Raw genomic sequence first — 144,179 nt, forward strand, 5'->3', positions numbered from 1 at the left:
ACGGGGGTGGCAGCATCATGTTGTGAGGGTGCTTTGTTGCAGGATTGACTGGTGCACATCACAAAATAGATGGCATCATGAGAGTGGAAAATTATGTGGCTATATTGAAGCAACATCTCAAGACATCAGTCAGGATGTTGAAGCTTGATCGCAAATGGGTCTTCCAAATGGACAATGACCCCAAGCATACTTCCAAAGTTGTGGCAAAATTGCTGCAGGACAACAAAGTCAAGGTATTGGAGTGGCCATCACAAAGCTGACGTCAGTCCTATAGAACATTTGTGGGCTGACTGAAAAAGTGTGTGTGAGCAAGGAGGCCTACAAACCTGACCCAGTTACAACAGCTCTGTCAGGAGGAATGGGCCAAAATTCACCCAACTTATTGTGTGAAGCTTGTGGAAGGCTATCCGAAATGTTTGACCCAAGTTAAACAAGTTTAAGTCAATGCTACCAAATACTAATTGAATGCATGTAAACTTCTGAACCACTGGGAATGTGATGAAAGAAATAAAAGCTGAAATGAATCATTCTCTCTAGTAGTATTCTGACATTTCACATTCTTAAAATAGTGACAACTCTAATTGACCTAAAACAGGGAATATTTACTGGGATTCAATTTCAGGAATTGTGAAAAACTGAGTTTAAATGTATTTGGCAAAGGTGTATGTAAACTTGCGACTTCAACTGTAGGTAACATCAGTGACAAAAGGCAACACAATCATTTCTTGTTTTTTTAATATAGTAAAAATATCCAAATACATTAAGCTGTCATTTATGTTGATTTATATTGTTAAGAGGTTAATGATTATCTGACTAATATATATTAAATGACAATATAAAGGCAACATGCAACAATTTCAAAGATTTTACTGAGTTACAGTTCATATAAAGAAATCCGTCAATTGAAATAAATTAATTTGGCCCTAATCTATGGATGTCACATGACTAGGGATACAGATATGCATCTGTTGGTCACAGACTCCTTTTTTTAAAGTTAGGGGTGTGGATCAGAAAACCAGTCACTATTAGGTGTGACCACCATTTACCTCATGCAGTGTGACACATACCCTTCGCTTAGAGTTGATCAGGCTGTTGATTGTGGCCTGTGGAATGTCCCACTCCTTTTCAATGGCTCTGCGAAGTTGCTGGATATTGGCGGGAACTGGAACACACTGTTGTACACGTCAATCCAGAGCATCCCAAACATGCCCAATGGGTGACATGTCTAGTGAGTATGCAGGCCATGGAAGAACTGGGACATTTTCAGCTTCCAGGAATTGTGTATAGATCCTTGCTACATGGGGCTTTGCATTATCATGCTTAAACATGAGGTGATGGAGGGAGAATCACACGACAATGGGCCTCAGGATCTCATTACGGTATCTCTGTGCATTCAAATTGCCATCGATAAAATGTAATTGTGTTTGTTGTCCATAGCTTATGCCTGCCCCTATCATAACCCCACCGCCACCATGGGGCACTCTGTTCACAACGTATACTTCATCAAACCGCTTGCCACAGGATGCCAATTGAAACCGGGATTCATCTGTGAAGAGCTCATTTCTCCAGAGTGCCAGTGGTCATGGAAGGTAAGCATTTGCCCACTGAAGTCGGTTACGACAATGAACTACAGTCAGGTCAAGACCCTGTTGAGGACGACGAGAATGCAGATGAGCTTCCCTGAGAATGGTTTCTTACAGTTTGTGCAGAAATTATTTGGTTGTGCAAACCCAGTTTCATCAGCTGTCCTGGTGGCTGGTCTCAGACGATCCCGCAGGTGAAGAAGCCGGATGTGGAGGTCCTGGGCTGGTGTGGTTACACGTGGTCTACGGTTGTGAGGCCGGTTGGACATACTGCAAAATTCTCAAAAACAACGTTGGAGGCAGCTTATGGTAGAGAAATGAACACTCCTGCAGTCAGCATGACAATTGCATGCTCCTTAAAAACTGTGACAGTGTGTTGTGTGACAAAACTGCATATGTTAGAGTGGCCTTTTATTGTCCCCATCACAAGGGGGACACCTGTGTGATGATCATGCTGTTTAATCAGCTTCTTGACATGCCACACCTGTCAGGTGGATGGATTATCTTGGCAAAGGAGAAATGCTCACTAACAGAGATGTGCACAAAATCTGAGAGAAATACGCTTTTTGTGTGTATGGAACATTTTTGGGATCATGTTGCGTTAATATTTTTGTTCAATATATATTTTTTAATTGTCTGGTCAAAAAACAACATTTTCGTAGAAAGACCCATGTAACAGATGTAACGACCCGTGTAGCAAGGCACAGGTGATGTCCCTGGTGTTTTATCTTAAAAGCCACTTATTGTCATTAGGAAGAATCAAGGTGGCCTGTGGGTTCTGTGTTCGTAAACTTGACTGTTTTTGATCACAAACAAACACCTCTGCACTTTAGTAAGGACATCTCACATACACTATGTGTCTTGTCCATCATAATAGAATGACAAAGTTATCTGTGAAATCCAATGCCTGAGAAATTCAGAACATTTAGCTTCATGAAACCGAGTGTCTCGAAAGAGGTTACTTCTTAGAAGTCGGCTACTACTCCTCTGGGGAGGTACCTGATCTGGTATCTTGTACCAAGACTACAAAGGCATTTCTCACTTTACAGAGGCCTGTAACATGCCATGCACTAGGAGTTAATGGGTGTGGGGAATGGAAAGTGAGCATTTAGGAAAAGTCGAGAATTTAAATTATTCTCATATACAGGGGATAGTGGATCAGATCGGTAACTATGATGGTACTGAATGTTCCACTCGCCTGAACCACTTTGGCACCTGGATGTGTTGATGATGTGCGGGATGTGTTGATGTGTTTGTTCTGTGCTATGCGGCTCCTGGGTCGGTGGGCTGCCGGGGTATTCCAGCTATGCGTGTCTGAGGGGAAACAGGACAGAGGCAATCATTCATCCTGCCTTCTATCTACCCGCCTGCCATCCCCCAAACCCACAATGGGCCACATCCTCTCTCTCTTTCTCTCTGTCAGTCTCACACACACTCTCTCTCTCTCTCTCCCCCCCTCTCTCTCTCTCTCTCTCTCTCTCTCTCTCTCTCTCTCTCTCTCTCTCTCTCTTGCTCTCTCGCTGTCTCCGTGATGAATGAACTGCCATGGAACAAAGCCAATCAGAGAGAAAAGTACAAGACAAAGACCAAAAAACAACAACCCTGAAAAACCGACAGGGCTTCATTCCTGTCAACAGTTCATCCATTAGAGCCAATCTTGAAGGTGGGTGGCCCTAGCTGGGAAGTGGTAGGGTATGTGTGTGGAAGTGTGGGGGTAGTTCAGCTCAGAGTGACCCCACACTGAACTGTAAGGGAAGTATAGGAGAGCAGAGTGGTGGTGTTGGTGAGAGAGAAGGATTGGATGTGTGTGGTGGAGGTGGGGGTGGGTGGGGGGGTGAAGGGAGGAGAGGAAGAAAAAAAAGCCGGAGAGCACTTTCTGGAGAAGGTTCAGTTATGAAAACAAAAGTATTGTAACAGATGGGGCCAGCTGCACCTTGGAAACAGCATAAAAGCGGGTCCGGGAGAGCCAAGGGAGCTTATCAGCCTCACAGGAGAGCCAGAGGGACGCTGACTGACGGGGCTCGCGGCGGCAGACACACACTTTAGCACTGCGGGGGGAGATATAAAAGCACTCTCACACACAGCGTCCAGCCGTCTGGCACACTCCACACTTCACTGAAGGACTCCGTTTGACTTGGGTGTGAGTTTCTCATCACGGAGAATGCTTCCTCCAAAACACCACACGACTCAACTTGAAAGGTTTTAGAGGAAAAAGAGATAGTTAATTTGGACAGCATATGACCACAAACATTCCCTCTCTTTAAAGATTGGTTGTTTTTTGGGCTAAGTAGCAGCCAGGTTTTGGGGGTACTTTTGTGATGTGGATATTAATGGTGGACGGGCACTGTCAAGCTGTTCGCAGAGGAAAAGATAGAAAGACAGGAACGTTTTTGAATTCTAACCCACTGTTATTGTGACTATTTTACCACCTTGTCTTTCATCTTTTTCACATTCTCCACAACTTATCCAAACCAAGTATTGAAAAACTGAGGTATTGAAGCGGAGATGGACTCCTCATTCACCTCAGAGATGTTTTACAATGCGGGGTCGATCTCAGCCCCCACCGCCAGTTACCTGGACGAGGACATCTATCTGCAGGAGGATCTGGATGTGTTCAGTGTAACCATGGCTGTTCTCTACCTTGTTGTGTGCATCGTAGGGCTGGCCGGGAACACCCTGGTCATCGTGGCCGTCTTAAAGCTGGACAAGATGGCTTCCGCCACCACGGTCTACATCTTTAACCTGGCCTTGGCCGACGCCCTATTCATGGTGGGCCTCCCCTTTATCGCCATCCAGAACTTCCAGAACCACTGGGCCTTTGGGGACCTGGCCTGCAAGCTGGTCATGGTCCTGGATGGCATCAACCAGTTCACCAGCGTCTTCTGCCTGACCGTGATGAGTATTGACCGCTACATGGCGCTGGTCGACCCACTGCGGTTCGCCCGCTGGCGCACTCCTAGGCGGGCCAAGATTGTCAGCGGCTTCCTGTGGCTGTTCTCTCTGCTGCCTGTCCTCCCCATGGCCATTCACTTCTCGGCCAGGGACGGCCTGTGCACGGTGGACCCCCATGTGACCTCTGACTCCTGGTGGCTGGCCTTCCTCAGCTACACTTTTGTCCTGGGATTCGCTCTGCCCTCGCTGGTCATGACTGTCTCCTACACTGCCCTGGTGGTCACCCTGAGGACTCACCGTTGCCAGGCCAGCTCCCCAAGCCAGGAGAGTCATTGCCTAGAGAGCCAGGTCACCAAGATGGTGGTGGCGGTGGTGCTGGTGTTCGGTGTGTGCTGGCTGCCTTTCTACACCTTCAACTTCTGCTCTCTCTACCGTATGGACCTGGTGTTGACCTTCGCCAGGGGCTTTGAGTTTGTGGTGCTGCTGTCTTACTCCTGGAGCTGTGCCAACCCCATACTGTACGCCTGCCTCTCCGAATCCTTTGGACGCCACTTCCTCACCCTCCTCTGCCCCACCAAAAGGTCTCCCAGCATGCACTGCAACCCTGACACGGAGCGCTATGACCTCAATGACACGAACGGGAGGGACATCAGTGTGGTGGCGTAGAGAAGCCAGAAAAACATTTCACATCAGCCCCAAGGTACAATGTGGAAATGTGGAAACTGTTTTGTGTACGTATGTATCATATGCAAACTTGCCCTATCAATTATTACCTTCATTATTGTGTATATAAGGAGGTCGGTAAAGATTAGTGTTTTTCTATACAAGTGTTTCTGTACAGCTGTTGTTTTTCTACTGGATAATATATATACTTTATATTTCCGCTCTGCTCTGGCTTTTTCCTCAGATTTGACTTCTAACACAGCTGTTGTGCGTTGGCCCCGCTGCTCTAGCACACCTCGGTCATTTGATTTTCCATAACTCATGAAATGAAGCATAAATGATGCGACAACAGAGAGGCGGTGAAAGGTGGCATGTAAACAAGATAGCAGCTATGTGTTGCTGGCCAAGACAATGAGCTCCCAGAAGACCCACAGAAGTTGACTCAATGACTTTTGGGGTGATGTCATGGTTGTCATGGAAGTCAGCTCAGAGTTGATTTCTTTAGGGGTAATTCTTACTACAGAACTGTTTGGGATACGAAGGACCAGACGAAAAGGTGTTTGGTTCATCCCAAGATTAGTCCTATTGGATGTTCATAGAGTAAGAATGTTCATACTGTAACTATGGATGGTTTATACTTATTAAAATGCTTGTTGTATGTGGCTTAATATTTTTAAGTTATTCAGTCTTAACAGGGTACATTTTGTATTAGTTATAATTTAGTCGCTTTTGCCTAAATGAAATAGAATGAGTTTTCCTGACGAAGGAAGATGAATGAAAAATATATTACTTTATGTAAACTTTATGATCAAGCAACTGATTCTTTATCAAGACAATGGACCAAGAAAATACAAGCTAGAGATTGATGGTATAATCATCATCATAACCATCACGGCCATCGTCATCAACACATTTTTTTGTAGTTGCTTTCATGTTGCAATTAAGCTCAACTCATTGTTATGTCAAATTAGTTTCACAGTTTACAAATATTGTTTATGGATACGTATTACACATTGTTGCTTGAATCTCACTCACTCACTCACTCACTCACTCACTCACTCACTTACTCACTTACTCACTACTGTATCCTCACCTTCCTGTTTTAAATCTCACATGAGAGAAAGCTAACTGAAGGAATTTTCCATTAAAACATACAAATCACAATGTTGGGTTTTTCTACTTAGGTTTGTTACAAAAATAAATCATCTGTGAGGCTCAAGTTAGTGAACTATTTAGTTATACAGTATGTGTGTATGACTATAGCCTCCTGGTTCACACTGAGCGTACCAAACATTAGGAACACCTGCTCTTTCTATGACATAGACTAATCAGGTGAATCCAGGTAAAAGCGATGATCCCTTACTGAAGTCACTTGTTAAATCCACTTCAATCAGTGTAGATGTAGGGGAGGCGACAGGTTAAAGAATGGTTTTCAAGCCTTGAGACAATTGAGATATGGATTGTGTATGTGTGCCATTCAGAGGGTGAGTGGGCAAGACAAAATATTGAAGTGCCTTTGAACGGGGTATGGTAGTAGGTGCCAGGTGCACCGGTTTCAGTGTCTCAAGAACTGCAACGCTGCTGGGTTTTTCACACTCAAACGTTTCCGGCGTGTATCAAGAATGGTCCACCACCCAAAGGACATCCAGCCAATTTGACACAACTGTGGGAAGCATTGGAGTCAACATGGGCCAGCATCCCTGTGGAACACTTTCGACACCTTGTAGAGTCCATGTCCCGACAACTTGAGGCTGTTTTGAGGGAAAAGGGGTTGAAACTCAAAATTAGGAAGTGCAACAATATGTTTCTAATATTTTGTACATTCCATGTATAAACAGTTTGCTTGTGGTGAGTTTGCACTATGAGATGGTCTGACCAACTTTCTGTTACAATTTGTGGTTCTCTGTGAAGCCTAGTGTAGAGCTGCTCTGAGACTAAATATTTATGACCTGAGCCCTATACTATGAATCAGGTTTGAAGAGTTAGTTTAGTAACTTTGGTCAGCTCTGACTTCAACTCGAGATGACCAAGACCATGAAGGTGGCTTACCTTTTAGCCAGGTGAATTTCTATGACAACGAATCCTTCCATGGCCGTGGGAAGATTGGAGGTGCTGAGCCACGAGTTGAGGACCAGTAAAATGAAATACCCTCCCTCTCACAAAGATTGCCATCATCACATTCATTTGACGAAGACGACTGATTAAATATTTTATTAATCAATTTTGTCGTGTGTAATGTTAGAATACATGTCACATTACACACTTAGTGATGACAGCATTTGCTTCCAAATGTAATTAGAAATGAATTTAGAAATGTGCGAAAGGCAAACTGACAGCCGCAACCAACCATAGAAATATCATCCATAGATGGCAGTTCCCATTCAAGGGACTCCCAAAAAACACAGCACTTCGATACATCTGTATTGAAGTGGCGTGTTTTTATGGAATATCTCCCATTCAAGTCAAGACTGTCACCCATCGTTAGCGTACCCATGGGTTTAGCAGTGAAATTCCCAGGTTTAGAGGTTCCAAAATCCTTCTAGGAATTATACGTCTATGGCCACAACTCAACAAGGTGTTGCACAGATGGAATAAGGAGCGACGGGAGTGGGAAAATGGTACTTGTGCATTGAGAAGCACACCAAATCACACCAAAGACGGCATTAAAAGTAAGTCATAAAATAAAGACGCCACTTCTAAAAGCCTATTTCACACCACAGCCTGCTGAATGTGCAAGATAACTTTTCATTCATTTTGATTTCAGCACAACTGAAAATGTGGCGCTGACTTGCCCATGGATTGATGTTTCAGCATTGTCTCAATGAAGAGTTCGCCGTTCAACGAGCCATGTGCGACATGCACGCGACGATACAAGCCTGCTAGAGTTAGCGGCAAGTGGACAAGCTATGTCCACCTTCGTAGGATGAAGCCTGACCTGGAATGTGAAGCTAACTGAAGCTGGCTAGATTTATAAAAGCCTAAGTAGATCGAGCTTGCTTCGTAGTATACCACTCTGCTAACTATGGCCTTGGACTGACTTGTGTCTGGCATGTGGACTATGTTAAAGAAGCAATAAAATATAAAATGTGCAGCGTTTACAGTAAGTTTTAAGAGGAGTTCCACTGGTTAAAATGTGCCCCTCTTTAAGGGTTCACTGGCAGATTTCAAACTTGTGTGCTTCTGGTACATTGTCACATATTTTTTGTTTTGTTTTTACGAGTTCATATTGCAAAGGGAAGACATTACAAAAGATTCTGAAGTTTTTGTTTTTCTGAAGCACGCTTGATCAATGTCAAGGGTCAATAGGGGCATGTTTGCTCATTCTGAGCTTGAACAACATCAAAGGAAGAGAGACTGTGACTCTAAGGTTGTATATGTGCAGCTCTATGATGTGCAAATCTGTAGGGATTATGGGATTCTGGAAATGGGTCCATACGGGTCAGTGCAAATAAAACATTTGAACGGTCATCCTCCAATAAGGTTTTAATTAAAGACTTTGCTTAATGTTGCAGACAATTAGTTTTCCTTGTTATTTTTGCTAGATGCGATCCAACCTTCCCTCTTCTTCAGTAATTAGAAGCAGCTGCTAACTGCCGGTGACAGACAGCAGTAAAGAATAATAATGGCCACCATGGGAGTGTGGATGGGAAATTAATCAATAAAGTTTAATTACACAATCCATGTGTAATAGCTATCAGCTGTCATCAATGACTCTCTCTCTCTCACACACACACACACACACACACACACACACACACACACACACACACACACACACACACACACACACAGCACCTCATTTTTCATCCTCAGGCAGATATCTTTTGCATTCTGAAATTATTCAGACCCCTTGACTTTTTCCACATTTTGTTATGTTAAAGCCTTAATCTAAAATGGATTAAATTGTTTATTATCCTTCATCAATCTACAAACAATACACCATAATGACAAAGTTTTTTTTGTTTGATGATATTTTGGCAAAGGTACTTAAAATAAAAAACTGAAATATTACATTTACATAAGTATTCAGACCCTTTACTCAGTACGTTTTTGAAGCCCCTTTGGCAGTGACTACAGTCTCAAGTTTTCTTGGGTATGACGCTACAAGTCCAGTCTGAGGTCCTGAGTGCTCTGGAGCAGGGTTTCATCAAGGACCTCTCTATACTTTGCTCCATTCATCTTTCCCTCGATCCTGAATAGTCTCCCAGTCCCTGCCACTAATGCTGCCAGCACAATTCTTCACCGTAGAGATTGTGCCAGGTTTCCTCCAGACGTGACGCTTGGTTTCCATCTTGGTTTCATCTTGGTTTCATCAGACAAGATAGTCTTGTTTCTCATGGTCTGAGAGTCCTTTAGGTGCCTTTAAGCAAAGACCAAGCAGCTGTCATGTGCCTTTTACTGAGGAGTGGCTTCGTCTGGCCACTCTACCATAAAGGCCTGATTGGTGGAATGCTGCAGAGATGGTTGTCCTTCTGGAAAGTTCTCCAAACTTCACCGAGGAACTTTGGAGCTCTCTCCGAGTGACCATCGGGTTCTTGGTCACCTTCCTGACCCTTTTCCCCCGATTGCTCAGTTTGGCCGGGCGGCCAGCTCTAGGAAGGGTCTTGGAGGTTCCAAACTTCTTCCATTTACAATTGATGGAGGCCACTGTGTTCTTGGGGACCTTCAATGCTGCAAAAAATTGTTGGTACCCTTCCCCAAATCTGTGCCTTGAGAAAATTCTGTCTCGGAGCTCTGCGGACAATTCCTTCGTCCTCATGGCTTGGTTTTTGCTCTGAAATGCATTGTCAACTTTGGGATCTTATATAGACTGATGTGTGCCTTTCCAAATCATGTCCAACCAATTTACCACGCCAATCAAGTTGTAGAAACATCTCAAGCATGACCAATGGAAACAGGATGCTGTTACACCCTGATCTGTTTCACCTGTCCTTGTGATTGTCTCCACCCCCCTCCAGGTGTCACCCATCTTCCCTATTACCCTCAGTGTATTTATACCTGTGTTCTCTGTTTGTCTGTTGCCAGTCTGTCTTGTCTTGCCAAGTCAACCAGTGTTTTTCCAAGCTCCTGTTCTTCCTAGTCTCTTTTCTCTAGTCCTCCCGGTCCTGACCTTTTGCGTGCCCTGACACTGAGCTCGCCTGCCTGACCATTCTTCCTGCCTCTGACCTCGAGCCTGCCTGCCGCCTTGTACCGTTTTGACCCTGACCTAGTTATGAACTCTTGCCTGTCTCTTGCCTTCCCCTCATTGTTCAATAAATATCAGAGACTCAAACCATCTGCCTTCTGTGTCTGCATCTGGGTCTCGCCTTGTGTCGTTTTAGATGCACCTGAGCTCAATTTCGAGACTTATAGCAAACGGTAAGAATACTTATGTAAATAAGGTATTTTTTGTTTTTGTTTTTTATAAATTTGCAAACATTTCTAAAAACCTGTTCTTGCATTGTCTTTATGGGGTATTGTGTGTAGATTGATGAGGAAATGTTTTTATTTAATTCATTTTAGAATTAAGCTGTAACGTAACATAGTGTGGAAAAGGGGAAGGTTTCTGAATACTTTCCGAATGCACTGGAACTGAAATTTAGTGAACAGTGTAGAATTTTAGAACACAGGCTAATTTCCACTAGATATCACAGCCACAAAGTCAGGAACAGTTTGACAACAGATGCCGCACCGGCGGGATAAATGAATAGCCGAATATCACACCGAAACACAACACTGTGAAACACTATCATTCCACTATCAGTGGCAGATATATTATGGACATGTTCTGTAATCACAGTGCAAAAAACTTTTTTTGTAAATGTTTTCTGCCATACATAGAGTCCCTCTTCTATGCCAGGGTTTACCAAACTCTACCCTGGGGGTCCCCCCTTGGTGCACATTTTGGTTTTTCCCTTAGCACTACACAGCTGATTCGATAATCAAAGCTTGACGATGAATGGTTATTTGAATCAGCTGTGTAGTGCTAGGGCAAATAACAAAATGTTTCGCCAAGGGGGGACCCCAGGGTAGAGTTTGGTAAACCCTGCTCTATGGTACCATTTGGGTTTAACCCAAGAATACAACTCTAAATGAATATGAAGATATGGTATTGCAATTGCTACTTTCTGAAACAAGAGATTTGTTTAGCACATTCCTGGAAAATATTTATCATAGAATTGCCCCGACTCTGCAAAGGGGCTGTACTATTTGGAGAGTCAATGCATACCATGGTCATGACGATATCGGAATCCTTGTGTGTCCCGGTCCTGTGGTGTCAAAGAATCACAACGCGTCCTCTTAATGCGCCACATACTCACCACTCTCTGCAATGTTTTGCGTGGGAAGACATAGAGAGCAAAGAGAGAATCAATGTTAAAAAAAAGCAGATGACCCGAGATGTGAAGATGACATGCCTCCAACTCAGCCCAGAGCGGGGTGTCCTTCAGATGCAAAGTAGTTCCCCACAGCCTCTGGCCCTCAATCCTGGTGCAAGCCCCCACACATCCACTCAAGCATCCTTACAAACAGCTGTCAGTGGTTATGAGATAGATCATTTCAGTTTCAAAATACTTTCATTTGTAATGTTGCTAAGGCCACCAATGAAGGATGGGAAGCTTCAGGGCGCAAAATGATTCATCACAAAACCTTGATGTTGTAAAAGAGCATGGGTTTTTAAATACCCACATTTTGTGGAATAGCCATGATTTATGCATCAGAGATTTGAAACGGTGGTCACTGTTGGTCCAGAAGCATCACCATTGTTAGGTGTTGGCTTCCGGGGCTGTAGCCCTGAATGTTTTTGGTCTAGCCGCCAACCTTTTGATAGTCAAAGAATTGTGAAATTGAAGGCTGTAAAAAAAGTAACATGTGCTTTAGGACCTGGTGGAAGGAAGGAAGGAAGGAAGGAAGGAAGGAAGGAAGGAAGGAAGGAAGGAAGGAAGGAAGGAAGGAAGGAAGGAAGGAAGGAAGGAAGGAAGGAAGGAAGGAAGGAAGGAAGGAAGGAAGGAAGGAAGGAAGGAAGGTGGATGTATAACGCAAACATCTAGCAACCAAACTTCTAGCAAACCAAAGGTTTGACTCTCATCACGGACAACTTTTGTATTTAAGCTAATTAGCATCTATGCAATTACTTACTACTTTGCAACAGCTTATCATGTTAGCTAACTCTTCCCCTAAGCCTAAACTTAATTAACCATTTAACCAAACTCCTAACCTTAACCCTAACCTTAACCCCTAACCCTTAGCCTAGCTAACATTAGCCACCTAGCTAATGTTAGCATTAGCCAACGAGCCACTTAGCTAATGTTAGCCACAACAACTTGGAATTCGTAACATATGTATTGCAAATTCGTAACATATTGTATGAATTATCATTCATAACATATCATACAAAATAGATGATGAACAACCACATATTAATACATACCATACCAAACATAACATATCATACTAATTTGAGTGTCCCAGATTTTAGTTTAGTATGTCTACCCCTGAGTCCAGGTTGGTTCCAGAGTAGAGAGACCCACAGTCACTACTGGAATTGAAAACTGGCAGTGTCTGCTGTGGCAGGAGGGAAGGTACCAGTTACCTGAATTATATTATATTTATATTGTATAGGCTTTTGCATATAATTGACATGAGTAGATTCTTGTAGTATATTTTTCAACATTCTTATAAGATAAGATAACATTCTTATAAGATTCCATCCCTCAAAGATTTATAAGATTCCATCCCTCAATGTTCATCTCAAAGTGCATTTAACTATTGAAATTCCTTTTTTCTCTCTCCGAAGGGCTCTCAATTTACTGTTGAGAGTTAGAATAGTAGAATACACAAGTTGCAATTTCAACATTTGACTGTGCTTCAGCAGTTTTTATCTTGTTATGTCAGTCATTGACAGTCACTCAATTAGTCATGTCAGCTAACAATTTTTAGATTGGTAGTTAGTCTAGCCAGCTATCTAAACTTGTAGTAATCATGGCCAAATACCAACACGGCATGCAGGGCAAGAACCCAGGGGCCCTGACCTCCAGGGGGCCCCCATTGATTTTGTTAGTCACTCTCACTCAGGTATCATTAACATGGTATAAGTATTGGCAAAATGTGTAAAAGTGCAGGAAATTAGCTTTAAAACTGCAAAAATGTCTCTCCATCCCATTGCAAAATTGGCAGAACTGCAGGAAATTAGCTGTAAAAGTGCACATTTTCTTTCTCTGCCCCATGGCAAAATTAGTAGGATTGCATGACTTTAAAAAATATGTACATGTATATACCAAGGTGTGTGTGGCTTTCTCCATTGCTAACAGTTAACACTTACTTTGATATCACCTCTATGTTAACTCCAAAACAGTTGTCTTGGTGGGTGAAGGCTTACTGGAGAATTTGTTTACTTTTTTCAAGGCTTTTAACAGTGTTTAGGTCTAGAGAACGCTTGTGGCTACCAAATCTTTTCAGAAGAATTTCTCCTTTCGTGGTTCAATCTGTCGTATTGTAGCTCTCATATAAACACAGAAAATGCTCCGGTCTGGGTGACTGAGGCAACCGTTACAATTAAAGTCATTAGTATGAGCACATATCCCCCTACAAAATATGAGAGCGAGGAACTCTATGGCAGTTTCCTCCACGCAGGTCGATGTCCAGACACTGACGCACAACCCTAACCCTGTTGGGGGAGTTTGGTGAGGAGGGGAGGGAGGAGGGGGCGAGAGTATAGCGGATCCGCAGCTCCATCTGCATGCAGAGACGAAACCTGAAGAAAACGCGCACTCATCCATCATCCAATTCCACTGATCGCAGAAGTGAATGTACCTCTCATCTGAGCGCTGAACAGGCTGCGCTCTTCTTTGTGCCTCCTGCTAGAACATATTTCGCATTAGCTCTGGCCACGGATTCAGCGCCAGTGAGCTACTTTTGGATACATCAGTTATTCAAAACTATCTACAAATGATTTACACAATTTTATATTGCTGAGGTATTTCAAAGAAAAATGTAATATATACTATATTGCCTATTTGACATATTATACATACCTGTTATGTGGCAATGACCGTCACCACTTTGGCGCACAAGATACCACTGTGCGCAATGGGAGAACAGTTGCATTATATGTTAAGTGTAAGCCACAGGGCAGAATGTTGCCTTCCGTTGGATTTTCAGTGATGGTCAGAAAACTCTTGGCTGAAATTAAACCATTCCAAAATGGATCTAATGTGACGTTAAAGTTTACAAATAAAGGTAAGTTTAACCTGTACATACATCTTGAAATTGTACATGTGCTATTAACAAATAATTAGCCAATTAACTGTGATCTTGTTTTTTGCAAAAGGCATGCTCAATAATAGTAATAGTCTACCATATGAATAACTAATGTATAAATTTTTTTATCGGAAACTTTAGTTCAATTGACAGCTTCTATTAAATGTTCTGCCTGAAGTAAATTGTAACAGCGCATCTGTAATTTTTTTAGTCTAATCAAGGTTATTTCTTGTGCGCGTTTGTGTGCCATTGTGCGTGTTGTAGAATTTTAATGCCTGCAATGTAACACAATTTTACTTGACTTAAACAAGTAATTGAATGTTATTGTCCAACTTTGGTAGCCAAACAGATCAAACAATAAATTAATATAAAATAACCTCTCCAGCAATACTGAACAAAAATATTACAATGTGAAGTCTGTTTTGGCGTGAGAAATATTTTAGAATGATAGAAGACAGACTAATCATAACCACCTTGCATTTATGAGACCAATATTTCTGCATAAAATAAATATAGTCAATACTGAACAAGTGTAATCTAATTTCTGATTTAAAAAAAACAATCTAGTCATTTTCCTCACAATTGTCTACTGAGTACGTTTTAAAAAGATCTATAATATAAAAACAAAACAACAAAACCTCTCTTAAGAAAATTACGGCCACTGTCTTTAATTAGAGCGCAAAGGTTGCCCATGTAGTGCACCCAGCTCCTCATCTCCAGAACAATCCAATAGAATGCCTGCATTTACGCAATAAACCCGGATCCACAGATGCCAAACAATAACCACATCAAATCTTGACCTGTGCCCTGCAAATATATTTTATCCCAAAATTAAACATTCCCAATGGTTTTGTTTTTCTAAGTAAATCATCTCTCAGCAACCACAAACACATAGTCAATGAATGGGTTCAACATTAGTTTGCCATTGTCTGGTCCTTATCAATAAATAAAACAGTTTAGTGCAAAACAATTGAATCATTTGCATCAGAAAGTAGTTTCATTACAACACCCAGAGGAATCCCATCCTCTGAGAGTTGCTAGCATTGGCAAATGCACCATAGCCTAAAACTATAGCATAGCGCTGATCCTATCCATCATTTATTTCTGCTGAGGAATCAATGGCTGTTTTTCCAAAGGGTCTGACATCAACTTGAGGTTGTTTGTCCAATCCAGATCAATTAAATCAACATTTGTCATCAGTATGAACAGTACACATAGCTGCTGCTCGACACAGTGGAAGAGACACACGGGTATAAAGTCCCAACCGTTCAACACATTAAAGTTAAAATAAAAAATAAAAACACACAGAAAGCCCTACAGGAGGAGTGTGGGGGCATGCAAGTGTATTGTGTGGGGGCCTATAAGTGATGGGCAGGCTTTATTAAGTAACTTCATGTTGCTTGAAAGACAGTCATAAACCCTTATATAGTATAGGCTAACAGTTGCCATGGTGCTTGGAAGGAATGTATTCTCCTTCACCATGGTGTTGCTCTGTTGTTATCTCTCCATTCTCTCTCTCTCCATTCTCTCTCTCTCTTTCTCTCTCTCTCTCTCTCTCTCTCTCCATTCTCTCTCTCTCTCTCTCTCTCTCTCTCTGTCTCTGTCTCTGTCTCTGTCTCTGTCTCTCTCTCTCTCTCTCTCTCTCGCTCTCTCTCTCTCTCTCGTGCACTCAGGTGGGATGTGACACTAGTATCCCCTATCTCAACCCTGAAACAGACTCAACCCAGCCCTCCTCCCTGTCAGTATGGATCTCTGGCCTCTCCTACCATCATCCCCCAACCTCTCCCTCCCCGAGCCCCTGTACTATGACAGCTACTTCCCAGGGAACGAGTCCGACCTGGGGTCCCGGAATGACACTCCTGACGAGACCCAACAGGTCTTCGACAAGACCAGCTCCGTGGTTATTACTTTCATCTACTTCATGGTCTGCGGCGTGGGCCTGACGGGCAACACCTTGGTGATCTATGTCATCCTGCGCTACGCTAAGATGAAAACAGTCACTAACATTTACATCCTGAACCTGGCCGTGGCTGACGTCCTCTGTATGCTGAGCCTACCCTTTATCGCCATGCAGCTGGCCCTGGTCCACTGGCCCTTCGGCTCCGTGCTCTGCCGTCTGGTCATGACCGTGGACTGTCTCAACCAGTTCACCAGCATCTTCTGCCTCACGGTCATGAGCATCGACCGCTACCTGGCCGTGGTCCACCCCATAAAGTCCACCAAGTGGCGGAAGCCACGCGTGGCTAAGATCATCAACCTGACCGTGTGGGGAGTGTCCCTGCTGGTCAACCTGCCAATCATGATCTTCAGCGGTCTGATGCCCAATAAGAACGAGGCGTGGGTGTGTACCATTGTGTGGCCAGAGCCTCAGGAGGCCTATCAGACGGCCTTCATGTTCTACACCTTCTTCCTGGGTTTCTTCCTGCCGCTCACCATCATCTGCCTCTGTTACCTGCTCATCATCGTCAAGGTGAGCTCCTCCTCCCGATTAACAGTGTTTTATTCTCAAGTTCATTCATCTTTTACTTCTTTGGTGAAGTTCTCCCATCTATTCTGATATAGTATTTATTGACCTATAATCTAGAATTATAGAGATACGGTGTCTTCAGAAAGTTTTCACACCCCGCTTGACTTATGACTTATTCACATTTTGAATTCCGGCTCTAACACAACAAAATGTGCAAAAAGTCAAGGGGTGTGAATACTTTCTGAAGGCACTGTAGGTACAGTTGCGGCATCGATGAAGGTAGTACCAATAACAAAGGATGTGTCCCCTCTCTCCCGGCCACTAGGTGAAGTCGTCAGGCATGCGCGTGGGCTCAACTAAGCGTAAGCGCTCGGAGAGGAAGGTGACCAGAATGGTGTCAATCGTAGTGGCCATGTTCGTGCTCTGCTGGCTGCCCTTCTACGTGTTCAACGTCACCTCGGTGACGGGCACCATCAACACCACGCCTGTCCTCAAGAGCACCTTTGAGTTTGTGGTGGTGCTGGGCTACGCCAACAGCTGTGCCAACCCCATCCTGTACGCCTTCCTGTCGGACAACTTCAAGAAGAGCTTTCAGAACGTTCTGTGCTTGAAGAAGGTGGCGGGCCTGGATGAGGCGGAGCGCAGCGATAGCCGCATGGAGCGGACGCGCATGGTCAAAGACGTCACCGCCGAAACGCGCAACACAGCGCTGCTCAACGGCGAGCTGCAGACCAGTATATGACCTGTTTGCCAGAGTGTGTGAGACAGTGTTTGTGTGCGTGCTTGCTTGCATGTGTACGCGTGTGTGTGTATGCAGGTATGAAATCCGCATAGTACTCGGTTCATCTGAGGTGGCCGTGGGGCTGCTTGTGAGTATCATCACCCTGAACAGATGGATGGTCCTCTGCCCACTACCAGAGTGTATGTGGACGAGTTAGATAGACTAGTCATATTAACATCACTCTCCTATAAGCTGCTGGGCAGTGGCCCAGGCACCAAGAGGGTCCATACTGTCTTTTACAACATACCTGTCAAGATCCGTCTTGGAAAACAGAGAAAAGAAGATTGATTTGAAGAAGACGAAAAATATGTCCTATCATGTTTCATTGACATGGATTGATTCATACTGTCTTGAGAGCAGGATATAAGAGAAAGAACACCTTTGATAAAGCATCTTATTTATTGATGAGGAAGATGTTACTCACCAAGTCAGATCCCCTTTGACTGAAGCTGGAGACTTTCGAATTTTGCATCCAGGAAGGTTGGAAATCCTATCTGACTGCCATCGTGAAGCTTCTCTGACTTCAAACAAGACAATCTCGTCTGGATGTATATACAGTGCCTTCGGAAAGTATTCACACCCCTTTACTTATCCACATTTTGTTGTGTTCCCGCACAAATGTAAAATGGGTTCAATTGAGTGTGTGTCACTGGCCTACACACAATACCCCATAATGTCAAAGTTTTAAAAAGTATTCAACCCCTTTGTTAGGGCAAGCATAAAAAAGTGCTTAACAAGTCACATACAGTAATACGTTGCGTGGACTCACTCTGTGTGCAATAATAGTGATTAACATAATTTTTGAATGACGACCTCATCTCTGTGCCCCACACATACAATTATCAGTAAGGTCCCTCAGTCAAGCAGTGAATTTCAAACACAGATTCAACCACATTGACCAGTGAGGTTTTCCAATGCCACACAAAGTAGGGCACCTATTGAATGGTTAAAATAAAAACAAAGCAGATATTTCATATCCCTTTGAGCATGTTGAAGTTATTAATTACACTTTGGACCGTGTATCAATAAACCCAGTCACTACAAAGATACAGGCGCCCTGCCTAACTCAGTTGCCAGAGAGGAAGGAAACCGCTCAGAGATTTCACCATGAGGCCAATGGTGACATTAAAACAGTTACGGAGTTTAATGCCTGTGAAAGGAGAAAACTGAGGATCAACAACGTTGTACTGTAGTTACTCCACAATACTAAACTAATTGACAGACTGAAAAGAAGGAAGCTTGTACTGTTACGGTTTTCTGTAGGCGAAGGAGAGTCGGACCAAAATGCAGCGTGTAGATTGCGATCCATGTTTAATCAACAAACGTAAACACGAATCAATACAAAACAAAGAACGTAAATGAACGTAATGAAAACCGAAACAGCCTATACGAGTGTAAACTAACACAGCGACAGGAACAAGGACACTAAGGACAATCACCCACGAAACACACAAAGAATATGGCTGCCTAAATATGGTTCCCAATCAGAGACAACGATAATCACCTGACTGATTGAGAACCGCCTCAGGCAGCCATAGACTAACGCTAGACATCCCACAAAACCCCAAGACAAAAACACACCACAATAACCCATGTCACACCCTGGCCTGACCGAATAAATGAAGAATAAACATAATATATTTTGACCAGGGCGTGACAGAACCCCCCCTAAGGTGCGGACTCCCGGACGCACATCAAAACAATAGGGAGGGTCCGGGTGGGCGTCTGTCCATGGTGGCGGCTCCGGCGCAGGACGTGGAACCCACTCTATAAATGTCTTAGTCCCCCCTCCTTGCGTCCTAGGATAGTCCACCTTCGTCGCCGACCATGGCCTAGTAGTCCTCACCCAGAACCCCACTGGACTTAGGGTCAGCTCGGGACTGAGGGGCAGCTCGGGACAGAGGGGTAGCTCGGGACAGAGGGGCAGCTCGGGACAGAGGGGCAGCTCGGGACAGGGGCAGCTCGGGACAGGGGCAGCTCAGCACTGAGGGGCAGCTCAGCACTGAGGGGCAGCTCAGCACTGAGAGGAAGCTCAGCACTGAGAGGAAGCTCAGGCAGGTAGTTGGCTCCGGCAGATCCTGGCTGGCTGGCGGATCTGGAAGAGTCTGGTTGACTGGCGGATCTGGAAGAGTCTGGTTGACTGGCGGATCTGGAAGAGTCTTCTTGACTGGCGGATCTGGAAGAGTCTGGCTGACTGGCGGTTCCGGCAGATCCTGGCTGACTGGCGGTTCCGGCAGATCCTGGCAGACTGGCGGCACTGGGCAGACTGGCGGCGCAGGGCAGACTGGCGGCACTGGCGGCGCTGGGCAGACTGGTGGCTCCTTGCAGACTGGCAGCTCTGGCTGCTTCATGCAGACTGGCCGCTCTGGCTGCTCCATACAGACTGGCAGCTCTGGCTGCTTCATGCAGACTGACAGTTCTGGCTGCTCCATGCAGGCTGGCAGCTCTGGCTGCTCCATGCAGGCTGGCAGCTCTGGCTGCGCTGAACAGGCGAGGCGCTCAGTAGGTCTGATGCGTGGTGCTGGCACTGGTGGTACTGGGCCGAGGACACGCACAGGAAGCCTGGTGCGGGGAGCTGCCACCGGAGGGCTGGGGTGTGGAGGTGGTACTGGGTAGACCGGACTGTGCAGGCGCACTGGAGCTCTTGAGCACCGAGCCTGCCCAACTTTACCTGGCTCGATGCCCACTCTAGCCCGGCCAATACGAGGAGCTGGTATATACCGCACCGGGCTATGCACCCGCACTGGGGACACCGTGCGCACCACTGCATAACACGGTGCCTGCCCGGTCTATCTAGCCCCCCGGTAAGCACAGGGAGTTTGCACAGGTCTCCTACCTGGCGTAGCCCTATTCCCTGTGAGCCCCCCCCAAGAAATTTTTGGGGCTGACTCTCGGGCTTCCTTGCCAACCGTGTTCCCTCATATCAACGGCTCCTCTCTCCGGCTGCCTCTGCTCTCCTAAGTACCTCCACCTGTTCCCATGGGAGGCAATCTCTTCCAGCCAGTATCTCCTCCCAAGTGTAACAACCTTTGCCATCCAAAACGTCTTCCCATGTCCATTCCTCCTTTCGCTGTACCTGCCTGTTAACACGCTGCTTGGTCCATTTGCGGTGGGTGATTCTGTTACGGTTTTCTGTAGGCGAAGGAGAGTCGGACCAAAATGCAGCGTGTAGATTGCGATCCATGTTTAATCAACAAACGTAAGCACGAATCAATACAAAACAAAGAACGTAAATGAACGTAACGAAAACCGAAACAGCCTATACGAGTGTAAACTAACACAGCGACAGGAACAAGGACACTAAGGACAGTCACCCACGAAACACACAAAGAATATGGCTGCCTAAATATGGTTCCCAATCAGAGACAACGATAATCACCTGACTGATTGAGAACCGCCTCAGGCAGCCATAGACTAACGCTAGACATCCCACAAAACCCCTAGACAAAAACACACCACAATAACCCATGTCACACCCTGGCCTGACCGAATAAATGAATAAATAAATAATAAATAAATAATATATTTCGACCAGGGCGTGACATGTACATAATAAAAATATTCCAAAACATGCATCCTGTTTTGCAAAAAGGCACTAATGTAAAACTGCAAAGAAATGTGGCAAAGAAATTAACTTTATGTCTTGAATACAAAGCATTATGTTTGGGGCAAATCCAATACTACACATCACTGAGTACCACTATTCATATTTTCACGCATGGTGTTGGCTGCATCATGTTATGGGTATGCTTGTCATAAGCAAGGACAAGGGAGTTTTTTAGAATAAAAAGAAACAGGATAGAGCTAAGCACATGGAAAATCCTAGAGGAAAACTTAGTTCAGTCTGCTTTCCAACAGACACTGGGAGACAAATTCACCCTTCAGAAGGACAATATCCTAAAATACCAAATAACAATAACCTAAAATAGGACAATAACCTAAAATACCAAAATAACCTAAAATACCAAATACACACTGAAGTTGCTTACCAAGATTACATTGAATGTTCCTGAGTGGCCTAGTTACAGTTTTGACTTAAATCGGCTTGAAAATCTATGGCAAGACTTGAAAATGGCTGTCTGGCAATGATCAAGAACCAACTTGACAGAGCTTGAATAATTTTTAAAAGAATAATGTGTAAATATTGTACAATCCAGGTGTGCAAAGCTCATAGAGACTTACCCAGAAAGACTCAAAGCTGTAATCCCTGCCAAAAGTGATTCTAACATGTATTGACTCAGGGGTGTGAATACTTATGTAAATGAGATATTTCTGTATTTAACTTTCAATCCATATGTAAACATTTCTGAAAATGTCTTCACTTTGTCATTACTCAGTTTTGTGTGAAGATGGGTGAGAAAAAAACATATATTTAATACATTCTGAATTGTAACACAGGTTGTAACACAACAAAATGAAGAATAAGTCAAAGGGTATGAATACTTTCTGAAGGCGCTGTAGACATGTGACGTTTTCTGTGACGTGTGTTTGCTCTCCTTGTAAAAACCCAGTTCAGTTTCGATCACACACTATGTTTACTGCGCCTTGTTACTACCGTTCATCTGTAGGAAGTCATTACTCTCTGATTTATATTTGGCTCAGACCTTAGATGCTAGCACAGCCAATGACGGGCAGAATAAGAGAGCATGATGTGAATGAGAGAGTGGAGTGGTAACAGCAATGAAAAGAATAGCTTATTATCGGTTTATTGCTCTTTTTTCCCTTTGCTTCTTCAATTTATTTATAGAATTTCAGAATACGAGAACAGAAAAACAGTACAACATCCCCAACCCCTATCCACCCACTCACCCACACCTACCTCCCACCCATCCCTACCTCCCACCCATCCCACCCACCCACCAAGGTATCATACAAGGTTATCACAGAAAATTAAATTAAATAGGACCAAAACGTTAACAGTAATAGAAACAAAAACAATGGAAAAAGTGACATCAAATTCATAATTATAGTTGAATCTTATCAGCACAACATGTGGCCACTAGAACAGACATGACTGCTTACTAAAATAAACAAGTGACACTGTGTAAAAGACAGGCTCTCCACCTATTGTATGAATGGAGACCAGGTTGAGTCTAACTTTTGTCGAGACCCAAGCACAGTGTACCTAATCTTTATTCAGAGGCAGAGATGACATTAACTCCTTAACCCACTGCATGAGGAGGGCGGCTTTGCAGGCTTCCAGTGAAAGAGGACAAGGTGGCGCGCCAGCAGCGAGGCCAATGCTTTTGCATTCGTGTGATGCTTGGTAACATTCTGATCAAGGGGAAGCACTCCAAAAATAGCATTGAATGGGTTGGGGCTAATAGTTGTATTACACAGGTGGAAATGCCTCAAAAATGGGGTCCCCAGAAGCCTACACAAAGATTGGCATGACCAAACCATGTGTCCCCACAGTCATTGGACTATGGTGTCATCTCAAACACTTCGGGGTCAACATTTGGATATATGTTTGCCAATCTGTCATTTGAGTAATGGAGACGGTGCAAAACTTTGAACTGAATGAACCTGTGCCTCATGCAAAATGATGAGGTGTGGATACGCTCAATGATGTGTTGCCCAGGAAGGCGGATTAACATTCTGTAGTATGTCGTATTATCTGGAGATTGTGCCCTTCAGATAGGGGTTAAGATCTAAGCACTTCTCGACTGGACACTTAGCGGGGTCGACTGGAAATGAAGGGAACGTTTTTTTTAGCAAAGCTGTGAGTTTACAGGTACCTAAAAAAGTGGGTGTTGGGGAATATTATGGTCAACCCTCAGAGTTTTGAATGAGCCGATGTGTCAATCTGCGATGCCCGGTAGACATGATTAGATGTGAATGGGGAAAAAGAAGCACTTTGGTTGTTAAAGACAATTTCATAATTGGGACCAGATTTCTTAGGTTCTTGACAATGAGATTCAAAACATGGGTGCCAAGGTTCATGGGCAGTGGGGAGCACAGGAACGAGACAGGAGTAGTTGGAAGGCTTGACTGTATCTCCATGAAAGCCCAAATTGGACCATCCTTGTTTTGAAATGTCGAAACCAAATAAACACATTTAATTATGTATACCACTACCAGTGGTAGTGTAAATAATTGGAAAGGCCCAGCCCACCTGCAGGTTTTGGTCTCTCTAGATATATCTTTCTCATTTGTGGATTTTACTTACTCCCAAACCGTGTCAGATTGCATCACATCCTATCCTTGTCAATGTAATAGTGTTGAAATAAGACAGGCAGGACTGATCCCTTCTGTTCGTGAACCTTTCACCTCACACATGCAAAAGCACACACACACACAGTCTCTGACATGGGCGGTTCATATAGCTATTGTATACAGTTCATAATCTGGTATAACATTTTCCCACTGTCTTGGGGCCAATCTTGTTGATACTCAGCAGAATGAGTTGTGTGTCAGCATCAATTCTATGCTTTCAGAGTGACGCTGATGTTTTCTGAATGAACAGCATTGCATCATGGAGTGATGATACCTAGCCAAAGGAGTGGGGGAGCTATAGCTGCAGTGTTTTGGTTGGTAGAGAGATGGGTGGGCTTCAATACCACAGTCCAAGGGCAACGTTGTTATCTCTCCAATGTGTACGGATAGGGAATCCATGGTTATGTGTTTGTGTGTTTGTGTGTGTGTGTGTGTGTGTGTGCCTGTGTACTTGCCTGCCTTCCTGTGTGTGTGTGTGTGTGTGTGTATGTGTTTAAGTGTGTATCTCATGTATTTTCTCTGGAAGGCCTTAACGTGTTAGCGTGTGTGTGAGCCACAAATTTCACAGCCCATTAAAGTGGTGAAATCAGGCGTTGTAATTAGCATCATTATGCCAGAGGCGCGAGAACGCTCTCGCTCATGTACAGTAGGTTATCTGGCCTGTAGATAGATTTAACCCAAGAGGATGAGGGTTTAGTATAGCACACGGAAGGATGGAACCTAAGCCTTCTCTCTATGTGTTGTTCATTTGTGAAGGGCTATAACGTGCTAACCTTTGGGTGCACTGTTCAAAATGAACTGTCTATAAATAGTTGAATCCCTACCTTGTTCCTACACACACACACACACACACACACACACACACACACACACACACACACACACACACACACACACACACACACACACACACACACACACACACACACACACACACACAGTTCCAGACACATTGAGGAGAACAAGTGATGAGTTCACAACCATTAGGATTCTCCGTTACCAATGCTTGCTCCTGTTACAGGGGAGCAGGGGGTCTTAAATGAGAACAAGGAGGACAGATATAAGATATGAGGTCATATATCCATCTACAGTAAGCACTATTGTCCTCTAAGTGGGAGCAATCTTTCTCTCTTGGTCGCTTGCTTTCCTTCAGCTTGCAAACAGTAAGCGCCGTGTAAAATGTTGTTAATGATGTGTCATAATGTGTTTATTGTCACGTGTGAGTTCTCAGATGGATTATAGTTTATTGGACAGTAATTATACTGCACTTTCGTAATACAGAGCAATGTGTGTGTGTGTGTGTTTATGCGTGTGTGTGTGTGGGACTGCCGCTTGATATCACTCACCCTTTCTGTTAACCATAACTCACGATTAGGGTATGTACAAAACACTGTGTCAATGTGCACATATTTATCTATCTAGTCTATTCATTACTACGTATCAGTTGTGCTAGTGTTACGTTAAAATCGACTTAATTAGTTAAGGAAGCGCCCAGTGAACGCTCCTGAACCTTAAACAAGCATTATATTATAGATGGTCGTCTGGAGAGATGACATATATACAATTCATTTATGTAAAGATTACTAACTGAACAAAGTAGCCACAGAGAGTTAGAGGAAGGGGTCGAACATGGTCATACACTGTACTCAAATACAGTCTTTTCCATTATGTAAACAGGATGTTAATGTTTAAAAGAAACCGCAAAATGCAGAGGTCAAACCATACCATCCCCTCCATCATGTCAAGTGTCTATCTCTCAGGTTCAAGTGTCACAAGTGGTTGAACTCTAAACGATACAGGGGTACTATACTATTGAATGTCAGTGAAATGAAGGAGCAGTACTCATCATCAGACCAACAGTATTCTTCTCACAGTGTTTTTCTCAATATCAGCTGCTCTTCTTGCGCTCCGAGGTGCAGTGCAGTAGCCTGATCCAAGATCTGTTTGTGCTCTTGCCAACTCCACCGCTGTCATTGTCAAACAAAACATGTCTGGCCTGGCAACGAGTGACAAGGAGTTGGCATGATAGCATAAACAGACTGGCACTCAGGCTAACAAATGCAGTTGAATACAGAGCATATCCCTGCTCAGCAAGTGAAATTATTACATGTAGGCATTGTGATTGTTGTGATAAAGAGTCTTTTTTAATGTAGTTATAATAAATAATAATAATAATACATTTAATTGATAATGTGCTTCTTGAAAAACATCCTCAAATGTTATATGAGGTAGTCTACTGGGGCAAGAAATAGTTGGGGTATGTGGTCGTAATTTACTGGGGTCATAATGTACTAACCAAAGACAGTTATCAGGTACAATGTACAGAACACTACAATGTACTGCCAAAATAAAGGAAACACTTGAGTAAATGAGGGATACAAAGTATATTGAAAGCAAGTGCTTCCACACAGGTGTGGTTCCTGAGTTAATTAAGCAATTCAAATCCATGCTTAGAGTCATGTATAAAAATGCCCAGTTCCATTTTAGAGATCTCAGTGGTCTAGAAATCTCAGTGACTTTGAGAGAGGGGTCTCAAATGAGCAAGTCAAATCTAATTTGATTTGTCACATATGCCGAAATCAACAGGTGTAGATCTTACCGTGAAACGCTTACTTACAAGCCCTTAATCGAGTTAAGAAAACATTTACTAAATAAACTAATGTGAAAAATGTAATAATAAAAACACAATAAAAACACAATAAAATAACAATAACAAGGCTATATAAAGGGGGTACCGGTACCGAGTCAATGTGAGAGGGTACAGGTTAGTCAAGGTAATTTTTACCTGTCGGTAGGTGTAAAGTGACTATGCATAAATAATAAACAGTGAGTAGCAGCAGTGTAATTAGTCCGGGTGGCCATTTGATTAATTGTTCAGCAGTGGCCTGGGGGTTGAAGTTGTTAAGGACCCTTTTGGACCTAGACTTGGTGCTCCGGTACCGCTTGCCATGCGGTATAGCAGAGAGAACAGTTCATGACTTGGGTGACTGGAGTCTTTGACAATTTTTTGGGCCTTCCTCTGACAGTAAATAGGTCCTGGATGGCAGGGAGCTTGGCCCCAGTGATGTACTGGGCCGTACGCACTACCCTCTGTAGCGCCTTACCGAGCAGTTGTCATACCAGGCGGTGATGCAACCCATCAGGATGCTCTCGATGTAGCAGATGTAGAACTTTTTGAGGATCTGGTGACCCATGCCAAATCTTTTCAGTCTTCTGAGAGGGAAAAGGTGTTGTTATGCCCCCTTCACAACTTCACAACTTGGCATGTTTGGACCAAGATTGTTTGTTGGTGATGTGGACACCAAGGAACTTGAAACTCAACCCTCTTCACTACAGCCCCATCGATGTGAAAGGGGGCGTGTTCGGCGCATCTTTTCCTGTAGTCCAGGATCAGCTCTTTTGTCTTGCTCATGTTGAGGAAGAGGCTGTTGTCCTGGCACCACACTGCCAGGTCTCTGACCTCCTCCCTATAGGCTGTCTCATTGTTGTCGGTGATCTGTTGTGTCTACAGCAAACTTAATGATGGTGTTGGAGTCGTGCTTGGCCACGCAGTCGTGGGTGAAGAGTGAGTACAGGAGGGGACTAAGTACCCACCCCTGAGGGGCCTCCGTGTTGAGGATCCGCGTGGCTTATGTTTTGTTGCCTACCCTTACCACCTGGGGGCGGCCCGTCAGGAAGTTCAGGATCCAGTTGCAGAGGGAGGTGTTTAGTGCCAGGGTCCTTAGCTTAGTGATGAGCTTTGTGGGCACTATGGTGTTGATCGCTGAGCTATAGTCAATGAACAGCATTCCAGCTACACCAATGTGTCGGAGGAAACACCGTACACCTGGTGACAGTGTCAGTGTGCATGCGCCCGGCCCGCCACAGGAGTCGGTAGAGCGCGATGGGACAAGGAGATCCCTGCCGCCCAAATCCTCCCCTAACCCGGATGACGCTGGGCCAATTGTGCGCCGCCCCATTGGCTCGTGGTGGCCCAATGCCCTATTTATACACGTTATGTCGGTGTTTCCTTTATTTTGGCATCTTCTCTGACACTTTTACAGATTGTTGTCTTTGAAACCCTGTACGTGTAAAATGGTTGGTTAGTTTTATTTGAGAGTTTGCGTTAGCAGCAGTGGCACACAGTTAGCCTATTATTAGAAAGATGTTTAGAGATTATGTTTTACTCCCAATGGCCATAGAAATGGAGGAATATGTATTTGAATGTGTTGAGTTCATATTGAATGGCTAATACTAACTAGCTTTCCATCCAATTAGCGACAGATTTTCATGTGAATATTCAAAAATCTGCATAAAAAAATTCCAAAGGAAATGTGTTTCCATCAAATTGACTTGTGCGTAAATGGCTGCATGATGACGTAATGCACAAAAAAAAACTTTTGCGGTTAAATTCCATGTATCCATGTAGCAAATAAAAAATACAAGTTAAATGGGTTTCCATGGTATTTACTGATGTTTTTTTCACAAAAAAATGTTGTATAACTGTCACGTTCATCATAAGGAGTAGACCAAGATGCAGCGTGGTATGTTTCCATCCTTTGTTTTGGAATAGAAAACTTCAAAGAACAAAACATCAAAGCGAACAAACAAACCGTGAAGCTATAATAATGCTCACAGGCAACTATACATAGACAAGATCCCACAAAGCACAATGGGGAAATGGCTACCTAAATATATTCCCCAATCAGAGACAACAATAAACAGCTGCCTTTGATTGAAACCATACCAGACCAACATAGACATATAATTCCCCTAGATAACCCACCCTTAATCACACCCCGACCTAACCAACATAGAGAATAAACAGCTCTCTATGGTCAGTGCGTGACAATAACAAATGTGTCCACTCTTGCCTTGGCACATGAGCTCTAGCCAACACCTCGCACTCGTAGATACAGTGCGGGTAGGCTACCTACTATACACAATGAGATTATTATGAACAAAATAACTAGATTCTTTTTATTTGTTAAACAGAAACCAAGGATTGTTCATCATCTCACCAGAATAAAACCCTCAATATTTATTGGAAATTAGCATTAAGCTCATCACCGTGCACTTTCACCACCCTGTGAAGTTCATAATAATTGATTTAATTTGTAGCCTAATAAACTGCATACCTTCCCAGGTAGTAGTGGGAGGACCACACAATATCATTGTGTGACTCCAATTTACTTTGAAATAATTGTTATTATATCAATATTTGCTCATAAAAGCATTTCCACCATAATTTCTCACAAAATACATTTTACCGACATCAAAGATTCCACCTTGTCTAGCGTATTTTGTTTAGTCAACATCTGGAAAGTTTACCGACAAATTAGCAGTTTCCATCAGGCCCCTCATGAAAAGTTTTATCTGACATGTACTTTACTTGCATGAAAAGGTTGGAAGGAAACCTGCCCACTGGGCACAGACATCAGTTCAACACCTAGATTTGATTTACATTTGGTTGAGTTGTCATCTAATGTGAATTCAACATGAAATTAACAAAACATTTCTCCATGTCATTGGATTTAGATAAAAAAAAATGGTAAAAAAACAAACACAAAATGGCTCTACGTTGATGACTTTTTGCAAATCCAATCAGTTTTCCACGTTGATTCAATGTCATCACATAGATTTTTGGGGTTGAAATGCTGTGGAAACAATGTTGATTCAACCTGTATTTGCCCAGTGGGTGGTTACTGTAACACGTAAAATCTGGTTGAGATATCACCAAAAATGTTACTAAATGTCTCCCTCACATGGTTCGTTTTTGAAATTATGTAATGTGATCGCCCCAAGGATATTAGCTAGATATAGATATACAAACTACTTTGCAATGGTCAGACAAACCACTGTGGATACACTGGATATACAGTAAGGTCCATGATTATTGGACCCCTTGATAATACAATTCCTCAGAGAAAGTGGATTTTGTTTAACAAGTAATAAAAAATCCTTTAAAAAAGATATGGTTCTACATTTTTATCACCCATGTTTTCTTAATATAACATTCTTGCACCCTCCCCTTGCGAGGATAACAAGGCTGAGCCTTTACATTAAAAATTATAATGAAAAATAGGTTGGTGAACATGTTAGGAAGGATCTTACAGAATCTTTCCAGATCCATGATATCCCTCGCCTGCTCTTATAGACTGCCCTCTTCAATTCGGCAGTGTAGCCTAGTGGTTAGAGCATTGGACTAGTAACCAAAAGGTTGCAAGTTCAAATCCCTGAGCTGACAAGGTACAAAATCTGTTGTTCTGCCCCTGAACAGGCAGTTAACCCACTGTTCCTAGGCCGTCATTGAAAATAAGAATTTGTTCTTAACTGACTTGCCTAGTAAAAATAAAAAAATTCAAACCACAGGTTTTCAAAGGGGTTCAAGTCTGGAGACTGAGATAGCCATTGTAAAATGTTGATTTTGTGGTAAATTAAACATTCCTTTGTGGATTTTGATTAGTGCTTGGAGTTATTGTGTTGCTGGAAGATCCATTTGAGGCCAAATGTCAGACTCGTGGCCGAGGTAACCAGGTTTTTGGCAAAAAAATGTCTTGGTACTTGGTAAAGTTAATGATGTTGTTGACCCCAGGACTAGCGTCATAAAACCAAATTTTACCGTAAGTATGAGTTACTTGTCTGCATATGCTTCTGTTATTCAATGCCAAACCCACCACTGGTGAGTGTGGCCAAAGAGCTACAGTGCCTTCGGAAAGTATTCAGACCCCTTGACTTTTTCCATATTTTGATATGTTACAGCCTTACTCTAAAATGGATTTTAAAAATAAAAATCCTCAGCAATCTACACACAATACCCCATAATGACAGTGAAAACAGGTTTTAATTTTTTTTGCTAATTTATTAAAATGTATTCAGACCCTTTGGTATGGCACTCGAAATTGAGCTCAGCCTCATCCTGTTTCCGTTGATAATCCTTGAGATGTTTCTACAACTTGGAGTCCACCTGTGGTAAATTCCATTGATTGGACATGATTTGGAAATGCACCATGACCCTCAGGTCAAAGGAATTGTCCATAGAGTGCCGAGACCACCAAGAGTCTTCCTAGAGCTGGCCGCCTGTCCAAACTGAGCAATCGGGAGAGAAGGGCCTTGGTTAGGGAGGTGACCAAGTACCCAATGTTCACTCTGACAGAGCTCTAGAGTTCCTCTGTGGAGATGAGAGAACCTTCCAGAAGGACAACTTTCTGAGCCACTCCTCAATAAAAGGTACATCACAACCTGCTTGGAGTTTGCCAAAAGGCACCTAAAGACTCTCAGAACCATGAGAGCCAAGACTGGGAGACTAGTCAGGATCGAGGCAAAGATGAATGGAGCAAAATACAGAGATCCTTGATGAAAACCTGATCCAGAGCTCTCAGGACCTCAGACTGGGGCGAAGGTTCACCTTCCAACAGGACAACAACCCTAAGCACACAGCCAAGACAATGTAGGAGTGGCTTCAGGACAGGTTTCTGAATGTCCTTGAGTGGCCTAGCCAGAGTCCGGATTTTTTATTTATATTTAACCTTTATTTAACTAGGCAAACCTGATTGAACATCTCTGGAGAGACCTGAAAATAGCTGTGCAGCAACGCTCCCCATCCAACCTGACAGAGCTTGAGAGGATCTGCAGAGAAGAATGGGAGAAACTCCCCAAATACATTTGTGGCAAGCTTTTAGCGTCATACCAAAGAGGACTCGAGGCTGTGATCGCTGCCAATGGCGCTTAACAAAGTACTGCTGATTAAAGGGTCTGAATACTTTTATAAATGTCATTTTTATTTGTAATAAATTAGCAAACATTAAAAAAAAACGTTTTTGCTTTGTCATTATGGGATATTGTAGATTGATGTGGAGAAAAAACGATTAGAATAAATCTGTAACGTAACAAAATGTGGAAAAGTCGAGGGGTCTGAATACATTCCAAAGGCACTGCATATTTCATGTTATCTGCCCATAGCACTGGCTAACGTTTGATAAATGGCATTGGCACTTGGATTGGAACCAGTGCTATGTTCATGTTTTTGACCCCTGTGTTTTTTGTTGTTGATTTTTTTGTGGTATAAACTTGTTCAACAAAATCTCTTTATCTGAGCAACTGTAATAGCATAGCATAATAGTGTTTCCCATTTTTTGGAGCATACAATATAGCTCAGTATTTGTAAAATGTATTTTATACAGTATTTTTTGCTCATCTTTATCAAGCGTGCCCATGATTATGGACCTGACTGTACTTACTCTGTTCGGCTTGAAGAAGGCTATTTGTCCATACAGCCAAACAAACAGACATTATGAGATCCTAAATGGTTTATCTGAGAATACCTGGGTTGAGATCATTTGTTCGATTTCTTATTGTGTTCAAAATCCACTGTTGCATATATGTTGGTTTCATATCAAATGTCTGTTTTTTGTAAATATGTTGTTGCTACTGTTGTTGTTACTACTACTAATACTACTACTACTTCTACTATTACTACTACTATTACTATTGCTACTACTATTTGCAATTAAAACAGTTCCATTTAAAAAATGGCTGGCTTCACTCGTTTGGATTGACAAATTTGTTAGCATTTCCAGTGCTGTTGAGGTCTAAGTGTGTTGACTTGTTTGGGTTTTTCTTCCTCCTATTTGACTGAACATCTGTTTGTAGGCCTATTCTGAGAGTTAGTAGGTTTCTGTAGGTGAACTGTTTAAAAACAGGCTGCCTGTTTCTACATGATGTCTACTAGCACACAGAGAACTGGTAAACCAGGTGCAGAGGAGGGTACAATTATATGTCACCGGTTTTAGTTTCACAGTGACTCAACACACAGATCTGTATAGCTGTGAAGTCATTGCAAATTCCCTTCCTTTGCAGTTGTGTTGTTTTTAAAGTAAGGAGGGGATACCAGGGTTGGTTCTCAGCAAAAGCATACTGTACATACACTGAGTACACAAAATATTAAGAGCACCTGGTCTTTCCATGGCATAGACTGACCAGTGGAATCCAGATGACAGCTAGGATCCCTTATTGATGTCACTTGTTAAACCCACTTCAGTGTAAATTAAGGATGAGGAGAAAGTCTAAAGAAAGATTATTGGACAATTGAGACACGGAATGTGTATGTGTGCCATTGTCAAGTTGGTATAAAGGCATTGGGAGTGTCACGCCCTGACCATAGAGAGCTTTTATTATCTATGTCGGTTAGGTGGGGGTGGGATTGAAGGTGGGTCATCTAGGCTTTTATATGTCGATGTTGGCCTGTTATGGTTCCCAATCAGAGGCAGCTGTTTATCGTTGTCTCTGATTGGGGATCATATTTAGGCAGCAATTTCCCCTTTGTGCTTTGTGGGATCTTGTGTTTGTGTAGCTGCCTGTGAGTAGTCCAGAACGTCACGTTTCGTTTGTGCTTGTTTGTTTGGTGAGTTTCTATTTATTAAAATGTGTAACTCTACGCATGCTGCGGCTTGGTCCATTCCTTATGTCGAACGTGACAGGGAGACAGGCGCAGGAATGCGTAATTGTGTTTTTTATTTACACAAATTAGTGTGCCATGTAAATGCACGGGGATGAAGACCAAACAAAAACGTATACAAAACACAGGGTTGAGACCCAAACAAAAGAGCGAGGAGTACCTTGAATAAATACACAAGCGCACAATTATACCACACGGGACGAGACCCGTAATCATCTGCACAATACAAGCGGCACGAAAGCCAACACAACACAGCACAGGTACTCACACGACCAACGGGGGGGGGTCTGATCTGAGTGGGCATTCTATGTTGTGTGTCTAGTTTGTCTGTTTCTGTGTTTGGCCTGATATGGTTCTCAATCAGAGGCAGGTGTTAGTCATTGTCTCTGATTGGGAACTATATTTAGGTAGCCATATTCTTTGAGTGTTTTGTGGGTGATTGTCCTTAGTGTCCTGATGTCCTTGTTCTGTGTTTATTTACACCAGTATAGGCTGTTTCGGTTTTCGTTACGTTCTTTGTTTTGCAGTGTTTGTAATTGATTCGTGTTTTACGTTTGTTTATTAAACATGGATCGCAATCTACACGCCGCATTTTGGTCCGACTCTCCTTCCCACCTAGAAAGCCGTAACAGAATCACCCACCACAACAGGACCAAGCGGCGTGTCAACAGGCAGGAGCAGCAGGAGAAGCAACAGCGGCAGCAGGAGATACGAAATATGTTTCTATGTTTTGTTTGGTCAGGGTCTGATCTGAGTGGGCATTCTATGTTATGTGTCTAGTTTGTCTGTTTCTGTGTTTGGCCTGATAGTTCTCAATCAGAGGCAGGTGTTAGTCATTGTCTCTGATTGGGAACCATATTTAGGTAGCCTGTTTGGTGTTGGGTTTTGTGGGTGATTGTTCCTGTGTTAGTGTTTGTGCCACACGGGACTGTTTTCGGGTATTCATGTTTTGGTTATGTGTTCATGTTCAGTTTTCTAATTAAAAAACCATGGACAACTACCGCGCTGCATTTTGGTCCGCCTCTCCTTCGACACAAGAAAACCGTTACAAATATGGCATACAATCTTAAAAATAGCTTTTCATTGATCAAACGATATTCCTGAGAAAATGCAGTGTTTTATGCCTTGAGAACAACATATTTTGTGTGTGTATGCACATGTGTGTGGGTATGTGACAGAAAAAAATTGTGTGTGAGAGAGAAGCAACAAAGGGAGCTCTTTATAGCACAAGCACAAAAGAGCTTGGGATTTACTCAGTGGTGGGCCGTCAGGGCCAGCAAGGCCTTCTCTGTTGGTCTAAACATCATCAGAATATATATTTTTTAAAATATATTTTCCCACAATATGTATTAAATTATTCCCCAGAGTAAGAGTTACACTCTTCATTTCATAGCGTTCCTCTTGGTTGCACTGCTTCCAGCCCCAGGTTGAGATTTGGAGGGCTGGTCTTTGTTAGATATTTTATCCAATCATATTCAGCCATCATGTGTTGCTAGGGGTCTAAAATCTGCCTTCAGAATCAACAGTGCGGGCGCTTGTAGCTTAAAGTGAATGGAAATTAAAATGTAGTGTCAACCAATCAGGTTTAGAGTGGGCTATTGTACGCCTGCTGGCTGGCTCCAGTGTTACACAGAAGCCAGCTAGCAGGCGTAGTGCCTGCACGTCTTTTGATTGGATTACCAATATTGAGAGGCAGGTCCTATATGGGCAGGTCTCAGAACTAGGAAACTGAAATTGATCAATGAATTACTACTATTACTACGAATTACTACTAAGCGTACTACTAAGCTGTTTTTTCAACCCACAATGGCGGAAGGAGAAGATATCGATTTGGTCGAGGATATAATTATAACGCCATTCTCAAGACAAACTTTTCAAGAAAAGTTAGACATTGTCAGGAGAGGTAGACGCCGACGCTACAAAGCCGACGCTACAAAGACAGGCTCCGAGAAGCACTGCAAACTGTACCGCTGGGAATGCCTATTATTTGCAAGTGATCGCTTTGGTGTTTGGAGCCACACTGGCTTTGCAAACCTGAGTTGTCTAACCAAGGCAGCAACGAGACACCAAAGTACGGCAGGGCACTTACAAACAATGGTGCTTTTGAAACTTTTGGGGACACCCGAGTGGATCTACAGCTCAACGAACAAGCGCGCAGGGCAGCGAAGCTGCACAATGAAAAGGTATTGTACTCTTCCCCTGCAATTCTCTGACTAAAAATGTCAATTTCAAGGTGACGCAACGCCTGGTTATACTGCGATTCTGTCTAAATGTATAGTGTCTAGAGCCATGGCATCATAATGATGGTAATAAGAGGTGGATTAATTCGGGTGGGACTGTGTAGGACTTCACTGAAGGCCCAGGCCCCAGAACCACGGCACGCTACTGGATTTACTGTATGCTGACAGGGGCAATGTACCCTGAACAATATGGTTAAAATTAGTTAGATTGTGACAACCAATCCCCATTTTCTTTTCATAACGGCGTTGATAGTAACAACCCCAGATTCCATGTGACAACAATGTGTAAGTCTAGCAATATTTATGAACAGTAGCTTATGCAACAGATATGCATGCATACTGTATGTAACCTGTCACGTTATTAAAAACAGACAATTGTCATTCTGCAAAACACCTGTGCAAATTAACAGAATATGGTTATGCAGGACAGATGAGTGCATGCTCTTTCAAATAGCATAATAAGATGGTCATGGAAGTCTAGTGCAATATAAGAACCTTACGCTATATTGCCCTCCAAGTCTGCATTCTCCATGAACTTGACATGAAACTGACATTGTACCATGTATAAATGACACACCACTGAAAATGACTTACGGTCTCATTCAACATTTGGGAAAGGTAGGCAAATTCATATTTCTTAGTAGTAGTATATACATAGATATGACAAAACTCCACATTTTAGTCACAATTCACACCTATCAAGCCTGACTCATCATAACTGGAGAAGAGCTTACCTTCAGTGCAAGGGGGAAGTCCCAGAAAATGCATTGTGGTTGCACCCAAATCAGCCCCTAACTCAAATACATGTAGCCCAAGGTCACTACAAGAGGGGCACATTTCAAGCTGAGGTTCTCAGATGTCTTTCTTCTCTCTGTAGGTAAGTCATACGATATTGTGTTTTATTACATTGGGCAATATTATTACATTCCATGATGAGATGTATTTTTAGTTACAAGTGAGCTGGGACATGAGTAAGCTGTTCATGGTTTATAACTTTTTAAAAGATGGATGTTGTCTTTGATTATTCATAGAACACCTGGGATAGGTATTGAAGGAGAACATATTTTTTTTTAATTTTTACTTATCGGATATCCAGACTTAAAGATCAACATCCTGCCTTGAATACATGACTTACATGGTGTAAGCAATGAGCCATTGCTTATGCTATAGACTGTTCCACCAACAAAGACACCATTGATCACATCATGTGTGGTAAAAGGAATGGATAATCAGTAAAGGCGTAAAATGCTATTGTTGGAGAGGGATTTAGGCAAATTCACAGATAAGAACAAATGTACAAGTCAATTTTATGAAGTTGAAGACCAAGGCGAGGCGTAACTTTACTTGTAGAGCGTGTCATTTCTCCAGCTCAGTGATTTTGTGCCCAGTGGAGCACAGCACAGTATGCCTCTGTCTAGAAAAGTGCATTTAAATCTTTGAAGTTGTGGGTAGAGGCTTGTCCTCTCTTCTGATACCTTCTAGAGTTACTTGGACAGAATAATATACAGTACATGAGTAATTCATCATTTATTTGTGTACAGTTTGTTTGAGCCTGCTTGTCTGCCTGTAGACGAACCTACACCATCTAAAAGTAAAGAAGAAAAATAGAACATAAAATCTGAGGAAGTCCATCATAAAGTAATGTAAAATCTGGATGCCTAACACCTCCAAATCAACTTGATTAGTGTCAGGTTTGAATCAATCACAACCAAGTGATGCAAAGCTGATTACGCAAGGATTCAATGAACTGACCCTGATTTCCCTCTGCCTGTCATTCAGTGAGTCAGAGTGTGAGTTGACACCCGAGCTGAGCCATGGGGTTTGGCTGTCCTGAGGGTCACTTCTGGGATGGCCTGGTGAGGAAGTGTCTGACCTGTCAGATGGTCTGCCAGCAGCCTCACCACCACCTCAGATGCATCGAGTACTGTGGTAAGTTCACACACACAAACGCTCACCGGAGGAAATAACACATACACTTAAGAAGTCAATGAGAGGCCAATGCACCACACGATTGTCCATATGACTCAGTCCTCAAAGTTATACACATAACATACATGTTATATTTCATTCTATGGTGTTATATCAGTGGTAAAAGGCTCACACAAAGATCAATGAATCTCAAGATCATTTTTGTGGGGTTAAGTAAGTATAGTCGAGTGCAGTTGCGATTGATACATAGTAGCCATTTTGTGTCAAAACACAGACATTTTATAATACATATACCATTCCTGTGCCATTGTGTGTATGTTTGTGCCAGTTTCTCTAGGGTGTAAGGCAGTCCCAGGGCAGTACTACGACAGGCTGTTGAAGAAGTGTCTGACGTGTGCTGTGGTGTGTGGCAACCATCCCTCAGAGTGTTCCCACCAATGTCAGAGTGAGTGTGAACAGTATTATTTTTGTATCACATATGTTCTCTCTCTCATTCTCTGTAAAACACTCACTCACACACACACAGGCAGGTACACACATACACAGACACAGCTCTCACAAAGTCATAAGAATTTGTACACTACTAAATAATTGAGTCTACAGCCATCTCCAAAATAGTTTCTGGCTGACGATCCAATACTTAGACATTTATTTTGAAAATTGGTCCAAAATTCCATGACCCAGAAGAACTTTTTTAGTGTTGCTGATGACACGCTGATCATGTGATGAGTTCACAAATCAAATGCCTCACTTGTGCTGCCACTGGACAGTGGAAAACAAATACGTTAACCTTTATTTATTGTAATTTAAATTAGTTTGTAGTAGTTAAGTGTTGAGTTAGATTACATACTGTGGCTACCTTAATCGTTATTTTAAGTTATTTCGATGACTTCACAGCAATTTCTCGCTAACCGAAATGTAACTAGCTAGCAGGCTCAGCTAAATACAAATCCCTCTAGATACAGTGTGCAAAGCTGTCATCAAGGCAAAGGCTGGCTATTTGAAGAATCTCAAATATAATACATATTTTGATTTTTAACATCTTTTTGGTTACTACATGATTCCATATGTATTATTTCATAGTTTTGATGTCTTCACTATTATTCTAAAATGTAGAAAATAGTAAAAATAAAATAAAAATCCTTGAATGAGTAGGTGTTCTAAAACTTTCGACCGGTAGTGTACATACCCCATCAGACACGCCACTATGGGTTTCTTCACGGAACACTGTTACGGCTTTCTAGGTGGGAAGGAGAGTCGGACCAAAATGCGGCATGTAGAATGCGATCCATGTTTAATAAACAAACGTAAAACACGAATCAATTACAAACACTACAAAACAAAGAACGTAACGAAAACCGAAACAGCCTATACTGGTGTAAATAAACACAGAACAAGGACATCAGGACACTAAGGACAATCACCCACAAAACACTCAAAGAATATGGCTACCTAAATATGGTTCCCAATCAGAGACAACGATAAACACCACTTCAGACAGCCATAGACTTAACTAGAACACCCCACTAAGCTACAATCCCAATACAAACACACCACATACAAAAACCCATGCCACACCCTGGCCTGACCAAATAAATGAAGACAAACACAAAATACCCCCCCCCAAGGTGCGGACTCCCGGACGCACACCAAAAACTATAGGGGAGGGTCCGGGTGGGCGTCTGTCCATGGTGGCGGCTCCGGCGCGGGACGTGGACCCCACTCTATCAAAGTCTTGGACCCTCCTCCTCGCATCCTTGGATAGTTCACCCTTGCCGCCGACCATGGCCTAGTAGTCCTCACCCAGAACCCCACTGGACTGAGGGGCAGCTCGGGACAGAGGGGCAGCTCGGGACTGAGGGGCAGCTCGGGACTGAGGGGAAGCTCGGCACTGAGAGGAAGCTCGGCACTGAGAGGAAGCTCGGCACTGAGAGGAAGCTCGGCACTGAGAGGAAGCTCAGGCAGGTAGTTGGATCTGGCAGATCCTGGCTTGCTGGCGGTTCTGGCAGATCCTGGCTAACTGGTGGATCTGGAAGAGTCTGGCTGACTGGCGGATCTGGAAGAGTCTGGCTGACTGGCGGATCTGGAAGAGTCTGGCTGACTGGAAGAGTCTGGCTGACTGGCGGATCCTGGCAGACTGACGGCTCTGGCTGCTCCATGCTGACTGGCGGCTCTGGCTGCTCCATGCTGTCTGGCGGCTCTGGCTGCTCCATGCTGTCTGGCGGCTCTGGCTGCTCCATGCTGACTGGCGGCTCTGACTGCTCCATGCTGACTGGCAGCTCTGGCTGCTCCATGCTGACTGACGGCTCTGGCTGCTCTATGCAGACTGGCAGCTCTGGCGGCTTCTTGCAGACTGGCAGCTCTGGCGGCATCTTGCAGACCTGCAGCCCTGGCTGCTCCATGCAGACTGGCAGCTCTGGCGGCATCTTGCAGACTGGCAGCTCTGGCTGCTCCATGCAGACTGGCATCTCTGGCAGCTCCTTGCAGACTGGCAGCTCCATGAAGACTGGCAGCTCTGGCAGCTCCATGCAGACTGGCAGCTCTGGCAGCTCCATGCAGACTGGCAGCTCCATGCAGACTGGCAGCTCTGGCAGCTCCATGCAGACTGGCAGCTCTGGCAGCTCCATGCAGACTGGCAACTCTGGCAGCTCCATGCAGACTGGCAGCTCTGGCTGCGCTGAACAGACAGGAGACTTCAGCAGCGCTGTAGAGGAGGAAGGCTCTGGCAGCGCTAAACAGAAGGGAGACTCCGGCAGCGCAGGAGAGGAGGAAGGCTCTGGCAGCGCTGGAGAGGTGAGGCGCACTGTAGGCCTGATGCGTGGTGCTGGCACTGGTGGTACTGGGCCGAGGACACACACAGGAAGCCTGGTGCGGGGAGCTGCCACCGGTGGAGGTGGTACTGGGTAGACCGGACCGTGCAGGCGCACTGGAGCTCTTGAGCACGGAGCCTGCCCAACCTTACCTGGTTGAATACTCCCGGTCGCTCTGCCAGTGCAGCGAGGTGGAATAGCCTGCACTGGGCTATGCAGGCGATCCGGGGACACCGTGTGCAAGGCTGGTGCCATGTAAGCCGGCCCAAGGAGATGCACTGGGGACCAGATGAGTAGAGCCGGCTTCATGGCATTTGGCTCAACGCTCACTCTAGCCCGGCGGAGCTGGAATATACCGCACCGGGCTATGCACCCGCACTGGGGACACCGTGCGCACCACAGCATAACACGGTGCCTGCCTGGTCTCTCTAGCCCCCCGGTAACCACAGGAAGTTGATGCAAGTCTCCTACCTGGCTTCGCCATACTTCCTGTGAGCCTCCCCAAGACATTTTTGGGGCTGACTCTCGGGCTTCCTACCGCACCGCCGTGGTTGCTTCTCCAACTCCATTCTTCTATACCCCTCTTCGCACTGCTCCAGGGAATCCCAGGCGGGCTCCGGCACTCTCCCTGGGTCGACCGCCCACCTATCTATTTCCTCCCAAGTCGTATAATCCAGACTTCGTATCTCCTGCTGCCGCTGCCTGTTGTCACGCCGCCTGGTGCTGTTGTGGTGGGTGATTATGTCGCGGTTATCTGTAGGTGAAAGAGAGTCGGACCAAAATGCAGCGTGTCTATTGCGATCCATGTTTAATGAAACTGAAGAAACACAAATCAAGATGACCAGAAGGGTCAAATAATAATAATCACAGTGATTGTAGAGGGTGCAACAGGTCAGCACCTTAGGAGTAAATGTCAGTTGGATTTTCATAGCCGAGCATTCAGAGTTAGAGACAACAGTGTGGTAGAGAGAGAGAGTCGAAAACAGCAGATCCGTGACAAGGTAGCAGGTCCGGTGAACAGGTCAGTGTTCCATAGCCGCAGGCACAACAGTTTAAACTGCAGCAGCAGCATGACAAGGTGGACTGGGGACAGCAAGGAGTCATCAGGCCAGGTAGTCCTGAGACATGGCCTCAGGGCTCAGGTCCTCCGGGAGGGGAGGAAGAGGGAGAGAATTAGTGGGAGAATACTTAAATTCACACAGAACACCAGATAAGACAGGATAAATGCTCCAGATATAACAGACTGACCCTAGCCCCCCGACACATAAACTATTGCAGCATAAATACTGGAGGCTGAGACAGGAGGATTCGGGAGACACTGTTTCCCCATGCAACGATACCCCTGGACAGGGCCAACCCGGCAGGATATAACCCCACCCACTTTGCCAAAGCACAACCTCCACACTACTCGAGGGATATCTCCAACCGCCAACTTACTACCCTGGGACACGGCTGAGTATAGCCCACGAAGATCTCTCCCACAGCACGAACCTAAGGGGGGCACCAAACCGGACAGGAAGATCACGTCAGTGACTCAACCCACTCAAGTGACGCACCCCTCCTAGGGACGGCATGGAAGAGGACCAGTAAGCCAGTGACTCCGTAATAGGGTTAGAGGCAGAGAATCCCACACTGTAAAAAATATTGTGCCCCTTTTACTTAAACATTTTTGGTAACTATTTGCATCAGCTTTTTAAAATCCAACAAGGAGGATGTTTTAAGTGTAATATAAGTTACTTTTAGTGTATAACAAACTCAAATATATTAAGTGCAAACAACTAACTGGATCTCAAACATTTATTTAATTCAACTTCATTTTTTCAGGTTCAGAACAGTTCTTTTATTTACCTGCTTATGTCCTTCAAGTCCGAGAACTAATGTTATAAGTTTGATATACTTAATGTAATCAGCTACAGAACTAATATTGTAAGTTTAATTTTCTGAATTCACTCAGTGTCAATTGATATTCTATGTTTTATCTACAAATGTTTTTAGCTCAGTTACTTATTATGGTACTCAGGTTAGTAAAATGTATTTAAATTGGGTTCCTACTACTCAAATATATACTCACAATTATACTTCAAAAGCTGACGCAAATAGTTACCTCAATATACTTGGGATAATTTACAAAAAGTATTATTTCTATACAAGGGAATATGGAAAAAGAAACAACAGTGTTCAACTTCAGACACCTTCATTTTGAATAAATGTTATAATTTTAACATTTCTTCGAACTTCAATCTCAAATTGCCCCTTAAAGTTTCTCGAAAATCAACCAAGTTTCAATAATGTATATTTGTCCCGGAAATGCGAATTTAAAGCTTTTAAAACCAAGATATCTTTACTCGGGTTTCTCCCCAAAAAAAGATTGTTGCTGTGCCACTTTGTAAATATTTTACAGCAAGTAAAACTGATATAAAAAATTATAGACTAACTTTGATCGACAATGACATTGTTGTGAATTGCTAAACAGGCCGGTTTTGAGGTTTATCATGTTCCACAATTAATTCAACGCATTTCAGCTGTAGGCTACCTTAACACAGAGCGGTCCCCGAGTTGGCCAACGCGTTGTCAAATCATACAAACTTTGTAACGGCAGTCAAACAAAAGAAAAACGACCAAAGTTACTAAGCTTGCTCGATAACCTCCAACGAATGCCATAATATGTTGGTCACGACTTCTACCGAAGGTAACTCTGTTCGGTCGGCGCTCGCCGTCGCCGGTTTACTAGCCGCCACCGATCCTTTTTTCCTTTTCTGGTTGTTTTGTCTGTGTCCCTTTTCACACCTGGTTTCAATTGCGTTTATTTCTGTGTGTATATAGGGCACCTGCTGCCTGCCTTAATTCGTGCAGGATTAAGTTTGTATGTAATTGCGTTCGATGATCTATGGTGTTTATTGTTTTCGCTATTACGTACGTGTAGTTAAGTTTCGGAACTGAGTTTGTTCCTCCGTGCGTTTGGCACGAGTTTCTGTATTGTCTTCACTATTTAGGCACTTGTATGTAGTGTCAGAACTGTGGTTGTTCCTCCGTGTATTGGCACGAGTTTCTGTTCCTTCGAGAGCGTAGTTTTGGATTTTCATCTGTGCCAATTTTGTATTGATGGACTACTATATATATATATATATTAACAAGCTTCTCAGAGATCCCTGCTCTCCTGCGCCTGACTCCTACACCTCTCACCGAGACGCATCTTATCACAATGTCCTATTTGGTCAAATCGAATTGATGATTATACAGGTAGCAGATCAGTTTGAATAACGGGGATATGAAGAGAGGAAAATGCTTAAATGTCAAGGTATAACGGGGACCAACTCTTGTTAAAAAAAAAAATCCATATCTACTCTTAACCCAGTTAATGATCACATATTCTCTACCAAAGCTCTCATATGGGACAGCGCAGAGAAGCGGAGGAAATGTTAGAAACATGGGTATAACAATATGTTGACATGCATAGTCGAGACGTGCTTTGATAATGCCACCTATGGATTACAGAATACAGTTCGGAGTTTCCATGTGAGACAGGAGTCTGGATTCTGGGTTTCAGTGGGATTGGGACGATAGGAAAACATAATGGAATCTATATACGGCTTCTACGTTGGTCATTAGATAGTTAATACACTTGATTTCCGCTATATTATTTCATGCTCCACGTTTCTGATCAGTGATAGATGAGCAAACAAATAAATGAGCGACAACTTCCAGTTTTCCAGACGGAGATCAACTAACCAACTACTGTGTACAGACAGAGATTCAGTGGGGGAAAAAAAATCACATTCATTGATTATCAGACAAATCACAGGCTTTTGGTCGGGAGTATGACAGGCGAGTGAAGAGCAAAAATCCATTTGTATAAGATGCTAGCAAACTGTTCTGATCAGCTAATATATGAGAAAACTAGAACGAAGATGATTAGCACTCGCCTCAATTTAGCTAACATTTCCCCCAGCCTAATTGTTACTAAATATCCAAACGGTGATTCAGCGAAAACAAATATCTGACATTGATTCATTTATCTAGACGAGTCCCCTGCACTCGTTTAAAAAAAATGCGCGATGGGGCTGTCCCAATCAAAACAAGTAGGGGTGCTGCAGCATCCCTGAAAAATCTGAATATATAAAAAATATTATTGTAACGACCCTGGGTTTATAAACGCGGAAATCGAGTCTGTCGCACGAGTAAAGCTTTTGCGGCACAGTCGATAGCGCGCCGGACCTCGGGCTCGAAGGTCGATGGTTCGAGACCTGTTCCCTGCCTGTTTCATTACATATATATATATATATTTTTTTTAAACTCAAAATAGCATAATTGGTCAGGAGCCCGTAAAACTGCTGCCATACATCCCAACGCCAAAGGCTGAAATGTATTGTCTACGTCCCGAACGGCAACCTTCCATAAGGCACTGGCCAAAAGAAGTACATTATTTAGGGAATGGGGTGCCATTTGGTGTCTTTTCTAATTCAGTCACATTTAAATAGGATAACCTTGGGATTAAATGCTTTTGGTTTTGATCTTTTGAACTGAGAAACTCCTATTAGTAAAGCTTTGACATTTGGAAATGGTGCATACATTTGTTTAGACTCACTTTGCATTACATTGATGTTATTGCAAGGTAAATAAGGATTTAAATTAAGTCATTTAAGTAATTTAATTCACCTTAAGCCCAACAGCCTGACTTGAGTGCAACCTTGAGGCCTGTGGACGGGACAGTCTTCCAGAACCCTACCACCAAGGGGGGCTCCCTACTCAGTGGTGTGCCTAACTCAGTCATCCTGGTGTACTCTCTGCTGGGCTTGTGTCTGGCTCTGCTGCTGTTGACCCTGTCTTTGGCCCTGCTTGTGCTGCTGAGGAGGGCCAGTGCCAGAGGTCCCCGACCAGGGGCCACACAGAGCAGTCCCACCCAGGGCCGTGGAAGCCAGGAGGCCCAAGAGCCTAACCAGCACAGCAAGTCCTCCAAAGGTCAGTTTGGGCACAACTCTAGTCTAAAACATAGCTCAGGGCATGTCTTCATAAAGCCACTCAGAGTAGGAGTGCTGATCGGGGATCAGGTCCCCTCGTCCATGTATTCCTATTCATTAAGATCTAAAAGGCAAAAATGATCCTAGATCACAATCGAATAACTCAGCATGGCTTCTTTTAGCTTGTTTATCTCTCTTCTCTGTGTGCATGCATTCGTACCATCTTTAGACAACCTGATGGATCCATCCCTGCCCAAGCTGAACAGTGTGACAGCGGGCCGTTCGTCCAGCCCAATAGAGACCTGTGTGTGTGTCCACTGCTTCCCTGACCTCAGAGTGCCTGGCAGAGGTGAGAAGCAGCAGAGACCCCCTCTCACCCTCTACCAGCAGGCTGTCCCCCAGGACCTCCACACTCCTACCAGACGACTCACTTGTGGATCATCAGAAAAAATAATCTGTTCCCCCTCTCAGCCTAGCTTCTGACCGGAGCAGAACTGAAACCGACTGGACACTACAGCAATCATAGAAATCCTATTAAATTACTAGAGGGGCTATGTCATAAACCCTCAAAGTTCCATAGTGGGGTGAAAATGGCAGCAATCTTGGTCAGGGAGAAATCCAAAACCAGTCTAATTGGAATGAATGGCAGAGGCATAGGTGATGCATTTCCTGCTTTTAATTATGCAGGAAAATAAAAGGCAGGTGATGTATTAGAAATTGTGTAATGTAATTATAGTCAACCTAAAATAGTGTTGTAATTCTAAAAACATTTGCTACTGGTTTTATACCAATACGTTCTAAAATACATGTAAACAGACCATACGTCTTAGTTTTCATGAAAAACGGTGTGCTACTCTATGATACAATATCAGTACTTGTTGCATTTAGGTCTCAGTCATATTATCAACTGATTTGAGCCAGTGTAAAGCTGTGTATTGTCTGCCTTGTTTGAATGGAATGTTTGCTTGTAGGCAGTTAGTTAGACACATTTATGGTGTCATTCCTCAAAAACTGGTTGGCCAGCTTGCTAGCAAACACCCATACTGTCATACCCTGATCTGTTTCACCTGTCCTTGTGATTGTCTCCACCCCCTCCAGGTGTCGCTTATTTTCCCCAGTGTATTTATCCCTGTGTTTCCTGTCTCTTTGTGCCAGTTCGCCTTGTATGTTTCCAAGTCAACCAGCGTTTTCCCGTTCTCCTGCTTTTTGCGAGTCCTCCTGGTTTTGACTCTTGTGTTGCCTGTTTCTGGACTTTGTACACGCCTGTCTGACCACAAGCCTGTCTGCCACTCTGTACCTCCTGGACTCTGATCTGGTTTTGATGTTTTGCCTGTTCACGACCATTCCCTTGCCTACTCCTTTGGATTAATTAACATTGTAAGACTCCAACCATCTGCCTACTGTGTTAGCATTTTGGTCTCACGTTGTGCCTTGATACACACAGAGCAGATCAATTCTTCACATTCATTGTTTTACACAACTCCCTGACCATCATGGCTGACCTTTGGACCATCATGAGGTTCATGGCCATTCTAGTATTAGAATTATATTATAATCACAATAAAACAACCCTAGACAGATTTGACACGCCCACTCCAGGATCAGCTTGCCCTCCACAATCCTAACCTGAACCATTAGGAGGAAAAAAACAACTCTAAACTGTCCCGAGATCAGCCACATCTATGGTTAACTTCACCTGGCCGACACCATGCAGACCAGAAACAACTGTGATGTGAGATGGGTGGTGAAGGATAAAGGATACACAAGAAACGGTATTGAGGGAGTGACACAAGGGAGTAACAGAGAACATGATTTAAGCCTGTATGTACTCACCCCAAACAAATGACACCTGCTGCATCTCTCGGGAGACATTCACATGTGGGTGGCCTCCTTGTGCCATGATTCAGAAAAGACCTCCAGTAAGTCTTGTAGAAGTTAATAAAACCCTGAAGCACACGAGAGTATAGATATAGATTTTTTTATTGTGTGTCTCACCATCAGTGTCCAGTTCTTGCAGCAGATAAAGTGTGGGGGATGTATTTTTGACTAGCATAATAACCCTTGATCTTTTCCAGCAACATGGATAAAGGAACTCAGTTTATACCTTGGTTTTCTTTTTTAACATACATACATTAACATACATAATTAACATGTGGGGAAAAAAGTACTGATTCAGTACACAAACATGCGCACAACACATGTGCGTACACCCACACACACACACACAATTAGAGCAACATGTGGCCAAAGTTTAACACTGTCGGATCGCGCCACGGCAGGATACACACCGTGTCAGAATAGTGCTCGTCTTTTTCTTATTCACAACAACGCATCACCTGAAACATCTTCACAACCATGTCAGCAACAAAATAATTATCCCGTCACAAGAAATAAACAAACCAACCAACAAATGTGAAAAAGGCTCCACAACAGCAGTCTCATGAGAAGAAGCATACATTTTTTCAAAAAATACACGATTGACTGCACAACATAACAAGGACAGGGGTTCGAGGGAGGGGGGGAACATTGGAAACCGTGAACAAGGATTCAAATGACTTATAAAAATATACTTCTATATTTTCCCTGCCCTCAAAGAAAAAAGAAAAGAAAGAGGGGGGGGACTTTTCACAGAACAACAACCTCCCTTTCTCTACCTCCCATCTTTTATTCAGTAAAAAACAAAATGTGCGCTAGATTCATCATACAGTATTTTCAAAACTAAAAAGTTCAAACAACGATTATAATCATCTCTTCTTGTGTTTGCAATGTTCTTAATATAATCTGTCAGCTTGTTTTGCATTCAGAGCAATAACAATGCATATAATGAACTTAGACAACCAAATGTCTTCCCTCAGAAATGTTTGGTCACTTGAGAGATGGGTGGGTGTGTGTGTGTGTGTGTGTGTGTGTGTGTGTGTGTGTGTGTGTGTGTGTGTGTGTGTGTGGGGGGAGTGGAATTATGGATTTCAGAAAATAATACAACGTGAAGTTGACTGTTTTTATGAGATGTGGCCACTGTCGGACTGTTCCTTCATCTGCCCGAAACGATAGGAGAGGAGAGCGAGAGAGTGAAGCACCTCATTTCTCTCGCCGTTCTGCAATCTTCCCCCTCCTCTTCCTCCTTTCCGCCCTATCAAGTAGATCCTACGTAGTAGCTTCCATGCAGATTGGTTGTGGAGTGTCCTTTTAGTTAGAAAGGATGCAGGGTTCCTCCATTCCCACAGCTTCAAATCTTCACCGATGTAGAGTTTCAGGCAGGCTTGTGTTATGTTGCCATTTTGTTGTTGCGCAACTCTTGGTGGCTGTTGACATCAGTCCTGAAGGAAGCTTGGCTATTCATACTCCAGAAACTGTTTATGGTAGAACAAAAGGTACCTGACAACAAGAAAAAAAGAATCACTGGTAAGATTTCACACTCAAAATATATTTCTCTCATTATCATGAGGAATTCCTTATGAGAAAAACACAAGGTCGAAGCTACTGCATAATGATAAAAATGGAAATAACAGGGGAGATGGAGTTTTGGATGAAATAATATACACAGAGTGTACAAAACATTAAAACACCTTCCTAATAGCAGGTGTTCATGACGTGGCTTTGAAGTTTGTTAAAATTTTTTAAAAAATAACGTAGCTTTAAAGTCTACTGATTGACCATACAATATAAACCTGGACAACAAGCAAGTTCAATGGAGTATCTCCAAGTGCTTTTTAAGTCCTGGACTAGGCTTAAACGATGTCTGGGAAACCTCCCCCAACAATACAGAGTAGGTAGAAGTTTCCCCTAACCTCTGACACCAGATCTGCTATATGTTTAACCCCGTAATGGTAAAGGTACGGATTGTATGAGCTTTAAACCCATAAGAGTCTAAGCTCCCTCTAAGCCAGGGGAGGGGGAGATTCTACATTTTTACATCTTAGTCATTTAATAGATGCTGTTATCCAGAGCGACTTACAGGAGCAATTAGGGTCAAGTGTCTTGCTCAAGGGCACAGACAGATTTTTTAACTAGTCGGCTCAGGGATTCAAACCGACCTTTGGTTACTGGCCCAACGCTCTTAACCGCTAGGCTACCTGCAGCCCAGTTCTACTAAGCTATATAGAATTGTTTTAAGGTCATACAGAGGATCATTTAGCTATTTTGAATGTTAGGACCCCTTGAAGCACCCCCAAAAAAATATTGAAATATAATTTGATGAAAAACAGACAGAAGAAGTTGGCAGATCAGCTGTACCCGACTCCAGACCAGTCCCAAGACGCTTGTGGGGTTCAAAGAGCAAAGCGGAGAACACTACCGCGTTCGTTAGAGTCTCATCTTCCATAGAGTGGTCAAAATAGTTTGTAACCCATTCGGACGCCACAGACGATTTTGTGAGAAAACCCATTTTTCACCACGTCTCAAGGTCTGACAAACACCACTCTAGCTCGTTCACCGCAGATGCGGAGGTGCGACATCGGCGGATACAGTGGATTGAGATGCATCCAATGCGACAATGAGAAAAAAACATCTGTAGCTTAACCTGACAGATTTCTGTAGGGATTTTTTATATATTTTTTTACGCTAATTCAATTTCCGCGGGGGAGTGGACGTCGAGCTTAGGGGGTTTGCACCGTAAAGGTCGAGGTTGCAGCGGTCTGAGCTCACCCTTCACTGTCCAACACATCCTTGTTGCTGGCCTTGGTGATGATGGCATCGTCACACTTGAACCACTGGTCCATGTGCTGCCGGATGAACGTGGTGTAGTGACCGCTCTCCAGAGTACCCTGGTGGTTGACCACCGCAAACAGAGAATACCTGGACGAAGAGAGGAGAGGCGAAGGCATGGAGAAAGAGTGGAGGGAAAGAGAGAAGGGGAGAGGGGGAAGAGAGAGAACGAGGAAGGGAGGCAGAACATAGGTGAGAATTGGTTAAAATCAAAGCAAGAGAACAGAGCAAATTCACTGTCATTATATATTGTTCTTTACATGCAACATACACTGAGTATACCAAACATTATGGAGTATGTGTTCCTGAGTATTTCTGTTGGGGCGGCAGGGTAGCCTAGTGGTTAGAGCGTTGGGCTAGTAACAGGAAGGTTGCAAGTTCAAATCCCAAAGGTGACAAGGTACAAATCTGTCGTTCTGCCCCTGTTCCTAGGCCATCATTGAAAATAAAAATTTGTTCTTAACTGCCTTGCCTAGTTAAATAAAGGTAAAATAAATTTTAAAAATTAGGAACACTTCCTAAAATGTAGTTGAAATCCTCCCTTTTGCCCTCAAAACAGCCTCAATTTGTCAAGGCAAAGACTCTACATGGATGCTGGCCCATGTTGACTCCAATGCTTCCCACTGTTGTGTCAAGTTGTCTGGATGTCATTTGGGTGGTGGACCATTCTTGATACACAGGGGAAACTGTTGCGCGTGAAAAGAACTGCAACGCTGCTGGGTTCTGACGGAAACCAGTACGCCTGGCACCTACTAACATACCCCATTTTAAAAGGCACTTAAAATCTTTTGTCTTGCCCATTCACCCTCTTAATGGCACACATACACAATCCATGTCTCAATTGACTCAAGACTGATTGAAGTGGATTTAACAAGTGACATCAATAAGGGATCATAGTTTTAGCCTGGAATCACCTGGTTAGTCTATGTCACGGAAAGAGCATGTTTTCGTAATGTTTTGTATACTCAGTGTTAGAGGGAGGGTCCACTTACTTATTGTCGTTGAAAACGTCTACTGACTGCTGGTACTGTCCGTTCATCCTGTTCTCTTTGCTGAAAGACACGATCAGACAATATGTCAGCAACAATGAACAAAGACCATCACACTAAGCCACCCTCTAGCATAAAACAATACGTATACATTTACAATCAATCCTCAGAGCAGGCCTCCTGAGTGGAGCAGCGGTCTGAGGCACCGCATCTCAGTGCTAGAGGAGTCCCCAAAGACTCTGGTTCGATCCCGGGCCGTATCACAACCGGCCGTGATCGGGAGACCCATAGGGCGATGCACAATTGGCCCTGCTCCTCAGTCCCAGTTGATAATATATGCATATTATTCATAGTATTGGATAGAAAACACTCTGAAGTTTCTAAAACTGTTTGAATGATGTCTGTGAGTATAACAGAACTCATATGGCAGGCAAAAACCTGAGAAGAAATCCAAACAGGAAGTGAGAAATCTGAGGTTGGTCGATTTTCAACCCAGCTCCTATTGAATTCATAGTGGGATATGGAAGATGTTGCACTTCCTAGGGCTTCCACTAGATGTCAACTGTCTTTAGAAACTTGAATGAGGCTTGAATGAGGCTTCTACTGTGTTGTGGGGCTGAATGGGAGCTGAATGAGCCAGGTGTCTGGCAGAGAGCCAAGGGCTGGTCACGCACAATTCACATGATAGCGACCTGCGTCCCATGGCTTCTCCCCACACAAAGGAATTCTCCGGTTGGAACTTTATTGAAGATTTATGATAACAACACCCTAAAGATTGATTCTATACTTAGTTTGACAAGTTTCTTCGACCTGTAATATAACTTTTTGAAGTTTTCGTCCGACGTTCGGGTGGACCCGCACGAGCGTTTGGATTTGTGTACTAAACGCATTAACAAAAGTTGGACATAAATAATGGACATTATCAAACAAATCAAGCATTTTGCATTAAGTTGCATTAAGGAGAGGTATATCTATAATTCCATGTGTATAACTTGTATTTTCATCTACATTTATGATGAGTATTTCTGTTGAATTGTTGTGGCTATGCAAAAATCACTGGATCTTTTTGGAACTAGTGAACCTAATACGCCAATGTAAACTCAGATTTTTTTTATATAAATATGAACTTTATCAAACAAAACATACATGTATTGTGTAACATGAAGTCCTATGAGTGTCATCTGATGAAGATCATCAAAGGTTAGTGATTAATTTTTATCTCTATTTGTGCTTTTTGTGATCCTCTCTTTCGCTGGAAAAATGGCTGGGTTTTTCTGTGAGTTGGCGGTGACCTAAAATAATCGTTTGTGGTGCTTTCGCTGGAAAGCCTTTTAGAAATCAGACACTGTGGCTGGATTAACGAGAATTTTATCTTTAAAATGGTGTAAAATACTTGTATGCTTGAGGAATTTTATTTATGAGATTTTTGTTGTTTTGAATTTGGCGCCCTGCACTTTCACTGGCTGTTGTCATATCATCCCGTTAACGGGATTGCAGCCCTAAGAATTAACTGACTTGACTAGTTAAATAAAGGTTAAATGAAGGTTAAATTTAAAAAATAATAATAAAAAGCACCCCTTTAAAGTTGAGTTAGCTATGAGATTATCACCTCACCCAGTCTGGCACTGTTTCTAAATGAGGCCTCTGACTGCTTCGTCTGACACTAATCCTAGATCACATTCCCACCTCCGCACCAATATGGCGCATCCCTTTCATACATACACTCGTTCATTCAATTCATGCAGTTCCAGTCATCCCTCTCTTTCTCTCTGGAGGAGAGAGATCTGAATCCATTTGAGTTCATTTGAGTCCCCTTCAGCAGCAGGTGCTGTTTTGACATGCTGCACATCAGGGGATATGCATGGGGAGTCACGGGTTGATGTGTGTGTGTGTGAGCGCACACCTGTGTTTGTTTGGCTAATTAAGTTAAAAACACCAATTACACACACACGGCAAATGAACATGGCTGGTCGGGCAGCACATACACACATGAATATGCGCACACCTATGCCTCTCGATTGACTCAAGGGGCTTCCTTTTCCCAGGCTCCTTCACTTCACTAGCACTGATTTAAGAAATCAGCAGGTGAAGGCTACATAGCAAAGAGACCATCAGTGGACTGACTTTCACGTCTCTCGGATCAGTGCAGAGGATGAATAATATGAATAAAGGAAGAGTCTTCAGACTATTGAGATGCAGCCCTGGTCTCCGCCACTGTGCGACTGGCTCATTGTTCAGACTGACCTGGAGGCCATGAAGGGAGTCATGTCCAGCTCTAAGGGGAACGAGACGTACGTAATGATCTTCCTCCGCAGCTTCGCAGAGTGTTCAAACCTCTGGAGGGAGGGGGGGGAGAAAAAGAACACGACAAAGAGAGAGGTTAGAGATATTACAGTGCGAAGGACGAACTAAAGTTGAGCTCTCACACTTACATTTATTTTACACAAATACTGACAAAAAAAAAAACACCACACGCGCTCACTTTGAGGTGGAAACACGCCACAATGGGGAGCTTCTTCATAGTCAGCTGTTTGGTGGACTCCTGGTAACTATGGCAACCGCTACACTTAATCTTGGCGCCGCTCCCTAAGTGCTCTGGTCGGGTAAACCTGCAGAAGACGGACCAGGGTCAGAACCCACACCGTGTGTGTGTGTGCCTGCGAGTGTGTGTGCGCGTGCATGATAGAAAGATGGATAGCAGAACAGAGAGATACAGAGAAGGTTAAAGCGATGATGTGGAAGGAATTAGTCAGAGGGATGATTACCTGCATAGAGAGAAAGTGGGAGTGGTGGCCCCTGAAAGATGGAGAGAACGAGAGAAAGAGAGCAATAGAGAAAGGGACGGTGATAAAGGGATGAGCAGAACCTGCCTAGACAATCAGTGAGTGTGGTGGCCCCTGAGAGAGGGGGAGAGGGATGAGATACCTGCGTAGACAGTCTGTGAGTGTGGTGGCCCCTGAGAGGTGGCTCTCTCCGTTGAGTGTGCTGCCGTCTCCCCCGGGGCTGAGGGGCCAGAAGGGCGTGGACGACCCCGGCAGGTCCAGACTGATGTCCCAGAACGGGTCTATCGTCGTGGAAACACCACTACAGGACGAGAGGGGAGGGAGTCTGTTAGGGAATGGCTTTTGGTCTTTGACTGACCCAAAGCCTATGAATCCATCTTATAACCTCTACATTTGAGTCATTTAACAGATGCTCTTATCCAGAGCGACTTACAGTAGCATTTAGGGTTAAGTGCCTTGCTCAAGGGCACATGGGATTTTTCACCTAGTTGGCTCAGGGATTCGAATCAGCAACTGGCCCCACTCTCTTAACCGCTAGAATACCTAAGTAGCCAGTTACAACACTTGAACAACGTTAGTTTGCATGCGAGTGTGAGTGTATATATAGACGACTTAGCTGACAAAGTCACGAAAACGATGCACACGCTTCAATGGGGTAGAAGTCGGAGCTGTTGTGATTCGGGATGGCTACCAACTATGACAAGAAACTGTGAAGTGACTCGTTTCAGCTAGTTTCATCTTGTTCTTGATAGGTCTTGTTTTGAGGTATTTCGACTGATTTCATGTCAATCCTTATATGGCTCAAGTTTGCGAGATAGCTAACCAACCAACAAACATCTATAACGATGAATTTGAGAGACAACAAGTGCTCATTGTGCAAATTAACTTATGTTTTCATTAAACATTGGAGATTAAAAATGGTTTACGTGTTGTCAACAATCTAAGCCAACCCCGTCTGTTTTGCCCCATAGTTGCGCCCACGTTGGTTTTGTTGTTAAACAACAAACCCGTCTATACACATTTACAAAATGTTGCACAAATGCTTCTCAATTAGTGTTGCAAACTCAACACGAAATGACTGATTCTTTGTGAATGAGTAAATATTGTGCAATACTCTATGTGTCCACCAGATGTAGGTAGAACACTATGTCAGAGTCTACATTGCCTAGTAGGTGCCTGGCTGCTAAAGCAGTGTGGAGCAACGGGTGACGCGTGTGTTAATTTTTTAAATATTTTTAAAAATCAGTCCCACTCTCCTTGATTCACTGCAGAGAGGGGGTCTGACCAGGGCTGAGAGTGAGTGATTTAAAAACATTTTTTTAATATATTTTTTACAAGTGCTGGTTTGAAACGTGATCAACATGATGCATCAACAGTACACACGCCCACACAAACAAACAGTAAGGGTGAAGCACAAAGATGTAGAGGAAATAACTTTCACACTGTTTACAAGCTCACACACACACACACAGAGAGAAAGATGGAGGAGCATACTGGCAGACTTGACAGGTGACGTCAGACTGCAGACCCCCAGTGAAGATTTGGTCGATGATGCAGTTGCAGTTATTGGGGTTGTTGGCCTTCTTCCCGTTATCATCTCCTTGGTGAACATCGAGAGCACAGGGACAAAACACACACACACGATTGAGAATTAAAGCTCGTCGACTGCTGCAGAACTCCACCACCCCGCTCCACCACAGTATCAGAGAAAGACAAAATCGAGAGAGAGAGGGTGAGAGAATGAGGGGATGTTGAAGGAGGACACAGGGCTAAGCAAACACAATCAGCACTTATGTAAAGAGGCTCTTTGTCTGTGTCAATTAGCAGCCCCTCTTCTCAGCTCATCCAGTCAGATAGCAGACCAGCCATTTTCTTCACTCTCCTCCTCTCTAGTTCATTCTCCCCCAATCGCTGCTCCCTTCCTTTCCAGTATTCCTGCTTTTCCTCCCACCATTTGACTGTAGCAGAAGTAGAGGGCGTGGGCGCCATTTGAGTAGAGCAGTCTGCTTTCTACAATCTGATTGTCTGTACAAGTTAGTATGTGTACATGCACAGTGCCTTCGGAAAATATTCAGACCCCCATTTTCCCCGATAGAACCTAATTCTAAAATGTATTTAAAACATCTCAGCAATCTACACACAATACCCCATACCGAAAACAGGTTTTTTAGAAATTTTACAAGATGTATTAAATCGAGAAATACCTTATTTACATAAGTATTCAGACCCTTTGCTATGAGACTCGAAATTGAGTCCTGGCGCATCCTGTTTCCATTGATCATCCTTGAGAAATGTCTACCACTTGGGAGTCCCCCTGTGGTAAATTAAATTGATTGGACATGATCTGGAAAGGCACACTGTCTATAAAAAGTCCCACAGCTGACAGTGCATGTCACAGCAAAATCCAAGCCATGAGGTCGAAGGAATTGTCCGTAGAGCCCCGAGACAGGATTATGGTCGAGGCACAGATCTGGTACCCCAAACAATTCTGCAGCATTGAAGGTCCCCAAGAACACAGTGCCCTTCAACATTCTTAAATGGAGGTTTGCAACCACAAAGAGCTAGCCGCCCAGCCAAACTGAACAATCGGGGGAGAAGGGCCTTGGTCGGGGAGGTGACCAAGAACCCGATGGTCACTCTGACAGAGTTCCTCTGTGGAGATGGGAGAACCTTCCAGAAGGACACCATCTCTAGAGCACTCCACCAAATCAGGACTTTATGGTAGAGTGGCCAGACGGAAGCCACTCTTCAGTAAAAGGCACATGACAGCACGCTTGGAGATTGAATGCCAAGCGTCTCATCTGGAGGAAACTTGACAACATCCCTACAGAGAAGCATGGTGGTGGCAGCATCATGCTGTGGGGATGATTTTCAGCGGCAGGGACTGTGATACTAGTCAGGATTGAGGGAAAGATGAACAGAGAAAAGTACAGAGATCCTTGATGAAAACCTGGTCCAGAGTGTTCAGGTCTTCAGACTGGGGCTTAGGTTGACCAACAACCAAGACAACGACCCTAAGCACACAACACAGGAGTGACTTCAGGACACGTCTCTGAATGTCCTTGTGTGGCCCAACATCTCTGGAGAGACCTGAAAATAGCTGTGTAGCAACGCTCCCCATACAACCTGACAGAGCTTGAGAGGATCTGCAGAGAAGAATGGGAGAAACTCCCCTATAGCGTCATACCCAAGAAGACTTGAGGCTGTAGTCGCTACCAAAGGCGCTTCAACAAAGTACTGAGTAGCGGGTCTGAATATTTATGTAAATATGATATTTCAGTGTTTTGTTTTATTATAAATTAGCAACATTTCTAAAATTTTGTTTATGCTTTGTCATTATGTGGTATTGTGTGTAGATTGATGAGGGGAAAAAAATGATTTAAATACATTTTAAAATAAGGCTTAAACCTCTTTGGGCTAGGGGGCAGTATTTTGACATTTGGATGATTTAATTAAAAAAAAAAAAATTCCCTTTATTTTACTAGGCAAGTCAGTTACGAACAAATTCTTATTTTCAATGACGGCCTAGGAACTGTGGGTTAACTGCCTGTTCAGAACGACAGATTTGTACCTTGTCAGCTCGGGGATTTGAATTTGCTACCTTTTGATTACTAGTCCAAAGCACTAACCACTAGGCTACCCTGCCGCCCATTCGGATGAAAAGCGTGCCCAAAGTAAACTGCCTGTTACTCAGGCCCAGAAGATAGGATATGAATATAATTGGTAGATTTGGATAGAAAAAACTCTAAAGTTTCTAAAACTGTTAAAATTATGTCTGAGTATAACAGAACTGATATGGCAGGCGAAACCCCGAAGACAAACCATCCAAAAAATAAACATTTTCAGCCTACCACAGTTTCCAATGGCTGTCATGTTTATTATGAGGCAAAATCCTCCAAGATTGCAGTTCCTAGGGCTTCCACTAGATGTCAGCAGTCTTTAGAAAGAGTTTCAGGCTTGTTTTTGGAAAAATGAGCTAGAATGTGTAGTTTTTCTAAGTGGCTCCCATTTTGGCTGTCTTGTTGTCATGCGCATGGATGAGAGCGCGTTCTTTGTTGTTTAACTCCGGTGAAGACATTGATTCTCCGTCTTAAATTTGATCATTTATTTACATATTAGGGTACCTGAGGTTTGATTATAAACGTTGTTTGACTTGTTTGGAGAAGTTTATTGGTAACATTTGGGATTCATTTTGTATGCATTTTGAAGGAGGGAAACCGGTGGATTATAGAATGAAACGCGCCAGCTAAACTGAGTTTGTGGGGTTATAAAGAAGGACTGTAACGAACAAAAGGACCATTTGTGATGTAGCTGGGAACTTTGAGTGCCAACAGAAGAAGATCTTCAAAGGTAAGGTATTTATTATATCACTATTTCTGACTTTCGTGGCGCACCTGCCTGGTTGAAAAATGTTTTCATGCTTTTGTATGCGGGGCGCTGTCCTCAGATAATCGCATGGTGTGCTTTCCCCGTAAAGCCTTTTTGAAATCTGACACAGCGGATAGATTAACAAGAAGTTAAGCTTTATTTTGATGTATGACACTTGTATTTTCATGAATGATGTAATTTGAATTTCGACTCTACAATTTCACCGGATGTTGTCGAGATGGGTCGCTAGCAGAACGCCTGCGCCAGAAAGGTTAAACGTAACAATGCGGAATAAGTCAAGGGGTCTGAATACTTTCCGAAGGCACTGTATGTGGGTGTAAGGCTGTGTAATATATTTGTGTTTGCCCCTGTGTATATATAAAAAGGTAGGTCTTAAAAAGGTAGGTGTGTGTGTGTGTGTGTGTTCCTGCGCGATTCTATGCATTCACCCCTGTACTATGATGCAAACCTTTGCAGTGGCGGTGCAACACGTCCAGGGCAGCGATGAGGAACTCGTGGGCATCCTGCTGCTCGTAGCCTGCTAGGTGGCGCGCGTGAGTCCACACCAGGTGCAGCAGTCGGAAGGGAATGTGGGGCGAACGGTGGCCCGAGTAGAACTGACAGAGAGAGAGAGAGAGGGAGGGATGAGAAAAAGGAGGAGGAAGAAAGAACGGAAACATTAAATGTGAGGGGAGAAGGAGAGGGGGAATGGAGAGAGAGAGCGAGAAAGTGAGGCGAGGGAAAATAAAAAGAGGTATAAGAGAGAATAAGGGATGGAGAAGAGGCGGGATGAAACAGGAACTTAAAACCATGCAAATCCCACCACGTACTGACAACAACTTCGCTAGCTAAGTACTTCCACTACAATGCTTTTAGAGGGAGATAGTTTTGGGTTGAGAGAGCTTTAGAACAAGAGCGTTAGACAGCAGTAGAGGTGGGCTGGGAAAGAAAGCGGGAGGAGGATGGAGGAGGTGTGCGAGCCTGAAAGAGAAAGATATTTTTAACCCCCTTACCTCCTGAAAGAGCTGGGACATCTCACACACCAGACAGGAGTTGGACTGCATCTCACACTTGTGTCTGTCGGACAGGAAGAAGTCCCGCAGCAGGGGCGTATGGGTGAGGGCCTGGACGATGCAGTTCATAAAACACGTGTTGCCCAGGTTGATCAGACCTCGAAGACCTGAGGGATAGAGGGGAGGGTTAGAGGTCGAGCGAGAGAGAGAGAGAAGCAGGATGCAGAGGAAGATGGAGAGCGAAAGGAACAGACAGGTAAATAGGGGAGAGAGAGAGAGAGAGAGAGAGAGACATGCAGAAAGAGACATAATATCAATTCCAGCGCCGAAACCACTACAGTAAATGAGAACCAGTGGAGACATGGCCGTAACAGATGGCCACAGTGGTCCCTAGACGGAGGCTGGAGTGAACACAGCAGCCTCACACTGGCAGGAGGACAACAGGGTAACACCCACCGAGCTGGGATACCCTGACAGGTAGGGTTGCATGCAAAGCTACCGGTAATTTACCAAAGTTACTGGCATTTTCAGTCATTTGGGTAAATAACAGGTCATCTACGGCAATCTATGGTAACTTTGGTAATTTATACTTGAATAATAGTCCCCCGTGCCCAAGAAAGCCAAGTTAACCTGCATAAAGGACTATGGCCCCATAGCCCTCACATCTATAGCCATGAAAAGCTTTGAAAGACTGGTCATGGCTCACATCAACCACATGACACAATCTCCATTGCACTCTACACTGCCCACCTGGACAAAAGCAATACCCAAGGTAAGAATGCTGTTCATTGACTACAGCTTATCAGTCAACGCCATAGTCCACTCCAAGCTCAGGACAGTGACTGAACAGCTCCACCTGCAACTGGATTCTGGACGTCCTGACCGGCCGCCCCTAGGCGGTGAGGGTAGGCAACAACACATCCGCCACACAGACCATCAACACGGGAGCCCTTCAGGGGTGTGTGCTCAGTCCCCTCCTGTACACCCTGTTCACACGCGACTGCATGTAAGACGCCAACACCATCAAGTTTGCTGACGACATGACGGTGGTAGGACTGATCACACACACACACGACAATGATGCAGCCTATAGGGATGCTGTCAGAGACCTGGCAGTGTGGTGCCAGGACAACAACAACCTCACCCTCAACATCAGCACAACAAAAGGAACTGATCGTGGACTACAGGAAACAGAGGGGTGAGAATGTGCAAAGCTGTCATCAAGGTAAAGGGTGGCTACTTTGAAGAATCTCAAATAGAGTATATATATATTTGGATTTGTTTTACACTTTTTTGGTTACTACATGCTTCCATATGTGTTATGTCATAGTTTTGATGTCTTATATTGTTTATTTATAATAGTAAACAAAACTAAGAAAAACCCTGGAATGAGTGGGTGTTGATAAACTTTGGACTGGTACTGTAGCTACCTCAATCACCTGCTACCCCTGCACATCGACTTGGTACGGGTACTCCCTGTATATAGCCATGTTTTTTTTGACTCGTTATTGTTATTCTTTATTCACTGTGCGTTTATTCCTCGTGTCTCGACGTCATTGAATGCTTTATCTTTAACTCTGTTGTTGGAAAGGAACTGTAAGTAAGCATGTCACTAATAGCCACCACCTGCTGTTTACAAAGCATGTGACAAATAAACATTTTGATGTGAATAACTTTTTATAAAAATGAATCATATATACAGAATAGATGTGTTATATGTCTATCTATATGGTCCATGAGTTTGCATTAGAGAAACCATATGGTTGAAGAGAAAAATACCCTAATTAATGAAAGAGAAGCATCTAATCAACAATGGCATTATTTTCAATGATCTCTTCCAAACATTTTACACAAATGCCACAAAAACAAAAGACATAATGACATACACTACCGTTCAAAAGTTTGGGGTCAGTTGGATATGTCTCGTTTTTGAAAGAAATCGCCTATGTAGATATTCCTTTAAAAATCAGCCGTTTCCAGCTACAATAGTCATTTACAACATTAACAATATATACACTGCATTTCTGATCAAAAAAATGTTGCTTTCAAAAACAAGGACATTTCTAAGTGACGTTTGTGTATTAAAAAACATGTTGCCCCTGACCAGTTTCTCACCTTAGTACCCCTACAGGGCACCACATGGCATCTTGACGAAAACACAAATTGAGATTTGCAAGCGCGCGAGAGCACACGAGCGAGAGTGAACGTTTAGCACCTAGCAGAAGCATACTGCGATGCTGTTTAACACCACTCATCTCCAACTCTGTGTGAGCTGCTCCATAGCTGTGTGGAGGAGGAGTGAGAATTAAAGAGGGATGAGTGAGAGGAGAGGAATGTCTTATTTCTCCACTGGACAGCACTTTTTAAATCCCTGATCAATAACATACTACCTCTCTCTCTCACACACACACACACACACACACACACACCCAGATAAACACATTTTTCAGACACAGCCAACAGAAGTCTCTGCAATGAGATTAAGGAGAGACTGGGGGTTCTATCCGCCCACAGACATCACACAGTCTGTACTGCAGATGCTGTCATCACACTGAACCTCATAGGAAATTAACTACGCCCATATGGAGAGAAGCAGACTAGAGCTGTTTGCCCTAGTCCTCTCCACTAACCCTTCTGTGTTGGCAGGTCTGAATGGACCAATATGGCGGGTTCAATACGACAATGGCTCCACTAAGCCTTATAATTTCCATCTGCCATATTGCTTATCCCATTATTGGGATTCTTCCGATTTGGAAATACAGAAAGGGTAGAGGATATGGGCTAGGCAGGGATAAGAAGCTAGGATAAGGGACCAGGGAGTTTGTTTTCAGACGTGGCACAAGACAACTCTTGCTGTAGCCAGACAGTGCAGCACTGGGAGGAGGAGCCCTTACCGATGGTGCAGTTTGTCGTCATTTTCCGACGCTTTGGATTGTGCCGCAGCAGCTCCAGCTCTCGTTTGGTGGGTTCCCACGTCGAATACTTCTCCCCTACACCTGACACACACACACACACACACACACACACACACACACACACACACACACACACACACACACACACACACACACACACACACACACACACACACACACACACACACACACACCACAACAGGAAAGAAATCAGTAAAAAAACAAGTGCAAGGCAGAGAGCTAGAGAGAGGATGTGAGAACTTAGATTCAACTAGATGGGTCGCTTTACCTTAAACCTGAAGGGAGGGGAACAGGAAATAGGGAAACCTACATGGCCAATGCAGTGGAATCTCTAGAGAATATGCATTTTACATATACCAGAGGTGCAGTAATGTACTGCACTAGGGCTGCACAATCAGGGCAACAAAACAAACAAAAAAATTGAGATTTTGGTCCCAAATATTGCGATTCTACTTGCGATCGTCAAGTTCTGCCACACCAACCAAACCATTTCTGTACGAACCTTGCTTCGTACACTGGGGCATTGTCATGCTAAAACAGGAAAGTTGCCTTCCCCAAACTGTTGCCACAAAGTTGGAAGCAGATAATTGTCTACAATGTCATTGAACGCTGTAGCGTTAAGATTTATCTTCACTGGAACTAAGGGGCAGGTATCATTCTCCTGGCATCTGCCAAACCCACTCCAGCCAACGCTTGACATTGCGCATGATGATCTTAGGTTTGTGTGCGGTTGCTCGGCCACGAAAGACCATTTCATGAAGCTTCCGACGAACAGTTATTGTTTCCCGACATTGCTTCCAGAGGCAGTTTGGAACTCGTAGTGAGTGTTGAGGACCAACGATTTTTATACGTTAAGCGCTTCAGCACTCCCGTTCTGTGAGCTTGTATGACCTACCACTTTGTGGCTGAGCCATTGTCGCTCCTAGACGTTTCCACTTCACAATAACAGCACTTACAGTTGACGGGGACAGCTCTAGCATGGCATAAATTTGACGAACTGACTTGTTGGAAAGGTGGCATCCTATGACGGTACCACGTTGAAGGTCAATGAGCTCTTCTGTAAGGCCATTCTACTGCCAAAGTTCAAACTGGCGAATCCACATACGTACTTGCATGCATGTACAGCGCATGCGGAATGTATTCAGACCCCTTTACTTTTTCCAAATTTTGTCATGTTACATACTTATTCTAAAATTGATTCAATTGTTTTTCCCCCCCTCAGTCCACACACAATACCCCATAATGACAAAGCAAAAACTGTTTTCGAGAAATACCCCAAGTATTCAGACCCTTTACTCAGTACTTTGTTGAAGAAGCTTTTGGCAGCGAATACAGCCTCGAGTCTTCTTGACGTATGACGCTACAAGCTTGGCACACCTGTATTTGGGGCGTTTCTCCAATTCTTCGCTGCAGATCCTCTCAAGCTATGTCAGGTTAGATGGGGAGCATCGCTGCACAGTTGTTTTCAGTTCTCTCGGGTAGAGGTCGACAGATTATGATTTTCCAATGCCGATAACGATTATTGGAGGACCAAAAAAAGACGATACCAATTAAATTGGCCGTTTTTTTTTTTTTTTGTAATGATGACAATTACAACAAAAATGAATGAACACTTATTTTTAACTTAATATAATACATCAATAAAATCAATTTAGCCTCAAATAAATAATGCAAACACAAAGTGTTGGAGAAGAAAGTACAAGTGCAATATGTGCCAAGGAAAAAAGCTAACGTTTCAGTTCCTTTCTCAGAACCTATGAAAGCTGGTGGTTCCTTTAACACGAGTCTTCAATATTCCCAGGTAAGAAGTCTTAGGTTGTAGTTATTATAGGAATTATAGGACTATTTCTCTCTATACCATTTGTATTTCATATACCTTTGACTATTGACGATTGGCACTATAGTATTGCCAGTGTAACAGTATAGCTTCTGTCCCGCTTGTCGCCCCTACCTGGGCTCGAACCAGGAACAGATTGACAACAGCCGCCCTCGAAGCATCGTTACCCATCACTCCACAAAAGCCGCGGCCCTTGCTGAGCAAGGGGAACAACTACTTCAAGGTCTCAGAGCAAGTGATGTCACCAATTGAAACGCTATTAGCGCGCACCCCACTAACTAGCTAGCCATTTCACATCGGTTACACCAGCCTAATCTCGGGAGTTGATAGGCTTGAAGTCATAAACAGCTCAAGGCTTGAAGCACAGTTGGCAAATGCACAAAAGTGCTGTTTGAATGAATGCTTACGAGCCTGCTGCTGCCTACCACCTATCAGTCAGACTGCACTATCAAATCATAGACTTAATTATAACATAATAACACACAGAAATACGAGCCTTTGGTCATTAATATGGTGAAATCCGGAAACTATAATAAAGAAAACGTTTATTCTTTCAGTGAAATACGGAATCATTCCGTATTTTATCTAACAGGTGACATCCATAAGTCTAAATATTGCTGTTACATTGCACAACCTTCAATGTTATGTCATAATTATGTACAAATCTGGCAAATGAACTACGGTCTTTGTTAGGAATAAATGGTCTTCACACAGTTCGCAGGCGAGCCAGGCGGCCCAAACTGCTTGCACGGAACGCAAGAGAAGTGACACAATTTCCCTAGTTAAAATAAATTCATGTTAGCATGCAATATTAATTAAATATGCAGGTTTAAAAATATATACTTGTGTATTGATTTTAAAGAAAGGCATTGGTGTTTATGGTTAGATACACATTGGTGCAACAACAGTGATTTTTCGCTAATGTGCTTGTTAAATCATCGCCCGTTTTGCGAAGAAGGCTGTGATTTGATGAGAAATTAACAGGCACCGCATTGATTATATGCTCAGTCTGAGGTCCTGAGCACTCTGGAGCAGGTTTTGCTGTAGTTTGCTCCGTTCATCTTAGCCTCGATCCTGACTAGTCTCCCATTCCCTGCCACTGAAAAACATCCCCACAGCACGATGCTGCCACCACCATGCTTAACCGTAGGGATGGTGCCAGGTTTCCTCCTGACGTGACGTTTGGCATTCAGGCCAAAGAGTTCAATCTTTGTTTCATCAGACCAGAGAATCTTGTTTCTCATCCTTTAGGTACCCTTTGGGAAGCTCGAAGCGGGCTGTCATGTGCCTTTTACTGAGGAGTGGCTTCCGTCTGGCCACTCTACCATAAAGGCCTGATTGATAGAGTGCTGCAGAGATGGTGGTCTTTCTGGAAGATTCTCCCATCTCCACAGAGGAACTCTGGAGCTCTGTCAGAGTGACCATCGGGTGCTTGAGACCAAGGCTCTTCTCCGCCGATTGCTCAGTTTGGCCGGTAGGACAGCTCCAGGAAGAGTCTTGGTGGTTCCAAACCTCTTCCATTTATAATGATGGAGGCCACAATGTTCTTGGGGACCTTCAATGCTGCAATAATTCTTTGGTTCCTTTCCCCAGATCTGTGCCTTGACACAATCCTGTCTCCTCAATGTATTTGAAAAATATTTCCAGCTCTCTCCCTTTCGATAACCACTCCACATGAAAGAGAAAAAAGTTAATAAAATAGGCCTACTTGATTATTTATTTTTCTTTCACCAAACTAGCCTATACAGTGGGGCAAAAATGTATTTAGTCAGCCACCAATTGTGCAAGTTCTCCCACTTAAAAAGATGAGAGAGGCCTGTAATTTTCATCATAGGTACACTTCAACTATCACAGACAAAATGAGAAAAACAAATCCAGAAAATCACATTGTAGGATTTTTTATGAATTTATTTGCAAATGATGGTGGAAAATAAGTATTTGGTCACCTACAAACAAGAAAGATTTCTGGCTCTCACAGACCTGTAACTTCTTCTTTAAGAGGCTCCCCTGTCCTTCACTCGTTACTTGTATTAATGGCACCTGTTTGAACTTGTTATCAGTATAAAAGACACCTGTCCACATCCTCAAACACTCCAAACTCCACTATGGCCAAGACCAAAGAGCTGTCAAAGTACACCAGAAACAAAATTGTAGACCTGCACCAGGCTGGGAAGACTGAATCTGCAATAGGTAAGCAGCTTGGTTTGAAGAAATCAACTGTGGGAGCAATTATTAGGAAATGGAAGACATACAAGACCACTGATAATCTCCCTCGATCTGGGGCTCCACGCAAGATCTCACCCCGTGGGGTCAAAATGATCACAAGAACGGTGAGCAAAAATCCCAGAACCACACGGGGGGATCTAGTGAATAACCTGCAGAGAGCTGGGACCAAAGTAACAAAGCCTACCATCAGTAACACACTACGCCGCCAGGGACTCAAATCCTGCAGTGCCAGACGTGTCCCCCTGCTTAAGCCAGTACATGTCCAGGCCCGTCTGAAGTTTGCTAGAGAGCATTTGGATGATCCAGAAGAAGATTGGGAGAATTTCAGATGAAACCAAAATATACATTTTTGGTAAAAACTCAACTCGTCGTGTTTGGAGAACAAAGAATGCTGAGTTGCATCCAAAGAACACCATACCAACTGTGAAGCATGGGGGTGGAAAGATCATGCTCTGGGGCTGTTTTTCTGCAAAGGGACCAGGACGACTGATCCGTGTAAAGGAAAGAATGAATGGGGCCATGTATCGTGAGATTTTGAGTGAAAACCTCCTTCCATCAGCAAGGGCATTGAAGATGAAACGTGGCTGGGTCTCTCAGCATGACAATGATCCCAAACACACCGCCCAGGCAACAAAGGAGTGGCTTCGTAAGAAGCATTTCAAGGTCCTGGAGTGACCGAGCCAGTCTCCAGATCTCAACCCCATAGAAAATCTTTGGAGGGAGTTGAAAGTCCGTGTTGCCCAGCAACAGCCCCAAAATATCACTGCTCTAGAGGAGATCTGCATGGAGGAATGGAACAAAATACCAGCAACAGTGTGTGAAAACCTTGTGAAGACTTACAGAAAACATTTGACCTCTGTCATTGCCAACAAAGGGTATATAATAAAGTATTGAGATAAACTTTTGTTATTGACCAAATACTTATTTTCCACTATAATTTTCAAATAAATTCATTAAAAATCCTACAATGTGATTTTCTGGATTTTTTTCCCTCATTTTGTCTGTCATAGTTGAATTGTACACCTATGATGGAAATTACAGGCCTCTCATCTTTTTAAGTGGGAAAACTTGCACAATTGGTGTCTGACTAAATACTTTTTTGCCCCACTGTATATATCCATCTTTCCTGAGCTTTACTGGCTTAGGAAACGGAGGGCCTAGAATATCTTATACAATGTTGCAATTTTGCTAGCATGAGCTTCAGGCCAGACCCAAGTTAATGGTTGAACCAATGTTTCAAGTTAGTTGCAGACAGGCCATGCACAGCCAATGTGATTTATTGGATATACATTACTTTATGGATATTTTCTACCTGCAGGCTGCAATGTTTTATAGTTTTTTTTTGTTTACATAAATTGGCAATGACAATAGAAGTTACAAACCTAAAAGGTATCACTTTCATTCAGATATAATTTTAATTAACCTCATGACAATAACTTTGAGAAACGAAGACATTATTAGAAATGAAATTAAACCGTTGCACAAAAAAAATGTGCACATGAAAACCATAACTGGCACGCAGATCAGGTAGAAGTGGTAAGATAAATTGAAATTCCATATCAGAAAAAGGTTGCCGCCTCCTCGTGCAGACAATTATCAGCAGTAGGAGCGGTATGGGGATGGTCAGGTCAATTTTTCTTCTAGTTATCTTGATATCTGGCTCCCTCTTGTTTGTGTCTTATTTCAAACAGTACGCTTAAAGCATCAGACAAGTTCGATGCATATAGGGTGTGTTTATATGGAAAAATACACGTTTAAAAAAAAGCTGAGACACGTCACACCACTTAGAGAAAAAGGGATTTTTGTAGCAGGTTAGGGGTGCATTTTCACTAACCCTTTTCCTAACCTTAACGTCAATCTCCTAACCTGCTATCGAAGTGGTGTGAAAAGAGTGTTTCCCAGATTTAGCTAGCAAGCGATTAGCATTAGGGGCAAATTTGTAGCTTGCTGAAACCAACTTACTAGCAAATTACACAAAAGAATAGTATACGATAGAAAACGTGGATTATATTAAGAAGCAAAATGGAAAGGTGTGTCGCTCTTTTTTGGGGGGAAAAACCTGTTGACTGCATGCTGTTGTTTGGTCAATGCATGCATTGCAGAGTGAATCTTGAGCATGAGAAACTGCATGCTTGAGTAACAGGGGGCAGGGCTTGGTGAATGGGATTGGGAACAGGCCAAAAGAGAGAGCGAGAGAGAGACCGCTAAACTCGAGCAATAAATCAAAAGTTTAGAAAACAAAAGCTGTGGTTATAACCGAGGTGTCACTGTATAAATCAGAGGGCAATACTGGGGGATTGAATAGGGGAAGAACTTACCTTGCAATTTCCACGCTTTCCTTTGTTCCTCTTTGGCAATCTGTTCCATTTCTTTGTCGTATATGTAGTCTTGGCACACAAAGCAATATATACCTCCATACAATAGATCTATAGCTGGAAGAAAAACAGACACAGAAAGAGAATGAAGTGACAAATGATAAATGGGGAGGAAAAGGAGGTATGAAACAGCTCAAGGCAACATTGGAACATTCTGTTCATTTGTAGCTCTGGGGTGCATCCTAAATGGCACTCTACTCCCTATATAGTGCACTACTTCTGACCAGGGCCCAGTGCACTACAGAGGGAAAAGGGTGCCAATTTCGCAAATCCAAGATCAGTCCTGGATAAAGGAGTAGGCAGCTAGCTAGCTCTCTACCTCCGCAAGGCCAGCTTACGCGCTGACATCTTGACTTTCTGATAACATCCTTTGGCGTAGGAAAAGATCCGGGGCGAGTGGGAGGGATTATAGTCAATGTGACGATGTGAACACATCCCCGCTTGACAATGTTTTGATAAATGTCTATTTATGAATGTAGTGTAAAGGGCCCGTTTTCTAACACCATTTGTCAGCCATCGTTGACATCTTTTACACCACTTCGATCTGAAAAATCTGACTTTTCACCGTCAACTCGTCAGCTACCACGCATGCAGGTACCCACAGACAGAGGGATAGAAAGAGGATAGAGCCAGGTAAAAGCTGCACCTCTCCCTATCCCTCTCTCTCTCCCCCTCTCATATCCTCCTCACCTTCTCAGCAGCCGCAGCTCCAATACCTGTTTGCAGTTCCCATGACAACCTGCCTATGCAATTGGCTGCTTGAGGCAGACATAACAATCATTAGGTGTATGTGGAGAAAGCACGGGGCATGCAGGTTGTGTGTATGTCTAAATGATCGCTCCCGAATGATTAATTACGGTATTAAAATGTGGATAGATACGGTGTTGACTGGTGTCCCAGCTGTGACCGAATGTATTGAAATGTCAGACTGGGCCCTGCAGGTGTTGGGGAGTACCAAGCTGCAGCTAATAGCAAAGAGTGCAACATCAAGTCTGCCCGTGGATTCAATTCACACACCAAACCAAATACAACCAGTTTTACAGCTGTAATATGTTGTGGATATTGGACATAAGTGTATAATGCTGTCATTGCAGTGAAAATATAACTTTCCTGCAGATTGCCACATCAACGAGGAAGGCAATTCACCTACAAATCGGGCACAAAAATAGGATGGAGGGACTGAAAAAGTAAAACCCTAGCCTTAGGACTCAGATTGAATAACAGCCACACTGTTAATGGCACAATAAGAGCTGGAGAGAGAGAGAGAGAGAGTGTGAGAACAAAGTTGCATAACAAGGTGAGACTTGCTGAGAGAAGACAAAATGAAAATAAACCCACAGACCTTCGCGTAACCATGGGAACCGAGAAAAAGGAGGGAGAGAAAGAGAAATAACCCGATACAGGGAGAAACATAACACGAAGAGCCAAAATAGAGGAAGAACAGACCAAACATCTGAAAGGAAGAAAGAACTAAAAAAAAAATGACTGGAAAATGAAGGAACTGGTTTAACTGAATTCTGTTGGGTTTTATTAAGACATGTTAATTACTCTGTGCACTCATCTAGTGAGATCGGTCATTCTTTTCTTCTCCTCCCGCTGTAGCGTAAATCTATCTATGCCCTATAGGCTAATAGACCCGGGCTGCAATGCACTGAGCTGCTCAGGCACATTTGTGCAACAGAGAATCAGCAACCCCACCGGTGCCTAGTGCCTATGTGGCCGACTACACAGGCGACATTCAATAGCCCCTGGGGCATCAGTCCTGGCGTGTTGCATTGTGTTGCAATTATGTTGCGTTCGGTTGCGTAACAAGTTGGTGATTTATGTCGCCATCAGCTCCATCCCTGATGTGGTACAGCGACGATAACCCAACAAGGTTTGATGACATGTTCATCTTGACATTGGCTCATTTGGGGTTCTGCCACCATAAAACCCCTAGAGCTGAACAAAAGGACATACATTTTTATTTACTGGGTGATTATTACCCTCAACAGTATAATTAGCTACTTAGCAGTCTTTGTTTGGGCCCCGTGTGTGAAAGGGGGCGGAGGAGGGGCAGCCGAGGCCTGCCTAGTTAAGCGAAGGGGGTAATTATGAGTCTTTTATGTTTCAGGGGTGTGGGTGAGGGACCTGGCAGGGGGCGGAGTGTTGTGGTGGTGCTGTACAGGTCTGACGTGTCAAATATGAAGTAAGACAGAGGAGCAGAGCACATGTTCTATGTTAGAGGTGTGCCAAGTAGTCGGACAAAACGAGTATCGCAACGGATATGGACAATTTTGTGGATACGATTATGATCCAATAATTTTTTGTAATTATCCGTGCTCATTTAAAAAAATATATATATATCTTCTTCTTTTTTTTAAATCGGGTGCTAGCACGCTTCTTTCTCATATCAGGCAGTCATGTGTGAGGTTCTACGTGGTCTAAATAACTCAACTGGCTGTCTGTAAAGAGAAGGGCGGGCTGTACGTTGATCCTGCTGCTCTGATTGGATAAAGTGAAACTGTATTTCTCCGTACACTCGTGTCATAATTTCACTCAATCACTTTTCCTTGCGTGTTTTTCGGTTGAGATTGCTGCTGCCTGCTACCATGATAAATTACACGATGAGGATGGTTGCTATGAAGCTATCAACGTGAATAATATTTAACAAGCGGGGCAAGGGTAAGGGGGAAAAAAAGACGAAACGCTGATCCGCATTCTAACTGGTTGACAGCCAACTTGGCTTCCCGCTGCAAGTTCAGACACCCCTCTGTGCGCTGCTTCTAATCTGCAAATTTTTTGCAGTGAGAATGTGCAGAGAGGTATCTTGCCAATATCTACTTAGGCATATAAAAAAATATACACTTCAGTTTTGTACAATCAGGAGTATCATCCGATCAGACTATCAACTGTTGATTTGAGTATAGGATGACCAGTACGGCCATGTCGGCACAACACTATTCCTACGGCTTCCCCTCTGTGAGGGCAGTGTAGAGCTGGTGTGGACTCAAGCTGTTGTCCATAGGATAGGAGGAGAGCTATACTACAGCACCACCCAACCTGATAGGACAATGAGCAGTTTGCTGTGATGTTCTCAAGCGTTTGTTGCGCTCGTGTATGTGTGTGTGTGTGTGTGTGTGTGTGTGCGCGCACCTGTCTTACCTAGATTGTGTCGTTTGTTTTTGGCGTGCTCGTGGATGTGTTTCTTGGTGAAGCAGCCGAAGAAGACGCAGTAGAGGCAGGAGTGGAGCCGGTTCAGGTGGGCACCGCACATGTGACAGACACAGGACTTGGCCTGCGGGGGACGAGAGAGGGACACAGGTTGAGGATCACTGATAGAAACCAAAAGTCTCATCATCATCACCATCATAAACTCACAAAGACTCAGGTCCGTCAATCAGACCGGATTTATCCAGTTTATAGTGAAAGTCGGCAGCCGTGTTAGAGCCTAATGGAGCGAAAGTCTGCTGCGAAAAGAGGAGCAAATTTACATTGTTGTACTTTACTTTCTTTTCACAAAAGACAAAACGGGCTGAAGAGAACACCTGGCATCTCTGGGACACAAAGGGATGGAAGGCACATGATAAAACACCACATCCATTTTGTCATGGAGAGAGAAAGCCAGCGTGTCATTTTCAGCTGGCGTGTGGGTGTTTGTTTACAATGTCCTTGCCTCATCTCCGCACTTTTGGCAAGGTGAAAAAGATCACTAGCTTCCACACCTGCCAACCCCCTCCGCTGACATCATCAGCCTGGAGATCACAAGTCCGCGACACACAATGTATTCTCAATAAAGAGAACCCATTTGGCATCGTATCAGTAACACAGGTAGCCCTCACAACCAGATCTTGAAATAGACCTCGATTTGTGGTTCCCTTTTCTTTAGGCTGCTTTCGGGTAGCCTTCATGTTAAAGTTTCTTTGATGTAACATTTTGCACCGAGCCCATTTCGGCGTGGCAAGCTGTCCTGCCACGGTGTCCCCCGGTGACATGCCACCTGAGTGAGCTGAGAGATTATGTGTGACACATGTTCACACCATGACCATTGCCTCAGCCAAAATCAGTTGGTGAAGTGGAAGCACAAAATCACACACACACAAACGGAGAGGAGAGAGAGTGCACGCATGAGAATGAAAACGCCGACAAGACAAAAACTCCATCAAACCCTGGGGCCATACTTGCGAATATTAGAAAAAGTTAAAGCATCAGCCAATTAAAATCATTGAAGTAGTAGTATGTGATCAAAAGGCTACATGTTAGCCTTTCCCATTACATAACCTGGCCTATTTAGCCCCATGCCATCCTCACCAGGTGGCCGTGATTATATCCAGTTCTAATTCCGTATCAGCCAATTAAAATTGTCAAGGTAGTTGGACACGATAGAACACTTCTCCATGACAACCTCCTTAACAGCAACCAAACGGCACGGTCTGCTAATCAAAGTTACCTAAAAAAAAAACACCAATAGGTGTGTCCAAACTTGTGACTGGTGCTGTAGATTCAATGGTTGTAAAGATGGGGAAAGGTCTGTCCATAATAAAAAGAGATGCTCTGCTTTTTTGACACCACATTCCAAAAACCAAATCCCGAAGGCTCTAGTTTTGTCTTATCTTGATTATTGTCCAGTCGTGTGGTCGAGTGCTGCAAGGAAAGACCTTGTTAAGCTGCAGCTGAACAACAGAGGCTTGCTCTTTACTGTAATCAGAGGGATGATATAAATACTGTGGCATGCCAGTCTCTCTTGGATAAGAGTTGAAGAGAGACTGACTGCATCACATTTTTTTAACAAGTGACATTAATGTGTTGAAAATCCCAAACTGTTTGCATAGTCAACTTATACAGCTGACACACATTTACCCCACCAGACATGCCACCAGGGGTCTTTTCAAAGTCCCCAAATCCAGAACAAATTCAAGCATACAGTATTATAGAGACATTATTGCATGTAACTCCGTTCTAGAGGTCGACCGATTATGATTTTTCAACGCCGATACATCGGCCGATTTTTAAAAATGTATTTGTAATAACGACAATTACCACCATACTGAATGAACACTTATTTTAACTTAATATAATGCATCAATAAAATCAATTTAGCCTCAAATAAATAATGAAACATGTTCAATTTGGTTTAAATAATGCAAAAACAAAGTGTTGGAGAAGTAAAAGTGCAATATTTGCCATGTAAGAAAGCTAACGTTTAAGTTCCTTGCTCAGAACATGAGAACATATGAAAGCTGGTTCCTTTTAACATGAGTCTTCAATATTCCCAGGTAAGAAGTTTTAGGTTGTAGTTAATATAGGACTATTTCTCTCTATACGATTTGTGTTTCATATACCTTTGACTATTGGATGTTCTTATAGGCCTTTTAGTATTGCCAGTGTAATACTCGAACCAGGAACACATCGACAACAGCCACCCTCGAAGCAGAGTTACCTATGCAGAGCAAGGGGAACAACTACTCCAAGTCTCAGAGCGAGTGACGATTGAAACGCTATTAGCTCGCACCCCGCTAACTAGCTAGCCATTTCACATCGGTTACACCATCCTAGTCTTGGGAGTCGATAGGCTTGAAGTCATAAACAGTGCAATGCTTGAAGCATTGAGAAGAGCTGCTGGCAAAACGCACGGAAGTGCTGTTTGAATGAATGCTTACGAGCCTGCTGCTGCCTACCATCGCTCAGTCAGACTGCTCTATCAAATCATAGACTTAATTATAACATAACACACAGAAATACGAGCCTTTGGTCATTAATATGGTTGAATCTGGGAACTATAATTTCTACGATTTTTTTTAAATAAATTCAGTGAAATACGGAACTGTTCCGTATTTTATCTGACGGGTGGCATCCATAAGTCTAAATATTGCTGTTACATTGCACAACCTTATGTCATAATTACGTAGAATTCTGGCAAATTTGTTCGCAATGAGCCAGGCGGTCCAAACTGTTGCATATTCCCTGACTCTGCGTGCAATGAACGCAAGAGAAGTGACACAATTTCACCAGGTTAATATTGCCTGCTAACCTTTCTTTTAGCTAAATACTGCAGGTTTAAAAATATATACTACTATGTATTGATTTTAAGAAATGCATTGATGTTTATGGTTAGGTACACGTTGGAGCAACGACAATCCTTTTTCCGCGAATGCGCACCGCATCGATTATATGCAATGCAGGACACGCTAGATAAACTAGTAATATCATCAACCATGTGTAGTTATAACTAGTGATTATGATTGATTGTTTTTTATAAGATAAGTTTAAAACCTCTTGAAACTCTGGGGGCGCAATTTAATTTTTGGATGAAAAACGTTCCCGTTTTAAACAAGATATTTTGTCACAAAAAGATGCTCGACTATGCATATAATTGATAGCTTTGGAAAGAAAACACTCTGAATTTTCCAGAACTGCAAAGATATTGTCTGTGGGTGCCGTAGAACAGGAGCTACAGGCAAAACCAAGATGAAACGGCAACCACGAAATGAGCAGGATTTTTGAGGCTCTGTTTTCCATTGTCTCCTTATATGGCTGTGAATGCGAGAGGAATGAGCCTGCCCTATCTATCGTTTCCCCATGGTGTCTGCAGCATTGTGACGTATTTGTAGGCATATCATTGGAAGATTGACCATAAGAGACTACATTTTCCAGGTGTCCGCCCGGTGTCCTCCGTCGAAATTGGTGCGTCATTTTCAGCTGCTGGTATTTTTCCATGGGATTCTGAGGGGAAAGCAGGCTTCCACGAACGGCATATCAATGAAGAGATATGTGAAAAAACACCTTGAGGATTGATTCTAAACAACGTTTGCCATGTTTCGGTCGATATTATGGAGTTAATTCGGAAAAAGTTTGACGTTTTGGTGACTGAATTTTCGGTTCGTTTCGGTAGCCAAATGTGATGTACAAAACGGAGCGATTTCTCCTACACAAAGATTCTTTCAGGAAAAACTGAACATTTGCTATGTAACTGAGAGTCTCCTCATTGAAAACATCCGAAGCTCTTCAAAGGTAAATGATTTTATTTATTTGATTATCTGGTTTTTGTGAAAATGTTGCGTGCTAAATGCTACGCAAAATGCTAAGCTAGCTTGCAATACTCTTACACAAATGCTTGATTTGCTATGGTTCAAAAGCATATTTTGAAAATCTGAGATGACAGTGTTGTTAAGAAAAGGCTAAGCTTGAGAGCAGGCATATTATTTTCATTTCATTTGCGATTTTCAGAAATCGTTAACGTTGCGTTATGCTAATGAGCCTGAGGCTTTATTCACGATCCCGGATCCGGGATGGGTAGTATCAAGAGGTTATGCTAGCTAACAACTTACCTTGGCTTCTTACTGCATTCGCGTAACAGGCAGGCTCCTCGTGAGGCAGGTGGTTAGAGCATTGGACTAGTTAACAGTAAGGTTGCAAGATTGAATACAGTTCAGTTCCGTATTTCACTGAAAGTATAAACGTTCTGGTTTTCGAAATGATAGTTTCTGGATTATACCTTATTAATGGGGCGGCAGATAGCCTAGTGGTTAGAGCGTTGGACTAGTAACCAAAAGGTTGCAAGATCGAATCCCTGAGCTGACATGGTAAAAATCTGTCGTTCTGCCCCTGAACAAGGCAGTCAACCCACTGTTCCTATGCCGTCATTGAAAATAAGAATGTGTTCTTAAATGACTTGCCTCGGTAAAAAAAATATATGTATATATTTTTTTACGTCGGCAAAAATCGGCATCCAAAAAATACCGATTTCCGATTGTTGTGAAAACTTGAATTTGGCCAAAATTAAAATTGGCCATTCCCATTAATCGGTCGACCTCTACACCAGACACCTGTGATTCACCTGTATTGGAATAGACCTAGGCTACATCTTGATTAAAACAGTTTATTAATAGAGATTTATCATTCAAATAAATTATTACTATTATGTTGTTCTGTAGTTAGATTGGTAAAAACTAAGTCAAATCGATTTTATCACTATATAATTGATTCATTAATGCATGGCTCTCTATTGAACTCAAAAGAGCTGTCTGGATCAAGTGCCATTCTGTGACTGGCAAATATGGCAGAAAATGTGGGTATCGTGACAACAGGATTCTGCACTGCAGTACAGCTGCTCTCAGACTCCCTCTCTCCTTGGTCTGTCCCAGACTCACAGCCTGCCCTCACACCCCCGTCGTCATACATCTCTCCTCCACTGCTCACTCTCCCTCTTCTTTCTTCCTTTCCATCTATTCCTCATCATTCTCTTCACTTTCTCCATCTGTATTTTAACCAATATGGATGCATTCTCTATCCTCTCTCCCATTCTCCTTTTTCCACAGTCCCCCATCCTTTCCCGCTATCCCTCCTTCCCTCCTCTGTAGCAGGCAGGCAAGGCAATGTTGTCAGCAGTCTTCCCAGTTGGTGTTGATATGCTATTAGGGGGTGCATCAATCACAGCCTCGCCCGTGACCAGACCATCTGATAAAGAGAGCTGGAGACAGATCAGATCAAGGCCTATCTAAATGCTAAATTCATCATTACAACCTTTGTAGGACCTAGGCTTGGGTGGTATCCAGATTTTCATATCGTCATACCATCCTTCTTTCATACGGGGATTTACGCCATTAACGGCATAGCACACAAGGGGGCGCTAAAATGCAAGAAAAGCGCATTGGGCCTCTAACCAGAGTACAAAATTAGCACAAACTAATAGCGAAATCACGTAGCTAAATGTTAACAAGCTAAAACTGAATTGCAAAAACAGGCAAATCCAGCTTGTAAAAATAGCTAGCAGCTACCAAATGTTTTTATTTTTCAACTGGTAATTAAAGTGTGCCTCTCATTCACCATTCAAGTGCAGGCAACAGGCTATATAAACACGTCATCCAATGTGAGCTGGAGGCAGTATGCATTTTGAAAACATAATCAGGATTCAATTTTTTTTTAAATTCATATTATGAGGCATGTCTTACCTAATTTCAAAGTAGCCTTCAGGCAAAATCCAACCATGGAAATGTGGAGACAATAATTTTATTTCAGTTTCAAGTTTAGGGAAGCTTGAAACATTTCAACTGTTCTGCGTGTGAGTTATGATTGTCATATGTGCATTTTTGTGGAACCGTTTCATTTCAATAATAATGTTGTTTTCGTTTCATGTGGTTAATCATAAAAATCTGAATGAAAAAAAATCTAAAAGTTTAATGTCAACCAATGCAAGACCACCAGCCATGTGGACACATTGATACACTGATCCATTCTGCCCCACCAAGCAAAAAGTCAGTAACTGCTAATTTGGTCAGAAATTAGTTAGTCATTTTTGCTAGATTAAATACACTGCTCAAAAAAATAAAAGGGAACACTAAAATAACACATCCTAGATCTGAATGAATGAAATATTCTTATTAAATACTTTTTTCTTTACATAGTTGAATGTGCTGACAACAAAATCACACAAAAATTATCAATGGAAATCAAATTTATCAACCCATGGAGGTCTGGATTTGGAGTCACACTCAAAATTAAAGTGGAAAACCACACTACAGGCTGATCCAACTTTGATGTAATGTCCTTAAAACAAGTCAAAATGAGGCTCAGTAGTGTGTGTGGCCTCCACGTGCCTGTATGACCTCCCTACAACGCCTCGACATGCTCCTGATGAGGTGGAGGATGGTCTCCTGAGGGATCTCCTCCCAGACCTGGACTAAAGCATCCGGCAACTCCTGGACAGTCTGTGGTGCAATGTGGCATTGGTGGATGGAGCGAGACATGATGTCCCAGATGTGCTCAATTGGATTCAGGTCTGGGGAACGGGCGGGCCAGTCCATAGCATCAATGCCTTCCTCTTGCAGGAACTGCTGACACACTCCGGCCACATGAGGTCTGGCATTGTCTTGCATTAGGAGGAACCCAGGGCCAACCGCACCAGCATATGGTCTCACAAGGGGTCTGAGGATCTCATCTCGGTACCTAATGGCAGTCAGGCTACCTCTGGCGAGCACATGGAGGGCTGTGCGCCCCCCCCAAAGAAATGCCACCCCACACCATGACTGACCCACCGCCAAACCGGTCATGCTGGAGGATGTTGCAGGCAGCAGAACATTCTCCACGGCGTCTCCAGACTGTCACGTCTGTCACATGTGCTCAGTGTGAACCTGCTTTCATCTATGAAGAGCACAGGGCGCCAGTGTTGAATTGACCAATCTTGGTCTTCTCTGGCAAATGCCAAACGTCCTGCACGGTGTTGGGCTGTCAGCACCACCCCCACCTGTGGACGTCGGGCCCTCATACCACCCTCATGGAGTCTGTTTCTGACCATTTGAGCAGACACATTAACATTTGTGGCCTGCTGGAAGTCATTTTGCAGGGCTCTGGCAGTGCTCCTCCTGCTCCTCCTTGCACAAAGGCGGAGGTAGCGGTCCTGCTGCTGGGTTGTTACCCTCCTATGTGAAATGTATTGTCAATCAGTGTTGCTTCCTAAGTGGACAGTTTGATTTCACAGAAGTGTGATTGACTTGGAGTTACATTGTGTTGTTTAAGTGTTCCCTTTATTTTTTGAGCAGTGTACATGATTAATCATGTTGACACGTATCCTGCCTCAATTGTATTGTGTTTTGGAGAAAATGGGGGTCATGTTAACAGTAACTGGATAAATGTACTGTGAAACCAATGTAAATAAATAAATAAAAATCTCAGTTCCACGCAATGAGCAGTTACTGCATTTTTGCTTGGTAGGGCAGCAATCCACACGCTAGAGAAATTAGCGTGTGGACCTCATAGCCGATGGCCAATGTAGCAGTAGGACAATAACTTCTATTGGGCTTTCACACTGATGATTGGTGATTATCGAATGGGAGATAATTTTAGTAACTAAGTTATTTGAACAATAGCTTTAATATATTATCATTCACAATGGATGTTAAAAACACTCCTACATTTCAAGGCAGCAGGCCAGGTAGTTCTATGTGTGCGCACCCCTTCAACATTATGAGGACAGAGAAATCAGTTTACGTACAGTACAGTTTGACCTAGAAACTATTACCATTAAATGGAAAGGGAGACTCAAACACGATGGCGTTCTCCGTTTTTCTGTAGGACACCCACAAGAGTCACAGAATTGTTGTGTCTACTCAAAAAAAGGGGTTAATGTGTAAAAAAAATCATCTACATTTCCTGAGTTTTTAAAAATGTTTAGATATCTCCTGGATTTAGGACAGAGACATCAAAAGCCTTGCTTTTTTACTGACATGTATGAATTTGTAGTAAAGTTCAAAATACACTTTTTAAATCAACATTTTATATTTTTTTGATACCTAAAGTGGTACTAAAATAAAAAAAATCAAATAGCTAAAATGGGCTTTCACACTGAGGATTGGGCATCTTAAAACAATTCCAATTCCATATGTCAGCATAATAAACACCCCACCACCAATGTCTTAGACGCTAAAGAAATAAAAATAAATGTAACCAAATGACGAGGATGAAGCTTCTGATAGGCTAATTGACATCATTTGAGTCAATTGGAGGTGTACCTAAGGATGTATTTCAAGGCCTACCTTCAAACTCAGTGCCTCTTCACTTGGCATCATGGGGAAATCAGAAGATATCAGCAAAAAATTGTAGGCCTCCACAAGCCTGGTTCATCCTTGGGAGCAATTTCCAAACACCTGAAGGTACCACGTTCATCTGTACAAACGTAAGTATAAACACCATGGGACCACGCAGCTGTCATACCGCTCAGGAAGGAGACGCGTTATGTCTCCTAGAGATGAGCGTACTTTGGTGTGAAAGGTGCAAATCAATCCCAGAACAACAGCAAAGGACCTTGTGAAGATGCTGTAGGAAACAAGTAAAAAAGTGGGTGAGGCTTGCAAGCCGAAGAACAACCGTGAAGCACAGGGGTGGCTGCATCATGTTGTGGGGGTGCTTTGCTGCAGGAGGGGCTGGTGCACATCACAAAAAAAATGGCAGCATGAGGCAGGAAAATTATGTGGATATATTGAAGCAACATCTCAAGACAACAGCTCTCTATCCACCGGATGTGTAGCAAACTCACTAAAAGTGGCAGTAATAAAGCCTCTCTTGAAAAAGCCAAACCTTGACCCAGAAAATATAAAAAACTAAATCGGCCTATATCGAATCTTACATTACTCTCAAAAATCTTAGAAAAGGCTGTTGCGCAGCAACTCACTGCGTTCCTGAAGACAAACAATGTATACGAAATGCTTCAGTCTGGTTTTAGACCCAATCATAGCACTGAGACGGCACTTGTGAAGATGGTAAATTACATTTAAATGGCATCGGACCGAGGCTCTGCATCTGTCCTCGTGCTCCTAGACCTTAGTGCTGCTTTTGATACCATCAATCATCACATTCTTTTGGAGAGATTGGCAACCCAAATTGGTCTACACAGACAAGTTCTGGCCTGGTTTAGATCTTATCTGTCGGAAAGATATCAGTTTGTCTCTGTGAATGGTTTGTCCTCTGACAAATCAACTGTAAATTTCGGTGTTCCTCAAGGTTCCGTTTTAGGACCACTTGTTTTCACTATATATTTTACCTCTTGGGGATGTTATTCGAAAACATAATGTTAACTTTCACTGCTATGCGGATGACACACAGCTGTACATTTCAATGAAACATGGTGAAGCCCCAAAATTGCCCTTGCTAGAAGCATGTGTTTCAGACATAAGGAAGTGGATGGCTGCAAACTTTCTACTTTTAAACTCGGACAAAACAGAGATGCTTGTTCTAGGTCCCAAGAAACAAAGAGATATTCTGTTGAATCTGACAATTAATCTTAATGGTTGTACAGTCGTCTCAAATAAAACTGTGAAGGACCTCGGCGTTACTCTGGACCCTGATCTCTCTTTTGAAGAACATATCAAGACCATTTCAAGGACAGCTTTTTTCCATCTACGTAACATTGCAAAAATCAGAAACTTTCTGTCCAAAAATGATGCAGAAAAATTAATCCATGCTTTTGTCACTTCTAGGTTAGACTACTGCAATGCTCTACTTTCCGGCTACCCGGATAAAGCACTAAATAAACTTCAGTTAGTGCTAAATACAGCTGCTATTTCTAAGCAAACAGCTGGAGGCAGGGCTTTCTCCTATAGAGCTCCATTTTTATGGAACGGTCTGCCTACCCATGTCAGAGACGCAAACTCGGTCTCAACCTTTAAGTCTTTACTGAAGACTCATCTCTTCAGTGGGTCATATGATTGAGTGTAGTCTGGCCCAGGAGTGGGAAGGTGAACGGAAAGGCTCTGGAGCAACGAACCACCCTTGCTGTCTCTGCCTGGCCGGTTCCCCTCTTTCCACTGGGATTCTCTGCCTCTAACCCTATTACAGGGGCTGAGTCACTGGCTTACTGGGGCTCTCTCATGCCGTCCCTGGAAGGGGTGCGTCACCTGAGTGGGTTGAGTCACTGATGTGATCTTCCTGTCTGGGTTGGCGCCCCCCCTTGGGTTGTGCCGTGGGCGGAGGTCTTTGTGGGCTATACTCGGCCTTGACTCAGGATGGTAAGTTGGTGGTTGAAGATATCCCTCTAGTGGTGTGGGGCTGGGCTTTGGCAAAGTGGGTGGGGTTATATCCTTCCTGTTTGGCCCTGTCCGGGGGTGTCCTCGGATGGGGCCACAGTGTCTCCTGACCCCTCCTGTCTCAGCCTCCAGTATTTATGCTGCAGTAGTTTGTGTGTCGGGGGTCTGGGGTCAGTTTGTTATATCTGGAGTACTTCTCCTGTCCAATTCGGTGTCCTGTGTGAATCTAAGTATGCGTTCTCTAATTCTCTCTCTCGGAGGACCTGAGCCCTAGGACCATGCCCCAGGACTACCTGACATGATGACTCCTTGCTGTCCCCAGTCCACCTGGCCGTGCTGCTGCTTCAGTTTCAACTGTTCTACCTTATTATTATTCGACCATGCTGGTCATTTATGAACATTTGAACATCTTGGCCATGTTCTGTTATAATCTCCACCCGGCACAGCCGGAAGTGGACTGGCCACCCCACATATGCTCTCTCTAATTCTCTTTCTTTCTTTCTCTCTCTCGGAGGACCTGAGCCCTAGGACCATGCCCCAGGACTACCTGACATGATGACTCCTTGCTGTCCCCAGTCCACCTGGCCGTGCTGCTGCTCCAGTTTCAACTGTTCTGCCTTATTATTATTATTCGACCATGCTGGTCATTTATGAACATTTGAACATCTTGGCCATGTTCTGTTATAATCTCTACCCGGCACAGCCAGAAGAGGACTGGCCACCCCACATAGCCTGGTTCCTCTCTAGGTTTCTTCCTAGGTTTTGGCCTTTCTAGGGAGTTTTTCCTAACCACCGTGCTTCTACACCTGCATTGCTTGCTGTTTGGGGTTTTAGGCTGGGTTTCTGTACAGCACTTTGAGATATCAGCTGATGTACGAAGGGCTATATAAATAGATTTGATTTGATTAGTTAAAGCTTGGTCTCAAATGGGTCTTCCAAATGGACAATGACCCCAAACATACTTCCAAAGTTGTGGCAAAATGGCTTAAGGACAACAAAGTCAAGGTATTGGAGTGGCCATCACAAAGCCCTGACCTCAATCTCATAGAAAATTTGGGGGCAGAACTGAAAAAGCTTGTGCGAGCAAGGAGGCCTACAAACCTGACTCAGTTACACCAGCTCGGTCAGGAGGAATGGGCCAAAGTTCACCCAACTTTTTGTGGGAAGCTACCCGAAACGTTTGACCCAAGTTTAAATTATTTAAGGCAATGCTACCAAATACCAATTGAGTGTATGCAAACTTCTGACCCACTGAGAATGTGAATAAATAAATAAAAGCTGAAATAAATCAATCATTCTCTCTACTATTATTCTGAACTTTCACATTCTTAAAATAAAGTGGTGATTCTAACTGACCTAAAATAGGGTATTTTTACTTGGATTAAATGTCCGGAATTGTGAAAAACTGAGTTTAAATGTATTTGGCTATGGTGTATGTAAACTTCTGACTTCAACTGTATGTAAATGGTGAATTTATTTTTAAAAATATATTTTTAAAAAGGGCAAACAATTCACACAATGACTGTACAAGAACTGGAGGGAGACAGCTGAGCCATTCTGGAGAAACGCGCCTATATCTATGCCACCCCCCCCCCTTCTTCCGGTATCAACATTTGAAATGATACTCAAGACACATTTTAGATGCTTTGCACCTTCAACCGCAATTCAATGATAAGCTAGGCCTCCACACGCGCTTCCCAAATAGACATAGGCCCACGTGCTTGTGGTTTTGAAACAATCCACAGCAAAAAAAAATTTAAGAAGCTAATGATCCTCAATTCCTCTGTGGCCATGCTTTTTGGTGAAGTACTGTAGGGCATACTTTTGATCCAACCCTGTTCAAACACAGCAGTCAGCTTATCAAGGTCCTGTTAATCTCCTTCAACACCATAGAAGCCCACCGAGTGCAACTGGGACCTGGACTTCCTGACGGGCCCCCCCAAGGCGGTGAAGGTAAGAAACAACACATCCACTTCGTTGATCATCAACACACAAGGGTGCATGCTCAGCCCCCTCCTCTACTCCGTTCACCCATGACCGTGTGGCCAAAAACTCAATCTTTGCAGACGACAACAGAAGTAGGCCTGAATACCTCCTACAGGGAGGTGGTGAGGGCCCTGGCGGTGTAGTGCCAGGAAAATAACCCCTCTCTCAACAAAACGAAGGAGCTGATCGTGGACTTCAGGAAACAGCAGAAGGAGCACGCCGCCATCCACAGGACCGTAGTGGAGAAGATGGAAAGTTCCTCAGCGTACACATCACTGACAAACTGAAATGGTCCACCCACACAGACAGTGTGGTGAAGATCATCAGGAGGCCCTCTTCAACGTCAGGAGGCTGAAAATGTTCAGCTTGGCACCTAAGACTCTCACAAACTTTTACAGGTGCACAATTGAGAGCATCCCGTCAGGCTGCATCACTGCCTGGTATGGAAACTGCACTGCCCACAACCGCAGGGCTCTCCAGAGGGTGATGCGATCTGCCCAATGCATCACCGGGGGCAAACTGCCTGCCCTCCAGGACACCTACAGCACCCGATGTCACAGGAAGGCAAAAAAGATCCTTAAGGACAAAAACCACCCGAGCCACAGCCTGTTCACCCCACCATCATCCAGATGGCGAGGTCAGTACAGGTGCATCAATCCTGGGACCGAGACAGAAAAACAGCTTCCATCTCAAGGCCAGCAGACCGTTAAATGGCCATCACTCGTCGGCTACGACCCAGTTACTCAGGTGGGTTGCTGACCTATATACACATAGTAGAGGTCAACCGATTACGATTTTTCAACGCTGATACCAATTATTGGAGGGCCAAAAAAAGCCGATACTGATTAAAATCTGCCGATTTTAATATAAAATACACATATTTGTAATAATGACAATTACAACAATACCGAAATTAACAATAAACACTTATTTTAACTTAATACATAAATCCATTTAGTCTCAAATAAATAATGAAACCTGTTCAATTTGGTTTAAATACTGCAAAAACAGTGCTGGAGAAGAAAGTAAAAGTGCAATATGTGCCATGTAAAAAAGCAAAAGTTTAAGTTCCTTGCTCAGAACATTGGTGGTTCCTTTTAACATGAGTCTTCAATATTCCCAGTTAAAAAGTTTTAGGTTGTAGTTATTATAGGAATTATGACACGTAAACTACACGTCGACTATTTCTATATTTGACCTTATATTTCTACCTTTGACTGTTGGATGTTTGACTATTGGATGTAGGCACTTTAGTATCGCTAGCCTAATCTCGGGAGTTGATAGGCTTGAAGTCATTAACAGCACTGTAACTCAAGCATTGCTAAGAGCTGCTGGCAAACACAGTAAAGTGCTGTTTGAATCAATGGTCATGAGCCTGCTGCTGCCTACCACCGCTCAGTCAGACTGCTCTATCATAGACTTAATTATAATAAACACACAGAAATATGAGCCTTTGTTCATTTTATTATTAACATTTTTTTCACCTTCATTTAACTAAGCAAGTCAGTTAAGAGCCAATTCTTATTTTCAATGATGGCCTAGGAACAGTGGGTTAACTGCCTTGTTCGGGGGCAGAACGACAAATTTTTACCTTGTCAGCTCGGGGATTCGATCTTGCAACCTTTTGGTTACTAGTCCAACGCTCTAACCACTAGGCTATCTGCCGCCCCATTAATAAGGTCTAATCCAGAAACTATCATTTCGAAAACCAAAACGTTTATACTTTCAGTGAAATACGGAACTGTTGAGTATTTTATCGAACAGGTGGCAATCCTAAGTCTAAATATTGCTGTTACATTGCACTACCTTCAATGTTATTTTGGAAAATTAATTACGGTCTTTGTCAGGAAAAAAATGGCCTTCACAACAGTTCGCAACAAGCCAGGTGGCCCAAACTGCTGCATATTTCCTGACTCTTGCTCGCACTGAATGCAAGAGAAGTGACACAATTTCGCTAGTTAATATTACCTACTAACATGCATTTATTTTAATTAATTACGCAGGTTACGCAGGTTTAAAAAAATATATACTTCTGTATTGATTTTAAGAAAGGCATTGATGTTCATGGTTAGGTACATTTGTGCAGCGATTGTGCTTTTTTTCCCGCAAATATGCTTTTCAAAGTTGAAGTAGGCTGTGATTCGATGGTAAATTAACAGGCACTGCTTTGATTATATGCAACGCAGGACAAGCTAGTTAACCTAGTAATATCATCAACCATGTGTAGTTAACTAGTGATTATGTGAAGATTGATTGTTTTTTTATAAAGAAAAGTTTAATGCTAGGTAGCAACTTAACGTGGCTCCTTGCAGCCACAAGGTCCTTCAGATTGCTGCCATCGCGTAAAAGGTGGTCAACATGCCACGCAGTCTCCTTGCGGATTGCAATGTAATAAGCGCCCACCGATTGATATGAAAACTTGAAATTGGCCATAATTAAAATCAGTCAGCCTCTGCCACTTTAAATAATGTTTACATAATGCTTTACTCATCTCATATGTATATACTGTATTCTATTCTACTGTATTTTAGTCAATGCCACTCGGACATTGCTCGTCCTAATATTTATATTTCTTAATTTCATTCTTTTACTTTTAGATGTGTATTGTTGTGAATTCTTAGATACTACAGCACTGTTGGAGCTAGGAACACAAGCATTTCGCTACACCCGCAATAATATCTGCTAAATATGTGTGTATGTGATCAATAAAATGTGATTTTGATTAGATTATACTCCGATGCGCTCTGCAGAGATTGGTAGGACAGTGTGCAAAACATTGCATCCAGAGGACATTAGATTAGGATTTATTCCCCTAACCTAAAATGTGATTTATATCATTGTGAGCACTGTGGGTGGACAACCTAAATGGGTTATGCACCAAAAGCATATGGGTACGGTAAATTTCACAAATGGCCGGTAAATTAAAATCTTCCCGTCACGTTGTCTGGCTCCATTTTCTTAACGGAAACCCTGACACACACGCACAAATGACACAAGCACAAACCCATTCATGCTGATGCATTTTAGCTCACACACTGGTGTTCAATGTGGAATTGGACAAGAGTGAGCGAGACCTAAGAATGTTGATTGGTCTTCTTCCGGGATGACATCAGTGCTTGGCTGGGCCAGAGTGAGAGAAGGGCTGCTCTGTGTTGGCGAGGAGGCATGGTGCGGTGAGGGTGAAAGGGGTCTAGGCAGCAGAAGTGAAACAGTGGCGACTAAATCAGACAAACATCAAAAGGAGAGGTGAGCAGCAGGCTGATGGAAACATCCCCTGTGAACTGACCAACAACGTTGCTGTAATGCTCGGACTGAAAAACAGAGAGAGACTGAGAGCGTGACTGTGAAATGCAAGACATGATGGGATAGAAAGCAAATGAGCTCAGAAGTGCCAGATAGATCAAATGTCATACGCTTCATAAACATGTGTGGACTAACAGTGAAATGCTCAGGCCCTTCACAACAATGCAGAGAAAAAGGAGATATAACAGAAAAACAACAAATAATAAGTACACAATGAGAAACAATAACCAGTACCTACCTAGTCATGTGTAGGGGTACAAGGTAATTTAGGTAGATATGTACATATAAGTAGGGATAAAGTGACTAGGCAACAGGAGAGATAATAAAAAAGTAACAGGAGCGTATGTGATGAGTCAAAAGAGTTAGTGCAAAAGCTGTTCAGTGTCCTGTTGGTTCCAAACTTGTTGCATCGGTACCGCTTGCCGTGCGGTAGCAGAGAGAACAGTCTGACTTGGTGGCTGGAGTATGTTACAATTTTTAGGGCCTTCCTCTGACACCACCTGGTATAGAGGTGCTGGATGGTAGCGAGCACAGCCCTAGTGATGTACTGGGCCGTACGCACTACCCTCTGTAGCGTCTTGCTGGTCGGAAACCAAGCAGTCGCCATACCAAGTGGTGATGCAGCCAATCAAGATGCTCAATGGTGCAGCTGTGGAACCTTTTGTGAATCTAAGGGCCCAATCTTTTCAGCCTCCTGAGTGGGAAGAGGCTTTGTCATGCCCTCTTTCTTCATGACTGTGTTGGTGTGTGTGGACTAGAGGTCGACCGATTAATCGGAATGGCCGATCAATTAGGGCCGGTTTCAAGATTTCATAACAACCGGAAATCGGTGTTTTAGGGAGCCGATTTTGGCGATTTGAAAAATATATATATATTTTTAAATATTTTTTTAAATACCTTTATTTAACTTATCAAGTCAGTTAACCTGTTGATGCTCTGGGGGCGCCATTTCATTTTTGGATGAAAAACGTTCCCGTTTTAAACAAGATATTTTGTCACAAAAAGATGCTCGACTATGCATATAATTGATAGCATTCGAAAGAAAACACTCTGACGTGTCCAGAACTACCAAGATATTTTCTGTGCGTGCCCTAGAACGTGAGCTTCAGGCAAAACCAAGATGAGACGGCATCCAGGAAATGAGCAGGATTTTTGAGGCTCTGTTTTCCATTGTCTCCTTATATGGCTGTGAATGCGAGAGGAATGAGCCTGCCCTTTCTGTCGTTTCCCCAAGGTGTCTGCAGCATTGTGACGTATTTGTAGGCAGATCATTGGAAGATTGACCATAAGAGACCACATTTACCAGGTGTCCGCCCGGTGTCCTGCGCCGAAATTGGTGCGCAAAAGTCACCTGCCAGTATTTTTCCATGGGATACAGAGAGGAAAGCAAGCTTCCACGAACTGCATATCAATGAAGAGATATGTGAAAAAACACCTTGAGGATTGATTCCAAACAACGTTTGCCATGTTTCGGTCGATATTATGTAGTTAATCCGGAAAAAGTTTTACGTTGTAGGTGACTGAATTTTCGGTTCGTTTCGGTAGCCAGACGCAATGTAGAAAACGGAACGATTTCTCCTACACACAGACGCTTTCAGGAAAAACTGCGCATTTGGTATGTAACTGAGAGTCTCCTCATTGAAAACATCAGAAGCTCTTCAAAGGTAAATGATTTTATTTATTTGGTTATCTGGTTTTTGTGAAAATGTTGCGTGCTAAATGCTACTCAAAATGCTATGCTAGCTTTGCATACTCTTTGCATTACACAAATTAGTCAATTTCTATGGTTCAAAAGCATATTTTGAAAATCTGAGATGACAGTGTTGTTAAGAAAAGGCTATGCTTGAGAGCAGACGCATTATTTTCATTTTATTTGCGATTTTCAGAAATCGTTAACGTTGCGTTATGCTAATGAGCCTGAGGCTTTAGTCACAAACCCGGATCCGGGATGGGGAGTTTCAAGAAGTTAAGAACTCATTCTTACTTTCAATGACGGCCTAGGAACAGTGGGTTAACTGCCTTGTTCAGGGGCAGAACGACAGATTTTCACATTGTCAGCTCGGGGGATCCAATCTTGCAACCTTACAGTTAACGAGTCCAACGCTATAACCACCTGCCTCTCGTTGCACGCCACAAAGAGCCAAGGTAAGTTGCTAGCTAGCATTAAACTTATCTTATAAAAAACAATCAATTAATCATAATCACTATTTATAAACTACACATGGTTGATGATATTACTCGTTTATCTAGTGTCCTACGTTGCATATAATCGATGCAACGCTGGGGGATGATTTAACAAAAGCGCATTTGCGAAAAAAGCACAATCGTTGGACGACTGTACCTAACCATAAACACCAATGGCTTTCTTAAAATCAATACACAGAAGGATACATTTTTAAACCTGCATATTTAGATAAAAGAAATCCAGGCTAGCAGGCAATATTAGCCAGGTGAAATTGTGTAATTTCTCTTGCGTTCATTGCACGCAGAGTCAGGATATATGCAACAGTTTGGGAAGCCTGGCTCATTGCGAACTAATTTGCCAGGATTTTACGTAATTATGACATAACATTGAAGGTTGTGCAATGTAACAAGAATATTTAGACTTAGGGATGCCACCCGTTAGAGGTTCCGTATTTCACTGAAATAATAAATGTTTTGTTTACGAAATGATATATTTTCCAGATTCGACCATATTAATGACCAAAGGCTTGTATTTCTGTCTGACTGAGCGATGGTAGGCAGCAGCAGGCTCGTAAGCATTCATTCAAACAGCATTTTGCCAGCAGCTCTTCGCAAGCACAGAGCTGTTTATGACTTCAAGCCTATCAGCCTAATGGCCGGTGTAACCGATGTGAAATGGCTAGCTAGTTAGCTGTGTGTGCGCTAATTGCGTTTCAAAAGTCACTCGCTCTGAGACTTGGAGTAGTTATTCCCCTTGCTCTGCAAAGGCCGCGGCTTTTGTGGAGCGATGGGTAACGCTGCTTTGAGTGTGACTGTTGTCGATGTGTTCCTAGTTCGAGCCCAAGTAGGGGCTATACTGTTACACTGGCAATACTATAGTGCCTATAAGAACATCCAATAATCAAAAGGTATATGAAATACAAATGGTATAGAGAAACAGTCCTATAAATACTATATTAACTACAACCTGAAACCTCTTAACATAAGACTTCAATATTCTAAGGTAAAAGGAACCACCAACTTTCATATGTTCTCATGTTCTGAGCAAGGAACTTAAACGTTAGCTTTTTTTACATGGCACATATTACACTTTTACTTCTCCAACACTTTGTTTTTGCATTATTTAAACGAAATTGAACATGTTAATGAGGCTAAATTGATTTTTATAGATGTATTATATTAAGTTAAAATACGTGTTCATTAGGTATTGTTGTAATTGTCTTTATTACAAATACATTTAAAATAAGGTTTAAAAATGTATTATTATTATATTTTTTTTAAATCGTCCGATTAATCAGTATCGGCTTTTTTGGTCCTCCAATAATCAGTATCGGCGCTGAAAAAAATCATAATCGGTCGACCTCTAGAGTGGCCCATGATAATTCATTAGTGATGTGGACACCGAGGAACTTGAAGCTCTCGACCTGCTCCACTACAGCCTCGTCGATGTGGATGGGGTGTGCTCGGCCCTCTGTTTCCTGTAGTCCACTATCAGCTCCTACTTACATTGAGAGAGGTTTTTGTCCTGGCACCACACTGCCAGGTCTCTGACCTCCTCCCTGTAGGCTGTCTTATCGTCATCTTAATGATGGTATTGGAATCGTGCACGGCCACGCAGTCATGGGTGAACAGGAAGTACGGGAGGGGAGTAAGCATGCACCCCAGAGGGGACCTGTGTTGAGGGTCAGCATTGCGGATGGGTTGTTGCCTACCATCACCACCTGGGGGTGGCCCGCCAGGAAGTGCAGAAGCCAGTTGCAGAGAGCAATGTTTAATTCCAGAGTCCTTAGCTTAGTGATGAGCTTGGAGGGCACTATGGTGTTGAATGCTGAGCTGTAGAAAATATTATGGATATACTGACAAGATACAGGTTTCTCTGCCCTAACAATGGGAGTCTTGTCCAAAAGAAAAACACATCTAGCTCTCGCCTATCCTTTCTTTGGATTGGTGGATACATCTCATTATTGTAAATCCTTTTTGAATATTCAATGAGGGTTGTTGACATCAACCATCAGTATTCAATGGAAAGAGATGCTATGCTACTAATCTCATGCCATGAATATGCATAACCATCGAGACAACTCCAATATAAATAGTTTTTTCTCAAAGTTGACAGATTTTCCACCAGGTGTTCCTGGTGGAGTGCAATAGAGATTGCATCATCTGTGGATCTGTTGAGGTGGTATGCGAATTGGAATGGTTCTAGGGTGTCTGGGATGATGGTGTTGACCAGCCTGTAGCCATGACCAGCCTTTCAAAGCATTTCATGGCTACAGGTGTGAGTGCTACGGCACGATAGTCTGGTTACCTGGGCGTTCTTGGACACGGGAACTATGGTGGTCTGCTTGAAACATGTAGGTATTACAGATGGTCAGGGAGAGGTAGAATGTGTCAGTGAAGACACTTGCCAGCTGGTCAGCGCATGTTCTGAGTACGCGTCCTGGTAATCCGTGTATATTAATCTGTTTAAAAGGTTTTACTAACATTGACTACGAAGAGTGTGATCGCAGTCGTCCAGAACAGCTGATGCTCTCATGCATGGTTCAGTGTTGATAGATTCGAAGCTAGCATAGAAGGTATTTAGCTCATCTGATAGGCTTGCGTCACTGGGTTTCCCTTTGTAAAGCCCTCCCACATGCGACGAGAGTCAGAGCTGGTGTAGTAGGATTGGATCTTGGTCCTGTATTGACGCTTTGCCTTTTTTTTTTTTACCTTTATTTAACCAGGCAAGTCAGTTAAGAACAAATTCTTATTTTCAATGACGGCCTGGGAACAGTGGGTTAACTGCCTGTTCAGGGGCAGAACGCCTGTTTGATGGTTCGTCTGAGGGCGTATCGGGATTTCTTATAAGAGTCCGGATGTGTGTCCAGCTCCTTGAAAGCGGCAGCTCTAGCCTTTAACTCAGTGTGGATGTTGCCTGTGATCTATGGCTTCTGGTTGGGAAATGTACCTACGGTCCTGAAGTAAACAAAAATGTTATCCCTAGGCTATATTTCAGAGCTAGTATATCAAATGACAGACGCCCTTTGATATAAGCATTACATATTTATTCTAGTCAGAATGCTGCAGCATGTTTAAAATGGATACTGTGATATTTTGAGATTCAGGAAGTTTAATTACCCAGAGTCAGAGAAACTCATGGATACCATTTTTATGTCTCTGGGTGCAGTTTTGAGATGATTTAAGTTAGCATATCATGAGCTTAGCACAATTGCTGAAAGTCTCCCAGGACAGTAGCCAGCAGCTTTTCAAAAGCAGGGAAATAGACCTAACTACTCCAAAGATGGATGGTTGGTCTCAAAAAGCTAGTAATCCATTTTATAAATGTTAATTTTACTGATTATCATGAGAAACGAGATCTATCCACTTCCTCATTGTGTCCATGATTATGAAGAAGCATAAATATGCAACAGTGTGTGTGTGAGGCTGTGTGTGCAAGCCACTCCTCCTACCATTGCGCTAGGACACACACACACACACACACTCTCTCTAAAAACCCAGCAGGGACTGGGCATGTGGACAATGACCTGCAGTCGCCAGAACTGGTCTCTCTCAAGAGGTAACATAAATTAGAAAATAACCTTGAGCCCCTCATCTCAACCAGCAGCCTGGAGATCATATGTATTCTGAACACACTCGCTGTAGCCTATATATGAGCATGAAAAATAGCTGCTGGTTACAATGTGCATGAATTATTGATGTACTGCTGCTATACAGCTTGTTAGGCACTACGATTTCATCAACAATCATATAACTCAAAGACCCATCTGCAAAGAGGAGTGGCTGGTCCAAGGTGTTGAGGGGACTTCTCCTCACACGGTGTGCTGCTTCTTTTTCTAACAGAGCCTTGGTGGGGTTTAGGAGGTAGGCACAGTATCAAGAGAAAACAGACTAGGTTGAGACATGGAACAGGTTTGAAATAGAATGATACAGGGAGGTAATACCTGCATTTTCCCGATTAGAAACCCTCCTTTTTATTTTCTGTTTCAAAACATTTTGCTACAGTGTGCTGTACAGCACAACCTGGATGGTTGCCAATGGTATGTCACCTCATCTATTTGGGTCTGTTCATCTTAGGGCAGAAACGATGTGTTTATAAACCAGACCGATGAGCAATTCAACTGCTCATTAGGAGGTCCTCCCCAGATGATTGATCTGTTAGTTCTCCTCCTCCAACCATGCAACATTCACTCCATTTATCCTAATTGAGGTATCCATGGAGCAGGGGTAACTGCATGTGTGTGTGTGTGTGGGGGGGGGGGGTGAGAGTAAGAAAGAAAGGCATAAAGAGAAAGAGGGCAAGAAAGAAATTGACAGAAAGAGGGGGCGAAGAAAGGAGCAAAGGACACTAGTGTTTGAACTGATAAATCTTTGTGTAGTCCCTGCTCCACACCCCCCAGACAGTCCGCCAGCCCTGATTAAATACATGCCTAGTATGTGACAGCTCTGAACACAGGTGTCACCGTCCCTCCCCATAACTAACCACTACCCAGTGAATAGGTAGGTTTACATTACCAATCCATGCAATAAATCTAAGATTGCCAGGCCTAACGCACGATGACAGTACTTTCAACATCTTATATGATTGGGTGGCGTGGAGTCAAACAAATATAGAGGCTCCAGCAGAAATGGAGAGTTGGTGGGTGGGGTTATGAATTGTCTTATGAACTGTCTGATTCATGCAGCATCAATGACTTTATGAACCATGGGCCCCTTTTCAAGAGCCATGGTAGATTTTTATGTAGCATTACTGATAAAAACCAGCAGTCTTATGGGGACTCAGTCAGTACTGCTCATAATGTTTTTAGATAGTGAGGAGGTTACCTTTTACCTTACCATTACTGGATACACTGTGTGTTGCTGTTAAGCAAGCTGAGCCCCCCCCCGAGAAGAAACTGTTACATTTCTTCTATGTTGAAACCATTAAGAAGGAAGCTACACTGTACATTGAAACCGTCACTGCAGCCTCTCAGTGTAACTTGACAGATGAACTCAGAAAAAACACAAGGGCAGGATAAGTTGGTTTAAGTCAGCCTCACCTTTGAAAATATATGCGAATGGAAATTTCACTGCCCACCCACAAACTCCAACAGACAGTCTCTAATGTAGCTAAATTTACATTCAAATTAGTGGATTTGGCTAATTTAGCCACACCGTTACTGACAGGTGTATAAAAATCGAGCACACAGCCACGCAATCTCCATAGACAAACATTGGCAGTAGAATTGCCTTACTAAGAGCTCAGTGACGTTCAACGTGCCACAGTCATAGGATGCCACCTTTCCAACAAGTCAGTTCGTCAAATTTCGGCCATGCTAGAGCTGTCCCCGTCAACTGTAAGTGCTGTTATTGTGAAGTGGAAACGTCTAGAAGCAATAATGGCTCAGCTGCGAAGTGGAAGGCCACACAAGCTCACAGAATGGGACCGCAGAGTGCTGAAGCGTGTAAAAATCATCTGTCCTCGAGGGGGTGCAACACTCACTACAGAGTTCAAAACTGCCTCTGGAAGCAACGTCTGGACAAGAACTGTTTGTCAGGAGCTTCATGAAATGGGTTCCCATGGCCGAGAAACCGCACACAAGCCTAAGATCACCATGCACAATGTCAAGCATTGGCTGGAGTGCACAGCTCGCCACGAATGGACTCTGGAGCAGTGGAAATGCCTTCTCTGGAGTGATGAATCACTCTTCACCATATGACAGTCCGACAGACTAATCTGGGATTGGCGGGTGCCAGGAAAACGCTACTTGCCCCAACGCATAGTGCCAACTGTAAAGTTCAGAGGAGGAATAATGGTCAAGGGCTGTTTTTCATGGTTTGGGCTAGTCCCCTTAGTTCCAGTGAAGGGAAATCTTAACACTACAACATACAATGATATTCTACACAATTCTGTGCCTCCAACTTTGTGGCAACAGTTTGGGGATGGCCCTTTCCTGTTTCAACATGACAATGCCCCCGTGCACAAAGCGAGGTCCATACAGAAATGGTTTGTTGAGATTGGTGTGGAAGAACTTGACTGACCTGCATAGAGCGCTGACACCAATGAACACTTTTGGGATGAATTAATAGGTTAATGAGCACTGTCTGTATCCAATGGGAGCATGGGTTACATTTACATGCTATGGAAATACATGTCATGTTGATTTTACAACAGCTAGTTAGCAATATCCCCAGACTGTACTCGGGTCCAAACGGACATAAGATTATCAGTTGAATGTTGTGTCGGTCTGTACCATTGCGGTACTGATGCACCAACAGGACACTACCCACAAGCCATAAGACTGCTAAATAATTAACCAAATAGCTACCCGGACTATCTACATTGATCCCCTTTTGCACCAACTCATCACATACACTGCTGCTACGGCTTATTATCTATCCTATTGCCTAGTCACTTTACCCCTACCTATATGTTCATATCTACCCAAATTAATTTGTACCCCTGCAACATTAACTCAGTACTGGTACACCGTGTACACTGTGTGTACAAAACATTTCTTACACCTGCTCTTTCCATGACAAACCGACTAGGTGAATAGAGGTGAAAGCTATGATCCCTTATTGGATGTCCCTTGTTAAATCCACTTGAAATCAGTGTAGATGAAGGGGAGGAGACAGGTTAAAGAAGGATGTTTAAGCCTTGAGACATGGATTGTGTAAGTGTGCCATTCAGATGGTGAATGGGGAAGACAAAAGTGCCTTTGAACAGGGTATGGTAGTAGTTGCCAGGCACGCTGGTTTTGAGTGTGCACCCCAACGTGTAACTGCAATGCAGCTGGGTTTTTAACGCTCAATGGTTTCCTGTGTGTATCAAGAATAGTCCAACACCCAAAGGAGATCCAGCCAACTTGACAACTGTGGGAAGCATTGGAGTCAACATGGGCCAGCATCCATGGGGAACGCTTTCGACACCTTGTAGAGTTTATACCCCAATGAATTGAGGCTGTTCTAAGGGCAAAATTGGGTCCAACTCAATATTAGGAAGGTTTTCCTAACATTTTGTACACTCAGTGTATATACCCAAGTTATCATTACTCATTATACAATTATTACTCATGTTACAATTGTTCTATGTTTCTCTGCATTGTCGAAAAAAGCCAGTAAGTAAGCATTTCATAGTTAGTTTACAAAACATGTGACAAACACAATTTTATTTGATGAGCGCTGATGGTGTACCATAACAGTAGATATAGAGGTATTGCACATTTGGATGAGACAACCAAAGTACTGTGTTCATGTTCTTCAGGAAGCATGGCATGATTTACTTATTTTCAATGTAACCACAAGATACTTTCCAGAGAGACCAGCAATATATAGCTAGCTGGGAATGCAATGACATTACTCTTAAAAATGTAAACCCCATTTGTTTTTTAAATTCAATTCAGTCTGGTATTAGAACGGTAGCCCCTATGTGCAAAATCGGTGTGTCTGCGGACAGCTGAGTATTTTGGCTATTGATCGGTGCCTTCAAATCTTTGGTGTGACGTACTACCATATATGAGCATACAAATTGATAAGGGAAGGCCAAGCCGATGACCACATTTCAAGATGGCTGCTACCTCCATTCCGGTTAGCGTTGCGAAGCATAAACAAAATAAACACGGAATACGTTGATACACACTGATTGCAGGGACTCCACAGACCATGAGAATATCTTATGTGTCTGCCTGTGATCTACCGTTATTGATCACCAGCCCGAGAGTTAAAATATTTATTTTACACAACATTTTCACCAAACATCTTACAAGGTACGCCTAGATTTGGTCTGTGTTTGAGCTATAGATACATGGTGGGTATGAAGTTAATCTTTAAACTGGTAGGAACAAATCTAGCCTATATCCATGTCGTATAACTGAATGGCAAAATCAAAATGTCCAATGAGTGACTAGGTTGGGAAAAATAAAAAAACACTTGGATATCCCCTGTATGTTCCCTGACACCACCACAATGTTTGTGAGAGGTTGATGTGGTAAGAATGTTGTTTTAATAGTGAACAATAACTTTTAGGCACATCCTGTGCAATTAGCACATTTGGACCCTTTGGAGCGTTTAAAAAGAACAGTTGAATGTACCCAGGATTCCCCATTTGAGGTGGCAGCGTAGCCTAGTGGTTAGAGCATTGGACTAGTAAATTAAATGTTGCAAGATCTAATCCCCGAGCTGACAAGGTACAAAATCTGTCGTTCTGCCCCCTGAACAAGGCAGTTAACCCTCTGATCCTAGGCCGTCATTGAAAATAAGAATTTCCTCTTAACTGACTTGCCTAGTTAAATAAAGGTAAAATAAAAAAATACATTTCTAGTTGTTAGCTCTATCAATCCCATTTTGTATGCCATTGTTCACATGCTGTGGAAGCCATCTGATGAATTTCCAGGTCTAGTCATCAATAACTCACTTAAAGCTTGTCAATGAAAGATGACTCAAAATAAAAACTTGTGTGCTTGATCTTGTGTATTCTGAACTATGTAACTCCTGATCATTTCCTCAGTCTCCCAGACGTTCTCTTTCCAAATATACCAAGTTATTAGATGTCAGAATCTTGTAATTACACATGAATATCAGTTACTTTTGGGTATGTCTATTTAGACGGAAATCTACATTTTGTCATTACATTTAAGTTTTGAACTGGGAGTGCTTAAACAGGATCGCGCACACATGGGCAGAGTTGACACTCAGATTTTGTGATGCATAAGAGGCAGGGGGTTTAGGTAGTGAGCTGAGCTAACGAACAGTCTCTCACACACAAACCCTCAGTCAGTGTCAATTTTGTCTAAAACTGCAGCAGTCCGCGTAAGCAAACTTACAAGTGCCCAAGCCGAGAAAAAGAAATGCCTGAAAATGTGTGCCTAGCTAACGTTGGACAAGGTCTATCCGTGCAAGGGAAACAGTAGCATATATCACCAGTTAATCGGGGGAAAAACAGGGTCTTTCACACAATCTACGAGTTGCCTCTTCGTGTGTGGCTTGGTAACAATGACGATGTACGACAGCTAGCCAGAGATACGTTGTAGGCACTGTTCTCTCGAGAAGCGGTCTGCATACATGTTCTGAGCGAGTTAGTAGTAGCCAACGTTAGCTAACTAACGTTTAAAATGTTTACCTTGCGTTTCCTGGTTTCGGCAGACCCACTCCACACAAAGCATTGGTAAATGACCCGTAGATTCTGTTTCCAGTTATCCACTTTGAACCCGTTCACATGGGGACACCCGGCTGGACTCATGACAGTAACAACATTCGTTTTGTGTATTTTTAACGATGAAACGTGCTCCGTCCTAGTCCTGATGTTAAAGAATTAGCTAGCTAAGTTAGTTACGTTTAACGTTAGTTAGCCAGTTATCCGCCGATTGTTCCGATTCGGCTAGCTTGAGAGGTAGCCACAGCTAAATCGGAGGTAAATGCAGTACACATCAAAGCAATCCTTGAGTAATCCCATTCCAGAATTTTGACATATTTTTCCCAAATTAAATCCACATTTGGGTGGTATTGGTCGTTGGCCACACTTCGGAAGCTATATCCTTAGTTCCAGTTATTTTAGCTAGCTAATGTTCGGCAATGGAATTTCAACAGAACACCGCGAGCGTTGCTGCAAGCCCCACCTCATTCATTTCTCGATCGGCCAATGGAAAGGAGTGCCTGGTTTTGATTGGCGTGTGTGGATATTGTTTCCGTATTATATCCCGCCTCTATTTGGAAACTGATATTGTGATTGGCTTAATTATTTATTACGCGACTTATCCGCTCGTAAAACGACTCCCATTGGCTACATGAAGCGCTGGTACTGTACATTAGACTCAAATATTGTTATAACTAACCTAATTTTGTGTTACACTGTTCGAAACAAATACAGAGGTTTTGTCTTTTGGGCGAAAGACGACCATGCTTCCTCTCTAGTGGTCCTCTTTCCTTGGTGGACACACTCTTTTCACGACATTTCGCCCGGTGGGCGGCGCTATACATCAAGGTGGGCGTACGGTTCTGCACGCATATGGTGCACACAGGGCGAGAACTGAACCAATCACTTGTTTAAATTCGGATCGAATCCGGATCGTAGAATCTATTTAACCCACTGTTTAACTACAGTAAAGGATGTTACTGTTTTATCATTGAGTAACAAAGATAAAGTAATGTCATTGTTGAATTCACATTATGTTTGCTATTTCATGCAACCACCAAATAGAAAGAAGCTGAACAAAGATTTTGGATTAGAATTTGTTTAAAGTTCAGAGATATTGTTCACTCATAGTAAAGAGACAGGATGTGTAAGTATGCCTCCAGGATAATATGGTAAAGTTGGCCTCATGTATTCACCTTATTTAAGAACCTGGAAAACAAAACAATGTCTGAACATTCCGTTGTGATATTCTTGCGAACATTAGCTAGCTAGCTCAAAATGTCGTAAAATCACACCAAGAAAAACCTTTCAAAGTTGAATGGCAAGTCTGGGCCACATCTGCGGATTATTCAAGAGTGGGAGGACGATATGGAAAAATGGCCACATATCACCTACAAAGATTTCTTCAATTATTTAATCTTGTCTGTCTGTGTGGATGGCTCAGAGATGAGGTGCTACAAAAGCACAGATGCATATCAATACCTCCACAGTGGCAAAGTTGGATTCACTTTGAGGATGACAACCTGGTGTTCCTCAAAGCAGATGTCCAGCCCAGTCAGACCAAAACACACCATCATTCTGTCTGGATTCTTGTATCATCTGTCGGCACGGTGGAGACTGCAGGGTGTTCTTGTTGTAGGGGCAGGGGAAGTCTTGCAGTCATGCAGCTGCAATACTATGGAAAGTAGCAAGCTCGCTGTCTTTTTGTTTAGGACTGATACGTTTGATGTTAGCTAGTTACTTAGCGAGCTAGCTAATTGTGATTATACCATATCACTGACCAGAACTGATAACGTTAACTATTACAACATGCACACACAGTTCTTGGTTTCAATGGCTCACTGTGTAAGGTAACAATGAGGTAGGTACAGAATCAAGGTGAATTTTACAATGAAATTGGTAATTACCAGCATAACTTAAACCTACTAGTTAAAATGGAACTGTTTAAACTAGTCAACTGTGAGCACCATGTAAACCAGTGTTCTGTACTGTAATTTACTATTCTAACAGTAGTTTTCTTTGCTGAAGGTGCAGAATGCTATCTATGGAGGATTGACATGGATGTCCTGTACATACTGTATGAGCAATGCCAGTGGAACTCGGAGACGCAGCGGAATTTAGCTCCAAAAAGGTTGAGCGGGATATGTTTCAAACATCACAAACCAAGTGACGAGTTCTCTGACAGAAACCCGCCCGCTTCTCCATCTCTACCTCTCCCACAACGCACTTAAGACGAGTTTGGAAGGGGCCAATGTTCCAGTGGAGATCCTTCTGCACAAGTGTATCAAAGCTAAACCAAACAGTTATCAAGTTCGAGCAACAGCTACAGCAGCCTCATGGTGAACATGGCATAAATATGCAGTGTCAGAAATGCTGTCATTTTATGATGTTTATGTTAAGCTGGAGGAGTGTAAATGTGCCACCTTGAAGGAGGTCACTAAAGCACAGAGAGCCTCCCATGCGTGTTATGACGCACGTAAACTTCGGATCCCTTATAGCTCAGCAAAGAAGTTTCCCGTGCGCACCACAAAAAATCCCAACAACTTTGTGTGGGAGCATCTCTTCTCCATGTCCCAAGGGAACTCAGCAACCACATTTGGCAAGGAGAACGAGCAGGTGGCTTACACACTTCTAGAAATCAAATGTCCTTTTCTGAGTAAGAAGTGTGAGTCTCTGACTAAACTGTTCTCTGGCAAACTCACTGCTGTGAAACTGGTTGATGCCTCAGCGGCAACCTAATGGAGCCCGTGGGTACTACTTGCAGGTGCAAATGGGCATGTTCTACACAGGACTGGAGAGATGCAAACTACTTGTCTGGGCTCCATCCAAGCAAGTTGTTATTGATGTACCATTTGATGTGAAGTTCTGTGCTGATGTTATTCCTAAACTGAAGGCATTCTATTTCACACATATGCTGCCAAGGATAGTAGATGAGTTCCAGTCATTCAGACTAACTCTGTGCTCCAAATATGTTAATCTATGTCGTATTTAGACTCGGGGCCTAATACTTTGTGTTTTTAAATAGCTCTTGTATTTTGTGCCTGGTAAAGCTCTCTCTGTCAGCTCTACCTTATTATCTAAGCATAACTCTTGATTTGTGTTTTTTGTTGTTGTTGTCTTGTACAGCTTTCTTCATATATGTTTATCTAATGGCTAAAGATAACTCCTTGTGATTCATTAATATTTGAAATGTACCTTGTATAGCTCTTTATTTTCATATGGCACTTATTGAACTCATCGAAGCATACCATAACACATCTTGTACTAAGCAAATTATGGTGTTAATAAAACACAATGAAATTCCACTTTGTTGACATTTTCTTTGATACTTAACATTCTGAAAGGAAGGACGAGGAGGCATGTCTAAGGGTTTCAAATGTCTTTTCAGTTTGATTCTGGGTTTGGTTTTCAAGGGCAAAAATTAAGAAAACAGTTTGGCGCTTGATAAACAGTTGTCTTCCCTTTTGGTCTGTTAGAGACATTTTGGTGTTGAAGAAAATGTATTTTAAATAGATGTAAGAATGCATGATAGAAGCACCTAGTGGATGCCTGTAATTATCAGGAACAGGCAAAGTTACAGTACATTCAAAATGTGGGAACATTAAAATAATTCAGATTAAATAGTAAACTATATATATAGTGCATTCCGAAAGTATTCAGACCCCTTGACTATTTCCACATTTTGTTACTTTACAGCTTTATTCTAAAATTGCTTAAATATTTTTTCCCCCTCATCAATCTGCACACAAAACCCAATAATGACAAAGCAAAAATGTGTTTTTGGAAATGTTTGCAAAATTGTAAAATAAAAAAAATAATATCAAGTTTCCGTAAGTTTTCAGACCCGTTACTCAGTTCTTTGTTGAAGCAGCTTTGGCAGCGATTACAGCCTTTAGTCTTCTTGGTTATGGCGCTACAAGCTTGGCACACCTGTATCTCTGCAGATCCTCTCAAGCTCTGTCAGGTTGGATGGGGCTGAGTTGCTGCACAGCTATTTTCAGGGCTCTCCAGAGATGTCAGATGGGGTTCATGTCCGGGATCTGGCTGGGCCTCTCAAGGACATTCAGAGACTTGTCCCAAAGCCACTCCTGCGTTGTCTTGGCTGTGTTCTTAGGGTTGTTGTCCTTTCCTGACTAGTCTCGCAGTCCCTGCCGCTGAAAAACATCCCCACAGGTGCCAGGTTTCTTCCAGATTCAGATTGGCATTCAGGCCAAAGAGTTAAATCTTAGTTTCCTCAGACCAGAGAATTTTGTTTCTCATGGTCTGAGAGTCTTTTAGGCAAACTTCAATTGGGCTGTCAAGTGCCTTTTACTGAGGAGTGGCTTCCATCTGGCCACTCTACCATAAAGGCCTGATTGGTGGAGTGCTGCAGAGATGGTTGTCCTTCTGAAAGGTTCTCCCATCTCCACAGAGGAACTATGGAGCTCTGTCAAAGTGACCATCGCGTTCTTGGTCACCTCCAGTACCAAGGCCCTTCTCCCCTGATTGCTCAGTTTGGCCAGGCGGCCAGCTCTAGGAAGAGTCTTGGTGGTTCCAAATTTCTCCCAGTTAATGATGGAGGCCACGGTGTCCTTGGGGACCTTAAATGCTGCAGAATGTTTTTGTACCCTTCTTCAGATCTGTTCCTCGACACAATACTGCCTCTGAGCTCTACGGACAATTCCTTCGACCTCATGGCTTGGTTTTTACTCTGACATGCAATGTCAACTGTGGAACCTTATATTGACTAGAGGTCGACCGATTTCAAGTTTTCATAACAATCGGTAATAGATTATTTTTTTTTACACTTTTATTTAACTAGGCAAGTCAGTTAAGAACACATTCATATTTTCAATGACAGCCTAGGAATGGTGGGTTAACTGCCTTTTTAGGGGCAGAACGACAGATTTTTACCTTGTCAGCTCAGGGATTCATTTTTGCAACCTTCCGTTTACTAGTCCGTTTACTAGTTTATGACTTCAAGCTATCAACTCCCGAGATTAGGCTGATGTAACCGATATGAAATGGCTAGCTAGTGAGCGGGGTGTGCGCTAATAGCGTTTCAATCAGTGGCGTCTCTCGCTCTGAGACTTGGGGGTAGTTGTTCCCATTGCGCTGCAAGGGCCGCGGCTTTTGCGATGTGTAACGTTGCTTCGAGGGTGGCTGTTGTCGATGTGTTCCTGGTTCGAGGAGCGAGGAGAGGGATGGAAGCTATACTGTTACACTGGCAATACTAAAGTGCCTATAAGAACATACAATAGTCAAAGGTATATGAAATACAAATCTTATAGAGAGAAATAGTCCTAAATTCCTATAATAACTACAACCTAAAACTTCTTACCTGGGAGTATTGAAGACTCATGTTAAAAGGAACCACCAGCTTTCATATGTTCTCATGTTCTGAGCAAGGAACTTAAACGTTAGCTTTTTTTACATGGCACATATTGCACTTTTACTTTCTTCTCCAACACTTTGTTTTTGCATTATTTAAACCAAATTGAACATGTTTCATTATTTATTTGAGGCTAAATTTATTTTATTGATGTATTATTGTATTGTTGTAATTGCCATTATTACAAATTGGCCGATGAATCGGTATTGGCTTTTTTGGGTCCTCCAATAATCGGTATTGGCGTTGAAAAATCATAATCGGTCATCCTCTAATATAGACAGGTGTGTACATTTCCAAATCATGTCGTCAATTGAATTTACCACAGGTGGACTCCAATCAAGCTGTAGAAACATCTCAAGGATGATCAATGGAAACAGGATGCACCTGATCTTAATTTCGAGTCTCATAGCAAAGGGTCTGAATACTTATGTAAATAAGGTATACGTTTTTTTATATGATTGCTAAAATCTCTGAAGACCTGTTTTCACTTTGTCATTATGGGGTATATTTTGTAGATTTAATCAATTTCAGAATAAGGCTGTAACGTAACAAAATGTGGAAAAAGGGAAGGGGTCTGTATACTTTCCGAATGCACTGGTATATGTACTGTATGTATGTGTAATGGTTGTCTGTGGGGAAAGAATGTGAGGACCAATGTGCAGCGTGGTAAGTATTCATATTCTTTAATAGAACTCAGAACACTAAAATACAAAACCAACAAGAGAACGAAATGAAACCGAAACAGTTCTGTCTGGTACAGATATGAAACAGAAAATAACCACCCACACCACACAGGTGGGAAAAGGCTACCGAAGTATGATTCTCAATCAGAGACAACTAACGACACCTGCCTCTGATTGAGAACCATACCAGGCCAAACACAAAACACCACATAGAAAAAGGAACATAGACAACCCACCCAACTCAGGCCCTGACCATACTAAAACAAAGACATAACAAAAGAACTAAGGTCAGAACGTGACAAGACAGGAGAAATACTACTGTATAAAAGTAACTTAGAAATGTTCTTGCTTTTGAAATAACAGCAATTTTTTTGTCCATTAAAATAACATCAAATTGATCAGAAATACAGTGTAGTTATTGTTACTGTTGTAAATTACTATTGTAGCTGGAAATGTCAGACTTTTTATGGAATATCTACAGGCCCATTATCAGCAACCATCACTCCTGTGTTCCAATGGCACATTGTGTAAGCTTATCCAAGTTCATAATTTTAAAAGGCTAATTGATCATTAGAAAACCCTTTTGCAATTATGTTAGCACAGCTGAAAACTATCATCCTGAATAAAGAAGCAATAAAACTGGCCTTTAGACTAGTTGACTATCTGGAGCATCAGCATTTGTGGGTTTGGTTACAGGCTCACAATGTCTAGAAACAAATAGAACATTCTATTCTTGTTCTGAGAAATGAAGGCTATTCCATGCGAGAAATTGCAAAGAAACTGAAGATCTCGTACAACGCTGTGTACTACTACAGCACAAACTGCCTCTAACCAGAATAGAAAGTGGAGAGGGAGGCCCCGGTGCCCAATTGAGCAACAGGAAGAGAACATTAGAGTGTCTAGTTTGAGAAACAGACGCCTCACAAGTCAACTGGCAGCTTCATTAAATAGTACCTGCAAAACACCAGTCTCAGTGACAAGGCAACTCCGGGATGCTGGCCTTCTAGGCAGAATCCAGTGTCTGTGTTCTTTTGCCCATTTTTATTGGCCAGTCTGAAATATGGCTTTCTTTGCAACTCTGCCTAGAAGGCCAGCATTCCGGAGTCGCCTCTTCACTGTTGACTGTGGTAAACCATGGGGTGCTGGGTTGAGCGTGCAGAGATTAACACAGAGACAGGGAAGTTTAAGTCCACAAACAACTTTACTCGGGCATAAAATAAACATAACAAAGATCATCATGTAGGTTTGGCTCAGTCCTTCTTCTCAGCTTTGGCTCTGTGTTGGTCTCTCCCCGTCCTGACTGGTGGTGTGTTACAGTGCTCCTTTTATTTGGCCTCCAGGGCTGGTTGGCACTTTCCCCTAATTACCTCCAATTGGAGCTATCCGTGTCGGGGTGCCCAGCTCATGTACTCCCAGCAGAGAGAGCCAACATCGCATCATGTACCTCCCCAATAAATCAAATCAAATGTATTTATATAGCCCTTCTTACATCAGCTGATATATCAATGTGCTGTACAGAAACCCAGTCTGTAAACCACAAACAGCAAGCAATGCAGGTGTAGAAGCACGGTGGCTAGGAAAAACTCCCTAGAAAGGCCAAAACCTAGGAAAAAACCTAGAGAGGAACCAGGCTATGAGGGGTGACCAGTCCTCTTCTGGCTGTGCCAGGTGGAGATTATAACAGAACATGGCCAATATGTTCAAATGTTCATAAATGACCAGCATGGCCAAATAATAATAATCACAGTAGTTGTCGAGGGTGCAACAAGTCAGCTGGCTTTTCATAGCCGATCATTGAGAGTACCTCTACCACTCTTCTACCACTCTTCTAGATAGTTGAAAACAGCAGGTCTGGGACAGGTAGCACGTCCAGTGAACAGGTCAGGGTTCCATAGCCGCAGGCAGAACAGTTGAAACTGGAGCAGCAGCACGGCCAGGTGGACTGGGGACAGCAAGGAGTCATCATGCCAGGTAGTCCTGAGGCATGGTCCTAGGGCTCAGGTCCTCCGAGAGAGAGAAAGAAAGAGAGAATTAGAGACAGCATACTTAAATTCACACAGGACACAGGATAAGAGAAATACTCCAAATATAACAGACTGACCCTAGTCCCCCGACACATAAACATCTGCAGCATAAATACTGGAGGCTGAGACAGGAAGGGTCAGGAGACACTGTGGCCCAATCCGATGATACCCCCGGACAGGGCCAAAACAGGCAGGATATAACCCCACCCACTTTGCCACAGCACAGCCCCCACACTACTAGAGGGATATCTTCAACCACCAACTTACCATCCTGAGACAAGGCCAAGTATAGCCCATAAAGATCTCCGCCACAGCTCAACCCGAGGGGGGGCGCCAACCGAGACAGGAAGACCACGTCAGTGACTCAACCCACTCAAGTGACGCACCCCTCCTAGGGACATGATGGAAGAGCACCAGTAAGCCAGTGACTCAGCCCCTGTAATAAGGTTAGAGGCAGAGAATCTCAGTGGAGAGGGGGACCGGCCAGGCAGAGACAGCAAGGGAGAGCCTTTCCGTTCACGTTCACACTCCTTGGCCAGACTACACTCAATCATATGACCTACTGAAGAGATGAGTCTTCAGTAAAGACTTAAAGGTTGAGACCGAGTCTACGTCTCTCACATGGGTAGGCAGACCATTCCATAAAAATGTTTGCCTAGAAATTCTAGGGACAATAGCGTACGTTTAGGTATGTACGGCAGGACCAAATCGGAAAGATAGGTAGGGGCAAGCCCATGTAATGCTTTGTAGGTTAGAAGTAAAACCTTGAAATCAGCCCTTGCCTTAACAGGAAGCCAGTGTAGGGAGGCTAGCATTGGAGTAATATGATCAATTTATTTGGTTCTCGTCAGGATTCTAGCAGCCGTAGCACTAACTGAAGTTTACTTAGTGCTTTATCCGGGTAGCCGGAAAGTAGAGCATTGCAGTAGTCTAACCTAGAAGTAACAAAAGCATGGATTAATTTTTCTCCATAATTTTTGGACAGAAAGTTTCTGATTTTTGCAATGTTACGTACAGTACATGGAAAAAAGCTGTCAGTGAAACAGTCTTGATATGTTCGTCAAAAGAGAGATCAGGGTCCAGAGTAATGCAGAGGTCCTTCACAGTTTTATTTGAGCGACTGTGCAACCATCAACATTAATTGTCAGATTCAACAGAAGATCTCTTTGTTTCTTGGGACCTAGAACAAGCATCTCTGTTTTGTCCGAGTTTAAAAGTAGAAAGTTAGCACGAGGACAGATGCAGAGCCTCGGTCTGACGCCATTAAAAGGTAATTTACCACCTTCACAAGTGCAGTCTCAGTGCTATGATTGGGTCTAAAACCAGACTGAAGCATTTCGTATACATTGTTTGTCTTCAGGAAGGCAGTGAGTTGCTGCGCAAACAGCTTTTTCAAATTATTTTGAGAGGAATGGAAGATTCGATATAGGCCGATTGTTTTTTACATTTTCTGAGTCAAGGTTTGGCGCTTTCAGTTGTTTAGTTGGAATAGGGTCCAGTATGCATGCAGCTTGAAGGTTTAGAGGCCATGATTATTTTCATCATTGTGTTAAGAGATATAGTACGAAAACACTTGTGTCTCTCTTGATCCTAGGTCCTGGCAGAGTTGTGCAGACTCAGGACAACTGAGTTTTGGAGGAATACGTAGATTTAAAGAGGAATCCGTAATTTGCTTTCTAATGATTATAATATTTTCCTCAAAGAAGCTCATCAATTTATTACTGCTAAAGTGAAAGCCATCCTCACTTGTGGAATGCTGCTTTTTAGTTAGCTTTGCGACAGTATCAAAAATAAATTACGGATTGTTCTTATTTTCCTCAATTAAGTTGGAAAAATAGGATGGTCGAGCAGCAGTGAGGGTTCTTCGACACTGCATGTTACTGTCTTTCCAAGCTAGTCGGAAGACTTCCAGTTTGGTGTGGCGCCATTTCCGTTCCAATTTTCTGGAAGCTTGCTTCAGAGCTTGGGTATTTTCTGTATACCAGGGAGCTAGTTTCTTATGACAAATGTTTTTAGTTTTTAGTGGTGCAACTGCATCTAGGGTATTGCGCAAGATTAAAGTTCCTCAGTTAGGCAGTTAACTGATTTTTGTCCTCTGACGTCCTTGCGAAGGCAGAGGGAGTCTGGAAGGGCATCAAGGAATCTTTGGGTTGTCTGAGAATTTATAGCATGACTTTTTATGCTACTTGGTTGGGGTCTGAGCAGATAATTTGTTGCGATTGCAAACGTAATAAAAACTAGGTCCAGAGTATGACTGTGGCAGTGAGTTGGTCCAGAGACATGTTGGACAAAACCCACTGAGTCGATGATGGCTCCGAAAGCCTTTTGGAGTGGGTCTGTGGACTTTTCAATGTGAATATTAAAGTCACCAAAAATTTGAATATTATCTGCTATGACTACAACGTCCGATAGGAATTTAGGGAAATCAGTGAGGAACACTGTATATGGCCCAGGAGGCCTGTAAACAGTAGCTATAAAAAGTGATTGAGTAGACTGCATAGATTTCATGACTAGAAGCTCAAAAGACGAAAACGTTAGTTTTTTTTTGTAAATTGAAATTTGCTATCGTAAATCCCGCCTTTGCGGGATGCATGGGGGATATGGTCACTAGTGTAACCAGGAGGTGAGGCCTCATTTAACACAGTAAATTCAACAGACTTAAGCCATGTTTCAGTCACGCCAATCACATCAAGATTATGATCAGTGATTAGTTCACTGACTATAACTGCCTTTGAAGTGTGGGATCTAACATTAAGTAGCCCTATTTTGAGATGTGAGGAATCACGATCTCTTTCAATAATGGTAGGAATGGAGGAGGTCTTTATTCTAGTGAGCTTGCTAGGGTGACATGTTTAGTTTTGCCCAACCTAGGTTGAGCTGACTACACTGACTGTGCTAGTGGCAGACTCCACTAACTTGGCAGGCTGGCTAACAGCCTGCTGCCTGGCCTGCACCCTATTTCATTGTAGAGCTAGGGGAGTTAGAGCCCTGTCTATGTTCGTAGATAAGATGAGAGCACCCCTCCAGCGAGGATTGAGTATGTCACTCCTCAACAGGCCAGGCTTTGTCCTGTTTGTGGGTGAGCCCCAGAAAGAGGGCCAATTATCTACAAATTCTGTCTTTTGGGAGGGGCAGAAAACAGTTTTCAACCAGCGATTGAGTTGTGAGACTCTGGTGTAGAGCTCATCACTCTCGCTAACTGGGAGGGGGCCAGAGACAATTACTCGATGCCGACACATCTTTCTAGCTGATTTACACGCTGAAGCTATGTTGCGCTTGGTGACCTCTGACTGTTTCATTCTAACATTGTTGGTGCCAACGTGGATAACAATATCTATATACTCGCCAGTTTTAGCTTTAGCCAGCACCATCTTCAGATTAGCCTTAACGTCGGTAGCCCTGCCCCCTGGTAAACAGTGTATGATCGCTGGATGATTTGTTTTAAGTCTAATACTGAGGGTAATGGAGTCGCCATTGACTAGGGTTTTCAATTTGTCAGAGCTAATGGTGGGAAGCTTCGGCGTCTCAGACCCTGTAACGGAAGGAGTAGAGACCAGAGAAGGCTCGGCCTCTGACTCCGACTCGCTGCATAATGGGGAGAACCGGTTGAAAGTTTCTGTCGGCTGAATGAGCGACACCGGTTGAGCATTCCTACAGCATTTCCCTCCAGAAGCCATGAGAAAGTTGTCCGGCTGCGGGGACCGTGCGAGGGGATTTATACTAACGTTACTATCTGTAATTACTGGTGGCACAGACACTGTTTCATCCTTTCCTACATTGAAATTACCCTTGCCTAAAGATTCCGTCTGAAGCTGGGCTTGTAGCACAGCTATCCTTGCGTAAGGCAATCGTTCTCCTGTATATTATGAGTACAGCGACTGCAATTAGAAGGCATCATGTTAATGTTACTACTTAGCTTTGGCTGTTGGAAGTCCCGACGAACCATGTCCAGATAAAACCGGAGTGAAAAAGTTGAATGAAAAAAAGTTGAGTGAGGGAAAAACTAAAAATATAAACGGTAATTAAAAAGTAAAAACCGTAAAATTGTCAGGTAGAAAAGTAAGGTTGGCAACAAAATTCACAGCAGCAAGTAAACAAGTCTGCAGAAAGTTGCAGTCAACTGCCATCCCCCGGGGTAGACCTCCTGGGATACCACATGACGTTGAGACTGGTGTTGAGACTTGTGACGTTGAGAAAACCGATTGGGTGGAAGCTGAATTTAGTGTTGCTTGCCAAGTCTGAAATTGCCTGCTCTGGCTCCAATTATCTGGGCTTCTCTACGCTATGCCGACCGTGCTTACTGCAACATGGACGGACTTTTAGGGTACACAAGAGAACCCACTTTCCACTTTGACAAACGTTTTCAGTCAGCACAGAAAAAGCATGCTACACCCAATGAAAATTCAACTAATCAAGCTGGTATTTGAGAGTTTCACAGAGCATCAAGGAAGCTGCAACTTTTGAAAAGTTAAGATTGAAACAATCCAGTTGGTTGGTTTTTATAAGAAATCTTGCTTTAGTGTGTAGGGCACTGTCCATGGTGCTGATAGAGCGCAGCGAGATTCAATATAATTACAATGCAAGAACCCAAATAACACGCAAGGGTATAGCTACATATTGGTGTGATCCATCATAGAAATAGATAGACTACATTTTCTTGAGGTATGTCCTTTTCTAGTTTTCTTTTAAATCTCAAATTGATCAAGTTGTAATGCGCTGATTCTCTTCACTGCAGATCTGATCCATCACACTACTCATATAAATCATTAATAAAAAAAACAATCTGCAATTATATACCCTGTGTCCCAGGCTTTTTATGTATGTAATGTCTGTTGGTGAATTATGAAACAATTACTGTATGCAGATGTGCAAATTCTTTGATTTGTTTTTGCACTTGCTATCTATTTTAAATGTAACAATGTGTTGCAGATTTCAACTTTTATTGGTGACTATGGAAACACAGACATTTAATGAACCATGTTTTCAATATCCAACTTTATCCTCTGTAATACTTTTTACAGTAATAAGCTGTAGTCAGGTGGTCATTACCATGTTGTGTTGAGGTCTTCACTACAGTATATAACACATAATATAACACATCATATGGGGCGGCAGGGTAGCCTAGTGGTTAGAGCGTTGGACTAGTAACCTGAAGGTTTCCAATGTAAGTTCAAATCACCGAGCTGACAAGGTACAAATCTGTCGTTCTACCCCTGAACAGGCAGTTAACCCACTGTTCCTAGGCCGTCATTGAAAATAAGAATTTGTCCTTAACTGACTTGCCTAGTTAAATAAAGGTTAAAAAAAATATAGTGGTCAGAATGCCTGACCTAGGATGTTGCAACCCCTGTCCACAACAGCATTTCATACCCACAATGAAGCATCCATTATCATACCAAAACCATGATCTTGGTTGGGCTAGTATAACAGTACTTTTGGTCTCTGGGTGGGTGACATCACCACATGATGGCTACTAGGGCTTTCTCACTTTGTCTATCATTGATTACTCGCATCCTATCTCCCCACCTGTACTGTACGGCATCTGTATTGGAAGAGAAGGTACAAGGTCTCTCCCCTCGGAGCTTCTTCTCCAATTGGTTTTTAGGAGACGAGGAGAGGAATCGAGGAAGGATGAATTGAGAAAGAGCCTAGCATTCACCTGTAAACTAGTTCGCATGTGCTACACACTCACCCCTCTGCTACACTCACTGACCTCCTCCTTCTCCTCATCAACCTCAGCAGCCAGCAGAGAAGACTGTGTGAACTGGGTCAATCTAGCACCCACAGATTTAATTTTGTGGGTATTTAATTGTGCTACATTGACTCAGATCACAGTCGGTGGCTGAGATATACTGTCGGTGGGGTAGGAGGTGGAAGGGGTGTGTATGTAGGAGAGGAGATTTGAAGTCGTGTCTCCTACTGTCTATCATGAATGTATAGATATTTTAATACTGTAAGCATCTCGGCTGCGGGTGAATCTCCTTCCATAATTTTGCGCCGATTTGCTTCACTCTGCTACACTCACTATCCTCCTCCTCCAGTGGTTGGCATGCTAGCTACAAGTGTAATTTGATTAGGGTTTTGTGTCCTGGTCAATCAGCCATACAGGGATGGAACTCATAAATTACTTAGCTACTTTGCAGCCCATGTAAAAGTTACCCTTCGTTGTGGTCACTCTCCAGGGTGTTTTTCTTTTGTCTCCACTATCCGCGCTCTACCCTTTTGGTTACAGTGGATGTGAGATTATTTATGGCATGCACGCCCATCGCAAACATGATGGGATTAGTATTGGCCTTGTGGTCTTGTCCAATGCACTTGTACATGTAGCTTGTCATTTCTATACTGAAACAGGATTCACAAATCCTCACACATTGTTTACATTTTGCTGAGATGTTTTCTACATTGGAAATGATACACTTTTAGAAATAGGAAAAGCACTCACACATCTTCGAACTTGTGTGTGGGAATATATTTGATTGAAACTGGCAAGATCAGTGTGTGGGATTTTCTTTTTCATTAGACATTGAGGCTAACCATGTTGAAAGATACCAGACTTGACTTCTACACCTACTGTACATGCCACCATGAAATTGATCATTGCAAGCCTTACCCTTGTAACGAAGGTAGGCCTTAAGGATGACATGCTCAGCAGAGAGAAATTTTTAGCAAATATCACTTTCAGTAGGGGTGCAGAAATGAATATGTTAAGGTTTATTTGATTTAATGTCAAAATACCTGTTGCTTGAAACAAAGTTGCAATTTGAACTTCATGTAAATGGGGTCCTGTGTGGCTCAGTCGGTAGAGCATGGCGCTTGCAACGCCAAGCGTCGTGGGTTCGATTCCCACTGGGGCCACCCATATGCAGTAGTGGCCCCAGCCGACTTGTAAGTCGCTTTGGACAAAAGCGTCTGCTAAATGGGATATATTATTATTTATTATATTATATTTATATTTAAATGCATCATCCTGGTGTAATTCATATGCAGTTCAACATTATAACCACAAGGTGTCAGCGTTAGCAATTGTTTTGCTACATGTAAACAAACCACTGGCTTGGTCTCGTAACGTGAGGTCAATAATACTACAGTATGTTTCCTAATTGAAACTAAGTGGACAATACACCCGGGTAAAATACAGTTGCTTTTTGGAGGAACCAGACGAAGAGCTAGGAGAGACAGATTGGTGAGGGGGGAGAGAGGTGATAGTGTGAATTACTGCTGCTAGCTAACTTTGATGTAAACAATGTGGCCATCGCACGTTGGACTCGTATGCTAGCCACATTTAGTTGAGTTATATTGTTGGCTGTCATGAGGTAAATTAATCTAGCTGCTAACAAGGTAAACTGATCTTTCTCTACCTTCACAGAGCCAGCGTGATGTAGTTATTGCTAGCCAAATGTAACACCACCAGAACAAATGGATACTTAACGGGAAATAAACATTGCCCGATGATTTTTTGTTTGATCTGGTGGCAACAATTCAATGTGTATATATAATTAATTTGTTGGTTGGATCAATTAATACGAATTTAACAATTTGTGCTAGCTTAGTAACGTTAGCCAAGTACTAGTAATTTCCTAGTTCGCAATTATGGCGCGCTGCAGCGCCAGATGTTTACACCTAGATCACAACTACTGTGTCAGTGCGCAAAATGACACACATCAGTGGCAACCCGTCATTCAGGGCTGTTTTGAGCCCCCGCCTGTTGAGCTTTTTTGTGTGCGCCTGTTTTGTACGTTATTTTGGCATTAGTACGAGCCACATATCAGTTTGCAAACCATGTAAATATATATAATAGAGTTAATAAAGTCGCATACAAACATGTCTTTTTTTTGCTTCCTTGAGTAAGGCAGCTCCAAAAAGCAGGTGTTTCAGCCTAGCTCCGTGCATTATGTGGTGGTGGGGCAGCCAGCGGAACGTATGTAGCGTAGGGATTGGTAATGTTCTCTAATTGCGCCATGATTGGCTCACTGTTCTGTCACTCATGGGGACACTACATCGCAGCAAAATCTACAGGGAGACCTCGAAAATTCATGCCCCTTGGGTGCTGCCATTGAGTTACATTAGAAGTGCCCATCCATGAAGGCTCAAGGTCATTGGTCACAGATAAAATTACATCAAATCACGTTATATCTACCGTAGTTTGATTGGACTGATCATGACAACATCATACTTACATACAGCCATATCAGCAAAAACATTTTTAAAGGCAGTAAATTAGGCTGAATGAACTGTTTTGCTGCCAGACAAGGTTCCGTTGACAGCCAGGTGTAGCAGTGGTAAGTTGTTGGGACTGCTGGTGGGACACTGCAGTTGGGACAGCTTTATGTAGGCCCTAACAGTTTGTGGGTACTGTTTGTCACCGTTATAGTGCAGTTCATGTATTTTTTAGTGTTGTGGATTTGCCTGCATGCATAAACATTTTTTTTTTGGGGGGGGGGTTGCCCCACCAGGATCTACATGCCAAATTCACAACTGCACAGCATCATCTAGATAGGTGTGCAACAAAAGTTCATCATTCACCTTCTGCTACCATTTTTATCAAGCAGTCTACGCATGTAGTTTAATGCATACGTTCAATAAATCCTACATATGCACCACACAGAACGCACTGCAACTGCAACGCTGCAAGGCAAACACAGCGTTTTTTTTTTGTGTACTTCTGGTGTAATGACACTGTCGGTGTGATCAAGGCGTTATTGCATTTTGGTAAACCAGAAGTACATTCATTTCCAATTGAACACTGCATTTGCTTTGCAGCGTTGCAGAAGCGGTTGCAGAAGCAGTTGCAATGCGTTCTGCATACGTTGGATTTATTGAACGTACGCGTCAAACCGTATGCGTAGACGGCTTGATAGAAAATGGTAGCAGAAGGTGAATGTTGAACTTTTGCAAACATACAGATGATGCTGCGTACCATTTTGCGCAATGACGCTGTAGGTGTGATTGAGGCCTTACTGGGGAACCTATTGGTTGTGCGTTTTGGTCTTATTGGTCTGTATCCAAATTAGACTTCAGTAACTACACTGTGAGCCTGTTACAAGACATAAATTAATACGGATTTGAAAAATATCGACATTGTTAGATCAGATGTGTTAAATGTGCCCATTCCACATCTATTGGCTACAAAAACAAAGCTTTGTGGTCTTCATTTAAGCACAAGGTTAGCAGTGTGGCTAAGGTTAGGTATTAAATTAGATTTTAAGAAGAAAAATTGTAGAAATGGGCAGGGTTTAGCCATAATTATGACTTGGTGGCTGTGTTAACTACATAACACACTGCACAAATACCTGAGCTATAAGTAGCACACAATGTCAGAAAACTAGGGTAAACCATGCTGACAAAATAGTAATGTGACGTGATCCATTTAATGCAAAAGTGTCAATTTACTGAATCAATTTATTCCAACATTCAAAATCGCTAATCTTGAGTCCTTCCACAATAACAGATAAATATTTATTCAGTTCAGTGCTCATCCCACCTGCAGTAAATGCAAACTACAGTACAAAAGTACACGAGAGACCTCTAGGGGATGGAAAAAAACAGTGCACCATTTTTTTTTTTTTTTAAAGCTGGACTCTCCTCTGTACATTTGGTCAAGGGCAGAAGTACAGTCTTGCTTTTGTTGTCAAATCGACATTTGATTTGAACCCCCCCCAAAAAATATGCAAGCTCGTCGAGAGAAATTACTGATCTTGGAAACAGGAGACTTAAGCATTCCTCAAATTTCAAGTTCAAAGAAATGAACATGCAACATATTATTTTTTGAACAAATAAGTCCAGTTTTTATTATTATGGTTGTTAATGCAGCAGTGGCTCTTCCATCTGAACATTGATAAATAAAACACTGACAAAAAATGTTTTTGTTAAGGTTTCCTCAAGACACTGTGAAAGAAATAACCAAATTATCATTCCACACATTTTATATTTTCCTTGACCAATGTCCATACTCAATAGAATGTTTTTCCTCTTTAAAAAAAGTAATCCAACAAGAACCTGAAGGGTGGCAGCGTTCTCCCCTGTCCATGCCCCTCAGGAGTAACTTGATGTTTTGCTGCCGACATCGTCCTCCTGCGTTCCCATACTCTGAAACATACAATGTGATACAAACCATTAGCAATCATTTTAATACTAACTGAAAGACCAGGGGTTTCATATAAATAAATGAAAATACCAACAAATACTCAACCAACTAAACTGTGAAAATACTCCTCTTGGAAAACCACTAGGAGCCTAAGGAATTTAATTGTTGCTTCCTACCTTCTGAACAAACTGCGGGTTTACTGTGATTTCTTGATCCATGGACTTTAGTTTCTCATCCAGCTCTATACACTTCAGCATCTGTGAAGGACACAAAACAAGGCATTTACTTCACTAAAACAGTCCCAAATGATATTCAAATAATTGTTGTCACTTCATTGCACCCCAAAAGGTAATTTCCATATAAGGATAGATAATCAAATACTGCCATTCTCTTACCTCTTGGTCAATTTTGTGAAGCATTGCGGGGTTGTTGTATTTCTCCGGGTTGTCATGGAAACAGACCATGCCATCCTTTTGGTTGATACTGGCATATATCTCACCATCTTCAATCTGTAAGGAACAGAAAGGTCATTAATGGACGAATCAATGTTAGATCTAGTCTTCTTTGAAGTGAACGCCATTTTCTTTGATACATTCAAAATTGAGTGTTCTCAAGAGTACTGAGATAAAGCGTGTCTATCCTCCTGCGGTCACGTTGGCTTACCATGTGCAAGACATACTTCTCCGCCTCCTGGGGCCCTGACAGCTGCACTCGACTCGCCATGTCTTGCAAGGACAGCGTCAGGAAAGTCTGCAAAGAAAGAAGGGTGGTCGTGATACATTGCCTTTCTGACCCTTTGCTTTAAATACTTTGTTTACACCCTGGTAACAGGGTGAAGATAGGGACGAAGAAGTTAGATCTGAGGTGAAGGACGGGAGGTAAGTGCAGATGGAGATATATTAAGAATGAGAATGGTGTAACCAAGATGTAACCGAGATGAGCGAGGACTATTGATAGACATATTAGGAGGTATATGTGAGGCGAGGGGTCGTATTTGAGGTGAAGAAGACATGATCTCTAGGGGAAGGAAGCATACCTTTGTTAGCCTCTGGATGTTCTTCTTGTAGAGGGAGGACAGGCACTGCTTGACCAGCCCTGTGTTGTTGTCGCGTGTGAAGGTCTCACTGTGTTTATTCACCTGGGAGCGCAGTTCTGCTGGGTTGTTGGTGGCGTACACCTGAGCAAGCTCATGGTACGCATTGCTGAGAGGCTGCAGAAACAAAAAGCAGTAAAATATATGGCATATGTATAGTATGTAGTACAACAGACAATTCAAAATATAATGGCATATTTAAGCCTTAAAGATCTGATATATGGCCCTTTTTGGATCTTCATTCTCACCTTTATGAACCTGCCAACTATCTGTGACGTGTACTTGGGGAGCTGCTGCACTTTGCCGTGGAGAATCAGGGAGACCAGGATGTACTTCTTATAGGCCTCCAACATGATGTGACTGACAGCCATGGCTGGAGTGGTTATTGCCTGGTGGAGAAGAGATCACCAGAATATCACAGAAGGGAACAGGAGATGTAAACAAAATACTGCATTGTTGGGAAAGAGTTTGCAAGTAAACATTTCACTGTACTGATTACACCCGTTGTATCCTGTTCATGTGACAAAAAAAACAACTCTGATTTGATATGTCATTGCCATTACAGATTAAATGTCAACTCAGTGTGTAGTGTACTTGACTACTGTATGCATCAAAATAGTAATTTCAAGGTAATTACAATGAGCAAAGGTTTTTCCTAGTAGTTTGCTAAATCAATTCACTTTTGATAACAGGAACACTAGGTCACATCTAAAACAGCTTTAGCACACACATTTTAGGTTCTCAAATAAGCCAGTACCTGTTCATAAAAATACAGTGCTCTTTCAAAGTTCTTCAGACCCGTGTAGATCATGCCTCCGTAATAGTAGTAACATAGAAAGTGCTTTGCGTCGTAGGCGCCATTTTCCTTACAGATGTCCATCATGTCAAGCTCAAGAAATGGGAGGACAGGCTTGAAGCACTTTGCTAACAAGCACAGCTGTGGATGTACACACATAAATTGTTGAGGGGTCATTCATTCGAAGTCTCGCAGCCAAGCGTCAATACATTCCAATAATCATATAAAGTCAAAGATCCTGTTGATACGAATCAGTTTACTCACCTGACACAGGTCTGCATGAACTGAGGTAAGTTGGTTTGTGTTGATTTGCATTTTGTCTATTGCCTGTTTTAGAATGCCGACACCCCTCAATGGCTGTGAAAGAAAGAGATGCATTAAAACCATACGTAACAGAGATAAGAATGCGTCGTAAGCGCACTCCACACAGCTAGCTTGAAATGTCGCCAATAATGCCATCAAAAGCGCTCCTTTTCAGTGGCACAACTGGATAGTACGACGTTGTCAATCAGGGCGATCACCTGATTTGGCAAGGCAGATGGCCCCAGGTTTGAGGTGTGGTATGGTTAGTTTGCCCTGAGTTGTCGTCAGAGAGGAAGAAAGCTAATCCTGCTAAGCTAGCACATTGGGCTGGGCGATATGGCCAAAATATATCACTATATTTCAATTTTTTGGACGGTATGGCGGTATTTTATGTTTCTGAATAATCCAAGTTTTAAATATATGTTTAATGATATATGATTTATTAGTCACATGCACAGGGTTGCAGATGTACTTGCAGGGTACAGTTCAATTCTAAATTGGGGGTTTTCGGCCTTTCTCCATTCTGATGGTTTTGTACTCAACCAAACTCAGACAAAACTGACAGTGAAGTAGTCCAATGTGCAGAACCTTTCATTTAATTTAGCACTATATTAAAATATCATTGACAGTATTGTAAAAACCCATACTGGTATGTGGATTCACGATATATCGCCCAGCCCTAGTTTCACATATCCTTCTTTGAAAAACACCTGCATTACACTGAGATCATGTAGAATGAACCAATATTAATGATGTGGAATCGATAGTTATATATCACAATATTATTTTGGACGATATGATAGTGCCCTCCACTAATATTGGCACCATTTGATAAATATTAGCAAAACGGGCCGTGAAAAAAAACAACTATTGTTTATCCTCTTGGTCTTTCATTCAAAATAATCACAAAAATCAAACCTTCAATTAAAGTAAAATAATTTGCAAGAAAAAATACATTCTTATCATGAAACAAATATTTTTCTCAAATATATGTGCGCACCTCCTCAATTCAATACTTTGTGCAACCTCCCTTTGCCAAGAAAACAACTCAGTCTACTCCTATAATGCGTAATGAGGTTGGCGCACACATGGAAAGGGATCTGAGACCATTCCTCCATACAGAATCTCTCCAGATTCCGAGGTCCTTTTCAAATCATCCCACAGGTTTTCTATTGGGTTTAGGTCAGGGGCCTGGGATGGCAAAACCTTGATTCTGTAGTCAGTGAAACATTTTTGTGTTGATTTTGAGGTGTGCTTTGGATCATTGTCCTGCTGGAAGATCCAACCACGGCCCAGTTTAAGCTTCCTAGCAGAGGCAGTCTGGTATTGATATAATAGAGTCCATGATACCATGTATCCTAACAAGTTGTCCAGGGCATTTGGAAGAAAAACAGCCCCACAACATCAAAGATCCACTAATGTGGCAGGGCTTGAAAACTATTACAGACTACAAAGGGAAACCCAGATGCGAGCTGCCCAGTGACGCGACCCTACCAGACGAGCTATCTGCCTTTAATGCTAGCTTCGAGGTAAGCAACACTGAAGCATGCATGAGAGCACCAGCTGTTCCGGACGACTGTGTGATAACGCTCACGGTAGCCAATGTGAACAAAACCTTTAAACAAGTCAACATTCACAAAGTCGCTGGGCCAGACGGATTACCAGGACATGTACTCATAGCATGCGCAGACCAACTATCAAGTGTCTTCACTGACATTTTCAACCTCTCCCTGACCGAGTCTGTAATACGTACATGTTTCAAGTAGACCACCATAGTCTCTGTGCCCAAGGAAGCGAAGGTAACCTGCCTAAATGATTACCGCCTCGTGGCACTCACGTAGCCATGAAGTGCTTTGAAAGGTTGGTCATGGCTCACATCAACAGCATCCCCCCGGACAACCTAGACCCACTCCAATTCACATACCGCCCCAACAGATCCAAAGATGATGCAATCGCTATTGCACTCTACACTGCCCTTTCCCACCTGGACAAAAGGAACACCTATGTGAGAATGCTGTTCAATTGACTACAGCTCAGCGTTCAACAACATAGTGTTCACGAAGCTCATCACTAAGCTAAGGACTCTGGGACGAAACACCTCCCTCTGAAACCCGATCTTGGACTTCCTGACGGGCCGCCCCCAGGTGGTAAAAGTAGGCAACAATACGTCTGCCACGCTGATCCTTAACACTGGGGCCCCTCAGGGTTGTGTACTTAGTCCCCTCCTGTATTCCCTGTTCACCCACGACTGCGTGGCCAAACACGACTCCAACACCATCATTAAGTTTGCTGACGACACAACAGTGGCAGGCCTGATCACCGACAACAATGAGACGGCCTATAGGGAGGAGGTCAGAGAACTGGCAGTGTGTTGCCAGGACAATAACCTCTCCCTCAATGTGAGCAAGACAAAGGAGCTGATAGTGGACTACAGGAAAAGGCGGGCCGAATAGGCCCCCATTAACTTATTGGTGACAGGGGGGGCAGTATTGATTAGCTTGGATGAATAAGGTGGCCAGAGTAAACTGCCTGCTACTCTGTCCCAGATGCTAAAATATGCATATTATTAGTAGTATTGGATAGAAAACACTCTGAAGTTTCTAAAACTGTTTGAATGATGTCTGTGAGTATAACAGAACTCATATGGCAGGCGAAAACCTGAGACAAATCCAACCAGGAAGTGGAAAATCTGAAGTTTGTAGTTTTTCAACTCTTTGCCATTCCAATATATAGTGTAAATGGGGTCATATTGCACTTCCTAAGGCTTCCACTAGATGTCAACAGTCTTTAGAACTTAGTTTGGGGCTTCTACTGTGAAGTGGAGGGGAATGAGCGAGGTGTCTGGCAGAGTGCCACAGGCTCTGACGCACAGTCACGGGAGTTAGCTCTCGTGCCATTGCTTTTCTACAGACATAGGAATTCTCCGGTTGGAACATTATTGAAGACTTATGTTAAAAACATTCTAAAGATTGATTCTATACTTAGTTTGACAAGTTTCTACGGGCTGTAACTGAACTTTTCGTCTGACGTTCGGCTGGACCTTGAACGCGCGTTTGGATTTGTTTACCAAACGCCCTAATAAAAGAAGCTATTTGGACATAAATGAACCTTATCGAACAAATCAAACATTTATTGTGGAACTGGGATTCCTGGGAGTGCATTCTGAGGTAAGTGAATATTTATAATGCTATTTCTGACTAATGTTGACTACACAATAAGGCGGATATCGTTTTGGCTGCTTTGTTGTCTGAATGCTGTCCTTAGATTATTGCATTGTTTTCTTTTTATTTCTTTTTAAAAATCTGACAGCGGTTGTATTAAGGAGAAGTATATCTCTAATTCCATGTATAACACTTGTATTTTCATCAACATTTATGATGAGTATTTCTGTAAATTGATGTGGCTCTCTGCAAAATCACTGCATGTTTTAGAGCTACTGAACATAACAAGCCAATGTAAAATGAGATTTTTTTATATAAATATGCACTTTATCAAACAAAACATACATGTATTGTGTAACAAAGTCCTATGAGTGTCATCTGATGAAGATCAAAGGTTAGTGATTCATTTGATCTATTTGTGCTTTTTGTGACTCCTCTCTTTGGCTGGAAAAATGGCTGTGTTTTTCTGTGAGTTGGTGGTGACCTAACATAATCGTTTGTGGTGCTTTCGCTGGAAAGCCTTTTTGAAATCAGACACTGTGGCTGGATTAACGAGAATTCTATCTTTAAAATGGTGTAAAATACTTGTATGCTTGAGGAATTTTAATTATGAGATTGTTGTTTTGAATTTGGCGCCCTGCACTTTCACTGGCTGTTGGCGAGGTGGGACGCTCACATCCCACATATCCCAGAGAGGTTAACATCAACAGGGGCTGTAGTGGAGCAGGTTGAGAGTATCAAATTCCTTGGTGTCCACATCACCAACGAACTATCATGGTCCAAACATACCAAGACAGTCGGGAAGAGGGCACAACAAAACCTGTTCCCCCTCAGGAGACTGAAAAGATTTGGCATGGGCCCCTAGATCCTCAAAAGGTTCTACAGCTGCACCATCGAGAGCATCCTGACCGGTTGCATCACCGCCTGGTATGGCAACTGCTCGGCATCTGACCGTAAGGCGCTACAGAGGGTAGTGCGAACACCTCAGTATATTACTGGGACCAAGCTTCCTGCCACCCAGGACCTATATAATAGGCAGTGTCAGAGGAAGGCCCATAAAATTGTCAGAGACTCCAGTCACCTAAGTTACAGACTGTTTTCTCTGCTACTGCATGACAAGCGGTACCGGAGTGCCAAGTCTAGGACCAAAAGGCTCCTCAACAGCTTCTACCCCGAAAACATTAGACTGCTGAACAATTCATAAAAAATCGCCACCAGACAATTTACATTGACACCACCCCTCATGTACACGGCTGCTACTCGCTGTTTGCTTGTTACCTATGCATAGTCACTTCGCCCCCACCAACATGAACAGATTACCTCAACTAGCCTGTACCCCTTCATACTGACTTGGTACCGGTGCCCCCTGTTTATAGCCTCGTTATTCTTAGTGTTACTTTTTATTTTAGACTACTTGGTAAATACCTTCTTGAACTGCACTGTTGGTTAAGGGCTTGTAAATAAGCATTTCACGGTAAAGTCTACACTTGTTGTATTCGGCTCATGTGGCAAATAAAGTTTGATTTGACACTTCACAGTGGGGATGAGGTACTTTTCTGCATGGCTATCTTTCTGTCTACGCCAAACCCACTTCTGGTGTTTGTTTCCAAAAAGCTTTATTTAGGTCTCATCTGACCATAGAACCCGGTCCTATTTAAAGTTCCAGTAACGTTTGGCAAACTGTAGGCGCTTGAGTTTGTTGTTTGATGACAGCAAAGGCTTTTTTCTGACAACCCTCCCAATCAACTTTTGGTTATGTAGGTGGCATCTGATTGTAGTTTTGGAGACGTTCTAACCCCAAGACCCAACTAACGTCTGAAATTCTCCAGTTGTGATCCTTGGAGATTTTTTGGCCACTCGAACCATCACCCTCACTGTGCATGGGGTCAATACAGACACACGTCCTCTTCCAGGCCGATTGTTAACATCTCCAGTTGCTTTAAACTTGTTAATTATTGCCCTGATAGTGGAAATGGGCATTTTCAACAGTTGAGCTATTTTCTTATAGTCTTTTCCTGATTCGTGCAGCTCAACAACCTTTTGTCGCACATCATTTCTGTATTCCTGGGTGTTACCCATAGTGATGGATGACTATGGGAACATGGCCTGTGTGTCACCTCATATTTATACCAAGTGAACCAGGAAGTCATGGCTTACTACTTAAGTGTTCCTAATCACTCAGGTGAACTTAAGAACGTAAAATATGAATGGGAATATACTTCAGTTAGATTTTACTCATAAGAATTTCTAGGGGTGCCAATAAATGTGGCAAACATGTTTCGGAGAAAAATATTAATCTCACTTTTTTTTCTTCAATCATTTTACCTAAAGGTTCCATGTTTGTAATTATTTTGAATGAAATACCAAGAGGATAAACAGCAAAGAAATGTTTTCCACAGCAGTTTTGCTCATATTTAACAAGGGTGCCACAAAATTAGCAGAGGGCACTGTATATTGCACTTTGACTCAAAGTATCGATTTGTAAAAATTAAAAAACCGGTTTGGTAGTGTGCACTAGGTCGGCTGCACCTATGCCAAAACTCCGGTATTTTTCATCCTATGGCATGTTCGCCATCTTTTTAAATAGTGAGCAACATGTTTTTAGTACTGTTATTTCCATGACTGATCAAAACAAACTATCATACGCAGTCATGCCTCTCTGCAGCAGAATATAGTGAGCAATATGTTTGGAACATCAAATCAGAATATATATTGCATTGTCACCTAAGTATTGTGATAATATCGTATAGTGATGTCCATGGAAATTCCCAGCCCTAATCAATATGCATTCTCATGGGTTGGCTTTTTGTTTTTGAAATTATGTAGAATAGTAATACCATAATCTGGGTCTGATCTTGTAAAAACACAAGTAATTGCTTTAAATAGAGCATGTAAATGTGTTGATAGACAAGTAAGCTCATGCATTAGCTCTTCTGGTTTAAATGTTTTGCCCCCGTTTGGCAAGTCTTACCTGTTTCCGTTCTACAAGGGCATTTGTCAACTGATGGCAGAGGCCGGCAACTGTGAAGAGAAATAATAAAAGTAGTAAGTAGGTTTAACAGGTTAAATCAAGCTAAATTAATTTTGCCCTGAACATTTGACCTTGAACATTCTCCACATTCCTTAGGATTTGACTCTAACAATTGCAAGATGTTAACACCTCATGGAGTAAACCATTCCTCTGAAACTCAGTTGAATCCAAGGCTTCTAAAAACCAAAAGTTATTTCAGTTAAGACTTACAAGTGTCTGTTGCATATCGGATGTGCTCCCCATTGCAGGTACTGATGAAGAGCTGGACTTGGGAAAAGAGCGTCTCAAAGTCAGGGATGTTTGGCATGGAAAATTTCACAAACCTGTATGATGGGAAAGTGAAAACCGGTAGTGAGCACACAAGGAAAACATTTTGACACAGAGATTGTAATCTGTGTAAGACAGTTTCAACAGGCACATAATTTAATTTGAACACCCTGGGTGGAAACCTTGATCTGTGTGATATACTTTTGAGTCATGAGCCCTGAATGCACAGGTACACTAAGCAGAAAATGACTCGAAGTCATAGCCTAGAGATCAGTGATTTACTTATACTCATTTATCAGTGATTAAAGGACTGCAGAGGAGAGCAGGCTACTCACAGCACAGCCAGGACGCCCAGGGAGTGCTCCTGGATGTCCAAGGCCCCCAGTACAGTGTCCAGGTGGGACAGGTTCTTGGCCAACAGCTCCCCGCTCTTGTTGATCAGTTCACACAGCTGTGTCATCTGACCTGAGATGCAACATTTAAGACAATTGGTAAACAAACAATGCAGCCCTTGATATTAGAGCTGGTTGAAGAGAAGTACAGGTCCAAATCAGATAACAGTTCATGTGTTATGCTGTTGAGTATACAACCTACATTTTATTTTTATTTTACCTTTATTTAACTAGGCAAGTCAGTTAAGAACAAATTCTTATGTTTAATGACGGCCTAGGAACAGTGGGTTAACTGCCTGTTCAGGGGTAGAACGACAGATTTGTACCTTGTCAGCTCAGGGATTTGAACTTGCAACCTTCTGGTTACTAGTCCAACACTAACCACTTGGCTACCCTGCTGCCCCAGTTTAAATAGTTTAATTTACACAAGTGTTTCTCCCATTTTTAAATGAGACCACCCAAACCCAAACATTAATGTCCAGACCCAGTTCACATCTATCTAACCCAGAGATGACAGCATGTCAGTCATAACTAAATATGTCATTATGTTGCTCCAATTTAATGCTTATTTCTAACGATATTGTAATGCAGGCTATAAAAACTCTGTACCAAAAACTAACCAGAATGTCAACTTAATACACCTGCATATGCAAATAATAATTAAGTAATAAAACATTTTTCAAATATTGGGTGCCACGAAGAACATTGAGCATGTTTTTAGAATGAAACGCGGTCCAGCTGCATTGCTCATATTCTTTGCAGTTACTGTAAAATATATCGGCCGGTCAAGTGTCCTGTCAAGGCCTGCACTGGTTACATGAGCTATGAAAGTAAGGCACATTGCGTTACAGATGGGACTGTCGACCAATAACAGTTGACAATGGCGCTCTGCAACCAATCGCGCCTACTTAGGGCGGAACTACCGGTAAGCATTCCACTGAAATATTTTTCTCGAACAAAAACAAAGTTAGATTTTAAAACACGTATTCATTTACTATGTTGTTATTTGTACGCTTTAGTGTCCAGGGGTAAAAACACATCTTTCTGAACTACTTTTTTGAGGTCTCATTCCCCAAAACAATAAATTTAGGGCTGTGTTTACATGATAAAGCAAAAAGGAGGATCTAGCTATCCAGTTTGGCTAGCTAGCTATGCTATCAGCACAGCAAAGCATTGCTTAGCATTGGCTAATAGTTCCAGCTCGTCTGAGAACTAAAACATGTTTATTGTCCATACCTTGAGCGGAGAGCTGCCGCACATTGTTCACGAACTGCTCCAAGGCTGAAGCCATTATTATATATGTCCAAAGTGATAGCAATTCAGACTGTTTTTCATTCAGATGTCAGAAACAACTCCGTCCGGACTGAGACAGGGGGCCACACAGCCGCCACTGAGAGAAAAGTATCGCGAGACCTTAGTAAGAACAGACGGGAACCAACGAGATTTACAGTTGGAACTTTAGGCTCTTAAAGGGACAGGTATAGAGTTTTGCTAAATATTCATTTCAGAAACCTTGTTATTGCTGTTGCTACCATTTATTTGCCACTTTTCTCTAAACGTAATCCCCCTGAAAACATCTTGTGATTGTTGTTCTTTGCTATCAATATTTGTTATAATTGGAATTTGGCTCCCTTATTATAAAAGGTGGCTCACTTTTTCCCTCACAGCCAAGTAAACACAGGAAGGGCAGTGCAGATGCTACCGGGTTGCAGGCAAAGATATTATAAAGTTGGAGATTTCCCACACAACTACAGCCCTGGAGGGCCAGAGTGCAGTACTGTTTTTCATAGTTTCCTTCTAATTGGACTGATTCAGATCTGGATGGGGACACCTGTAACACAAGGGGAATTGGATAGTTCTGCACCTACATTTTAAAAATGTGCGTGCAAGATCCCCGCTCAACAATGCGACATAATAAGAATAGGAGAAAGTTAAACGTCAATAAATAATACATGGATTATAATGTACAGACTTGTATCTTTTTCCAGGTGTGATTTGGCAAACAAAAGTATTGGGGGCCCCTACAAGGGGACACTCAACACCTCCCTGAAGCTTACCAGTGAACCAGAGGCCACCCCTGCTTCCTACCCAGTACCACAGACAGTTATCAAACCATACAGTAGGCCAGCACACTCCACTCTCCTACCTGTAGCTGCCTGATACTGCTGCTCAGGATGTCTTCATTGTTCTGGTGCCTCATTGGATCGGTGTCTTGCGATTGACTACAGCTGCTTAGTCTTGCTTGCCAGACTCATGGTTGGCACTAATAGACTCATGGTTGGCCATTAATAGATGCTAACTGCTTTAGCGCCCATTAACGATAGTATCTTCTGTCGGGGGTGTTTTGTTAAGACCCCCGACACTCGTTCTGAACGTTAAAATGCATCTCTTGTGGTATGGTTTTGGAAACATAAGGAATATATCTTTCATATCAGCAACAAATAATAATTTAAAAAAGGTTAAATTACTACACACCTTTATAGGGTTAGCTTAAGTGTTCCCACACAGCCATATCTCCATGTTACACAGCTTGTCTGTCTGTGCAAACTGCTGCAGCAAGTGTATATCTTTTATATGAAAGATTCATTCTTGTTGATATTAAAGAAAAGAGTCTGAAAACCCTACATATGGAGAAGAAGTGGTCCACAGAGCTGACTGATTCCTCCCTTCACTGTTATTTTGCTTCTCCTGCTGCATGCATGCTGTCAGCATGTTTTGATGTGAAAAGTTCATGTTGATATGCTAATATTGAATGTTGTTGATGTTTACCCTTTCATGGTACAAGTTTGCCTCTGGATTTGTAAACCCAACAGAGAAACTGAGGACATGTGCATCATCTTGTTTCAGGACATTGTCTTTGATGAAGATGTAGGCAGACTTTACATCTTGGGGGATGTTGTACAGTAGGCAACACTTCTGGGAGCATTTGCACCAAATTTTACAGCTGCTGTGCGGCTGACTGGCTGCGGCACTAATAGCTGAGGGTTGCGACACCAGTCCATACTGATAGTCGGTAACAAGTCCAAATACAGTGCTGAAAGGCATAATCAACATAGTGCTTAGTTTAGCTAGCTTGCTGGCTAATGCTATGCAGCACAAATGTCAAAGTCTGACCAATTGCAATAAAGGTTAAAACCAGAAAAAGTATATTTGACAGTGTCAATTAGTTAGTTGCATTAGTAACGAATCAGCATTCCAAAATAGTTTTTATTTAAATGGAACCCTATTAAGAATAACACATTGACGTTCTGGACCTTCGAACACATCTCACGCTTTGTGAAGCCATTGTTCGATCACAGACAGAAATGAGTGAGACAAAAAAGTAAATAATGTCATTACTGCCTAAGATAACTTTACGCCTATTTGGCAGAGAGAACTTTTCTTGAAGACCAGTTCAAGTGTATATCCGCGATGTCTTCTTCCTCTGGTGGACATGGATGGGGTCATTGCAGACTTGGAAGGGGGATTCCTGAAAAAAATATTGGGCCAGGTACCCCAACAAACTGTACATCACCCTGGAGGACAGACAAAGATTCTGGATGTCATCTCAGTATGGGAACTTGAAGCGTGATCTGTGTTGAAGTAGTTCTGAACTATCTATTTTGGCCTCATTCATTGTTCCCTCTATCATTACCAGTCTCCCAGTCCCTGAAAATCATCCCCAGTCTCCCAGACGCTGAAAAGCATCCCCATAGCATGATGCTGTCACCACCATGCTTTTCACGGTAGGGATGGTGATGAGTTGTGCCTGGTTTTCTCCAAACATAGCACTATGCATTACATTTTTGTCTCATCAGACCACAGAATCTTTTAAAAATGATTTGTATAATCTTTTTTTATGGAAGCTTTATTTAAGTCAGCAAGTCAGTTAAGAACAAATTCTTATTTACAATGACGGCCTGGCCTAACCCGGACGACGCTTGGCCAATTGTGCGCTGCCCTATGGGACTCCCAATCAGAGCCAGATGTGGTACAGCCTGGAATTGAACCAGGGACTATAGTGACGCCTCTTGCACTGAGATGCAGTGCCTTAAACCGCTGCGCCACTCGGGAGCACTCATGACATAGTGTGCTCTGCTGTATGTCTTTGCTATGCGTCGTTTGCATAGCTAAAATGTCACCATGCTTAGTTTTCCCAGAAATACTGTAGGCACTAACTTTATAGCTGGAACCTTTGCTTTACCCTTTGTTAGTGTTTCACTTTGGCCTAGCTGATGTGAACAACCATATAGCAGTTAACTTCAAGGGCAATTGTCCTCATTTAACAAATTCACAGGTCTCCCTGTTCCAACATTAGCCTGTATTCTCATGTTAGGACATCTTCTTTGCTCACCGTTCAAAAAATGGTTTGTTGTTGAAAATTTACATTGAAAACAAACTAACCCTTTTGTTTTCTTCTCTGTTTTCCAGCACAGATGGTTTTATTTGCACCAGCTCTATAAAACACCATATACACTGCCCAGGTGAGAAGGTAAGCTCGGAGTCAAGACAGAAACCCTGTAGGCTGGAGGCAGAGTGGTGATTGTGTTACCTCTTTCTAACAATAATGGTCTTTGCACTCTCCCTTGCGCATGCGTGTTCAGTGTGCCTGGATAGAGAAACACCTGAGCTATGACTTCTTGGAGCAGATCTTCCTGACCTGAGACAAGAGCATGGTGACTGGGGACATCCTCATAGATGACACGCCAGACATCCGAGGCGAGTCGAGTGTTTGTAGCAAAGCTGGAAAACTGGGTGTGTCTAAATGTATGTGTTTTGCATTTATGTGACGGTGCCATATGCATGCTACTTTGTCATACATTTAGGTATATTACAGCTTAGTTTGTTGGTAATTAGTACTCCAGACCGTTAGACTAATCGACAAGCATTACGTGACCTTTGTGATGTGCCTCTGTTGCAGGTGTAGAGCCCAACCCAACCTGGGAGCACATCCTGTTCACTGCCTGCCACAACAAAAAACGTAACCCCCAGCTCCAGCCAGCGCCTGCTCTCCTGGGCCCATGACTGGAGGGCCATCCTGGAGAGCAAGAGGCGCTGAACCCTTAAGCACACACACCAACCTCCCCTTCTCCAACCTGATGACCTACACTACATTGGGTTTCAACTGCTAGAGTGAATACTTCCACTAACTTCTCCAACTTGAAGTGAAGTGAGTATTCATCTGTTTGACCACTAGGGGGCACACATAGACTGAAGCATGAGGTAGAAATAAGTGGTGTGCCGATCTCATCATACTCGTCATCGGATCTGTTTTATCACACATCATACTCGTAATCGGATTTACTCGTGATCGGAAAACCCAGAAGTGCGCTTTAAATGCGGGTAAAAGCCTATACATTCAAGGCGCATTACTGCGCTATCACTCAAATGTGCATCGTTATGCCCCTTCACTCATTCATGCACACATTGTTAAATGACCCAGACAGATGATATCCTAAATATCCTATACCCTCTGCTGTGAACAAATATAGTCAAGCTCTTCCATCAAAAAGCATGTATATCTCTTTGCAGGCCTTGCAGTATATTCACAGTGGTCTAGTGAAGAACTTATGATCAAGTTGCCTTTATTAACAAAGAGCAACACTGATTGCGAGCCAACAACTAAACGGGTAACCATTTTGTGATTTTTGTTGCAATGGTGTCAGCTATTGCTGCCACTTCCTAAATTGTGATCGCAGGCAGCATTGTCAATGGCTTATCAAGCTTCTAAAATGTTTCATCCATCACTCATACTGAGATGATTTTCTGTACAGTACTTACACCTGGCTGAATGTCTCTAGCTTCTAATTAAGTTTTACAAAATCATTTGAAATTGGTGCTAAAATGTTGTTCATTGCTAGATCACCTATTGTGAGTGTCCTTTCCCCCATTGATTCACAGAGCGGGCGTAGCAAGCTTTGGCCTGATCTCTATACGGCTCTGGTTCTAACTGTTTTCAGTTTAACCGTATCAGCATGATTTACATTTTACATTTAAGTCATTTATCAGACGCTCTTATCCAGAGCGACATGATGTTGAAGCTAACTCATTTCAATCTTGTTTCACACAATGCCTTTGTACCAATGCCACCTACTTTCCTCTCCTCTTATCTCTGGTGTTAATCAAATTGTAAAAGCACTGGTAGGCTTTCTTGTAATGATTTTTAACCTTCCAAGTGTCTTTACAGTTGTCATGAAGGGAAGGAGATTAGGAAAATAATGTTGTCAAGACAGTTGGACAACAAGTGTTTACCCTGATGATGACTGTCTCTGGGGCGAGTTAGGGTTAAGCGATGTGTGTGTCTACTGTCCACTGCCCAGTCAACCACTGCATCTCACGAAGCCTCTTCACATGTCACTGCATCTTGTCAATGATTGTCTCGTGTCTTTGGTGTTGAATAATATGCCAATGTGTTGTTTTTTTTGCAGAACAGAAAATATACCAAATGTCGCCATTAACAACAGGTTGAATAAAGAATGCAACATATTGAAAATATAGGGTATTCAATGATTTATTGAAAGTTTTACATGATACATGATCCTGTTAAAGGTCAAGTAGGAAACATGTTTTGAGTTTCGGGGGGAAAAATATCCAGATTCAGCAGTAGGGGCCACTCTTACCATGCACTTCAGACCCAGGCTCAACAAGTGCATTTTCTGTTTGTTTTGGTGTTTCAGATTTTTTTGTGCACAAATAAAAATAAATATGAAATAATGTGCTGTGTCATTTTGGAGTCACTTTTATTGTAAATAAGAATATAATGTTTCTAAACACGTCTACATTAATGTGGATGCTACCATAATTACGGATCATCCTGAATGAATCATGCATAATGAGTGAGAAAGTTACAGAGGCACAAATATCATACCCCCAAGACATGCTAACCTCTCAACATCACAATAACAGGGAGGTTAGGATTTTTTTGGGGGGGAGGGGCGAGGTATGTTTTTTTTGGTGAGGCCAGCCATATTGGGGAAGGATTATTTTCCTTCTCCGCCCACCAGAACAGTGCACAACTTAGGGAGGTCCAACCAGTACACAGAATCACAATGTTGTGTCCCAAAACTAAGTGTAAAAACCTACAGAGTACTCAGAAATGTTATTGAACGAGGGAGGCCTACAACCAAACATAAAACATATATAAATAAGGGAGGTTTGTGTGGGCAACAAACTTTTGAGAAACAATATTTGTGCAGTCTTTAACTAGCATGTAGGCATTGTTATTGTACGTTTACGTTTATTTACTAAATGGTTCCCTTTTAGATTTCCAGGAAGACGGACCATGGAACAACTCACATAAAAAGAAACGGCATCACCAAATGGAATATTTGTCCTAATTGGGATCCAAATGAAGAATGAAGTACTGTGTAGTCATGGAAAGTGTTGAACTGTTATGTAAACATACTTGGTAATACATAGATAGTATAGTGCAGTGGTGGAATGCCAGCAGTTGTGTGTTGTAAGGTGTGTGAGTCTTTGGATTTAGCAGCCCGGTAATTACTAGATATTAACAAGGTAAATACCTAGCAACAAAAAGTAAAGACATGGTAACAATTTATTACCAAATGTACTTCCTAGGAACCAAGCAAGTAGGTGCTACATATTTAATTAGTAAATACAAAATAATAAAATGTAATGATATAGTATTCCCCTTTAGCCCAAAGGTAAGTATTGAAGACCTTATAAGTAAGTACCATGTCTATTTGCGCACCTACTGGATGGAAACTACAAATGTAATGGCTAAGATTTATTATTGAGACTACCTAAATCATATAAACTGGAACAACCGTCTCAGTAACGGGTGCATAAAGTCCAAACACTAACAGATTGGATTAGTTTAGAAAAGGGTATGTTATTTATGTTTGTGTAGCATAAGATTAATCAACCAATCAATGTACATGCAAAAACACAGGTATTGAAACAAACAATACTGAAAATCAACCTGCAGTAAAGCATGCTAGGAAATATGATCGTGATGGGCGTGGTTTTGAGAAAACATACATTTGTAATTTTACTCAAATAGAATGTTCAAATTCAGCTCACTTTGAGCAGAGTTTGTTGATTCAACGTACAATTGTAAAGGCCAATTCAAACGGACATATAAGATGAGTTAAAATGAACACACAACAATAAGGGCTACATAGCGAATATAACAAATACACATTTGTTATGGATTCTCAGGTGTATAACTTACAGTGAAATGCTTACTTACGAGCCCCTAACCAACAACGCAGTTTACATTTTTGGGGGATAAGAATAAGCTATTAAAGTAACAAGTCTGGGTAGCTATTTGATTAGATCTTCAGGAGTCTTATGGCTTGGGGGTAGAAGTTGTTTAGAAGCCTCTTGGACCTAGACTTGGCGCTCTGGAACTGCTTGCCGTGCGGTAGCAGAGAGAATAGTATATGACTAGGGTGGCTGGAGTTTTTGACAATATTTAGGGCTTTCCACTGACACTGCCTGGTATAGAGGTCCTGGATGGCAGGAAGCTTAGCCCCAGTGATGTACTGGGCTGTTCGCACTATCCTCTGTGGTGCAATGCGGTCGGAGGTCGAGCAGTTGCCATACCAGGCAGTGATGCAACCAATCAGGGAGTCCAGGATGTAGTAGCAGAGGGAGGGGTTTAGTCCCAGGGTCCTTGGCTTATTGATGAGCTTTGAGGGCACTAGGGTGTTGAACGCTGAGCTGTAGTCAATGAATAGCATTCTCACGTAGGTATTCCTTTTGTCCAGGGGGGGAAAGGGCAGTGTGGAGTGCAAAAGAGATTGCATCATCTGTGGATCTGTTGGGGTGGTATGCAAATTGGAGCGGGTCTAGGGTTTCTGGGATGATGGTGTTGATGTGAGCCATTACCAGCCTTTCATAGCACTTCATGGCTACAGACGTGAGTGCTATGGGTCAGTAGTCATTTAGGCAGGTTACCTTAGTGTTCTTGGGCACAGGGACAATGGTGGTCTGCTTAAAACATGTTGGTAGTACAGACAGAGAAAGATTGAAAATGTCAGTGAAGACACTTTCCAGTTGGTCAGCGCATGCTCGCAGTACACGTCGTGGTAATCTGTCTGGCCCTACGGCCTTGTGAATATTGACCTGTTTAAAGGTCTTACTCACATCGGCTGCGGAAAGCGTGATCAGTCTTCTGTAATAGCTGATGCTCTCATGCATGTTTCAGTGTTATTTGCCTCGAAGCGAGCATAGAAGTAGTTTTGCTCGTCTGGTAGGCTGTGCTTCCCTTTGTACTCTGTAATGATTTGCAAGCCCTGCCACATCTGACGAGCGTCAGAGCCGATGTAGTACGATTCGATCTTAGTTCTGTATTGACGCTTTGCTGTTTGATGGTTCGTCGCAGTGCATAGCAGGATTTCTTATAAGCTTCCAGGTTAGAGTCCCGCTCCTTCAAAGCGACAGCTCTAGCCTTTAGCTCAGTGCGGATGCTGCCTGTAGTCCATGGCTTCTGTTTGGGGTATGTACGTAAGGTCACTGTGGGGACGACATGATCGCTGCACTTATTGATGAAGCCAATGACTGATGTGGTGTACTCCACAATGCCATCAGAGGAATCCCGGAACATAGTCCAGTCTGTGCTAGCAAATTAGTCCCGTAGCTTAGCATCTGCTCCCTGCTTTAATTTTTGCTTGTAGCACCGCCTCTGGGTGAGACTTTTCTTGTTTTGCTTATTGCGGAATACAGCTCATGCAATGCTGTCTTAGTGCCAGCCTCTGAATGTGGTGGTATGTTAACAACTACAAAGAATACAAATAGGAGTGAGTTTGCTCAACATTTGGGCATTTAGCTGAACCAACATGCTGTGCTGCTTTCCAAAAGCAAACATGAATTTGTAATTTTACTTAGCAAGCTTTTTAAAATTCAGCTCACTTCGAGCAGAGTTTGTTGAGTGAACAAACTTTAGCACATTAGCTCAAGGTCTTGTCCATTTTAAGTGCACTCTCTTCACAGAATAAAACTGATTAAGCGATTGGTTAAGGTATCTTTTTTACAGTGCGTCTGTTGTGGAAAATGTCCAGTTGTGCACACACAAACTCAAACACACACACACACATACATACATCCATTCATCCTCCATCAGCCTCCCCTTAAATTGTGTTACAGTACCTGAGAGGTCTGTGACACAACTGTGTGCTTGGCCTTTGTCACCACTCAGAAATAACATGGGTCCCCTAACGTAACACATCTCTGTAACACTGACACCGAGCATTCGCAACACAATCACATATAGTTACAGCAACACAACGCACAATGCATGGTTTACCATAACACAGCCAGATTATCTGAGTGACCACAACACAACAGCACTATCTGAAAGACCAACCGACAACAAGCCAGTTGCAAAAAAGGATACGACGTGAAACGTTTGGCTGTTTGCAATGACATTGTATTTGAATGTGATCTTTTTTTTGTTGGTGCTTCCATGGCTGTGGATGTGGATGTTGCGTAGGTGTATCCATGGCCCTGACCTACCTTTCCAACACCTACAACAACCAATTATAGGTAATTGGGTCAGAGTGTAAGGTACTAGATTATGTGTATAATGAGAACACTGACATATCCAAGAGGTTGGTGAGTCAACACCACACATTTGCGAGGGGCTCCTAACATGAGTCATTAATGTCTATACGTAAGCAGGCATAGACTGGTGGCATAAATAATACAAGCTTAGCGCAAAAACAGAACAACATTCCAAACAATCCATACAATGCGAAAGCGTACAGACATTGACATCACTCACTAACGCATATGCTCGTTATAGATGTGATTGGTATGCAGCTTGGGTGGAAGTGTGAATGTATTAGGCTTGTGAATTTGGACTTGTCTGGGTAGACTTGAACAGCGCAACATTTTAACCACCAAGCCCCGAGGCATAAAGAAAGATGCATGCTAAAAATATCAGGAGGTTTTTTTATATTAGATGGAGGAATTGTGACTCACACATGGAGTAAATACTTCAAAATGTCCTTATTGGGAGGTGGAAGGAGGGGTGAGGTTCTAAGAGGTGTTTTACAGGATCGAAGCTTCTATGAGACATTGTTTGGTGGGAAACACAGGCCCAAAATAGACGTGTTTTGTCACAGCATTTCATACTTGTGGCTAAACATTTAGAACTCCCTTCTTAGGGTGAATGTCAAAATGCTTCATTTTACAAATGAAATTCCACTATTAAGGTTGTCCTACTAAAGGATTAGCAGCAGTTAACGATTTCCGCAGAACAGAGAAAATTAATGGGCACGGAAATTCTCATTATAGTCACACACAGGAGGTTGGAGGCACCTTAATTGGGGAGGACGGGTTCGTGGTAATGGCTGGAGCAGAATACGTGGAACGTCAGTGGAACGTTCCTGACATTATTATGAGCTGTCTTCCCCTCAGCAGCCTCTTGTGATGTCACAGTAGCAGTCTATTCGAAAACTTTCATTACATTTCAATGCTTCTGCAGAACACAGGTGAATCATCACCATCCTGGAAGTTTCCATATGCTATTTTAATTGAAACCATAAAACTATCTAAGCAGGATGCAGAATATAGCCTGATCATTGACTCCCAATGGGACCAGTGGACAGTGGTGGTGTCCATCTGCAGCCTGATTGTGATTGTCTGTTGCTGGGCAGACTAACCACGCTGGTAAACACAACGAACGTGTTGATGATTCTGACACGTGTATTAACTCCATGTTCCGATGTGCTGTCGCTCTTTCCAATTTGGGACTATTTTAGGCTCTATAATGATTGTAGGTGGTTTATTTTCTCTTGGGCCCAGCGCCCAAGCAATTTTTTCACACTCCGCCTTTGGAGCTCAGAGAACGTGTGGATAGAGATTGAAGGCAGCTATTAACTTGGCACAAGGCTGCAGCCCTGGAAATGGTCACCAGCCCAGATTATCCTACGTTCCTGTTCGCTTCTGGAGGGAGTGCCAATCCATCCACGTCCAGCTCCCGCTACACACACACACACATGCGCGCACACGGCATCATCACACACTCGGATTCATTCATGCTACTGCCAGTGTCAATGGGGGTGTGTATCCGTTTCCGACACCTCAACAGCTTGAGGAAACACACACACTGACTCGGAATGGAACTTAAATAGGCAACTGATCACGCATGTACTTACGCACATGCCACATAATTTTGTACCAGTAATTTTGAGGATTTACCCACTGTAATCCTTTAATCAATCCATAGTGATTTCTTATCTACGTGACCATATGCAAAACGACTCAATCACTACTAGACAATAACAACAACAAAAAACAAGTGACTCACTGTTATTTGTCCATTGAACAGTTTTAAAGTTTGCGACACTAACAGTAGTTTCTGCAAAGGCAACATGCAAATTAGTGTGCCGGCAGAGAAAAGAGAGAATGAAGACACTTTAGAAGGCCAACAAGACACAGAGAAATTGCAACAAGCTCTCACAGTCTCATTGCAGAATTAGACGTTCGTCTATGTTTCTCCAAACATCAAAAGTGTGTGTTTTTGACACTCTGGGTTGATTTCCCCTGCTCAGTATCGTACTGTTTCTAAAAAATGTCAAATTTCCAAACATAACACTTAGAAGGGATGGGGTTAAAACATTAAATTTGGGCACTCATTCCGAATGGTTAAATTAAGGGTTAAGGTTTGGGATAGGTTTGGGATTGTTTTTAGAAGTGTCCACCACTGGGATTAAACATGCAGCCTTCTGATCCAGAGTCATGGGATAATGCCTATCATACAAACCCCGTCCACAATACCCTAGCAAAATCCACACCTACTTGATGGTAATAGCGCTCACTGTTGCCCCCTAGTGGACGGTTTTGCTGTTGATTGACTACAGCTCAGCATTCAAAACCATAGTACCCTCCAAGCTCATCATCAAGCTGGAGGTCCTGGGCCTCAACCCCCGCCCTGTGCAATTGGGTTCTGGATTTTCTGACGGCCCGCCCCCAGGTGGTGAAGGTAGGACAACATCTCCACCTCTCTGACCTTCAACACTGGGGCCCCACAAGGGTGCGTGCTCAGCCCCCTCCTGTACTCCCTGTTCACCCATGACTGGGTGGCCATGCACACCTCCAACTCAATCATCAAGTTTGCAGACGACACAACAGTAGTAGGCTTGATTACCAATGACGAGACAGCCTACAGGAGGTGAGGGCACTCAGAGTGTGGTGTCAGGAAAACAGTCAATGTCAACAAAACAAAGGACATGATCAGAGGGAGCAGCCCCCATTCCACATTGAAGGGACAACAGTGGAGAAAGTGGAACGTTTTAAATTCCTCGGCGTACACATCAACGACAAATTGAAATGGTCCACCCACACAGAGAGTGTGACGAAGATGGCGCAACAGCGCCTTTTCAAACTCAGGAGGCTGACGAAATTTTGCTTGTCACCCAAAACCCTGACTAACTTTTACAGATCCACAATCGAGAGCATCCTGTCGGGCTGTATCACCGCCTGGTACGGCAACTGCTCCACCCTCAACCGCAAGGCACTCCACATCACTGCACAACACATCACTGGGGGCAAAATACCTGCCCTCCAGGACACCTATAGCAGCCAATGTCACAGGAAGGCAAAAAAGATCATCAAAGACAACAACCACCTAAGCCACTGCCTGTTCACACCGTTACCATCCAGAAGGCGAGGTCAGTACAGGTGCATCAAAGCTGGGACCGAGTGACTGAAGAACAGCTTCTATCTCAAGGCCATCAGACTGCTAAACAGCAATCACTAACTCAGAGAGGCTGCTGCCTATATGGATACCCAATCACTGGCCACCTTAACAAATGGATCACTTGTCACTTTAAACAATGACACTTTAAATAACACCACTTTAATAATGTTTTCATATCTTACATTACTCATATCATATGTATATATTGTATTTTATACCATCTATTGCACCTTGCCTATGCCCCTCGGCCATCGCTCATCCATATATTTATATGTACATATTCTCTTTCACCCCTTTTTAGAATCGTGTGTATTAGGTAGTTTTTGGGGAATTGTTCAGATTACTTGTTAGATATTACTGCAATGTCGGAACGAGAAGCACAAGATTTTTGCTACACTCGCATTAACATCTGCTAACCATGTGTATGTGACCAATACAATTTGATTTGAAGGCATTTCCCTTCAAATCAAGGCACGTCCAATTTTGAAGTCCCTCTTGAGTGATTTACCTGGAAATTGAGTTACTCCAACTGAATGAAAAGTGCAAAAACAGTGGGGTGCACTCAAAATGCAGGTCTCTAAGTGCGTCATTGCCCTAAACTATAAATCTCCCCACTTAACAAAAACAATCCAAACTCTTTCTGGGAATAAATAAGAGGATGATTCCTTGAAACCCTTGCAGTGTTATGATTGGGTTGTTCTGCCTATCGCAATAAGTGTAATCGCCAAGAACCAACAACTGAGCTATAGTACCAAAGCAGTATAGAGGGGCTGTGGGAGAGAGGAGATAAATGGATGGAAAATATGTTTTGAAGCTGCTGGAGCCTTAACCCTCATATGACCGACTTGGGTCATTTTAACCCCAGCCAAAAACACCCACAGTAAGTCTGTGGTCTCTCCTTCACTGCAGCCGAGGTGAGTAAAACATTTAAACGTGTTAACCCTCGCAGGGCTGCAGGCCCAGACGGCATCCCCAGCCGCACCCTCAGAGCATGCGCAGACCAGCTGGCTGGTGTGTTTATGGACATATTCAATCAATCCCTATACCAGTCTGCTGTTCCCACATGCTTCAAGAGGGCCACCATTGTTCCTGTTCCCAAGAAAGCTAAGGTAACTGAGCTAAACGACTACCGCCCCGTAGCACTCACTTCCGTCATCATGAAGTGCTTTGAGAGACTAGTCAAGGACCATATCACCTCCACCCTACCTGACACCCTTGACCCACTCCAATTTGCTTACCGCTCAAATAGGTCCACAGACGATGCAATCTCAACCACACTGCACACTGCCCTAACCCATCTGGACAAGAGGAATACCTATGTGAGAATGCTGTTCATCGACTACAGCTCGGCATTCAACACCATAGTACCCTCCAAGCTCGTCATCAAGCTCGAGACCCTGGGTCTCGACCCCGCCCTGTTTCAACTGGTTACTGGACTTCCTGACAGCCGCCCCCAGGTGGTGAGGGTAGGTAACAACATCTCCTCCCCGCTGATCCTCAACACTGGGGCCCCACAAGGGTGCGTTCTGAGCCCTCTCCTGTACTCCCTGTTCACCCACGACTTCGTGGCCACGCACGCCTCCAACTCAATCATCAAGTTTGCGGACGACACAACAGTGGTAGGCTTGATTACCAACAACGACGAGACGTCCTACAGGGAGGAGGTGAGGGCCCTCGGAGTGTGGTGTCACGACAATAACCTCACACTCAACGTCAACAAAACTAAGGAGATGATTGTGGACTTCAGGAAACAGCAGAGGGAACACCCCCCTATCCACATCGATGGAACAGTAGTGGAGAGAGTAGCAAGTTTGAAGTTCCTCGGCATACACATCACAGACAAACTGAATTGGTCCACTCACACAGACAGCATCGTGAAGAAGGCGCAGCAGCGCCTCTTCAACCTCAGGAGGCTAGGGAAATTTGGCTTTTCACCAAAAGCACTCACAAACTTCTACAGATGCACAATCGAGAGCATCCTGGCGGGCTGTATCACCGCCTGGTACGGCAACTGCTCCGCCCTCAACCGTAAGGCTCTCCAGAGGGTAGTGAGGTCTGCACAACGCATCACCGGGGGCAAACTACCTGCCCTCCAGGACACCTACACCACCGATGTTACAGGAAGGCCATAAAGATCATCAATGACAACACCCACCCGAGCCACTGCCTGTTCACCCCGCTATTATCCAGAAGGCGAGGTCAGTACAGGTGCATCAAAGCTGGGACCGAGAGACTGAAAAACAGCTTCTATCTCAAGGCCATCAGACTGTTAAACAGCCACCACTAACATTGAGTGGCTGCTGCCAACACACTGACACTGACTCAACTCCAGCCACTTTAATAATGGGAACTGATGGGAAATGATGTAAATATATCACTAGCCACTTTAAACAATGCTACCTTATATAATGTTACTTACCCTACATTATTCATCTCATATGCATATGTATATACTGTACTCTATATCATCGACTGCATCCTTATGTAATACATGTATCACTAGCCACTTTAACTATGCCACTTTTTTACATACTCATCTCATATGTATATACTGTACTCGATACCATCTACTGTATCTTGCCTATGCTGCTCTGTACCATCACTCATTCATATATCCTTATGTACATATTCTTTATCCCCTTACACTGTGTATAAGACAGTAGTTTAGGAATTGTTAGTTAGATTACTTGTTGGTTATTACTGCATTGTCGGAACTAGTAGCACAAGCATTTCGCTACACTCGCATTAACATCTGCTAACCATGTGTATGTGACAAATAAAATTTGATTTGATTTGACATAATTACAATTTATCCATACCACCATATGGTGGAGAGTGACCTGTATCAGTGATTTTGACCAGATAGACAGATCGTCTGCCGAAATATTGCTGTCACGCCCTGACCTGAGAGAGCCGTTTTATTTCTCTATTTGGTTAGGTCAGGGTGTGACTTGGGTGGGCATGTTTTCTATTTCTTTGTTTTTGGCCGGGTATGGTTCCCAATCAGAGGCAGCTGTCTATCATTGTCTCTGATTGGGAATCATACTTAGGTAGCCTTTTTCCCACCTGTGTTTGTGGGTAATTATTTATTTTCTGTGTGTGTTTGTGTGCGTCACGGTCGGTTTCTGTTTACCTGTTGTTTTTTTTTGTGAAAGTTTAACTTTATTAAAAGATGTGGAATTACATGCATGCTGCGCATTGGCTCATCTATGACAGGGAGTTTGAAGACAGTGAATGTGACAATAGCACCAAGTGTATTTGCCTAAGATTGTACTTGTCAATATCATGTATCGTATTACTGTCTGCAAAACCCAAATTAATTATATGTTTTTGCATATAAAATCTGCCAAAGGTGTACTTGATAGAACTGCAATACAGAACTCAGACACCATCTGAACATACATAAAGATGTGTATTGGTATTCTGTATTCTCCAAAATGTAGTTATTATAGGGCAAATCCAAAAATGTCAATATGAGTTTCTCTGGAGACATAATATTAAGTTATACATATCCTCAGAGGGTGGAGGGGGGCTAGCATCCCGGAGTTGCCTCTTCACTGCTGATGTTGAGACTGGTGTTTTGCGGGTACTATTTAATGAAGCTGCCAGTTGAGGACTTGTGAGGCGTCTGTTTCTCAAACTAGACACTAATATACTTGTCCTCTTGCTCAGTTGTACACTGGGGCCTCCCACTCCTCTTTCCATTTTGGTTAGAGCCATTTTGTGCTGTGACCCCAATTTCTAAGTGACCTCAAACTTTTCAACGGTAGTGTACATTATGGTGTGTTATGCTGTCAACATACTGTATGGATACACAATATTAATGTATTTTATTTATAAAGCGCAAAATATCAATTTGTTTGTCACAAACAGTGGGCAAGTGTTATCCATTTAGCACAGACCAGCTCTGTCAGTGTCATAAGGCCCCATCCCAAATAAACCACCTGGCTGCAGGTGAATGCTAATACAGTGACAACTTAAAGATACCAAAAACGATTTAGTCCAATCAACGTAAGCTAAATATCATGTGGCTGTCCATGGTACTCTCTCTCGCTCTGTCTGTGTGTGTGTGTGTGTGTGTGTGTGTGTGTGTGTGTGTGTGTGTGTGTGTGTGTGTGTGTGAGTGTGTGTGTGTGTGTGTGTGTGTGTGTGTGTGTGTGTGTGTGTGTCCATCCATGGCTAATTTAGGAAAGGGACGATTTTAGCTAGCTAGCCACCAGAGGGTAACGACACAATGAGATGCAACAATTGCATTTTGTTCTGTCAATTACGTTTTGCTTTTGTAGTGATGTGATTGGCGTGAAGCCAATGAATGGTCCCTCAACCGTGAATGGTCCTGGTGCGCCAGGACCATTCACGGTTGAACTCACTCAGTTTAGCTCAACATTGATTATTCCTTTATATACTAAGAAAATAGGCCAAATGCTCGCTTGCTTCTCACAATCTCATATTCTTTCTGACCAGACAGAATACGTTAGGTGGGCTCTAAATACGGAGACAGAGGGGTGCTGTTTTGCTCACTTTGATACTTTCTCCAGTGAGATGCACTCAGCCACTTGCAGATTGAAGGAAAATTCTGAGAGGCCAAAAGTGCATTATTTTATTTAAAATGAATAATAATTACACAATTTGGGGGAAGCCTGGCTTCCATGAATACACGCCACTGTTACCAGTAGGAGACAAATGAATTAATTTAGATCGTGCTGCCTTAATTTCAGCGAGGTTATTCTGCACAGTCTTTCTCTTCTCCTGGTGTAGAGCAGACCAAAGCTACTGGTGCTGTGATTGGCCTTTAGTATGGG

The 144,179-nt window shown here is 42.9% G+C and overlaps 5 protein-coding genes and 1 pseudogene across 9 annotated transcripts; 4 read left to right on the top strand and 2 right to left on the bottom strand.

Annotated features, from left to right (window-relative positions):
- The first annotated feature begins 3,430 nt into the window (after window positions 1–3,430).
- On the top strand, window positions 3,431–5,806 carry LOC135523888 (somatostatin receptor type 2-like). Of its 3 annotated transcripts, XM_064950891.1 has the most exons (3): window positions 3,431–3,723; window positions 4,243–5,175; window positions 5,383–5,806. In XM_064950891.1, the coding sequence occupies exon 2, from the start codon at window positions 4,293–4,295 to the stop codon at window positions 5,139–5,141; it is 849 nt and encodes a 282-aa protein (XP_064806963.1). In that variant the 5' UTR covers window positions 3,431–3,723; window positions 4,243–4,292; the 3' UTR covers window positions 5,142–5,175; window positions 5,383–5,806. The 3 variants fall into 3 exon arrangements, 2 of the variants coding, with proteins under 2 accessions (XP_064806963.1, XP_064806962.1); XR_010452882.1 differs by having other exon boundaries at window positions 3,431–5,206; XM_064950890.1 differs by having other exon boundaries at window positions 3,431–5,175.
- Window positions 5,807–13,824: 8,018 nt separating this feature from the next.
- LOC135523889 (somatostatin receptor type 2-like) lies at window positions 13,825–32,350 on the top strand. 2 transcript variants are annotated; one of them, XM_064950893.1, is made up of 3 exons: window positions 13,825–14,354; window positions 16,092–16,845; window positions 17,168–32,350. In XM_064950893.1, exons 2-3 carry the CDS (start codon window positions 16,120–16,122, stop codon window positions 17,582–17,584), a joined length of 1,143 nt encoding a protein of 380 aa, XP_064806965.1. In that variant the 5' UTR covers window positions 13,825–14,354; window positions 16,092–16,119; the 3' UTR covers window positions 17,585–32,350. The 2 variants fall into 2 exon arrangements, with proteins under 2 accessions (XP_064806965.1, XP_064806964.1); XM_064950892.1 differs by having other exon boundaries at window positions 13,827–14,354; window positions 16,049–16,845.
- Window positions 32,351–36,238: 3,888 nt separating this feature from the next.
- On the top strand, window positions 36,239–47,203 carry LOC135523892 (tumor necrosis factor receptor superfamily member 13B-like). Its single transcript, XM_064950897.1, has 5 exons — window positions 36,239–36,392; window positions 37,295–37,444; window positions 37,773–37,889; window positions 44,917–45,213; window positions 45,442–47,203. Exons 2-5 carry the CDS (start codon window positions 37,330–37,332, stop codon window positions 45,693–45,695), a joined length of 783 nt encoding a protein of 260 aa, XP_064806969.1. The 5' UTR covers window positions 36,239–36,392; window positions 37,295–37,329; the 3' UTR covers window positions 45,696–47,203.
- LOC135523891 (ubiquitin carboxyl-terminal hydrolase 22-like) lies at window positions 47,175–99,001 on the bottom strand. 2 transcript variants are annotated; one of them, XM_064950896.1, is made up of 13 exons: window positions 98,513–99,001; window positions 71,588–71,720; window positions 68,387–68,500; window positions 61,964–62,065; window positions 59,070–59,236; window positions 58,526–58,673; window positions 55,183–55,285; window positions 53,831–53,989; window positions 53,388–53,514; window positions 53,150–53,241; window positions 50,909–50,968; window positions 49,857–50,006; window positions 47,175–48,587 (listed from the first exon to the last, which is right to left on the bottom strand). In XM_064950896.1, the coding sequence occupies exons 1-13, from the start codon at window positions 98,630–98,632 to the stop codon at window positions 48,545–48,547; spliced, it is 1,518 nt and encodes a 505-aa protein (XP_064806968.1). In that variant the 5' UTR covers window positions 98,633–99,001; the 3' UTR covers window positions 47,175–48,544. The 2 variants fall into 2 exon arrangements, with proteins under 2 accessions (XP_064806968.1, XP_064806967.1); XM_064950895.1 differs by having other exon boundaries at window positions 55,183–55,288.
- Window positions 99,002–116,360: 17,359 nt separating this feature from the next.
- On the bottom strand, window positions 116,361–127,135 carry LOC135523893 (COP9 signalosome complex subunit 3-like). The gene is made up of 12 exons (XM_064950898.1): window positions 126,966–127,135; window positions 125,673–125,802; window positions 125,281–125,393; window positions 125,011–125,060; window positions 118,840–118,932; window positions 118,537–118,716; window positions 118,028–118,168; window positions 117,723–117,896; window positions 117,350–117,436; window positions 117,082–117,195; window positions 116,863–116,943; window positions 116,361–116,688 (listed from the first exon to the last, which is right to left on the bottom strand). The coding sequence occupies exons 1-12, from the start codon at window positions 127,018–127,020 to the stop codon at window positions 116,635–116,637; spliced, it is 1,272 nt and encodes a 423-aa protein (XP_064806970.1). The 5' UTR covers window positions 127,021–127,135; the 3' UTR covers window positions 116,361–116,634.
- A 1,647-nt stretch (window positions 127,136–128,782) lies between these two features.
- Window positions 128,783–131,590, top strand: LOC135525179 (5'(3')-deoxyribonucleotidase, mitochondrial-like; annotated as a pseudogene).
- The last annotated feature ends 12,589 nt before the right edge of the window (window positions 131,591–144,179 follow it).

This window comes from Oncorhynchus masou, chromosome 31 (genome assembly GCF_036934945.1).
Source record: "Oncorhynchus masou masou isolate Uvic2021 chromosome 31, UVic_Omas_1.1, whole genome shotgun sequence".
Classification (NCBI taxonomy): Eukaryota; Metazoa; Chordata; class Actinopteri; order Salmoniformes; family Salmonidae; genus Oncorhynchus; species Oncorhynchus masou.

Coding starts and splice junctions, on each gene's coding strand:
- LOC135523893 (XM_064950898.1), bottom strand. CDS start 127,020: ATGGCTTCAGCCTTGGAGCAGTTCGTGAACAATGTGCGGCAGCTCTCC. Junction 125,803..126,965: donor GCGGCAGCTCTCCGCTCAAG/GTATGGACAATA, acceptor GTTGCATCTCAG/GTCAGATGACACAGCTGTGT. Junction 125,394..125,672: donor CTGGGCGTCCTGGCTGTGCT/GTGAGTAGCCTG, acceptor CCCATCATACAG/GTTTGTGAAATTTTCCATGC.
- LOC135523892 (XM_064950897.1), top strand. CDS start 37,330: ATGGGGTTTGGCTGTCCTGAGGGTCACTTCTGGGATGGCCTGGTGAGG. Junction 37,445..37,772: donor CAGATGCATCGAGTACTGTG/GTAAGTTCACAC, acceptor TGTTTGTGCCAG/TTTCTCTAGGGTGTAAGGCA. Junction 37,890..44,916: donor GTGTTCCCACCAATGTCAGA/GTGAGTGTGAAC, acceptor ATTCACCTTAAG/CCCAACAGCCTGACTTGAGT.
- LOC135523888 (XM_064950890.1), top strand. CDS start 4,089: ATGGACTCCTCATTCACCTCAGAGATGTTTTACAATGCGGGGTCGATC.
- LOC135523889 (XM_064950893.1), top strand. CDS start 16,120: ATGGATCTCTGGCCTCTCCTACCATCATCCCCCAACCTCTCCCTCCCC. Junction 16,846..17,167: donor ACCTGCTCATCATCGTCAAG/GTGAGCTCCTCC, acceptor CCCGGCCACTAG/GTGAAGTCGTCAGGCATGCG.
- LOC135523891 (XM_064950895.1), bottom strand. CDS start 98,632: ATGAGTCCAGCCGGGTGTCCCCATGTGAACGGGTTCAAAGTGGATAAC. Junction 68,501..71,587: donor AAACAAACGACACAATCTAG/GTAAGACAGGTG, acceptor TTTTTCTTCCAG/CTATAGATCTATTGTATGGA. Junction 53,242..53,387: donor TGGCGTGTTTCCACCTCAAA/GTGAGCGCGTGT, acceptor CCCTCCCTCCAG/AGGTTTGAACACTCTGCGAA.